This window comes from Diceros bicornis, chromosome 5, assembly GCF_020826845.1.
Source record: "Diceros bicornis minor isolate mBicDic1 chromosome 5, mDicBic1.mat.cur, whole genome shotgun sequence".
Classification (NCBI taxonomy): Eukaryota; Metazoa; Chordata; class Mammalia; order Perissodactyla; family Rhinocerotidae; genus Diceros; species Diceros bicornis.
In genome coordinates this window covers 87,392,947-87,537,125 of record NC_080744.1, presented here as the reverse complement: position 1 = coordinate 87,537,125, position 144,179 = coordinate 87,392,947, and the positions used below count along the sequence as shown (strand labels likewise).

The 144,179-nt window shown below is 43.7% G+C and overlaps 1 long non-coding RNA gene across 2 annotated transcripts; it reads left to right on the top strand.

The window, feature by feature from the left end:
- Positions 1–54,237: 54,237 nt before the first annotated feature.
- Positions 54,238–134,886, top strand: LOC131406412 (uncharacterized). 2 transcript variants are annotated; one of them, XR_009220135.1, is made up of 7 exons: positions 54,238–55,281; positions 56,212–56,409; positions 65,124–65,247; positions 68,209–68,359; positions 114,733–114,846; positions 124,597–124,672; positions 132,778–134,886. It is a non-coding gene; the product is annotated as an uncharacterized LOC131406412 (long non-coding RNA). The 2 variants fall into 2 exon arrangements; XR_009220136.1 differs by lacking the exons at positions 124,597–124,672; positions 132,778–134,886 and adding an exon at positions 115,276–116,076.
- Positions 134,887–144,179: the final 9,293 nt, after the last annotated feature.

Here is a 144,179-nt window from a genome sequence, read left to right as displayed (position 1 = left end):
CCCAAGAGGAGGCCAGGGGCCAAGTTCCCCAGGCCCTTTGGTCACCGTCCTGAACTGCAGAAGGATTTTGGATGAGTGATGTGATCAGATGTGCTGCCCAGAAAGTTCACTCTGGACAGAGTAGGGAGGGGGGCCGTGCGGGGCAGGAGATACAAGGGGACCTGCTTGGAGGCAACTGGAATAGTCCAGGCAGGAGAGGATGGTGCTTAGATCAGGGCGGAGAAGGCACTGGAAAGCTCTGTAGGGGTCAGATGGACTCAAGTTTGGAATTGGACCAGCGAGTGGAAGTGGTGTCAGTAATGACTCCCTGGTGCCGAATCCTGGACTGGGTGGGTGCTGGTGCCACTCGCAGAGACAGGGAACCCTGGGGGCGGGCAGCAGGGTTGAGGTGGCAAAGTGGATGTGTGTGTATGCTCCATTATGAGCCCAGTTTGTGGTCACTTTAATAGAATAAAGTGAGAAAAATAGACTTTTTCCTTGATAAGCCATAAAATATTAATAACTGAGCATGTTAGGGAGAAATGCGGAACAGACAGTTTTCTAATCTTTTATATTTTGCTTTTGTGTAGTGTTTAGAGTTGACTGAGTGGTTTCCACGCCTTATCCCATTCTCTCTCTTATATCTCCTGGAGGTGAGTACTATTATTATCACAGTTTTCAGAGGGAAACTGAGACTCAGAGAGGTGACCATTCAGAGACCAGAGTGTGTGTTAGTGTCAGTGCCCGCCTCCTCCAGTGTCTGCTGAGTGCTGAGTGTGTGCTGGGCACATTTCCAGGTGCCAGAGGGCGCTGAGCTGACTCTGGTGCATGGGTAGGATGGGTGCCAGGCCCTCCCCCTCCGCACACCTGTAGGTTCTCTTCTCTCTCTGGGTGGGACAGAGCAGACCCAGCTGAGCTGCAACACTTGAAGCAAACCTAATACTGCCACCAGGTGTTTGTGTGGGTGTTCTGGGGGCTGCCGACTTTGCAGGTCTTGAGGGCTCATGTCCCCGGTGGCTGCAGCACTGGTCCGTGGGGGCTCAGAGCTGCCCATGCCCGTTCTAAGGAGACTTGCCTCCTCTCCTCTCTTGAGGGCACTGCCTGGAGGCATTTGCCTTACTCTCTCTGCTGTGTGTGAACAGAAAGTCAGGGTATAGATGCATCTGGAACCTGTGCAGCCCTTGGACATGCGCCCTTGAGCTCAAGGTCCCCTCACCTTCCTCAGCTGACCTGGGCAGCCGGCTCCCTGGGTTAATGGCCTTGGCCTTGGTCCTGTCCTTCTCTAGTCTAATTCATTCCTCTTTGCTGTTAGACCACAACCCTCAGCCAAGAAAGGCTGGGCAGAGGCCAAAAGTGAGTAGATTTCATCAATGCTTAGATTGATTGTCTAAACTGTTTGTCATGACGGGCTGGAAGACAACGTCACTGAGGCTTCCAGTGCTGAGGCCAAATAAGTCAGAAACTTGCTCCCTGGGGGCACCTCGGCCAGTCTATCTCTAGGGGACCAAAAGTCTTGGGATTATGGGGTTGCCTGCGGGCTATGGCAATGATGGCGTCAGGTCCCTGAGGTACCTCTGAACACCCCTTCCGTTCTTAACTTATGAAATGCTTCCTGGCAAGTGCTTTTCTCTGTCTTTTGTCAGAAGGTGTGAGGAATGCACTTCCTTCCTCTCCCTGCTCAACCCCAATCTCGGCAATACTCTAGGAGGTCTGCAGAGGGGTCTCAGTATCTCTTTCTAGGTTTCACATTTTAGTCTTTATTCCAGGCAATTTCTGTCCAATGTAGATATAAATACCACAAATTGGGATGATTATAAAATCTGACTTTGCAAGAAGGTCTCAGCCAGGCCCACGCAGAGGTGAGAAGTCTTAGAATGGAGGTGTGAGAGTTAGGAAATGACATATTCAACCTGCGACATTTTTCAGATGGGGAATGGAGGCACAGAAAGGGGAGGTGTGTGACCCCAGACCCCGCAGCCAGGATATGTTAGAGCCCATTCCAGACCCTGCAGCCCGTTCTCTCCCCGCACACCAGGGGCCTGCTATTTGTCATTACAGCTCCCCTCTTCGTGGGACCCATACACTCTAACCACTATTGTTATTTGTAATAACGACGAGACGTTGGTCACGGCCCAGCTCAGGAAGGCTAGTGGCCTGATCCTGGGTGGAATGGAAAGAGCTGATGCTGTTGAGCATGGACTGGGGCCAGGCTCTCTTCCGCGTGTGGTGAGGAAGGCATCTCTCATCCCCATTACCCAGATGAGGAGGTTCATGCACAGAGAACCAGGATTCGGACCCACACAGACTGGCTCTGATAAGCTGTTCTTCTTAACTTCTATGCGATGCTGCCTCTGAGTCAGGACAGCTGGTGTTCCAGAACCTGGTCTGTTGTGGAGGAGAATTTGGGGTCCCAGGACAGTGCAAGGGGCCTGGCTCATTGGAAAGGCTGACAGACGGACAGGAAAAACCACGAGACACGAGCTCGCTTTTTCGATGACGTTATACCATATGTAGGTGCGTTGTGCTCTGTACAAAGTAATTGTTTCTGTCAGACAGGGCCTCGTTAGCTGATAGAGGAAACCCCCGACCCTCCTCAATTTTCCCTGTAGTGGGCTTGGCCTTGTAATCCTGCCCTGCCCGGTAATTTAGAAGAACAGCAGTAACGATGACAACCAAAGCCAGTTAGATCCGCAGGGAGAGTCCTAGGAGGGAAACTATAACTATTTAAATGAGACTCTGAGGGGGACTTGAATTTTACAACGAGATGTTCTCTGCCCTGAGAAAGTAGCATTGCTAATGTCTCTTTTTGCTAAGGGTGTGGCCTGCAGCGAAGTGCCTCATGGCTGATTTCCAGGTGATTCCTAAAACTGCACTCTGCCAAAACTTACTCAGGGAGTTCATTGTGTGTCAGAATGGTGACGTTTGAGAGGGCTTCTTCTAGAAACTTCTGAGAGTTCCCGTGTTTGTGAAGGAAATGTTTAGGCTTCCTCCGAAATTAAAATTATATTCCCATTAAGAAGCAAATAGTTCTTGCATAGTCTTCCTCCTTAAATTAATCACTGCTTCAACTTTCCTATGATGTTTTTTTCTTTGTTTTTTAATTACTTGGAGGTAAATTTCTACAAAGTGATTTTTTTTCATGGTTTTTATGCCCCTTCACAAGAGTTCCTGCTACCTCAGGGCCAGAGGAGACCACGACACCGAGGGCAGCTGGGCGGCCTCACCAGCTGAGTGCCTCCCTTCTGCTCAGGAGCCTCCCACAGGGCTCAGTCCAAATGGCATTTCAGTGAAACTACAAATACCAGCCAAAAACAGAGGTTGAATTTGGGCTTTGTGGTCAGACAGGCTTGTCTTTACATCTAGGCTTTGCCTTGTTGCCTGTATAGCCATGTGTGAGTTACCTAACCACTGGAACGGTGAACTCCCACGAGGCACAAGGGACTTGTCTGAACACCGTGCTCAGAGTCTTCAGTCTGGCTTCCACCTGCACTAGGCCGTGTCCCTAAAGGAGACCTCAGCCCCTGTGCTGAGTTTTTGTTCAAGAGAAAGCAATGCTGTCCAATTGCAAAATGTGCATTGTCCCAACCCACTTTGCCAAACCATTTCCAGTAATCCTGCACTCATCTCCCTTCTATAATTTCCCATTTCCCTGTAGCCCCTCCCCCACACCATCTCCTTTTTTCTTACCCTCTTTTCACTTCCCCATAGCCCTTTTTTGTTCCTCTCTGTTCTCCCTTTAAAAACCTCAGGTACATTTGTCTTAGCTGGAGTTGAGCTCAGTTTACGCTGGAGTCTCTCTCCTCTGCAACAATAGTCTGAATAAAACCCGTCTTGCTGCCTTGAATGTGTATCCCGAGCTGTTTGTCTTTGACAAAGGCCCAGCTTCCCGACCTGTAAAATGGAGATACGACTGTTCCTTCTTCTGCTACGTACTACTCTATGATTATGGCTATACTGACAGTAACATGTCATGGGCTGTTAGGATTGTCTCTCAAAGTGGGAACCACATTTGTTAAATGTGCTACTATCAATGGTGTACTGAGTAGGAAAATAACCCCAATTACTCAAAAGCAAAAGCGACAGTTGAAAGAGTCTTCACATTTGTCTGCTAAGAAGAGGGATGAGGGTATCTGAAAAGCCTGAATAGTATATGCAAGGCAGACTTGTGGAAGGACAGAGGGGGCTGGGAGGGAAGTGGGGCTCACGTAGCGGAAAAGAGGCAGGAGAGGCTGGGATTAGGTCATAAAGGGGCTTGTGTACCAGAGTAAGGGGCTTTGATTTCAGCCTTGAGCCAGCGGGAGACTTGAAGCCCCAAGGTGAGTTTTGCTTGCTAGGAGGGGACACTCACACATGGGGAGCTGGTAGGAGTCTCACAGAAAGTGCAGACCATAAGGCAGAAAGGAGGTGAATTTGATTACATCACAATGAAGGATCTTTGGTCCAGTCACCAGATGACAGAACGGGAGCTGTATCCAGGCTATGTGAGAAAACCCTCAAATCAACAGGAAAAAGCAACTCCTAACAAAACGGGAAAAGGATGTGAACAGGTAATTTTTAGAAGAAGAATCCCTCCCTCCACCTCAAGCAATACATACACAAAGAGGTGCTTAATATCATTAGTAATCAGGTAGATGAAAATGAAACAACAATGGGATGTCCTGTGTGTCTATTGGACTATATCTTTATACGTATTAGAAAGCTGGATGATGCCAAGTGTGAGAGGTACGGGCGCCTGCGTGCACTGCTGTGAGGAGGCCAGACTGGCGAGCAAGCAAATTGAGTATGTGCATACCTCGGGAGCCACCTACCCCTGCACCTGGAGGTCTGAACGAAGATGTTCATTGCAGTGTAATTTGTACTGGTGGGGAGTCGTCCATCAAGCTGGAAGACCAGGCTGGCAAAGCAAGGTGGATGCCACAATGCCACAGTTAGAGGAAACAGATCAGATATACAACAGCAACATAGCTGGACCTTAAGTACATAGTGAGAATTCTAGGAAGCAAAACGAAACATTAAACATAATGTCATCAAGCATAATGTTATTTACGTAAATTAAAAATATGCATGCAAATATATACAGCTTTTAAGGAAAATGTACAAAAGGCTATATTATATTAAACAGAATAAAATGGTTGCCAGTAGGCAGGGAGGAGGCGAATGGGAGTGGGGAACGGAGCTAAGAGGGAATAAATAAATAATAAGAGTGGACGCTTACATGGCTGTGGGGATCACATTCCACGGGCTGAGGAGTGTGATGATTTCAGCACATCTGAGGCTAAAATAAACAAGCAAAAAAGAACATACACTGTTGGTATATGTGCTTTATTGGAACCTAGCAGGATGCCAACATATGTTTAAATAATTAACACTTTTATTAATAATGTCCTATAATGATTATTGTGTTTTCAAAGCTCTTGCCCATAGATCGACCCATTTGAGTGTTAGGACAACTATATAAATTAGTTGGAGAGTACAGATATTTTTAGAAAATGAGGATACTTAGGCTGATAGGGGTAAAGTGATTGGCCTGGAGTCACACAGCTGGGAAGTGGCTACACTGTGAATCAGACCTGGGACTCGACCCGTGTGCAGGGTCTCAGGTCCCCAGGGAGTATCGCTGCACCGAATGGGAAATCTTTGCTTCTTGGAGGAAATAAGAATGCAAAATGTCACTTGGCTGGGAGTTTTTTTCATGTGCACTTTTGTGTTTCAACAGATTTCATTTACATTTTGTTGTTTCTTATTCACTGGACATCCTAAGTCAGTGGCTGTTCGCTCACTAACGTGGTGTCGTGAGCTTAACAGAACCACCACGAGATGTTTGGATTTGGAAGTATCTTTCTTATTTTTTTTCTTATTTCAAAAATAATTTATGCTCCAGTAAAACCGTCCTGTATCCTACCATCCGGAGATCACCACTGATAAGAGTTTGACATAAATTCTCTAAGGTCTTTTTTTCCCCAAAGTTGAATTTCCTTCCACAGGGAGGAGAAGGAGTAAAATCGGTAACTGTGTTAGAGTCTTGGTGGTGGTAATTCTGAGAGGATGGGTCCGGTTTAGCCAAGTGGGGGGTATGCCTCCTGAGGCTGGAGGTTCAGAAATTGTTGACTTTGCCCTCACAAAGCAACTTGACATTTTTAGACGCAGCTGGGCTCTCTGGACCGGAATTTGAATTCCCTCGGGCGTAGGGCTCTCAATATCTCAGACGTATGTGAAGTCAGAACAGTTGGGGAGGTTGTGAGTTTGCCTGAAAAGAATTCCGGTCTTCAGACTTGTTACAAATTTAGCTCAGCTTCTAAGAAGCATTCCCATCAAAGAGAGATTCCTGGTTGCTGTAGAATTGGGTTCCTTGTGGGATTTTTCATGTGTAGTTAACTAGGCACAGTTGTTTCTAGGTAGTGGGACCACAGATTTGCTTAAGATCGCCTCTATTTTGACAATTTGATGATTGGTGGCTTATGTGGTATTACGGACATCTGTTGGTTTGGGATTTTGACTGCCAAGCACCCACACCCTATTTCTTCTGGTATCCATACCCTATTTTTCTTCTGCTTTACCACCTGTACTGGATTAAATAGTGTCCGCTTCAAAATCATGTCCACTTGGAAACTCAGAATGTGATTTTATTTGGAAATAAGGTCTTTGTGGACATAATCAGCTAAGATGAAGTCACACTGGATTAAGGTGGGCCCTAAATCCAATGACTGGTATTGTTATAAGAAGGCCATGTGAAGACACAGAGAAACAAATAGAAGAAAACAGAGGCAGGGTTCGGAGTGGTACAGTTACAAGCGAAAGAATGCCAAGGATTGCAGGTTACCAGCAGGAGCGAGGTGACAGGCATGGAGCAGATGCTCCCTCACCGCCTCCAGAAGGAACCAACCCTGCTGACACCTTGATTTTGGACTTCTGGCATCCAGGACTGCGAAAGAATAAATTTCTGTTGTCTAAGCCACCCAGTTTGTGGTACTTTGTGATGACAGCCTGAAGAAACTAGTACACCACTTTTTCATTCTGTCAAAGTGATTGGGTGGCTGGGCTCCATCCCTGCCTCCAGGACGGCATGTCACACAGGACTGAGCAGGTCATAGCAATTTACTCAGGGACAAGCAAGATGTAATCTTGGGCAGTCTGGGCCAGTAAGAACTTGCCCTGGGATTTTTTTCTAGATTGTTCAAGGAAAGAGGATCTCTTTTTCTGCCAGACCTGTCAACCTGGAGCTGCTGGAGGTCATTTTTATCACCACAAGCAGAGACAGAGAGAGATAATTTCCTGACAATATCACTTGAGTACCTAGATCCAGCTATGCCTGAACCCCACTGGATCTTTCAGTTAAGGGAGCCATAAAAGGGAAACCTTGAAAGGGAAACCTTTCAAGCCAGTTTGAGTTGGAGTTCTTGTCTCTTGTAACCAAAGGATCCTGACTAATAAGTGTGATATAGAGACAAGCATTCATGCTCGTGGTGATTGAATGATTTTCCCCAGAAGGCCCTAGTTGACCTTGTTGGTTTGTAGTTGCATTTTCTCCGGGAAGACAGGAAAAAAAGAAACTAACATAGGAAAAAGGAAACATTTATTGAGTGCATCCTACATGCTAAGCCCTGTGCTAAGCACTTTAAAGACTCCCCCACCCCCCCACCAAAAAACCCTCCCAAACCCTTTGTAGGGCTTGTTGTCCCTAAGTTACAAGGGCATTCCTGAGACTCAGAGAGCCATTCAGGTGTGTTTGATTCTAAAACCCATGCTGTCACATGGCCTCTTGGAAGTAATCATGTTGCTGGGTCCCAAACCCTCCTGGAACATCCTCACAGGGTCTTCCTCTTGTGTTCCAGAAGGCACAGTGTGGGTTCGGGCTCCAGCCCCTCCCTCTGTCACTCAGGAGTTCGGTGTCCACCCCACTACGGAGGAGGTGCTGATTATTACCCCATCTTGCAGATGAAGAAACAGGCTCAGAATTCAATACCTTTCTCAGTGTCACGTGACCAGGAAAGGTCAGGGGAAGTATTCAAACCCAAACGCGCTGAGTCCTCACTATTCAGTGCACTCTGTGGAGCAGCAGCCTATGCGATGACCTGCGAGCTTGTTATGCAGATTCTTGGCACCCCCCACCCCTACTCAGAAATACCGAACCCGACTCTGCATTAGAATGAGGACCACCCTCCACCGTGTGTAGCCATTATAATTCAGAGCACCAACTCTCTCCAGGGCAGCTGTACAGGTGGGGACACTCACATGCCATGTGCCCAGCTGGGCCAGGCTTTCCCCATACCAGCTGGACTGCATTACGAAAAAGAAAAATTCTCATCCTAGGGCCTGAGGTTAGGTGACTGCAGGGCCAGCACAGCCTGGGCAGAGGAGCGAGGAGCCCTTGGCCCTTCCCTGTGGGGCTGGGAGAGTGGAGGCTTCTCTCTGAGCTGGCCTCACTGAAGGCTTGCAGAGCACCCCTTTATCTGCCGCCACGGGGTTCAGCCCAGCCCACCTCGGGCCTGTGTCCTCGCCACCTGGGCCCAGCTGGAGGGCCAGCTGCTTTCCCCACCAGGGATTATGCCCAGAGAGCTTCCCACAGCAGCTCCGCGGATTCCTGGCTAAGCTGCCCTGGGAACAAAGGGCTTGCAGAAGGTCCACAGTACTTTTTGGAGGGAGGGATAAAAGTGAGAGCCACATCTGTCACAAGAAACGTGGGAACAGCTCTTTGCCAGGAGAGAGGGGGGAAATACTCCATCACTGACTGGCTTTGATACTCCACCGCTGCAGTGCTTGTCATGACCGTTGGGTCAGTAGCTACTGATGTTTACAGAAGTCCGCTGTGCTCGGGCTCTGTCCTTCCTATTGTCACAGGCAGCATGGCCACCTAAAGAGGCGTAGGTGCTGTGAATGTCCACCCTGCAACAGACAGGGAACCCAGCTTGAAACACTGAAGTGACTCGGGCAGCCTGGGGTTCACAGCCAGGCATCCGGTCCCAGACTCCCGCTTCTCTCAGAGATGTTTTCTGATGTCACAGAACAGTTGGGCAGCTAAGCGAAAGGAGGTAGTTCTCTGGATATTGACATTTTGTGGTTGATGGGGTGCGCCCAATAATTTTATTAAAGAAATCTGGGATTCATTTCTAACAAGCTTTCAGGGGAAGCTGCTGTTGGTCTGGGGACTACACTTTGAGAAGTGGGGGGCCAGGGCAGAGCACACATTTAACTGTGTGGCCCTGGAAAAGTCGCTTACCTCTCTGGGCCTTTGTTTCTTTGCTTGTCAAGTGGGGTTATAACAGTGTCCCCGGGAGGGGTCATGGCACGGCCATCCTACATCACCAGTGGTCTCTCTGGCCCTAAAGCTTTGGTTCTCACCCCGGGCTGCACACTGGGGTCGCCTGGGGGACTTTAGAACTCCTAAGGCCCAGGTTCCTCCTTCCGCAGACACGCTGATGTAACCGTTCAAGGTGGCCTGGGCATCGGGATGGCCGAGGCTCCACAGGGATTTCTATGTGCCATTGAGAACCACTGTCTGGAAGGCAGTGCTGGTGGAAGAAATGGCAAAATCCCCATCGTTTTTGAGTGTCAATACTCCTCTAAGCATAGTCATGGACCCACGCTGCCTGAGAACTATTTGTAATTGGTCGGCAAGAGAAGTACAGGCATTGTGAGGGTCCATGAACTTCTCCAGGACCTCCACACCGCCACAGTGCAAATTCTGAGGACTTAGCCCAAACTTTTGCAACCAGAATCATTTTAACCAGATTTCCAGTGACTTATATGCACATCAGTGTTCGAAAAGTGCTATTCTAAGTAATCTTCCTGAGGGATTTTAGTTCAAATATTGGGTCCATCATACACATATTTAAAGACTTCTGGAGACAAAAGAATTTACAGGCATCCTACCTTCGTTTAAGGTTGGCAGACTTCTATTTATCCTTCAAAACCTTGCTCAATCTCTCCCTCTTGGTCACACCTCATGATCCTCCCAGGTAATCACTCTTTTCTCCTCGCTAGTGCATCACATGCCAACCTCTAATATTGCATTTATCACGTTGCCTTCAAACTTCTGCTCACAGCTAGTTCCATTTTTTTTTTTTTTTTTTTTTTTGTGAGGAGATCAGCCCTGAGCTAACATCCGCCAATCCTCCTCTTTTTTTGCTGAGGAAGACGGCCCTGGGCTAACATCGGTGGCCATCTTCCTCCACTTTATATGGGACGCCGCCACAGCATGGCTTACCAAGCAGTACTTCGGTGCGCGCCCGGGATCCGAACCAGGGAACCCCGGGCCGCCGCAGCGGAGCGCGCGCACTTAACCGCCTGCGCCACCGGGCCGGCCCCGCTAGTTCCATTTTTTAGGCTGTGAATTTTCTAGGACTCACAGCCCTGGCCGGGAGGAGGGTGGTGACGGCAGTAGCAAAGGTGACAATGGTGACGTCAGCTCCCACTCACCGGGTCTGATAACAGGGCGTGAGAGCAGAGCTGTGCTGTGGCGGTCCCGGACCTCCAGCACCCAGTTCTCTGCCTGGCACAATTAGGTCCTCAGAAAATTTGCTGAGCTGAATTGATAGGTAGAAAAAACAAGTTTCCTCTAATTTGCTTCTATCATGGAGAAGCATAGGGAACATGTCGGCATGCTTTATTGCTTCTCAGAAGCTTGTGATCTTGGTCCCAGCTTAGCTGAATATTTGTTCATTTGCTGAGAGGGACATTCCTTTTCTGCCAGTGCTTGGCTTCAAAGTATTCCGAGGGGCAGCAGCCAGTTCTCCCCACCTGCTTCCGCAATCTGGGGGCTCCTCATCTCCCGGTTCTCATGTGGGATGCACGCCTGCTCTCCTCCCCAATTTGAGTTGCAGAGAACCAGTTGGTACTCTGCACTGCTTACCCAGCATGGAGGACATTTTGGGGTGAAACTCATTCTAATGCAGGTAAAAAACAGCTTCAAATTTTCATGGAAATTTTGAGGCAAGTATGAAAAATGTTAGGTGTTTGCTTCAAATACGTTTTTGTTTTGTTTTGTTTTTTTCTTTTTTCTCTCTTGCTTTTTTTGGTCCTCTGTGGGAGTCGTGCCATATAGCATGTCCAGCGTTGACTAGAATTCCTGCCACATCTGTGGGTTAGAGGCCACCTCTGCCCCTGAGGCTTTTGCTAAGAGTTGAGGTTGAGGAAGAGACTTCACTCTGGAATAGAAAATATTGTCATTTTAATGTCAAGTAATTCATTTTTCATTCATTCTCAGAAGTTTTCATTTATCAATTATTATGTAATTCTTTGACTATTTATTAAACAACTATTATGTACCTGCCTGAGGAGTCAATTAGAAGGGGCTCCACACAGGGAGGGATGATTCAGTGAAGGTTTTAAACATGACTACAGATTCACCGGGTGGAGGACTGGGACGAAAGGGTTCCTGGCAGAGAGAAGAGCTATGCAAAGGCTCAGAGGCATGAAACCATATGGCTACTGTATCAGATTTAGGTTTAGTTGCCCAAAAGAGAAAACCAAATAAGTGGCTTAAATCAAATGAAGGCTTAGTTCTCTGTCATAAAGAAGTCCAGAAGCATGCAATTCAGGGCTGGTATGGAGGCGACTTCTTGCTCTCTGCTTTGGCCATCCTTGAGAGTGACTTCTATCCTCAAAGTCACAAGATGGCAGCTGGAGCTCCAGCCAGGACGTTTGTGTCCCAAGGAGAGAGAAGGAAGAGGGAAAAGGGGCAAAAACTTTTTCCTTCCATCTGAATCAGCTCCCTAGAGAGAGACTTCTCAGTCTCTGCTTAGATTCAAGGGAGGCAATAAAATGTAGTCTTTTAGCTGAGCACATTGCAGCCCTGAATAAATCCCAATGTCTGTTATTAAGGAAGAAGGGGAGAAGGGATACTGGGTAGGCTGCCATGGTATGCTTGGAGGAACATCAAGTTCTTGGTTCTTGGTGTTGCCAGAGCCTAAGGTGCCAGAGGGCATGTGGTGGGAGGAACATGGTGCTGACTTGCCAGGCAGCAGCAGTCCAGGGCAAGGGAAGGCACTGGGAAATCCTCGTGCCTGAAGTGAAAGTTCAGGAAAGTGGCAGTACTTGGGCTAAGCCCTAAATGTGAAACTGGCTGGCAGAGTCCATGGCCCTAGCGTGTCCTGGTGTCCCCCCTCCGTCCATTCTCTTCTCTCGCTGCCTCCTTTCCTCCTTCCTTCCCTCTCTTCTCTCCCCCGTCTCCACTTGACTCTCCCTTCTTCTTTCTCATTCTGCCTCTCTCCTTGCAGGTGGGAAGAAGGAGAGGTGAACACCTTCTAGTGAGAGATAGGGAGGAGCCTGAGGGCATACCAGGGCGTGAGTGCTGGGGAGGGAGTTTCCATGGATAGAGAAAGCCTGGAGCTGGACTAGAGACACTCACGTAGATGTGGAAGGGAAGAGAGAGACATCATTGGTCTGGGCAGTGGAGTCACACGAGAATGCAGATTTAAGAAAAGTGAATCTGTTGAGAACGATGGCTTCTCTAAATTGCATTTTAATTTTATACTCTTGGCTCAGAGGGAAGAAACCGCCATATAAAATCTGCTGTTGCATCTTTAGTGGGTGATACTGCTGAGGACTTTGTCCTTAGTGTCTCTCATTGTCCCTACATGAAATCCCAGAGGAGTCCTTTCTTAATGTAGAAGCAGGAAAAAACGGCTTCCCTTGAGGAGTTGTAGTTCTCTTCTTCTTCATTAATGGAATGTATACAGCACATCTGACTTCCTTGATATCATGGAAACATTGGGGCAAATGGCTGGATTGCTTGTGTTTCTCTTCTCTTCGGTTCTCATTTTCTGTTTCTACTAGTATTTTAATTGTTTCATTGGATGCGTTTCTATACGTGAAACACGGCGGGAAACACAGTTATGTTAATAGGCAAGAAGAGATGCACATGTGGGTTAGCCGAGCTGATGGGTGCCGAGGAGTCTTGGCAGGGTGGGGACCCAGGTGGGCGGTGGTGTGATCGCGGTGAGAGGGAACTTTGGGTGAATCCAGGAGAAGTGGCAGAAAAGCCCACAGCATGACACCTGACTGTGTCAGTATCACTAGGGTGATGGCGGCAGGTGGCTGGGCCTGTCCAGATGTGTGTGTGTTAATTGGGCAGGAAATCTGCTAGATGGGTTTCATTCTGGGTTTTATTCCAGTCCTTGGTGGTGAACATCTAGGGCTTCCCTGAAGACACACTTTTGCAACATTTCCTGGCCCAGCTGTTAACTCAGGACCAGTTCAGAGACTTTAGGCAACCAAGCCAGGCTGTCTGAAGTGTTTTGAATCCCACAACTAGTCCTTTCTGCCTATAGTTATTCTCTTTTAAAGAGAAATCTCCTTTTATTAACTCAAAACTAATTTAAAAAACCTGTTTTAATGGGCAGTTATTGGTCACCGTGTCACCTTTCAGGGGACATATCAACCCGTAAGAGAGTTTGGTGGAGCCGATGCTTTGGCCTAAAGAGTGACATAAATAGTGGGGATTTTGATGTCATTTAAGTGTCTCTATCGTGGTAATGAACACAGGTAATAACAGCGTTTTGGTTGAGAGTCAGTTGCATGAGCCCAGGACTGAACGGCCTCGTGCCCGCTCACCGTGTGTCTGGCTGACTCCATGTGGCCAACCCAGCCCACCTCTCCTGCCTGACTCTGTCCCCTGCTGACCCACTCATTGACCAACTGACCAATCAGTTAAGCAGTTGCTTCAATGCACCTTTATTCAGTTTCGTTTACAGTTCAGGCCCAGTGTTCAGTGCTAAGAAATACAGAGAAAAATATAGTTTTATGTCCTCTAGGGCTCAGATATTTAGCTCCTTCTAGTTCTGGGCCATGCTTCCATTCTTGTTTTGGCCATTCATTCATTCTTTCACTCCTCCCTACAACCATTCATTTCTTATAAATTTATTCATTTATTCTTATATATTCATGTCTTATACACAACAATACATGATTGAGCATCTCCTATGTGCCAGACTCTAGCTGATGTTGGAGAGAAGAAAAAAGACATAATTTGCCTTCATGAAGCTCATATTCTAGTCTAGTGTTTCTCAATGGGCAGAGCTATCAGCATTTGCTTCTTTTTTTTGTGAGGAAGATCAGCCCTGAGCTAACATCTGATGCCAATCCTCCTCTTTTTTTTTCAGAGGAAGACTAGCCCTGAGCTAACATCCATGCCCATCTTCCTCTACTTTATATGGGATGTTGCCACAGCATGGCTCGACAAGCAGTGTGTCGGTGCGCACCCGGGATCTGAACCGGCGAACCCCGGGCCACTGCAGTGGAGCACATGCACTTAACTGCTTGCGCCACCGGGCTGGCCCCAACTATCAGCATTTTTGAGTAAAAATTATTTGTGACTCGGGATGGTCCATGCATTACAGGATATTTAGCGTCACTGGTCCCACCCACGAATGCCAGTAGCATCCCCTCTTCCCATGTGACAGCAAAAAATGCCTCCATACATTTCTGATCTCGGTCGAGAGCCTGTTGTTTCAGTAGTGTGGTGGATTCTGTGATTGGCTCTTCTAATTTTCCTCCCTGTATTATTGAGGCTGGAAACTACAAACTAAACACAAAAACTTTGTTTCCCAGTCTCCCTTGCATGCAGGTATATTAGTCTGGTAGGGCTGCTATAACAAAATACCACAGACTGGGTGGCTTAAACAACAGAAATTTATTCTCTCGCAGTTCTGGAGGCTAGAAATCCAAGATCAAGGTGTCAGCAGGATTGGTTTCTCCTGAGACCTCTCTCTGCTTGGCTTGCAAATGGCTACCTTCTCACCACATCCTCTGGCCTTTTCTCTGTGTGCACATATTTCTGGTGTCTCTTCTTATAAGGTCACCAATCATATTGGATTAGGGTCCTACCCTTATGATCTCATTTAACCTTCATTACCATTTTAAAGCCGGTATCTTCAAATGCAGTCACAGTGGGGATTAAGGCTTCCACGTATGAATTTTGGGGGAAGAGGATTTAGTGTCTAACACAGAGTGAAGCATGAGACCTGGCTTGGTCTAGCTGACGCATCTCTTGAGATCCGGATGCTGAGGTGAGCACGGCGAGGTGGTGAGCTTATGCAGCTATTCTGACAAGCACGGTGGTGGAGGTATCTGTTGTTCTTGGGCCACTGTGAGCTTTTAGCATTCAGCCTATTGCAGGTGTCCAGTGGTGGGTGGCAGCGGCACCGGAGTTTCCCTAGAAGAGCTCCATGGTGTGGTTGGGTGTTTCTCCTGGCTCTGTTACCCCTGCGTGTGTCACATCCAATCATTCTCTGTTCCTTCTGAAGATTCCATGCACTATCCAGCATCCTTTTATGAATCATCTTTGCTTAAACTAGCTGGAGTAGATTCTGTTGTCTGCAACTAAGAACTCTAACTGATACAGGGAGAAGATCCGTCAATAGATCAAACGGTAATGTGGTAAGTTCTAGGTAGAGTTGTGCCCAGGATTTTATGGAAACTCAGAAAAGAATAACCTGTCATCATTGGCATCCATCTCTTAACTCTTGGCACTGCCCCCACCACTTGAGGGTGGCTTCCTTTTCTGTTAAGATGTTTCTTTACTAGACATACCTAGTAATCCATTTATCTAAGAATGACTCTCCAATTTAATAACCTAGTGACTAGTAACTTTAGTAACTCATTAGCTAATCAACTAGTAACTCCATTTATTTGTACTTGAAAAGCTGTTCCCGTTACTGTGGACTGACCCTTGGGACATGGATGTGCAGTCTCGGCTCTGCCTCTCTGGCTGTCTCAGCTCCAGCTGGTCACTTCTGCTCTACAGGCCACACTTTCCTCAGTGGTAACATGAGTCACACAATCCCAGGGGCCCCTCTCAGCATTGCCATGCTATGTGACTTCGCAATTCTCCAGCGGAGGCCGAAGCACGTTCATCTGCCGGTAGGAATGAGGGGAAAATGCTGCAGGAAGCACCTGGAGGCTGCTCTGTCTTTGTGGCAAGGGAGAACAGTGCAAAGAGAAGCCAAAACCGCAAAGGCTTTGCCAAAGTGTGTTCTTTAGTGCACTTACCCCGTGGATTCTCTTTCAAAAAGGGTTCCACAGTGAGCCAGCTTTGGGAAAAGCTGAATATGTTATTGCCTACGTGGGCATTTAGAGTGAACACCAGCAGGTTGAGGGCCCCAAGGAGGCTTGCAGTGAGGAAACCCATTTATCAATCCTTTTCCCAAATACATGTGACCACTGGACCCCTTGTTTTCCACATAGCACCTACTAGCATCACAAGCAACACCACTTTCGGGTCAACACTGAACTAAGGTAGTCCCGGAGTCTTCCAGAATAAGCATAGACCTTGAGAGGCCCCATTTGGGATGGTGAGTCCTGTCTGTGGCTTCCCTTGCTTCTGACTAAACCAGGAGCGTCTCAGTGTTCTCAGCAGCAGGGGGCAAGGTTAGAGATCCCCGCATGTGAGGCCACAGGGAAGTGGTGCTGATATCAGTGTGAGTCATGAGGGCCCACATTTGGAACAGGGCTATTAGACATGAGTCATGGCCATATGGAAACCTTATTCACATCTACCTTCCTTTGGTCCCTAATCCTTTGTAATGCCCTGGTTTCATGATGTAACTTCAGGGGAATTAAGCTTGGACAGCAAAATGATGTAATTAATTTAACTCAGCTTCAATTAAAGTCTTCTGCTAGCATGACATCTGACCATGTCAGTTTCACAAGGGTGATGGTGGCAGGTGGCTGGGCCTGTCCAGATGTGTATATGCCAATTGGGGAGGAAATCTGCTGGATGGGTTTCATTCCAATCCTTGGTGGTGAACATCTAGGGCTTCCCTGAAGACACACTTTTCCAACATTTTCTGGTCCAGCTGTTAACTCAGGACCAGTTCAGAGACTTTAGGCAACCAGGCCAGGCTGTTTTCTGAAGACTTTTGAATCCCACAACTGGTGCTTTCTGCCTATAGTTACTCTCTTTAAAAAGAAGTCTCCTGGGGCCTGCCTGGTGGCACTGCTTATCAAGCCATGCTGTGGCAGGCGTCCCACATATAAAGTAGAGGAAGATGGGCACGGATGTTAGCCCAGGGCCAAGCTTCCTCAGCAAAAAAAAAAAAAAAAAAAGAATTCTCCTTTTATTAACTCTAAACTAATTTAAAAAACCTGTTTTAATGGGCAGTCATTGGTCACTGTGTTACCTTTCAGGGGACATATTGACCTATTAAGAGGGTTTGGTGGGGGCAGTGCTTTGACCTAAAAAGTTAGATAAATAGTGGGGATTTTGCCTCTGTCATTAGGAGATGACAACAGAGTAGCCTCAAATTTTTTTGTGAAAATAAACTATTTCTATGACTTCTGGGGCTGCCAGGTCCAGACATTTTCTTGTCTCTTTTCTTCTCATATCTACAATTAAAGCAGCTTCTGGAATAGGTGAGTGTCTCTTAAGCCTGGGACATACCTGAGTGAGCCATTGCTGCTCTGTCTGCCCAGCTGCTTCCCCTTTCTCACCCTCTTGCCACCGCCTTCTGGGTCTCCAGCCATCCTACCTCCTGTGGCTCTGACCCTGTCTCCAGTCAGAGAGCTTGACAGCTCCAGCATGGGCAGCGCAGGGCTGGAGCCACCAACATTGCTGAGGCTTGAGCTGAGAGGAGTATGCTGCAGGCTTTGCTTGGCCCTGCCGCCTTGGGGAGTAGGAAGGACTAAAGCAGCATCAACTCTTTTATTTTTTTGGTGAGGAAGATTGGCCCTGAGCTAACATCCGTGTCCATCCTCCTCTATTTTGTATGTGGGACACCGCCACAGTGTGGCTCGATGAGCAGTGCGTAGGTCCGTGCCCAGGATTTGAACCTGCGAACCCCAGGCCACTGAAGCAGAGCCTGCAAACTTAACCACTACTCCACTAGGCCGGCCCCTAAAGCAGTATCAAATTTTAACAGTGAGTTAAAGTAAAGGCAAGGAACAGCCTTGCCTTCTCTCTGGGCTGACTGAGAATGCTTTCTGGGTTGTGCTGGGATGCTCAGCTGGGCGTTCTGACTGATTCTTTCCTGAACATTGCTGCTTCACATCCCCACCCTCCAACGTTAGTCACTGGAACCTCGTTATTTGTTCTTTCATAACTCACAGGATCATTTCCGGGCTCCCCAGCGAGATATGGGAATAGCTAATGAGAATCATGAACCCATGTTGGGCCGGGCTGGGCCGAGCCTGGAAGCATCTGACACACATTGCCTCATTTTCTCCTCCCTTTCAACAATCTGAGGAGGAGCCCTTATCACCTCCATCCGCCTTAAACATGAGACAGTTGAGACTTCAAGGGGATAAACATCTTGTTCAAGGTCTCCCGGTTAATAAACAGTGGAACGGGGACTCATTCGCTCAGTGAGCCATGTATGGAACATCTGCTCCAGCCCAGGCACAGAACGAGCTTCAGGGACAGAGACCTAAATATGACCAGACATGGGGCTTCAGTGGGAGAACAAGACAAGTGAATTGAGGGTGACATAAAGCAAGATGAGCACTGTGGAGAGGAGCCCATGGGCGGGGCTCAGGGCCACAGCGCTGGGCATGGTGGGGTGGGTTGTCTTAGTCAAACTCTGGTTTAAGGAAAGCTTAGAGGAGTGACACCTGGCATACGTCTGGAGGATAAGCAGGAGCTAGGAAGACAAAGGAGAGGAGAGGGAACCACATGTGCAAAGAAAGAGAAAAGGCAGAAAGCGGGAGAGCACGTTCAGGAAAGCACAATGCCTGATGCAGAATAAACGCTGAGTAATCTTTGCGCACTGAATGAAGGGACGCCCAGCCAGGCCTCTGAGCCGTCTCCAGCTCCTTGAGGGCAGGATCCGTGAAGGGCATACGCTAAGGAAAGGCACGTGCAGATTTGGGGTTTGGGAAGGTCACTCTGGCAGGACAAGGAGGATGGGTGGGAATGACAGAAGGCAAACAACCCAGCTGAGTTCTGACTCCCCTTACTGGACAAAAAGACCGTGCTTTTCAAGAGTCCTCCTCATTAGAGTTTTAAAGTTGGAATTCAGGGACCTGCTATGAAAAAGCTAGAGAGAAAACTCTAGGACACCAAGAGTGGTTTTTCAATTTTGGAATAAAAATGTCAATAGACCAAAAAAAAAAAAAAGAAAAAAGAGGAAGAAGAAATAGAAATGCCATCAATATCTCACCCTTCAGTAAAGAGGGGCAATTAGTTTTGGGGTGTCCATTGGGCTGATAAAAAACCCTGAGACAATCTCTGTGTATTTGGAATTTCCCAAACAGCTAGAAGATTTCTGATATCTCATCACGTCATATGGGTTTGGATTCAGGAGATAATCAAATTGGAGGAGTTTGCAGACGATCTTGGAGAAAGTGGCAGGGATATAAAGAGCATAAGGGCCATTGAGAGTCCCCAGGTGACAGGCAGTGACCCTTGCACTGCCATGTTTCATTGAGTCCCTGCTCTGGCTATGGGAACCTGGGTTGGAATTAAGCACGGGCTTTGGAGTCAGACCAATCTGAGTCCCTGCACTCTAGCTTGCGGATCCTGAGGCATTGACAAGGCCCTCAACTTCTCTGAGGTTGTTTCTTGTTTATAAAATGAGGTAAAATTAGTGCCTGCCTCATAGATGGTGGTATGAGAAAGAAATTAAATAATGTGCGTAAAGCTTCTGGGCCGTTGTATTAGTCAGAATTCTCCAGAGAAACAGAACCAATCAGATATATAGATATATAGATATAGATCTAAGAGGAGATTTATTATAGAGATTGGCTCTCTCACTTACAGAGGCTAAGACCCACGATCTGCTGTCTGCAATCTGCAGAATCAAGAAAGCCAGTGGTATAATTCAGTTCCAGTCTGAAGGCCTGAGAACCCGAGCCCTCTGGTTTAAGTCCTGGAGTCTGAAGGTCTGAGAACCAGGAGCTCTCATATCACAGGACAGGAGAAGATAGACACCTCAGCTCAACAAGAGGGAGAAAGAGAGAGAATTCCCTCTTCCTCCACCTTTTTGCTCTACTTGGGCCCTCAAAGGATTGGATGGCTCTGCCCACATTGGTGAGGGTGGGTCTTCTTTACTCAGTCTACTAATTCAAACGCTAATCTTTTCCCCAAACACTTTCATACACACACCCAGAAATAATGTATTTATTAATAATGCCCAGCTATCTGGGCATCCCTTAGCCCAGTCAAGTTGACACATAAAATTAACCATCACAAGTCCATCCCTTGTAAACTTGACAGCTATGTGCATCTCCTTAAACCATACTTAATCTTCAACTACAGACAATAACAAGGTCATACTTCTACCCAACATGGTACAACTATCCTGTGTACAACTGAAAACGCACTAATCCCTTCCCCAGAAGAGGAGGGAAAGTCTTTGAGTGATGTTTACTCTTCTCCTGATATCCCAAAACTTGAAAACTATGATGTAAAATTAACAATACTTAAATTCTGATATGAAGTCAGCACATCTTTTTTTTTTTTTTATAATTTTATTTATTTATTTTTTCCCCCCAAAGCCCCAGTAGATAGTTGTATGTCATAGCTGCACATCCTTCTAGTTGCTATATGTGGGACATGGCCTCAGCATGGCCGGAGAAGCGGTGCGTCGGTGTGCGCCCGGGATCCGAACCCCGGCCGCCAGCAGCGGAGCGCGTGCACTTAACCGCTAAGCCACAGGGCCGGCCCAAAGTCAACACATCTTATGTTACATGATAAGGGAATAAAAGAGGAAAGAAAACAAAGATATTTGCTTAATATACATGCATATACACACAAATATATGTATGACGAAATAAGGAGGAAATAATCATGACAATTACAGTCCTACTTGCCATAACTGGTCACATGATTGTGGCTGGTATTTATAACTATCTTCTTCTACTATTCATTCTGTGTTCCTTTGCCCTAGGCAAACACCTCAACTGGTCGTGGTTCTTTACCTGGTAGGGTGACCCAAACCTTCATTCCTGAAGGGTCTGGGCCTGGATTGGGTTGTAATTTTCCATTGACCTTAATCACAGGGCACGGTAGTTCTAAGAAACGTCCTAAGGGATCACCTCTATTCCATGCTCTTCCTTACCTCCATTTTGGAGTAGTAGTCTATTTCCCCTTGGTAGTCAGGATCAACCAAGCCATGCAGCACCATAACTCCCCACTGTGCCTGTTGATTCAGAGGCATGAGGAGCCCAAAGTGGCCGGGTGGCAATCTTAACTTCCAGTTCAGTGGAATCACTGTTGTGTCTCTGGGTGGAAGCATTCCTCCCTCTGGAACCAAGACCCCTAGGTCTTGGCTGTGGGAGCATAAAGTTGTGGGAACAGGAAGTAAAAATTTTGCTAGTGGGTCACTAGGGGTAATTGTGAGTGTTGCCACTCCCATTTCTACCTCAGCTTCTCTGACATTGTTTCTCATCTATAAAATGGAGATAAAATTAGTACCCAGCTCATTGGTAGTGGTATGAGAAAGAAATTAAATAATGCTCATAAAGCCTCTGGCCCATAGTAAGTGCTTAATGCATGTAGGCGGAAAGTGGGGTTCAGAGAGCTTGAGGACTAGGCTCCAGTTTTGGGCTAAGTGATGGAGGAGACTGGAGGAGTCAAGAACAAGAGGAGGGAGCTTAGGACCTTGTGTTTGGCATCATTGTTTGATGGCAGTCATGGGCAGCCAGGCTTGGTGACCTAGCTTCCTCCCACCATCCTTGTATATCTCTTATTAATTTGATCATTCATTTATTATCAATAACTGACCTATTTATAAAAAAAAGTAAAGAATAGGAGGTGGCTAACAATTACAGGTAGAAAGATAATGAAATGATAAGGAAACAAAGCTATGAGGACAAGAACCAAATGGTAGTAAGGATAACTATCAAAATTCTTAACTAAGCAATTAGCAAAAACATTAAACTCTGAACTCTCAGGAGCCAGGAGAAAAAGGGTACACAACAGATTATCTCTGATTGGGAGTATTTGTGACATTTTTGGCCACCCCACATCTGAAGCCTTTTCCCAGTTTGAGGAATTCTCCACCCCATGGGACCTGGAGGGAGGCAGACTCTGCCTCCCACCATAGGAGCCAAAATGGCTCATACTCCTTTCTCGGCTTCCCTTGTATTTGGGGAGCACAAAACTATCAGACACACCTGCTCCAGAGGCTGACCTGGGATTGGAGATGGTCCATGAGAAACCTTCTCTGGGACGTGGCTGTGATAAAATCAGGATCTTGGCCCTGTAGTTATGGTGTGCTAGTGGCAGTGAAGGGTGACCAATGCTGGTGGGTTTGGTGGCAGAAGCCAGGCTGTACTGGCTGTGACTGTGTCCTTCCCCCACTCTTCTGCATCAGGACTGGGGATGTTGATCCATTCACTCAATAGAGTTTTTCCCCCAACTTTCAATTTTGAAAAATTTCAAATCTACAATGAAATTGAAAGAAGAGAATGAACATCCATATGTCTTTATTCAGATTCAACAATGTTTTAACATTTTTCACATTTGTGAATGCATACTCTGTCTACACACACACAAACACATCTGTTGAATCATTTCAAACCAAGTTACCCACATCATGACACTTATGTCTAAATACTTCAGCATGCATCTCCTAAGAAGGACATTCTCTATGTCCATAATTCCATTGTCACTCTTAAGAAAATTAACAATTCTATAATGTCATCTAATATTCAGTCCTTATTCAAATTTCCACAATTCCCAAAAATGTCTCATGTCTTTTCACTTCTTTAATATTAGAACAGCCACTTCCCTTTCCAGCCATTTTCTGTATTTGATGCATTTTTCAAATACTTTTAATTTCAGATACTTTAAGTTTCTTTTCTGCTCAAACCAACCCAAATCTCTTCCTGTTACTTGCAAATCTTGCCTGGTCCACACGGCTCTCCTCTCTGAAGGAGCACTTCCACGTGCACAGGAAGATGACTTTCCTGCACGTTCTGAAAAGAGCAGTGGTTCGGAGAATGGGCTCTGCAGTCAGATGGCCTGGGATGGAATTGAGACCCACCGCTAACTAGCTGGTTTAGGGCAAGTTACTTAACCACTACGAAGATCAGCTTCTCGACCTGTGAAAACTCATAATAATAATAGTATCTACTGAGTAGAGTTGTTGGGAAGATTAAGCAAGTTCATGCGTGTAAAGAGCTTAGAACTGTCACCCGGATACACTGTAAGTGCTATGTAAGAGCCCTCTTGAATGATACGACCTCTTCTTGGTAAGTTCTCCCAAGTCCTCCCTCCCTAGATCACTAGTTTCCTTGGAAAGTAGCCCCTAATGGCAGATATTACTCTATGACCTTTTTTCCACTGTAGGGTGATAGTACCCGCTGTCTTCTTCGTGAGTGGTGCTTCAGAATCTTTTTTAAGAAGGAGAAGCAGGCTCTGTAGAATGATACTCTTAGAAAGAACTTCCCCAACCTTTATCAGTAGCTATCGTGTACCCATGTCAGGCCAGACTCGGTGTGCATGTCATGTCATTACTCCTCACAGGCGCTATGGGAGGTGGGCATTATCATCACCATTCTACATATACAGAATCTGAGGCTCACGAGAAAAGTCAGTGGCTTAAGTTCACGCCGTTAGTAAGTAACAGTGTTGGCGTTAACACTTCAGTCTGGCTGCCAGACAAAGCTCTTTCCAGTAAACCGTGTTGAGTCTCCTCCAAGGGTGGGTGGTTCTAGTATATTTGGCTAATCGCTCCCCAGATCATCTATTAAAAAGCATGAATGTGGAAGAGTCTTTTCTCTGTAGACAGGAAAACTGGGCCCCAATCAGCCTTAATTGGGGTGACATCGGGTCTTCTTCTAGAAAGAGATGGGAGAGGTAATTCTCAGGAAAACACTTAGCTGGCTTCTTGGGCTGCATCATCTTAAATCCGGCACTTTGGAAAATCATGCTGACCAGTAATTGGGAGGAATTACTGTTGCCTGGTGACCCGGGGCATCTCAAACATACTCTTGGGTTTGCATGGAGACTTGTGAGGGAGGGGGAGAGGTGGAGTTTTACCTTTTGTGCATGCAGAAGTGTCTGCCATTCATGTCATCTGATTCAACAGGAAATGGGACGACACGAACTGAGGACTATTTAGAGAGCTGGCTCTTCATGTTCGCATTAGGTTCAGTGGCTCTTCCAGACTTGCAGGAGGTTTCATACCTGAAGATGATCTTCTCTTTGACTCTAAATTTTCTTCAGGGAAAGGGGAGAAACAAAAATGTTTTCCTACAGAATATTTTTTTTTCCCTCTTTTAAAATGGGATCTAATTGAGTAAGTGGTAACCTTGTAATAAGATTGTTAGAAGTTAGGAAATTGGAAGTGATAGAGGCATTCACAGTTAAACAAGGCGAGATGCCTTCTCTTTCAAAGTGTTCCAAGTTTCTTTTTTATAAGTAAAATTATTTTCCTCCAATCTATTTTATATGGATACTCAAAATAAAAACCAATGACAGTGGGGCTGCCCTGAGTGATATGAGATCAGAGGCTGGAGCCCTGCTCACTGCCTCTCTTCTCCCGAAGCCCTTACAATTACTCCCTGGAACCCTACAGCTTTGTGGAACACAATTTGAGAACCCCTGATATACTCCATCAGCTAGTTCCTAAAAATGCAGATGATAAACTCATAATTTCAATCTACATTTAAAAAATGATCTATTCCAAATATTCCATGCAGAAGAATTCCAAATAATGTATGTAGTCATTCTGCTCCTAATGAGGTGAACCATAACATCCCACTCCTTAAGTGTAGGCTGTGCATAGTGATTTCTTTCCAAAGAAAACAGAAAGAGAGGAAAAAAGAGTAACTTCACAGTAGAAAAAGCTGACAATATCCCCTCAGCCAGGCAATCAAGGTCAACAGTGATAAGTCATGTTGGTGGTTTTCCTCTCGAAAACACATAACCCTAGTCAAATCACGGGAAACACACAAGACTAATCCCAATTGAGGGACATTCCACAAAATACCTGATTGGTACCTCTCAAATCTGTGAAGGTCATCAAAAACAGGAAAATCTGAGAAACTGTCAGAGCCAAGAGGAGCCTGAGGAGACATGACATCTAACTGTAGTATGGTATCCCAGATGGGATCCTGGAACAGAAAAATGACATTAGGTAAAAACTAAGGAAATCTGAATAAAGTTATGGACTTTAGTTAAAAATAATGCCTTGATATTGGTTCATTAAATTGTAACAAATGTACCACACTAATGTAAGATGTTAATAATAGGCGAAGCTGGGTGCAAGGTACATGGGAACTCTCTGTACTATTGTTGGCAATTTAAAAAAAATCCAAAACCATTCTAAAATTAAGTTTATTAAAAAAAGGTCTATTCCATTACATAATATTTTTTACTGAAGGAAAAAGGTATTTTTATTTCAGTCTAGTCCTTTCTGGTCATACAGGGAGGCTAAGGGATTTAAATGCTGTGACAAGGGTCTAGACATTAGCTTATATAATCTGTATGTCTCACTTCACCAGCTTGGGGGCCAGAATACGGTCACATCTTTTTTAATAGCCATGTTAATGGGCTCCTACTCCCCTTTGGCTACCTGGAGAGTTGCTCTCCCATGACCTTGGCCAGGGCAGCCGGGTGCTGTCCTCACCAGGGAGGTACCCTGTGGCCTCCCTAGGCACTGCCCCTGAGGGTCTGGGAGAGCTGGGAAGAGGCCACCTCCCCACAGCACCTGTGCAGCTCTGCTTCAGGCCTGGGTCCCTGGTGGCCCGGGTGGCCTTCAGTTACCCAACTCTCCAGGCCATGAAAACACAGCCATTTCCCCCCAGGTGTCCTCGGGGGTCCTGGTGGCTAGGTCAGGAAACCACTCCAGCTTCAGCCACCTGAAGTCCGCGAAGACCACAGAATGAAAACCTTGCCCTTTCCTCTCAATTTCAAGCCTGCCCATTTCCTGCCCCAGCATAAGTGATATTCCTGCCCCTCTTTCCCCCAGGGGAATGCTTCTTTTGATTTCCATGCTATTTTTGTTCCGTTGTGGGTGGAGAAGTCACTGCTGCTGAGTGACTGTGTGACTTAGATGGAGAGCTGGGGCTCAGTCTCTTTTAACAGACCCGGGAGGCGACAGCGAGATGGGGGCGCTCCTTGCACTGGAGAAAAAGGACTTGTGTCCTGGGCCTGGTTCACCCAGGTCTGTGAGTTTAAGTATCATATTGCATCTTCCTGGACCTCAGTTTTCTCATCTGGGGGAAGGGAGAATCGGGTGAGACAAGCCTGATTGTTAAATATATTCTTTGTTCCACCCAATGGCGTTCCCAGACGCCAGAGCCGCAGCCCAGGCTCCCGGGCAGTATTCCTCCGCCTGATGGGGTGCTGCCGACTCAGCCTCGGCGATAGACGGGGAGAGGAAAGCCTGGCTCTGACCCCAGCTTAACCCCAACACCCGTTCCGAGGTACCGTTCCTATTGTGTTCTGAGGACAGCTTCAGGACAATACTGTTCCTTAAAGCTCCAAGACCCTTTCCAAGGCATGAGCGATTCCCTCCCCCACCAGAGAGCACATTCGCTAGGTAGGGTTTGAATTTACTTTTTTTGTTTCCAAAATCCAAGTCCTTTCACTTTTCCCCTCCAAAGCGATGAAAAGGAATCCGGCTGCCGGGGACAAATCACAAGGAAGATGAAAGCAGCTTTCCTGAGGCTCAATTCTTCCAGAAACAATCTTCCTCTTTCCTCCTCCCCTAACCCCTCCCCAACTTTCAGTGCACCCAAGTGTATATTGTTTTTAAATGTCAAAGAAAAAAGGAAAAAGAAAGAGCGAGAGTGAGAAAACCCTTTTGCTCCTGAATGTCACATTCTGGTGAGGGAGAAAAGGGAGAATGAACAAGTGGCAGAATTAAAGAGATGCAGATTTTTTTGTCTCCTTGTCCCTGTGCGGGTCTCCCGGGCTGGCCCTTTGCTCTGTCCGCTCCCTCCCACATGCCTCCCCCGGGTCGCATTGAAATGTCAAATGCAGCAGTTTGCAGCTGAAAGGGGGGTCCCCGGTGGGAACAGACTGCCCTTCTAACCTGCAGGTCCAAGCTGTTCCCTTCTCGTCCTTGTATCTGCTTGTCTCTTTCTTCCTCCCGGCTTTCACCAGCAGATGTTGTTGGGGATGGAGGAGCCGCGGGGGGAGTGAAATGCTTTCCACCTGGGCGTGTGAAGGAGGCACACTACGACACCCCTGGCCCTTTCTTTCCCTTCGAGTTCCTCTGACCTCCGGTTGGCACATTGTTCCCTCCGGCCTTTTCATTTTCTGCCCGGGAAGAGAAAGGCCGGGAGAAGCTCTCCGTGTGCCCAGGGCGCCTGGCTCTGTTTTTTCTTTCCTCCACCCCAAGGCTTCTGTCCAAGCATGTCGGAGGTCAAGACAAAGCAGAACTGTGATGGGCTTTATTGAACGTGTGTGAACTAAGGTTGAAACATTTTACAATACCCCGAGTTGGTGAGGGTGTGGGAAATGGGTGTTTTCCTGTATTGCTGGGGGAGGGCGAATCAGTGGAGCTTTTCCAGAGGGCTTTTTGGCAATGTGGCTCAACAACCTTAGCGAGAGAGCAGATTCTCCATTCAGCAGTTCCACTTTTAGGGATTTTTCCCAAGAAAATAATTAGGCAAGTGAGCAAAGAGTTATGTGCAAAGATGTTTGCTCCAGGAATGTTTATAATACAGCATGATTGGAAACATCTTAGTGTTTTCTCTTGGCAGAGGATTAAAAAAAAAGTTGGCACACCGTCTAGTGGAATAGTATAGAGTCATTAAAAATGATCATGTAGATTTATATTTGCTGTAAGATATTTGCAGATTTCTATTATATGAATAGTTCTGTCCCATTTTTTTACATTAACTGGTATATGTGAGTAGAAAAAAGTCTGGAAGGATGGGCACCCAGGTGTTTATGTCTGGGTGGTAGAATTATGGATGATATTTGTCATCTGTATAATTTCTAGTGGTTTCTGATTTTTTGACATTCACAAGTATTCCTATGATAATGAGAAAAAAAAATCAACAGTTATTTAAAAAAAAAAAAAGTGTAGATTAACTTTTGCCCCTCAGGTACTATAATCGTATTTTTTCTTTATGTTGTAGAAATAAAAATTTCCTGGTAATTAAAATGTTCACATTATAACAAATGCAGAAATTCATTATTTTTGGCATATCAGAGGTGAAGCATCTAATAACTAATAGGTTGCAAAACACACAGTGAAGTTTTATCACTTTTCCTCTAGTCACATACTGTTTAAACTTGATAGCTCTTTTAGTAAAGAATGATTGTCGCCTCTCCTGTGCTCCAAGCTGGATGACTCCCACTCCAACTTTTCCAGCTTGTAGTCAGCCCTTCTGCTGATTTGCTTTGCGCAACCACCTTCAAACCTCACATCAGGATACATTAATGAACCTACTTAAAAGGAGACTGTCCTGGACAACCAACACAGGCCACATGGACGTTGCTATAAAACATACCCATCTTGAATACTGAGAGATTCCTGTCAGCATCCTGGCTTCCCCTCCTCAACATCACTTCCCAAATACACTAAAGTTATTATTTGAATTTTATGTGATTGTACCCTTAGAGTCAAAACTAGGTCCTTTTCCTTGTATGTCCTATGGTAAGTAAGGTCTTGGTTTTGGATATACTATATCATGAAAGTCAGTGTCCTCACTCTTCTTTTCCAAATATGAACTGGTATTCCTAGGAAACATGCTGCAGGATTGACCTACATTTCCAATTTGTGCTCAAGTGGGAGTGGCTGGGGGAAATAAAGGGAAGAGACTCAGTATTTACGGTTCAGATATTGGCCACCATATTGGAAAGTTGGAGATATGGCTTGAATGAGTGGGGTTGACTCTTGGAGCTCATGTTCCTGCCAACCCTGTCAAAAAAAAAACAGAGCTAGACAGTAAAAACAGATTCTATTCAGAAACTATTGCAATAGGGGAAAAGAGACTTCAGTATAAAACTGGGCTCACTTCCGAATACAACATAGACAAGTGGGAATTTTATAGTCAATGAGCAGGGTGGGGGTCAGTGGATGGAAAATCACTAAGAGGAAACATCAGGGAATCAGGGTTAAGGGGGATCCTTGCTAAACTGACCTAACAGGATTCTTGCTGAAGGCAGGCCAGGGTGATCAGATATCACCTGGGGAATAGTGGGGAATACGGAATTTGATCAGATATCTAGAGTGATCAGATATCAAGAGTGGGGGATTCTGGCTAAACTGATTTAACAGGATTCTTGCTAAAACTGAGCAATGCCAAGGCAGACACAAAGTCCGAAATTCAAGGTCTAGTTGGGAAGCAGATTCAGAGGAGCCAGACTAGAGTTTGATCAAAGAGAGACTCTCTGTCATCCTTTCCCGTCTTGCAGTATAAAAACTGACCTCTCACATATGGTAATGGGGGAGAAGAAGAAAGTAGGGAAAAGGCAGCCTTTATTTGTGCTTATTTTTCAGCTGGGTGGATGTATCTGTGGGTTGTGATGCAGTTCAGATGGCTTCAGCTCTGTTGGCATGCAGCTCTGCCCAGGTGCTGGCCATTGCTTGCACAGAACAGTGTGTGTACATGTGGATATCTCTTGTCCATCTTCTGCTTGCTGGGGAGATGTTCCCCGAGGGCACAGGATGGCAAGTTTAACCAAGGAAACCCTCTTAATCTCTTGGAAGGATGCCTGTGGCTGTGACCCACTCAGCGTCAAACAGCCGCAGGAGTGTGTCCCTGGTACCAGCCTCGATGTCTGTCTGGTAATGCAGATATAGTTCAGCGTGGGAAGGACAGAGCTGGAGGGAAAGAGCGGGTGGCTGCTGCTTCCCTGGCCAAGGGCAGCTTTGGGGAATCAAAAGACAGCTGGGTAGGAAACAGTAAGGCGCTTCCATGGGCGCTTTCATTGGTTAACACAGGCCATGCTAAGCAACAACTAGAAGGAGCCTTGGGCATCTGGGTCTGGCCAGAGAACAATTCTTTGTTTTTCACCATGAATAAGGGATCTTTCTCCAGGACTGAGATGCATTCTCGAAATTTGCCTTTAGTTAGGGCTTTCAGTTGTCTTTTCTGATTCTCTATGGTTTTTAGGTCTTTACAATACCACATATTGAGGAAAAGAATGGGATTTTAAAAGCCTAGCTCTAGTGATTACAAAATATAGTCTTAGATCCTCGAACTTTGCTGGTCTTAAATATTTTTTGTTTTTAAAATGGGGACTGTAGTACTTTCCCCAGGAGGTCATGGGCTCCAATGGCTGGTTGTAGATGATGTGGTTCTGGGCTACCTTGCTAGCCCATGTCATTTTTCCCAACATTTCAAGACACATCGATGTCCTTGCTCTTCCCTACATCAGCAGGCTCGCTCACACCTTTTCGCCTTTCCACCTGCCCGCTGCTCTGCCTGAAATATCACTCTCCCATTTGTTTACCTCTCAAACTCAGTTCATCCTTCTAGAGTCATCACAGAGTGTAGTCTCCTCGGTGATAGCGTTTCTGCCTCTATTCACCCTGCTGGAGCTCATCATACTCTGTGTTTTGGAAAGCTTTCTTGAAAATTGTCCCTCTCCCCTCCAGACTCTGAGCTTCTTGAGGATGTGGGCTATTGGCTGCTGAATGAATGAACAGAGTGTTTAAGTGCTGTAGGAATGGTAGCTGCTGTTCTATTTTCCTGCTTTTCTCTAAGTAGTCCCCATTCTAAAGAGTCCTTAATCCCAGGTAATTAAAATGACTCGATCACATTCTTATAAAATAATTCTATCAGGAGTAGGTGCTCTGATTCCCTGTCTCCTAGTTCTCAGGAAGCCCGTAGATCAGTGCTCTTTAAAGTTGCTCAGGTGTGGAACATTTGGAAGTTTCCGTACTCTTTGGGGGACACTGAAATATTAATACAATTGTCTTCATCATATGAACTAGACATAACTTATTAATGGAAGTATAATGAATGTAAGCAATATAAGATTGCATCCAAGGACATGTATATGTGTCCATAAAAAACCATACAAACAAAAAATCCTCCCTAAATCCGGGCCCTCAAACTAATCATAATTGTATCCCTCCAAATTTTTGTTATTATTCGTTTACTGATTATTTATTTATTTGACCTGTGAGTGCCTACTAGTACAGAAGCAATCGTAGGTGATCAATACTTAAGAAAACAGTTGTTGGAGAACAACTTAAAATTGAGAACATTCTATCCATTAATCATTACTCAATTTTGACAGCTTCATAGTCTTGCTTAGTAATGTTAATTGAACACTTATGATGTGCCAGACACAGTGCTAAGATTTTGCATGGATTATCCCATTTATCCTCACTCCCACCCTATGAAGGGGACATTTTTATTATTTTCATCATACTGATGAAGACATGGAGGCTTAGTGTTAATGGATAAGTGTTTTCAAAAAGTAAAATCATGACTTTCATACAAATATAAAATGAACATGTGTCAAAGATTTCATTTAATTCATTAATTAATGGGAGAACGAGTAAGATGTGACAACCAGTTCCAAGGGGAATCCGAAGACCAGAGCATGCACACTGGCATCAGGATGCTGAAACAAATGGGAACTCTTTGCTATCCACAGGGGAATAATCAACTGCCTTTCCACAGGATGTATGTGCATTTCTACGGACAGCAAGAACTTGTCTTACTTTAAGTTTTCTACAACATACAAAATTGGAAAATGGCCTTAAGTCAATGCAAGGTGGAGGTAATCCAGAGGATATGCTAGCCAGACACTCAGTTGCCTTTTTTGCCCACTTCTAAGTCTTTCCCAGTTTTTCATGGGGTTAGAAAAGGTAAAGGATCAGCTTAAGGTCACATAGTCAGGATGCAAATCCTGGCAGTCCAGCGCCAGTGTCCCTAACAACCGCTCTGTTGCTAGAAAAGTTTAAGAACTACCAACCGACAGAGAGATCGGCCCCTTTCTGGAGTTGCTATTCTGCTATTGTTTGATTTCTCTAGGGACATATTTTTTGTCCATGTAAAAACACTGCACAGCATATGTTTAAGTTTTAGGAAATGAAAGGAACTCATGTTTATTGAGTTCTTAATAAATGCCTGCTATTGTGTCAAATGCTTGAAGCCTGAGATCTCATTTTATCTTGACAACCACTTAAGGGCAATAATAGTAATCTCCATTGTACAAATGAGCGCTTAGGTTTAGATAGATGCTCCAAGTTGCAAGGCTAGTGTAGTGGAGCTGTGATTCAAACCCCTGTCCCTCCTCTGCAAGGCCTGTGCTCTTCCCACTGATGAGACTGTCACTATTCTAACAGAAAGACTTTGCACTGTTCCCACCTTTTGGAGGCTGTACCATTTGCTGTGGGGGTGCTGAGTTGTACTGAGGACTGAGGATGGTTTCAAAGAAGACAGCATTGAAAGGAAACAATTTTCTTTTTTTGCCCTCTGTGCTCAGTGGACCCAAATTTGTCTGCATGTGGCAGCTCTGAAGTGACACATGTCCTGGGCCCAGTCCTTGGCTCATGCCAATCCTCAGATATTGAGTAGAACCTTGATTTTGGAATGGCAGTGTGCTTTTTCATCTGTGCACTGGCTGGTTTACCAGGACAGAGTAGTTCTCTCAAGTTAAGAATATTCTTAAAATATCGCAGGCTGCTGAATTTACTGCACCTCATCAGCTGTAGGCTTTCCCCCCAAAGAAATCAGGCAGTGTTTTGGGCACTCGCTGTGTCATGGTGACACCCCAGGCTGACATTTATGAACCTGCACATGGAGGCTTCCTTCAGGTTCTCTAAGCATGCCCCCTGGACTACTTTCATTGGAATGGCTTGGTTGCTTGAATAAAATGCAATTTTGTCAACAGCACTCAAGACTTAATGAATCAGAAACTCAAGGGGGTTAGGGCTGAAAATGTATATTTTCAAGATCTATCCTAGGGGATTTTGGCGACCCCACAAGTATAAAATGCTTGGGCTCTGGATTCAAACACGCCTGAGTGTGCATACTGGCCACACTGGTGATGTTGGGCAAGTTAATTCAGCTCTTCAAGAGCTGCTTTCTTCGTTTGAAAAATGGGGATAATTATAGTTGTGAGGATTGAATGAGATAATCCATGGGAAGCATTTGGCACGAGGCCTGGCACCAGCTATGTTCCCAGTAAGTGTCAGCTATTAATGTATTTCATTGATTCTAAGATGCTCTTGTTTTTTTTGCATAGTAACATCTCTGAAATCAGTCGCTTCTTAAAATTGATGGCATGTCATTTTTAATGGTGGCATTTTTTCCTCCTTAGTGGTGTCTAAGAAAATGGTGCATCTTAGACTTGGTGAAATACAGTGTATGTAAGGGTTCCTGGGGTGCAGTGTTGTGGATCATAAGACCTGGAGGAGCTGTGGAATTTTGGGAATCTCAGGTCTGTTTAAGCTGTGTCCATCTTCCCAGTGGCCCCTGCGTACACAGGAGTAAGTCAAATGAAAGCTGAATAAACAAGGTGGATGGGTTCGCCCCTCTCTGGAAGGGTCTCCCTTTTTTGGGCCCTGCTCATGTTTCCTGTTGGGAGGTTTCAAGCCAGGGCAGCTTGAACTGGGTGGGGCAGGTGGGGTGCAGGCATTGCTTACCTCATTCTTTTCCTCGTCTCCATACTTGCCTTGTTGGATTTCTCGGGTCAATGTCGCTTCAACAGCTTTCATTTGCCTTTTCTTTTGGGTCCTTTTTTTTTGAGGAAGCCCTGAGCTAACATCTATTGCCAATCCTCCTCCTTTTTTTCCCTTTTTCTCCCCAAAGCCCCAGTAGATAGTTGTATGTCATAGTTGCACATCCTTCTAGTTGCTGTATGTGGGACGCGGCCTCAACATGGCTGGAGAAGCGGTGCCTCCCTGTGCACCGGGACCCAACCCGGGCCGCCAGTAGTGGAGCACATGCACTTAACCGTTAAGCCACGGGGCCAGGCCCTTTTGGGTCTCTTTTTCAGGGAAGGATTTTGAGCCTGAACCCAGGGTGCAGAAGGAATCAACAATATCCCTAATACTCCTTGACCCAAGATAGCAAATCAGGAAGAAATCTGCCCCCCTCCTCCCTAGATCCCCACCTTGCTCACTGCTCTTGTCTTCTCAGCTGTGTGATCAAAATGGGATTTGGCAGCAAGATAGGGGCAGGGGAAGGTTTGCTTCACGTTGTTGTTTTCAAGGTGATCCTATATGAAGGAATCGGCTTAATGAGTGGTTTGCTTCCTTTGAAAAAGCACCATCTGGGTTTAGATTTCGTATTTACTATTTTAAACCCTTTCAATTAGACCCCTGGGGTTTCCCAGGCCTGCCTGAGGGAGTCTCTCTCCAAGCTTCCCTTCCTTTCTTTCCCAAACCCTGGGACAAATGTTTGTTTTTCTCACATATTCATCATGGCCCACGGCCTTCAGAGAGCACTGAGGCGCTCCGGCAGTGACATGGGAACCTGGTGTCTGCCTGGGGAGCGTTTCGCTGAGAACAGCGCTTGGCAGCCTTACTTCCTGCCCCACGCAGGCATTCACCATGGAAAGATGGGGGGCGGGGGGCGGAGTCTTGGCACATTTGCGGAGCCCACTGGAAGCCCTCAATTTTGAGAGGGAAGGGGACTTTCTCATGGGTTTCCCGCTCCAAGAGTATCAATCAGCCTCAGAGAAACAGTAGTGAGGCAAGAAGTGGTTTCCTAGCAGAAATAGTTATTACAAAGGCCACCAGCTCGCTTTGTATCTTTTGTTTCTGGTGGCGCCTCGGTCAGAATTTTGAGGCTGCCCAAGCGCAGCCTTTTCTTGCCTAGGTCTGCTGATCCTGGAAGTGGGAGGGAGAGAGGAAGGAAAAAGGTGCCCAGAGAAGCAGAGAAAGCCACCAGGCTCTGAAGTCTTTGCTGTGGTCCCTCTCCCTCTTTCTGTTGCATGATGGATGGCTTTCTGCAAATCTCTGAGCTTCCGGTGCTTGACATGTCAACAGGGAATGAATAGACCAATCTCACGGGGTTGGGAAATTTAAGTGGGGTGTCGCAATCTGCTGGGCACTCGGCTGGTGCTCCTTAAATATTAACTCCCTGCCTGCACATCCCCCTTCCCTCTTTCCTTGAAGGGTAAAATCCATATCTAAGTCATTTAAATATAACTTTTGAAATGGTAGCTGGAGCTGGGGAATGAGGGAAGAAAGCTAGGAGAAAGAAAGTAATTCCATCCTCCTCCATTTACCTCCCCCTCAAAACTGGTTTACACTTTGCATAGGTTATTGGGCAGAAGATGCACAGCTGTGACTGGTTACTGCATTTCCTTGCCTGAAGCCAGCCTCTCATGGAACCGCCCTGCTGGTCTGTTGTTTTGCTCGGCTGAGCTGTGGGTGTGGGGTTAAAGGACCCTTGCCAAAGTGAAGAGTTTTATCTGGCTGCCTGACAGCTGTGAGAAATCCTGATTGACAGGAGGGCAGATTCTAAGCAGGGAGCTGGGAGGACAGCACCATGTGAAAGAGCCCTAAAGCTGGAGACAGGTCCCCACGTGTCAGTTTTGAGAGGCCCTGTTGGTTTCAGACAGATTTCACTCCAGTATTGGAAAGAAGTGCTTCTTTAATATGGGATCGAAAAATATCTAAGGCTGTAGTGAAGGGCAGTTGCTCCAGGGCAGAGAATGGTCTGTATAAAAATGACGACCCAGTGGCCAGGTGGAATCACATGGCCTTTATGCTAACAAGAGTAATTGAATTTATAGCAATAGCTGTGCACTGTGAATGGCTCTTGGAAGCCAGAAGCTTCTGGGGAAGAGATATAAAGGGTTTCTAATGTGCAAATGAAGCTGGGTATGAAACCCCCAGTTATGATAAAAGAATCACATGAATCTCATTCATCACTTTATATTTTTTTTAAATTTTATTTATTTTTTTCCTCCAAAGCCCCAGTAGACAGTTGGATGTCATAGCTGCACATCCTTCTAGTTGCTGTATGTGGGACGCGGCCTCAGCATGGCTGGAGAAGCGGTGCGCGTTGGCGCGCGCCGGGGATCCGAACCCGGGCCGCCAGCAGCGGAGCGCGCACACTTAACCGCTAAGCCACGGGGCCGGCCGACTCATCACTTTATTAACAGGTGGGTTCCTAGACTGATTTTGAGATTTTATCAATGTGCAAATTAATTAAGCTGTTAAAAGGTGATGCAGAAGCGGGCAAGGGCGTCTTTGGCCTCCTTTGACAAGGAGCACGCTGCTCTGTGTCTAATTGTCAGAATAATTATTTTCTCCTCTGCAAATTAGTGGCAGCAAATTCAGTGCAGTGCATTGGTGTGCTTTTAATTATCCTTAGGATCTGAGGATGGGGGCTATGTGGGATATGTTTTTATGAGATATCTAGGTTTGCATATATGTAAAAATACCTATTAATCCTTCCCAGCTGGCTTCATTTATTTTAAGCAAATCATGGTGGCCGGATATAGGTTTGGGGTTTGGGGGCTTCAGTGAGGGATATTTACCTTCGTGCTACGTGGATTTTGTCTTTATTTTTCCGAGAGATATGAAAAAAATCCAGCCTTTCTTAAACTGCACTTGCTGCCTGCAAACCAGGTTTTTGTGGGCCTTGTTGAAATGATTGGCATTAGCAAGACATTTCAAGATATAGGCTAAGGGCCAAAATAGAGCAAAAGAAGAAAATTAATCTACTCTGTGAAAATGAAAACCATTTGGGCTAAATATGAAAGTGGTGTGTTATAGCGAAAACAATACAGGTAGCAAAATCAGAATGTCCTTAATTTATTCAGTGCTTCATTCGATCATTTGGTAAATTGTCGGTGGCACCTAACATGCCAAACTATGAGCTAGGTACTGGGGACATAGAGTAAACTGTTGTCGCAGAAAGAGCTAGATAAGTACAATTGTATGAATGGCTGGGAAGCTAATGTGTAGAGTGCAATGAAAGGAGGTCTAATATAGACCAGTGGAGGTGGTCAGAAAAGGGGTCTCTTGATGAGTAGGAATTAACTAGAGAAAGTGTGTGTGTGTGTGTGTGCATGATGGTGGTGCTGTTCTTGATGGAGTGGAAATAGTGTGCTGAGATCCTGAGGTCGAAAGGTGATTATTGTATATATTAGTTTGTTAAGGCTGCCGTAACCAAGTACCACACACTGGGTGGCTTAAACAACAAATATTTATTGTCCCAGAGTTCTGGAGGCTAAATGTCTGAGATCAAGATGTTGGCAGAGTGGGTGTCTTCTCAGGCCTCTCTTCTTGGCTGGCTGATGCCCACTTTCTTCATATGGTCTTTCCTCTGTGCATGTCTATGTCCAAATTTCCTCTCATAAGAACACCAGTTATATTGGATTAGGGCCTCATGACCTCATTTTAAGTTAATGACCTTGTAAAAGACCTTGTCTCCAAATATAGTTACATTCTGAGATATTTGGGGTTAGGACTACAGCATATGAATTCTGGGGAGGACAAAATTCAACTCATTACACTCTATGAGCAAATTGAATACAAATTTCCAAGATTCAAAATTGTTTGCTAATAACAAAAATAATTAGTGAGAGAGGTTATAGAGTTTAAAGAAATTTAATCCTACCCACTACTAATTATTATGAGTGGGTTGCAAACCCCAACTATACTAGAGAAACACTGGAGAGAGAAAGAGCCTCACGTAGTCCTCATCTTACTCAGCGAAATGCAAAGTTTGATAATTAGATTAACAAAGTGAAAATCCTCTTTATAAAACTTAAAGAAATAGAGACGGTTGTTGCACAACAAAGCAAATGCACTAAATGCCACTGAATTGTTCACTTTAAAATGGTTAAATTAAACCATTGTTAATTAACCATACCATATGTTGTATGAATGTCACCTCAATAAAAAAAACCAAAAATCAAAAAACCCACAAGTTAAAAGTAGCCGCTGATAGAATTTTTTAAATGATGAATATAAAATTCACCACTCTAGAGTAGATTAAAAAACAACAGACAGGTGAAAAGACGTTCATCATCACTAAATATTAGGGAAATGCAAATCAAAACTACAATGAGATATCACCTTACACTGGTCAGAATGGCTATAATTACCAAGACAAAAACCAACAAATGTTGGAGAGGATGTGGAGAAAAGGGGACCCTCATGCACTGCTGGTGGGAATGCAAACTGGTGCAGCCACTATGGAAAACAGTATGGAGATTTCTTAAAAAAGTAAAAATGGAAATACCATAAGATCCAGCTATCCCACTACTGGGTCTTTATCCAAAGAACTTGAAATCAATGATCCAAAGAGATTTATGCACCCCTATGTTCATTGCAGCGTTATTCACAATAGCCAAGATGTGGAAGCAACCCAAGTGCCCTTCTACGGATGAATGGATAAAGAAGATGTAGTATATATATATACAATGGGCTACTACTCAGCCATAAAAAAAGAATCATCCCATTTGCAACAACATGGGTGGACCTTGAGGGTATGATGTTAAGCAAAATAAGCCAGACAGAGAAAGAGGAATACTGCATCATTTTACTCATATGTGGAAGATAACAAATACATGGATAAAGAGAAGAGATTAGCAGTTACCAGAGGGGAAGGGGGTTGGGGGTTGGGTGAAAGGGATAAAGGGGCACATATATATGGTGACAGATAAAAATTAGACTATTGGTGGTGGGCACAATGCAGTCTATAAAGAAACTGATAAATAATGATGTACACCTAAAATTACACAATGTTATAAACCATTATGTCCTCAATAAAATTACTGGGAAAAAAAATAAAAAAAACAAAAACAAAAACAAAATATAGTCTATAAAAGCAAACACGAGGAAATAGATATAGCACGAAAATCTTACAGCCAAAATGCACAAAATGATATAATAGGCATGAGACAACTATCAGCCAAGATAATATAAATGATTTAAGCTCCTTTACAAAGGCTTTTAAATTGTATTTAAAACCTTTGAGTTATATTCTGTTAACAAGGAACACACCTAAAATTAAACGTGGTGAGATTGCAAATAAAATAACAAAGGTTGGATAGGCAATGCAGATTCAAAGAAAGCAGGGTTGGCCATGTTACTTTCAAAAAAGTGATCTGTAAGGCAAAAAGCATTAAATGGAAAACAAGGTGTTGTTTTATATTGATAAGTTGTATATTCTATCATATATGTACTTTTTGAGTCTGTATAATATCCCGGTTATGATGCTAGGCACTTTTCATTTCTGGAAAGTGCTTTGAGGTACGTGCTGTTATTATCATCTCCATTTTGGAGGAAGGATAACTGAGGATTAGAGAATCTCACAACTGATCAGGGACAGACTAAGAACTGAACCCAGAGCCTGAGGCTTCACCACCAACCCCCTTCATGCACTCAATAGCCGAACAAAACACGTGTCAGTCAAACGTTGTTTAAAATACAAGGAGAAAACAGTCAAGTCGTGTAATGTTTTTTAACAATCTTTATCAACCTTTTTCAGAAGTGATTAAAAAACATATTGCCACAAAGAAAATATCAAAAGATTCCAAATTTATTGTTGAAACTGTACAAGCCATATTCTCTCACTTCAATGCTATAAAAATTGAAACTAAAAATAAAAATTAAACAAAAATATCTATCCAATGACTTAAGAAATAAAACAGTAAAATCCCCAAATCTTTCTAACACTCAAACCTATTTCTTTCTTTCTTTCTTTTTTTTGAGGAAGATTGGCCCTGAGCTGACATCTGTTGCCAATCTTCCTCTTTTTCTTTTTTCTCCCCAAAGCCCCAGTACATAGTTGTATATCCTAGTTGTAGGTCCTTCTATTTCTTCTTTTATGTGGGGCACTGCCTCAGCATGGCTTGATGAGTGGTGAGTAGGTCTGCACCTGGGATCCAAACCCACGAACCCTGGGCCGCTGAAGTGGAACACGCGAACTTAACCACTGTGCCACTGGGCCGGCCCCTCAAAGCCATTTTCTTAATAATCTATTTAGAAAATAATAAAAAGAGAATACTCATATTAAAAACATGAAATGTAGCTAAAATTGTACTTAGAGGCCAAGTGATAACAACAAATGATTTCATTTTTTTTTTTTTTGAGGAAGATTGGCCCTAAGCTAACATCTGTTGCCAATCTTCCTCCTTTTTTCCTTTTTTCTCCCCAAAGCCCCAGTAGATAGTTGTATGTCATAGTTGTACATCCTTCTAGTTGCTCTATGTTGGACACCACCTCAGCATGGCTTGATGAGCAGTGTGCAGGTCTGCACCCAGCATCCGAACTGGCAAACCCTGGGCCACCAATGTGGAGTGTGCAAACTTAACTACTATACCACCAGGGACGGCCCCAGTGATTTCACATTTTTTAAAGAAAAAATAAAATAAATAGATGACATAGTCATCTCAAGAAGACAGGTAAAAGAACAAGAAGAGTGCAAGTCAAACAGTGGGAAAGAAATTATAATTGAATCAGAAATTCTGATTTAGAAAGGAGAGAACCCCTCTTGTGTAGTTGACTAATAAATCTAAAAGCTACTTTTCTCATTGAATTTCTGGAAAACTTAAGAAAAAAGAGAAAATAGAAATTTAGAAAAATAAGCAGGAGGGCGGAGTCAAGATGGCGGCGTAAGCAGACTCGGAACTCACCTCCTCCCGTGGACACAGCCAATTTACAACTACTCGTGGAAAAATTACCCCTGAGACAGAACTGAAAACTGGATGAGAGGAACTCCTGCAACAACGGACAATCCTAACTGGGGTAGAAGAGGCAGAGACTCCCTTCTGGAGAGGAAAAACGCCGCCTTCACAAGCCGCCAGCTTCACGGCTGCCGGGAGCAGCTCACAGGTCCGCAGCCTCCCTGGAGGCGCGGGGCCCTGAGCCGGGGAGCGCCCCCGCTGGGGGCATTTTGTGGACCCAGCACAATCGACACCAGCGGCATAATATCTGACTGTGCCTGCTACTAAAACGCTGGGGAGCACCCCCAGAAAACCCGGTTCACAAAGAAACTAAAACTGGCTCTTAAAGGGCCCGCACGCAAACTCACCCGTTTCAGGAAGCATCCTAAAATCACCAGAAAGAAAGGTGCACAGTGCTTTGGTGAAAAGAGACTCACCTAATAGGCCCTGAGTGCATCTCGGTGAGGGGTGAGACCTCTCCAGGGACTGGGACATTGGCGGCGGCCATTGTTGTGGCCTGGTGTGGGCGTGCTGACACAGACGCCATTGGAGTTCTCCCTGAGGCCTGCTAGCCCAGGGTCTGCTCCACCCGCTAGAGCACCGATTTAATCCAGCTCAGCCAGGGCAGGCAGCCCACCCTAGAGACTGGCCCCACCCAACAACAAGCCCTCAGGCAACTTGTGGGCCTGCATAGATTGGTGACTGGATTCTCTGCAGCCTGGCAACTGAGCCGACTTGAGCGGCGCAGGGTGTGCACAAGGAGCGGGTGGAGAGTGTGGGGCCGTGGCAGAGTGTGTGGGGCTCCTGCCGTGGAGAGACTGGGTCCGCTTGGGGAGGTCGGGGCGCTCACACGGGGCAGGACTGTGTTGACTGTGTGTATGGACCTGTGGGCGGCAGGGCTTCTCAGCCGCAGAAGACTTGTGCTTCTCAAAGACCCACATAGGAGGTTTGCTCCACCTTCCAAAACCTGAAACAATTGGGTGCTCCTGTGCCTGAGGCCAGCCCCACCCAGCTGCAATCCTCAGAGAGCTGACAAGAGACCTAATAGGCTAGAGGCTTACAGCAATTGTAAGGCCCTGAGCCTAACAACCTGCCACGGTGGGGGCCTACTCACTTAAAAGAAATACTGCAACACAAATGTGGTATTAGAACTTGCAGCCAACTGTGCTAGGGCTCCCCACACCTGATAAAGAGACTGAAGGGCCCACAACAACTACAAGCAGCTGAGCATTACAACAGCTGGCCAGGAGCATAACTCAGCCTCCCTGGGCGCCTACAGGGAAAGCAAACAGGCCACAGCAGAAGGATACACGTAGCCCACATAGGGGTCACCCCTGGAACATTGAGAACTGAGGGAAGCACACTGGAAGCCTCCTAAGCCATCACTTACATAAGGTCACCTATCCAAGAGCAGGAGACATAGCTGACCTACCTAATACGTAGACACAAGCACAGGGAAAGAGGCAAAATGAAGAGGCAAAAGAATACATTCCAAATAAGGGAACAGGACAAAACCCCAGAAAAGGAACTAAGTGAAACAGAAATGAGCAACCTACCCGACAGAGAGTTCGAACTAAGAATGTTAAGGATGCTCACTGATCTGGGGAGAAGAATAGATGAACTCAGTGAGAATGTCAACAAAGAAATGGAAGATATAAAAAAGAACCAATCAGAAATGAAGAATACAATACTGGAAATGAAAAATTCATTAGAGGGACTCAAAAGCAGAGTAGAGGATACAGAAGAACGGATCTGTGAGCTGGGCGAAAGACTAGAAGAAATTACCCGAGGTGAACAGGTAAAAGAGAAAAGAATTAAAAAGACTGAGGACAGTCTAAGGGACCTCTGGGACAACATCAAACGCACTAACATCCGTGTTATAGGTGTCCTGGAAGGAGAAGAGCGAGATAAGGGGTCAGAGAATCTATTTCAAGAAATAATAGATGAAAACTTCCCTAACCTAAGGAAGGAAACAGACATCCAGGTACAGGAAGCACAGAGAACCCCAAACAAGATAAACCCAAAGAGGCCCACACCAAGACACATCATAATCAAAATGTCCAGAATTAAAGACAAAGAGAGAATCCTAAAAGCCGCAAGAGAATGTCAAGTTACGTACAAAGGAAACCCCATAAGGCTATCAGCTGACTTCTCAGCAGAAACCTTACAGGCTAGAAGAGAATGGCATGATATATTTAAAGTGCTAAAAGGAAAAAACTTACAGCCAAGAATACTCTACCCAGCAAGGTTATCATTCAAAATGGAAGGAGAGATCAAAATTTTCCCAGACAAGCAAAAATTAAAGGAGTTTGTCACCAAGAAACCAGTGCTACAAGAAATGTTAAAGGGACTGATTTAAGGGGAAAAGAAAAGACCACAAATAGGAAAAATTATCTATTTCCATGATTAGAACGTAATGGATACAAATGCACAACAAAGAGGTTAGATATGATATCAAAAACATGAGGGAGGAGGGGAGTTAAAGAGTACAGCTTTCAGACAGAGGTCAAACTAAAGTGACCATCAATTCTGTATAGAAGAAGAAAGGAACAGAGAAGGACTACTAAAACACTGAGAAAAAAAAAAAGTTAAAAAATGGCAGTAAGTACATACTTATCAATAGCTACTTTAAACGTCAATGGACTAAATGCTCCAATTAAAAGGCATAGGGTGGCTGACAGGATAAAAAAACAAGACCCATATATATGCTGCATACAAGAGACACACTTCAGACCTAAAGACACTCACAAACTGAAAGTGAAGGGATGGAAAAAGATACTCCACGCAAATGGCAATGAAAAGAAAGCTGGGGTAGCAGTACTCATATCAGACAAAATAGACTTTAAAACAAAAACTGTAAAAAGAGACAAAGAAGGGCATTACATAATGATCAAGGGAACAATCCAACAAGAGGATATAACACTTGTAAATATCTACGCACCCAATGTAGGTGCACCTAAATATATAAAGCAATTATTAACAGACATAAAAACAGAAATAGACAGTAACACAATAATAGTAGGGGACTTTAACACTCCACTTACACCAACGGATAGATCATCCAAACAGAAGATCAATAAGGAAACATTGGCCTTAAACGACACACTACAACAGATGGACATAGTAGATATATACAGAGCATTCCATCCAAAAACCGAAAAATACACGTTCTTTTCAAAGGCACATGGAACATTCTCCAGGATTGATCACATATTAGGCCACAAAACAAGTCTCCATAAATTTAAGAAGATTGAAATAATACCAAGCATCTTTTCAGACCACAACGGTATGAAACTAGAAATCAACTATAGGAAGAAAATCAGAAAAGCCACAAATACATGGAGATTAAACAAAATGCTACTGAACAACGACTGGGTTAACGAAGAAATCAAAGAAGAAATCAAAAAATACCTGGAGACAAATGAAAATGAAAATACGACATGCCAGAATTTATGGGATACAGCAAAAGCGGTTCTAAGAGGGAAGTTTATAGTGATACAGGCCTATCTCAACAAACAAGAAAAATCTCAAATAAACGATCTAACAATGCACCTGAAGGAACTGGAAAAACAAGAACAAACAAAGCCCAAAATCAGTAGAAGAAGGGAAATAATAAAAATCAGAGCAGAAATAAATGAAATAGAGACCAAAAAAACAATAGAAAAAATTAATAAAACCAAGAGCTGGTTCTTTGAAAAGATCAACAAAATTGACAAACCTTTAGCTAGACTCACCAAGAAAAAAAGAGAGAAGGCACAAATAAGTAAAATCAGAAATGAAAGAGGAGAGGTTACAACAGACACCTCAGAAATACAAAAGATTATAAGAGAATACTATGAAAAGCTATATGCCAACCAATTTGACAATCTGGAAGAAATGGATAAATTCTTAGAATCATACAACCTTCCAAAACTGGATCAAGAAGAAGTAGAGAATTTGAATAGGTCAATCACCAGTAAGGAGATCGAAACAGTAATCACAAACCTCCCCAAAAATAAAAGTCCAGGACCAGACGGCTTCCCTGGTGAATTCTACCAAACATTCAAAGAAGACTTAATACCTATCCTTCTCAAACTCTTCCAAAAAATCGAGGAGGGGGGGAAGCTCCCTAACTCATTCTACGAAGCTGACATTACCCTGATACCAAAACCAGACAAGGACAACACACAAAAAAAAGAAAATTACAGGCCAATATCACTGATGAACATCGATGCAAAAATCCTCAAGAAAATACTAGCAAATCGCATACAACAATACGTTAAAAAGATTATACACCATGATCAAGTGGGATTTATTCCAGGGATGCAGGGATGGTTTAACATTCGCAAATCAATCAACGTAATACACCACATTAATAAAATGAAGAATAAAAATCACATGATCATCTCAATAGATGCAGAGAAAGCATTTGACAAGATACAGCATCCATTTATGATAAAAACTCTAAATAAAATGGGTATAGAAGGAAAGTACCTCAACATAATAAAGACCATATATGAGAAACCCTCAGCTAATATCATCCTCAATGGTGAAAAACTGAAAGCCATCCCTCTAAGAACAGGAACCAGACAAGGATGCCCACTGTCACCACTCCTATTTAACATAGTACTGGAAGTCCTAGCCAGAGCAATCAGGCAAGAGAAAGAAATAAAAGGGAGCCAAATTGGAAAGGAAGAAGTGAAACTGTCACTATTTGCAGATGACATGATTTTATATATAGAAAACCCTAAAGAATCCACCAGAAAACGTTTAGAAGTAATAAACGAATATGGTAAAGTTGCAGGATACAAAATCAACATACAAAAATCAGTTGCATTTCTGTACACTAACAACGAAGTAGCAGAAAGAGAAATTAAGAATACCATCCCATTTACAATTGCAACAAAAAGAATAAAATACCTAGGAATAAACAACCAAAGAGGTGAAAGATCTGTACACCGAAAACTATAAAACATTTCTGAAAGAAATTGAAGAAGACACAAAGAAATGGAAAGATATTCCGTGCTCTTGGATTGGAAGAATTAACATAGTTAAGATGTCCATACTTCCTAAAGCCATCTATAGATTCAATGCAATCTCTCTCAAAGTTCCAACAACATTTTTCACAGAAATAGAACAAAGAATCCTAAAATTTATATGGAACAACAAAAGACCCCGAATAGCTAAAGGAATCCTGAGAAAAAAGAACAAAGCTGGAGGTATCACACTCCCTGATTTCAAAATATACTACAAAGCTGTAGTAACCAAAACAGCATGGTACTGGCACAAAAACAGACACACAGATCAATGGAATAGAATCGAAAGCCCAGAAATAAACCCACACATCTATGGACAGCTAATCTTTGACAAAGGAGCCAAGAACATACAATGGGGAAAAGAAAGTCTCTTCAACAAATGGTGTTGGGAAAACTGGATAGCCATATGCAAAAAAATGAAAGTAGACCCTTACCTTACACCATACACAAAAATTAACTCCAAATGGATTAAAGACTTGAATGTAAGACCTGAAACTGTGAAACTTCTAGAAGAAAACATAGGCAGTACGCTCTTCGACATCAGTCTTAGCAACATCTTCTCAAACACCACGTCTGACCGGGCAAGAGAAACAATAGAAAAAATAAACAAATGGGACTACATCAAACTAAAAGGCTTCTGCACAGCAAAGGAAACCATCAACAAAACGAAAAGACAACCTAACAATTGGGAGAAGATATTTGCAAACCATACTTCTGATAAGGGCTTAATCTCCAAAATATATAAAGAACTCATGCATCTCAACAACAAAAAAAACTACCAACCCAATTAAAAAATGGGCAAAAGACCTGAACAGACATTTCTCCAAAGAAGATATACAGATGGCCAACAGACACATGAAAAGATGTTCAAAATCATTAACTATCAGGGAAATGCAAATCAAAACTACAATGAGATATCACCTGACGCCCGTCAGAATGGCTATAATTAACAAGACAGGAAACAACATGTGTTGGAGAGGATGTGGAGAGAAGGGAACTCTCATACACTGCTGGTGGGAGTGCAAACTGGTGCAGCCACTATGGAAAACAGTATGGAGATTCCTCAAAAAATCAAGGATAGAACTACCATATGATCCAGCTATGCCACTGCTGGGTATTTATCCAAAGAACTTGAAAACACCAATTTGTAAAGGTACATGCACCCATGTGTTCATTGCAGCGTTATTCACAATAGCCAAGACTTGGAAGCAACCTAAGTGCCCATCAAGGGACGAATGGATAAAGAAGCTGTGGTATATATACACAATGGAATACTACTCAGCCATAAGAAACGATGAAATCCAGCCATTTGTGACATCATGGATGGACATTGAGGGTATAATGCTAAGTGAAATAAGTCAGAGGGAGAAGGTCAAATACCGTATGATTTCCTTCATTAAGTAGTAGATAATAACAACAGTAAACAAACACATAGACACAGAGATTGGATTGGTGGTTACCAGAGGGGAAGGGGGGAGGGAGGAGGGTGAAAGGGATAATTTGGCACATGTGTGTGGTGATGGGTTGTAATTAGTATTTTGGTGGTGAACATGATGTAATCTATGCAGAAATAGAAGTACAATGATGTACACCTGAAATTTTTACAATGTTATAAACCAATGTTACTGCAATAAACAAAAAATTAAAAAAAAAAAATAAGCAGCTATGATCATAGATTTGGAGTAGATTTTAAAATTATAAGACACTAATAGTATGGAAAAAATGGAAAATTACAATGAAATAGATGTTTTGCTGGGAAAATTACAAAGTTTATTTAAGAATAAAAACCTCGAACAAATCAATGTACATGGAAGAAATGTAAAAATATTGAAGAATTTATTCTAAAATTTATCTTAGGGCCAGACAAATTTCTAAGTTATTTTAAACTTTTAAGGAAGAGCTCATTTTTATGCTGAAAAAAAATCATGGAAAAAATCTCCAATTTTATAAAGCTGGCTTAATCCTGACCTTAAAATTTCTTATTGATAGCACAAAAAGGAAAATTATAAATGCATATGCTATATGATATGGATGCACAATTTGAAATCACGAAGGTTAATTTCAAAACTGGGATTTATGTAAAGAATTCAACAGCAGTTTTGTGTGAGGAAATTTTTCTGATTGGTCATGGCATGAGAGCCCAAAACAATAATATCAACTGATGCTAAAATATAATTGATAAAACTCAACACACACACTTATGATTTTGAGAGACTATTCCCATAAAATATAACTTATATTCTATTTATATAAATAAAATACACTAAAGTTAATAGCTTTGCCATATATAAACAGCAAAAGGATAGCTGGAAGATAAAATGGGGAAAAAGATTATGGTAAACTAGCAACAAAAATCACGTCATGCCTTGGAGTAATGCTACCAAGAAATGTGTGGAAACTTTGTGATGAAAATCCCCAAATTTTATTAAGAGATATTAAAGAAGATTCAAATGATGGGGAGATACATCATTCTATGTGACTTAATGATGTAAAGATGTTAATTCGTCCCAAGTTAAACATACAGGCTTCGTAAATCTCAGTCAAAATTTCCAACATAATTTTTGGGGAGGAATTTGACAAAAGAAGTCTAAAGTACGTAGGCTGTGGGGGAGACAGAAATAAAAGAATGATGACCAGATATATAAAATATATAAAGCTACAGTAATCAAACCAGTAGACCTGTTAGTGACAGACTGAGTGGTTAGTCCTTAAACTCGAGTCTAACTAAGAGCTTAGTGTATAAACAAGGGCACATCATACAATGGAGAATGGATGGAATCTTTCATCAAATGGTATTGGTTCTTTGGGGGAAAATCAAGTCAGAGCCACTCCTTGCTTCAAACACATTAAAATAAATTCCAGACGGTGTCAAGATTTAAATGCAAAAATATTCTTCTGCGCTAGTAATCAAACAATGCAAATTAAAATAAAATGTCACTTTCTTTTTTCAGTGATGTTGGCAAGGATTAAAAAAAACAATAAAACACTTGATTTTTGAGAGAGTGTGGTGAATAAGGCCCTTCACAGACTTCTGGTCTGAATTTAAAAGAATTCAGCTCTTCTGTATAGTAATATTTATTAATGACCTCTAAAAAGTTCAAACTCTTTGCCCTAGAGATTCCATGTCTTGGCATCTATCCCAGAGAAAGATGAGATAGAGAGGGGCAGAGAGAGATGGAGACAAAGACTTACCTACAAGTGTTCTTATTTCAGTCATTTTATAATAAGGTAGGTCCCATAATTGGGAATTTGTTAAATATCATATAGTCCATATGATAAAATATTATACATTGAATAAATAAAAATTTTGAAAACTATTTAATGACATAGTAAGATACTTATGATACAATGTTAAACAAAAAGGATAATACAAACTCTATGTCCTTATATATGTGTATATATGTATATATATTTATAAAACAGACTCAATTTTATTAAAATATATAAAAGTATAAAAAATTGCAAATAAATACAGGAAAATGTTAGCAGTGCCCATTTTTTTGTGTGAGATTATAGAGATTCTTATGGTGTTTTTATTTTTCTTTATTTTTCAAATTTTCTAAACTGAAAATGCAGTAGTTTTGTGAATAGAAAAAGAATTACTAAAAAAAACCATAAAAAAACCCCATCAAATGAAAAAATTAAAAAAAGTTAAAGGTGAAAAAATGAAGTGAAAAAAAAAGTGAAAGAAGGAGAAATAAATGTTTAACTCCTCAGGCATGTGGAAAAACTTTGAAGGCATGAAAGAAGTAGAAAATCATAAATAAAATTGTTCAAGATGTAATGTTCATAAATTAAAAGCTAATTGTCTAAAAATCAAAGCCAAATTAAAAAGCTATCACCAAGCTGAAAAAAATACTTGCAATAAAATCGACCAGACCACAATAAATAAAAAAAAACCCAACTCACCTTTAAATATCAAAATGGTCAAATTATATTAACGGATAGTTTAGTAGTAGAAAAATATCAAAATGCTTAATAAACATGAGAAAAAATGTTCCCAGAAATCAGATAAATACATATTAAAACTACCTGGAGATAATATATCTTCAAAAAATATTTACAGACGTAACAAATGTTTACAACATAATATTAAATGAAAACAAAAAGGTGAACACACTGTGTGCTCAATTTTATGAAATTTTGTGAAATGCAAAAATAAATGAATTGCAAAATGGATGGAAGGAAATACACCAGATATGCTAATGATGGTTATTTGTAGGTAGGTAGATTGGAGGTTATTTTGAATTGCTTCTTCAGTAGTGTTCTGTGGACTTTGTACATAGTAAATGTTACTTGACTGAAGCAATTATGAACCAAGAATTTGAGTCTATACAAATGCATCCAGTGTCACTGCCTTTCATAGGAAGGACACCTCCTGAGTTATGGACAGGCCTTCCTAAGAGCAGATAGTCAGTGTCCTGATAGAAATCTGCTCCAACAGGGAACAAGGAAGGGTCACCCAGTGTTTACCACTGGTCTAAAGTTTTGGGCTTTCTAATGGGGCTTTCTGGAGCCCTAGCTGTTCAGTGGGGTTTACCTGGGAGAGCCAGGATGCAGAGGGAGTGATCCCCCTCCCCCGCCCCTCCCTCCTGCTGCTTCTCACTTCCTTATCTTACCCCTGCTCCCATGTCCCAACATCACCATCACCAGGCTTCAACTGCTTCATCTTTATAAGATAAATATCTTTTAAAATCTTTTTTTAGAAATTGGGTTCCTGAGCTTTTAAAGATAGGATCTGGAGCTACAACCCCCACTGGGTTTCTCCTTGGCAAAAATCCCAAATATCCCCAATATGTGGATGTCCACTCTGTTTGGCCACTTCTTCTGAAAATGGACTTACCTCTCCCCACTCCATTATTCTACAGCTCTATTGGTGGAAAGTTCTTTCTCACATGAGCTGACAACTCCCTACTATCTCTACACATCAGTCCTGGCCTATGGAAACCCACAGAACAAACCTAATCCCTTTCCTTTTTCATATTATGAACTTTATATTATAGAAAATGCAGATAAACAAAAGGAAGAAAATAAAAACCCCTTGTAATTCAGCCATATAAATATAACTCGTGTTAACATCTCTGGGTGTGCACTCTGTAATGCTATACTCTGTGCAGTTCCACACACACTTTTCAAAAAACGAAATAAAGTAATACTGAGCATATTTCTTTTTAAACTTTATTTCACTTGACAATATACAGACATCTCCCACTAAACTTCAGTTCTCTCTCGGTGAAAATTTGAAGTTCTACGTAAAAATGCTAATCAGGAATATCTCTCTCATTATTTTAAGTGGGAAATGTTGTAATGGGTTACAGATCGACTCCAAACTTCCAACTTACGTCATAGTGCTGCTGTGAAGATTGATACTAACTGTAAAGTTCTAAGCTCCGAGAATGGTACTGGAGAAAACTCAGGACATGTTGGCTAGTATGGTTTCTCCTTGTTGTTTAGACTTCTAACAGAGAATAAGGCAAAATGCTTGCGCTAACCATCTGTGGAGGGAGTCATCGCTTCCTGGACACTGAGTTAATTCGCTCTGTCACTCAGGGTCTGCCTATGCGGGAGGCCTTAGATGGTCCCTTCTCTGTTGACATGTCTTCCATGGCCTCAGCCCTGGACCCTGGGCTGCCTCTCAGACATCCATAAGTAAAAGTTTCCTCTCATCCTGCACAGATGGTTCGGAGCAAAGGTTTACAACTCCAGGGCCCAGGGCAGGTAAGTCTAGTAGAAATTGTAATGAATATTTACCCAGTGTCTTAGTATTAATCTCTGTTACTGCTACCTACTGAATAAGGAGTGCTGCTGATAAGGGATGAGTTAGAGGAGGTGAACACTGCTGCTTGGCTATTTCTGCAGTCTTGTGGGTTTAGAAAGTCTACTTGTAAAGCCCTGCTGTGACATTTAGTCACAAAGGCAAGAAGAGCAGGAGCCAGGCCTGGTTGGCTGGCAGGTAAGCCAGGTTCCCAGGGGTTTTTATAACACGGGCTGGTAAACAATGCTGGCAGGCACCTGGGCCTCCTGGTGAAACACGCTTATTGTGTGAGCCCGTGTGGGTGGTGGTGTGCTGTGAGAAGCAGCAGCTGCGGTGTGCATGCACCGTATGATTTCCTTGCCAGGTGTGAGTCATCGCCTGAAACCATGTGAAGCTGCTCAGGGGTACAAAAGGCACAGACTGTGGCACATGCCCATCTAAGTCATTGCCACCAACTGAGATCCCACGGATGTAAAGAAGGGAATCTGTGGGAGGACACAGCTGGTACCCCACCAGGAGGTCACTTGTGGGTTTAAGCATCAGAAGACGTGTCACTCTCCTAGGAACACATGGGGTCAATGCTTTGGGTGGAATCTAACTTGATTTTTAAGATGAAGATTGCAAGCTCAAGCTGAGACTTCAAAGCAAAGAATCATCTTTGTAGCTCTGGTTGGCCCCCCACATTCTATGTGTTGTGTCTACCTTGCTTCAGAGGCTTGGCATAAAGAGAGATGACTCCTCATCTGATGGCTGGATAAGGCCCTATGCTGCCGTCAAGTGAGTCGCTTGGTCTCTGGACAGCCCTGCTCTCAGTGTCCCAGCCGAATTTGCAGAGAGGCCTTGCTTGGCAGTGATTTCTAACATCTCAGGGCCTATCAGAACAATACTGAAGTTGAAGGCCACTGAGGGCTTGCTAGGTGCCAGTGATCATTTACATGACTTACAGATGGTTTGGTGGAGACACAATTCAGTGTCAGACTGCCTGGGTTCAAATCCTGGCTCTACCATTTACCATTGGGTGATGGTGGGCATGTCATGCCTCTATTTCCTTTTCTGTGCAGTGTGTGTGTGTGTGTATCAGGAGTAACTAACTCATAGAGTTGTCATGAGGTTTAACTGAGATAAACATGGAGAATGCTTAGAATAGTGACCACAGCGCCATAAACACTAAATGTTCTAGTACCTGATTCTTTTTTTTTGAGAGGAAGATCAGCCCTGAGCTAACAGCCATGCTAATCCTCCTCTTTTTGCTGAGGAAGACCGGCTCTGAGCTAACATCTATTGCCAATCCTTTTCCTTTTTCTCCCCAAAGCCCCAGTAGATAGTTGTATGTCATATTTGCACATCCTTCTAGTTGCTGTATGTGGGACGCGGCCTCAGCATGGCCAGAGAAGCGGTGTGTCAGTGCGCGCCCGGGATCTGAACCCAGGCCACCAGTAGTGGAGCGCGTGCACTTAACCGCTAAGCCACGGTTCGGCCCGCTAGTACCTCATTCTGGCAACAATAGGAGGGAGCGCTGGTGCTCTGACTCTCAGGTGGTGGGTGAAGCTGAGATGGGGGGTGCTTATCCTCTGATGTAAAGTCAGGTGTCTTCCAAGGGCCTGAATCAAAATTTAAATCTGGGCAGTCTGACGCTGCGCGAACTTTAAGCCCCAATGCTCTCTAGCTTAACAGAATTGAACTGATTTAAATTTTGTCACTCTTTCCATTATGATTGATGTTAAAACTCAGTGTTTCTTATTACAGTTTAAGACCTTTGCTGCTGATTTCGCCCTTTATGGATTTAAAAAAAGAAGTCTGTTTAGGATGGCTATTTTTCCATTTTGTATTTTATTCTCTTGGAGAGTTTCATAAAGTTTGACCTCAACATTTCCTATCTCTAGTACAGAGGATTTTAATTCTCTGCCTCCAGTCTTGGAAATGGTCACCTTTCTCCACTCATGGCTACCTCGCCTGCCTCCCCATTGTTCATCACTTTCAGGGGAGAAATATCTACCAGTAGCAAATCTACTTGCTTAGTACCTAGGGTACCCATTCCCATGAAAATGCAACAGGGAGGGATTCCCCTGGCAAGGCAGAATGGATTTGGCTTGCTGCCTGATTTTCGTCTGGTTCAATCTCATTTCCTCAGGCTTGGGGAAGGGGGCTAGTCCTTGTTTATTTTATCGTGGTTTTGGTTTTCCATCCAGGGTTTCCCCCTCCAGTCGCAAGGCTCTTGGTTGTGTTTCCATGCACCTGAGCTCTCTGTGTGAGACCCCAACTCATTACACTGCTGCGCTGATGGTGAGCACCTCGGTAGGCACCTCACGATGTGGCCACAAGGCCTCGGCCGTGCAAGCTTTCTCAGCTCCAGCAGCACGCTGCTCAGCGCCTTATATTCAGTGGGAGTAGGTTAGGATCTCCAGGGGTTGCTCCCAAGTTACTCCAGCTGGGAAAACAAAAAGATGGCTATTTTTCCATCTTGCAAATGTCCCCAGTTGAAACTTATTTATAGAGTCTTCCTTCTGCAGCTGGAAAATTGCTGTTTGTTTTTGGCTACATTCACCGAGATGATAGCTGCCCCAGAATTAATTAAATCTGCCAGTTCCTCATAGGCCAGTCTGGTCAGCAATCAGTGAGGAGAGGCCCTTGAGAAGTCCAAGGCAATGATGGGTGAGCAAGTAGGTGGAAAAGAGCAAAGAGTGCTGGCCTCAAAGTCCGGGACCTGGGTTCTAGGTCTGTGCCAGTCAACCTGTGAGACGTGTGTTCTTGGTCAGGTCCCCTCACTGTTTTGGGACTTGGCTGAACATGATCTCTAGAGAGGTCCTTTACAGCTGAAAAAGCCATGATTCTAGGATTTGGGAAGAGCCATACTTTCTAGTTTTTTCTGGAAGCATGGGCAATGGCTTTTTAGCCAGAACTGGGTTATAATCCAGCTTAGTCCCTCTCTCATTTTTCAGTTCTAGGCTCTTGGTCCTTCATCTTTCATGTGGGGATAATAATGATGCTTATTTTGCAGAACTGTTGGAGGATCAGTGGTAATGTACAAAGAGAATCTTGCACAGCTTCAGCACATGGCAGGCACCTAGTGCACCAAGGTCTCCTGCTCCAGCATGGTGTCCATCCCGCAACTCATTTGTACCCACAAATGCCCAGCAGCACGGAGGAAGAGGGGCCACTGGTAATAGAGACAAAGGCAACTTTAGAAAGAAAAAGAAAAGATTGTTCTCAGCGCCCTCCCATGGGGCTCCTTAATCAGAGTTGGCCACTTTCTCCCACGTGTGCTGTTGTTGGGTAATTAGTGCCCCAAGCAGAGCCAAGTTCAGGGCACAGTGAGTGCCTTTGTTTTAGTCTTGTAAATTTCAACATAGGTTGGAAGGAACAAAACCCCAATTCATTTGAGAGATGCTCCAAATCTGATTCTATGCACTGAGCCAAGGGAGAGACACTGCCTGACAGTCCCAGGAGTGGATGATGAACTGGGCAGCTCAGGCAGTTGAATGACCTTGAGGATGCTAAGAGATATGGAAGGGTAAACTTTTGACTATGATTGGCAGAAGCTAGCCAGTGTCAGTGCCCTGGTGATGTGGTCTGTCCAGGGAAATGCCCTAGAAAGCCTATTCTAGAGTAGACCCAACGGCAGTGCTTTTTTTTGTTCCCTTCCACTCTTCTTAGCCTGATATCTTCCAATTTGAATGCTTTGAGAGCCACTGAATTAAATTTTGCAAACACTGCAGGTCTATTTCTGATGTCAATCATGGGAGTTGTAGAGCCGAGACTTGATGGATGTGCAGGAATTTGCAAGGTGAAGGAGTTGGGCAGCAAAAGAGAGTTCTAGTAAAGAGAGCAGCATATGAGAAATTCAGAAGTTTGAGACATATCAGGTGGCACATATGAGGCACATATGGGGATAAGGTGGCATATATGAAGATGGCATTCTCCATCCCCATGGATGGAGTGATCCAGTCTGACTGGATCACAGATTGCAAGAGGAGAGAAGAGGAGAGGAGAAATCGCCCTCAGTTGATGTTGTTGGCTGGTTTTCAAGTTGGGAGCTTCTGCTGAAGATGAAGCTGAACCACTGGGGTCCACAGATTCCTGGGGTGCCTGACAAGCTGGTGAGTAGGTCCATTAGAAGTTTATTTGCAAGAGAGTTAAGGGGCCTCCTAGGAGAGAACTTACCATAAAGGAAGAGGGAGTTAGAAATGACAAATTGATTAGAGAAAAAAACTTGGTTATTGAATTCAGGAAGAGGTGATTCTGAGCACAGTGGAGAATTTGTCATTCAGATTATCTCCTGGGCTAGACCTGCAAGGAATGCTATCTGTGTTCTATGAACATGTAATACCTGGATTGGGCCAGGGGCAGAGGGATGCGACAAATAAAATATGAAACTTCTCTCTCTTAACAAATCCTAATGGCACACTGGGGGCCAAGCAGCACTGCTTTGCTGTCTTCCAGGAGGGCAGAGAACATTCTTCCCGTGTTGCAACTGGCCACTGAACATGGGCTCTGGAGGGAGGTGGACATGACTAGTAGGCACAGAACTGGTGGCAGTGGCTGGCAGACCCCTGGAACCCAGCAGGAGAAAGTTGCAGATGCCTCTGGTAACTCACTGGACTTGTGTATAAGCTTATGTGAGTTGCTTTCTGGAGATTCTCAGAATTATTTGGGGACAGATTTTTGGAGAAGTGATTCTGTATTTGCACATGGGGAAAAAAGACAGCAAAAGACAGATTACACTTGATTTAGATGATTATACTTTTCTGTAGTTCAGTAGTAGACATTGTTGACTGTTTCCTTAGCATCCATTTCCCACTTCCTCGCTTCTAACAAAATCCTAATTTTGTTGGGGTATCCTCTCTTCCTCCATGCATGGAAGCTAATCCCATTCATAGGGATTAAGGGTGGGTTTGGTTGGTTTAAGAGGTATTCCATTCCTCTACCCAGTGACTGGCTAGGATTGGCCATATAACCCAATTTGGTTTAATAATATGTAGAGAGAGGCTAGCTCTGGGCGTTTGAAAAATTTATCTGCATTCTTCCAGGACAATGTCTAGAAGCAACCCACTCTCTTTTTTCTCTGGAAATGGTCGTGCATCAATGGAGGAGGGCCAGACTGGCTGCAATTTTCTTGCTATCCAGCTAGGATGAAAGGAGGACAGGCCAGAGAATGACTGAGAAATCTATGCAGAGCCTCTGAATTAAGCCAACTCCAAAAACTGCCGTTCCTTTGGGACTTCCAGGTACATGAGTCAATAAATTTCTTTCTTGTTTGTGATAGTTTGACTTGAGTTTTCTGTTACGTGAATCTGAAAATGTTTCCTGATAACCGTGGGTTGGCATATGTCTTTAAGTTTCCAGAAGGAGAGGTATCCTGGGCCAGATGGACAGTTTCTTCTAGTCAAAGATATTTACATTGTAACTGAGAAGATAACTCCCTAATTGCTTTTGTGTGGAAGGCATTGCTTCTCCCATCAGAGCTTGGCATGGATAGGTCCAATGCTTGGGATAATAAGCTGTCTCTGGCCATATCCAGGCCTTCCATTGAGAGATGGCGTCTATGTTCCCTCTCTTTGAATCTGGGTTGACTTTGACGACTTGGTTTTAACCAACGGAATGCAGCAGAAGTGATGCTGTATGGCTTCTAAGGTTAGGTCAGAAAAGGCTATGCAGCTTCCACCTGCTTCTTGGCATGCTTGCTCTGGGGGAAGCAGCCAACATGTAAGAAGTGCAGTTAGCTGAGGTTGCCATGCTGGAGAAGCCGTGTATAGGTGCTTTGTTTGACAGCCCCAGCTGAGCTCCCAGGGGATAGCCTACATCAGTTGCTAATGATGGGAATGAGCCATCTTACCTGTCCAGCCCAGCGAAGCTGGACTGAAGTCAGATGACTGCAGCCCCAACACACATCTGGCTACAATAGCATAGGAGACACCAAATGAGAACTGCCTGGCTGAGTTTTTCCTGAATTCCACAAAATTGTGAACAAAATAAAATGGTTGCTTTAAGCCACTAAATTTTGGGTTAATTTGTTATAGCGAAAGTAACCATAACACCAAGTTCTTCATTGTTTGCTTTTGATTTGTACTATTAGCTTCACAATAATTATGTGGAAAGGATTTCTTCTTTTCTCTTTCTCAGAGGTAGAAATATAGAGCATTAGTCTCAGAATTCCATCTTATTCCAGGGTCTTTTGGTTACAAGTCATAGTAAAACATGCAAACTAGCTTAACTCAGAAAGGGGAATGTATTGGAATGACACAGAGTCTCAAGGGTCCCAAGGGCAGGTAGCCAGTCTGTCTCTCACATCCTTGTGTAGTCTTCCATGTTGTACCAGGGTTGGTCTGTGTGACCAATGGAATATGGCAGAATTGATGGCGTGTCGTTCCAAGATTAGGTTATAAAACATTGTAGCTTTTGTTTCAGGCTCTCTCTTTTTCTCTTGGATCACTCACTCTGAGAGAAGCCATGTCATCAGCAGCCCTCTAGAGAGGCCTGTGTGAGGAACTGAGGCCTCCGCCAATAGTCACATGAGTGTGCTGTCTTGGAAGCAAATCCTCCAGCCCCAGTCAAGCTTTCAGCTGACTGCAGCCTAGGCCAACCTTTTGACTGTAACCTCATGAGAGACCCTAAGAAAGAGAAATTTGTTACTTTTACCGCCTTGTCCTAGGTGGTGTTCCCCAACACAATCCTGTCACTGCTTCCCCCCATACACACTTCAGATGGAGAATTTCATTGTGGGCAAGTCTGTGTTCACAATCCACATGAGCAATATATATTGTTATACGTATTGTATTTTGTCTGTGTTTTTTTAGGGGGGAAGCCATGGGAAGGAAAGTATTTATTAGTTCTTTTTATGTGTCAAGCAGTATGATAGATACTTTATATACTTTAATAGAAAAAGCAAGTCAACCCCAAAACTACTGATGGTGCTTCTGTCTTCTAAGGGGGAGGTGGTGACAGAATTCATATCAGTGGGACACTGAATATACATTTAGAGATTGCTGGGGCAAGGAGATAGTATGTCTAAGCTCTGACAGTTGTTCTGGACTTCTAAGGGTGAGATATAGAGTGAGGGGCCTTTTGTTTAGCAAAAACGTGGAGTCTATGATCATGGAAATATAGGCGTCAAGGTGGTAAACTAGATTGTCCTGTATAATATGGAAGTGAAAAGGAAGGGGGGAGTTGAGTGAGATCAAAGTTTGAGAAGAGCTGGAATTTGGAGCCAAAGTGACCAAGAGAATGAAAGGCTCTGGGAATGTTGAAGAGGATATGGGGTTGAACTTGGACCAATGTTATTTAAATCTCAGAGGGCAGGGTGACTTCAGTTGACATCCAGTCGGGTTTCAATTATACTGTTTCAAATAAACATGATCTCCATTTTACAGATGAGGGAACCAAAGCATAGAGATGCTCATAAACTAGCCCAGGTTGCACAGCCCCTAAGAGGTGGCCTTGGGTTGGGTTCTCCAATTTTAATGTCAGCAAAGCAGAGGACCTTGTAGATCTACAAATCCACAGTGTCAAAGAGTTCCTCTCATACCACGGGTCGACAAACTTTCTGTGAAGGTCCAGACAGTAAATGTTTTAGGTTTTGCAGACCATATCATGTCTGTTGCACTTACTCAGCTCTGCGGCTGTATCATGAAAGCAGCCTTAGACAATACAGAAATGCGCACTGTGGATGTGTTCTAGGCAAACTTCATTTGTGGACACCCAAATTTGAATTTTATATAATTTTCATGTGTTATGAAATATTATTTAAAAAAAATATTTTTCCACTCTTAAAAAGTGTAAAAACCATTCTTAGCTTGTGAGCCATACAAAACCAGGCAGCGTGTTGGATTTGGCCCTCAGACTGAAGTGTGCGGACTCCTACCCTACCTCGTTCAGTTATTTATCAGATGTTTGTAAGTGAACAAACAGGTCAACGAGGACGCTTTACAGAGGACAGAGCAGTGATGAGTACTGACAAGATCAAGAGGGGTAATCATGGTCTTCTTTCCCTAGGAGATGTTTGCTGAAATTTACACAAGGCTCTTCCGAGACAGAGGAGTGGGTTGTAGTCCCCGCTCCTTTTACCCTATAGACCTAAATGAAGCAATGAAGCATCCGTTTCCTTGGACAAATCACACCCCCTCTCTGCCTCACTTGCCTTGTGTGTGTGTATATGTGTATGTATGCATATGTATACGTATGTGTATGTATGTGTATTTGTGTGTGTGTGTTTAATGAGAAGGTCTGACTAGTTATCTTCAAGGTCGCTTCTGGCTCTGAAACTCTTGGATTTCAAAAACTTGTCAGATTTTTGGGGCAAGGTTTTCCTTGCCAACCGTCTTTCCCTTCGCCCTCTTCTCTTCACTCTAGTCCTGTGAACATCCTTGCCCCTCTGACCCTGCTTCCTCTCTGATCCTCTATTTCAAGGCTGGTGAGATTATTGTACCCAAAAGCATCCTAGGAAAAAACAGTTGGAATATCCAGGATAATAAAACAAGCCGGCGAGAGGTGAAGGAGTGTGTCATTGCTATTCTTTGTGTGGACTTGTAAAGCCGCATGTTTTAACCATCTCAGGATGGCAGGGATTTTTCTGTTTGTTTGAGAGGCCGATGTAATACCCTCATGTTTTCCTTTTTTAGGAAAAAATAAGAGGAATTCATTTTCATTGGGATTAAGGAAATCTTTCTTCTTTTATGTTAGCAACACGTGGTCTTAGCAGATCTCTGATCTCGTGCTGAATAAAAAATATAGCATTACAATGGAGCACGGAGGCTGGGGGCTTGAACTCAATTTGGATTACTGTGCACAGCAGCGGGCGGGTATTCTGTGACTAATGGGAGGGTCTTTGGAGCTGGTGCTGAGGGATAGTTCCTGGGGACCAAGCCCCACACGCACTGCCTATTGTTCCACCCTAATCTGAGGCTAGTCACCGGGAGGCTGAGCCCACAATCAGATGCTTGGAGCTGTGGGCTTGCATCAACCTGACAGCCAGGTGGATGTGAGGCACTGCTGTGCAGAAGCAGGCCTGGTGCTGAGCCGGGAAACTTAAGAAAGCTGAGATGTTGGTTAAAGCACTGAACCTATCCAAGCCTCAGTTTCTCTACCGATAACTTGGGTCAGTTTTTTCTATCCCAAGGCCTCACCAGCCTAGAGGTACAGAAGGGATCACGGTGACTGCCATGGTAAATACTGTTGGATCGAAGGAGAAGTGTGGCTGGGGTCTGTGTTTTCCACTGAGACTCTGAGGGTCGGGGGTGTGAACAAGTAGAGAGAAAGAAAAGCGAGGCCCTGGTGGGGGATACAGTAACCATCATCTCTCTGAGAGCCAGTATTTCTCAGATACTAGCAACTCTCTGTGTCAGAATTATTTGGGGTAATAGTTTATTTGGGGTGCTAGTTTAAAAATATCCCCGTGACAGATAATAAGGCATCAAATAGATTTAACAATTCCTACCTTGTAGAGACATTGTGAAGATCAAAGGGCAGTGGGTCTGGTACTGTGAAGATGGTGATAGTGATGCTAGGTCTTTTCTTAGGGTCCTCTTACGGGGGTTCTATCCTCTTCATTTCCAGTTCCACTTTATTTCTTCAGAGCTGAAAGAAATCTTAGCATATTGCTTTGCTCACCTGCTCTGAGACCTTGATTACTCCCAACAGAACATCCAACTCCCATGACCGGCAACCAGGAGCCTCCTGACTTTGGCCCAAACTGTTCTCCCAGCTCTATTTCTTATTTCTCTGCCATATAATCACCCTATTGGGTGAAAGTAATTCTGACTGCTGCCCTCATAATAATACCTAATATTTTCTTTTTCCCTTCTCTGTGTCTCTGTTCCCTCATCTATGTATCATAGTTATAATGATGTTTAAATGGGAATCCATGGAAAGTGCTCAGGGCAGTGTCTGGCTCATGGTAAATGCTCCATATGTGTTTAAAGGAATTCTCAATATCTCTGCAACTTTTTTTTAAAGGAAGATATATCCCTGATTTTTGCCTTTATTTATCAATAGATATAAGTATATTTTCTCTAAATGGATGCGGGTCTATTTCATTCTGAAATCCTGGGGAAATAATTTGACAATTCAGTTCATTTCATTAATATTTATTTTGTGTTTTCTTCAATGCTCAGTGCACCGTGTGAAAGGCTGAAAGTTAAATATGAACGCTCAAGTGGTCTCCAGGATGAGAAAATGGCTTCTGTTCACCCTTCGAGACTGAACAAAAGTTTTACTTCTTCCCCAATAGCTCCATCTCCAACTGTCCTTCGTGCTTGTACAGCTCATAGTTAGAATGACCCAGTTGAGAATGGAAGGGTTGCCTACCTGTTTCTCCTTCCCAGCTACACTTCCAGCTCCCTGAAGGTCAAATATCTTCTGTATCCTGAACAGTCCTGGCATTCACCTTTTGCTTTCTCCAGGATGGCCCTTATACTCGATGGCAAGTATCTAGCAGCCTCCATTCAGCGCAGAGTGAGGCATACAGGTGAAATTCTTGCTAAGTTTATGGATGAACTTTCCATTACTGTGGAATTAATTCTTTGGACTCAAGGGTCTGGATAAGTTTCTGATGTTGTCATCTGAGATCTAGTAGTGGATTCAATGGATGCTTCCAGGTATACCCTCCTGTTCTTTTAAGAGAAATTAATCCTGTGTGTCATGCACACAAATAGAAGAATTTTAAGTTAAGTGTTTTGCTTATATGATTACTGTAAATCAGGCTCTAGATACCCGTGTTTATAATTTTAATTTTTATTTCTTGTAGAAATATTGGAACAATGTTAAAATGGAAATTAAGGTCAAAAACATCCAATCCCACTACTTTAAACAAATCTACAGCTTTCAATTTTCTGTGATTCATTCTAGTTCCTTTTAATATGCATATATATGATTTTTGCATAGTTAAAACTGTAATAGGGCTAAGAATAGTAATTCTAATAACAGGTAAAGCCATTATTTATGAGTACTTAATATTTGCCTGGCAAAAGTGGTTCACATGTATTTTTGAATCCTTACACCCATTCTATGAGATGGGTATATTATTATTCCCATTTTAAAGATGAGGAATCTAAGTATTAAGGGAGGTTGACTCACTCCAAGTCACACACTGACTGAGTGGTGGAGCCATATTTGACCCCTTCTTCTTTACTGTGTTAAACAGGGTGGGCCGGGCTGGGAAGCAGCATTGACATGATTGATGGCTCAAACCTGATACAGACAAGTTGTGCGGGACCCTCTACTCTAGCCCCAGCAGCTCCTGGACCCAGTTCCCAGCTGCTGAGGGTGAGGAGTGGAGCCTACTGTCCCCACGCTTGCAGGACAGGCAGAGGAAAAGCCTGACCGTCCTTGGAGGTCAGATCACCACCTGGAAGGGTTTATGGCATTTGTTCCAAACGTTTGTGAGATACTGGTGTCGATTTGACCTACCCATCTCTGCCAAAGAGCAGGAGAGCTCCAGCCCATAGGACACCCGTAATGAGCACAGTGCCATGAGCCCGTCCTTGCCCTGGTCCAAACACAAACAGTCCTTGTGCTGTGTACTGGGCTTCAGGCCGCATTGCCAAGTGTTGGGAAAGAAGGCACGTGAAGGCCGAGCGAGGGTCTCAGGGATGCCCTGAGTTTCAACAGCAGAGCAGCCTGGCAGACAAGAGCCGATGCCAGTGGCTTTGCCTTGTGGCCCTTCGTGACTTCAGTGTTTGGCACATATTAGACCCTCAATAAATGTGGTCAACGGATGGACAGATGGACAGATGGAGTTGCTTATACCGTGCAGCTGTACTCCCTCTTGCTTGATAAAGACTAAAATAACACATTGTGGCATCTTTCATTTTAGGTCAAAAATGGAAAGCTGAGTGTGTGAGAGCATGTGGGTGTATGAGAGCATGTGATTGTGTGAGAGTGTATAAGTACATATGTGAGAGAATGTGTGTGAGAGTGAATGCATATATGTGTGAAGGTGTGGTTGTGTGTGTGATAGTGCGCGTGTGTGTGTGTATTTGAGTGTGTGTGTGAGTATATGAGTGTGAGTGTGTGAGAGTGTGAATGTCGGTGAGTGTGAGGGTGTGTGTGAGAGCATAAAAGTATTTGAGTGCTTGAGAAGTGTATAAGTGTGTAAGTGTGAATGTATAAGTATGTGTGATTGTGTGAGTGTGACAGAGTGTGAATGTCTGATTGTGAGTGTGTGAAAGTGTGTGAGAGTGTGTGTAGACGAGGATGGAGTGGGTGAGGAGGAGGTGGGCAAGGGCACTAGCACGTTTGCAGTACCTGCGATATGCCCCAGGATGGCATACATTCTCTCACTTAATACCCTCAGCAATGCTTCGGGGTAGATATTATAACCTGTATTTTACCACATGTGGAAATAAGATTTAGAGAGATTAAGTACCGTGCCCAAGGTCATTCTGGTGCGTGGCCGAGCTGCGCCTTGACCTGCGGTCACTAAAGTTGGTGACCTTCTCACCATACCCTGCTGAACAGCTCAGCAGGACGTTGCCAGGCCTGACGTTGTTTTAGGGTAAAGGCTGGCAGACGACGTCCGAGGAGGGGGCTGAGCTGTGTTCCTCCTGCAAAGTCCTGGAGGAGGAAGCAGGGGAAGGAAGGGAATAGGGGTTACAGGGTGTTGGGGGCACAAAGCTGAAACCTTAGGCCACTGGCGTGTGTGGGCTCTCCTGGGAGAGTCAGAAGGTTGGGAGGAAGTGTTCCAGGGGAGAGAGAGCCTTCCTGCAGGGTAGGTGGGAAGAGTTCGGTGGATGGAAATTTCCATTAATGTCTAGGCCTTCCTGCCTGGCTTTAAATGGGAAAGGACTTTAGAGCTGCTGGCCAGAAAGTCACCTTTCCCGAAAGCATCCTGTGGTTACCCCCGTTCCCTAGCCTCCTTACAGCAAGACTCAGAATGGAAGGTCCCCAAACTGGAGCAAGGACACAGGCCAAGTGAGGGAAAAAAAGCACTGTTTGTAAAGAAAACCCTTCACCCCTTTACTTCTAAAATCCCAGTATCCATGACAACTAGGCTGAGTGAGGAAAATGGCTGTCCCCTCCCCTCTTCATTGTTTAACTCGCAGTTGCTGCAGCAACTGAGCATACTGGGCCCAGCCAGATTCTCCGGGTGCTTTCTTCTCTCTCAGTCCCCTTTATTGCGGGCCCTCCTCAGTGCCAACATTGCTTTGTCTGTCCCTGGAGAAGTCTGTGAGAACCAGGATGGGCAAAGTGTTAGGCCTTGGTGCTGTTGAAAATCCTTTGAGATGGAAGAAGTCGCTGGAACAAAGGGGCAGGAGAACAAAAAGCCCTGAACTGCTTTGCCCCTGCCTCTGAGGGCCTTTATCATCTTAAACCTTGGGATTTGAGAGTGTCTGACTTTGCTTTTCCCAGGGATAGCTTGGCAGGGATACAGAGAGAGTGGGTCTAGGAAACTGGTTGGACAGCAATCTCAGCAGAGAACTTCTCAGGGAGACAAAGCCTCCTTAACTTAGGTGGTGGTCTTTCTCGTTTTTCCTTCTTTCTCCCTTTTTATCCCTTTTTTCTTTCTCCTTCCTCCTTTCCTCCCTTCCTCCCCCTTCCTCCCTTTCTCCCTTCCTTCCTCCCTTCTTTCCTCTCTTCCTTCCTTCATTCCGTCCCCTCTCCCTCCCTCCCTCTCTTCCTTCTCTCTTTCTCTTTATCTCTCTCTCTCTCTCCCTCCTTCCTTCCCTCTCTCTCCTTCATATGCTTCTGGTTAACATCTTTCCACTTGAAGAAATTCTAAACAATTCGGTAGAGCTTCAAGTTCTTTGCGCAATCAGTTCCTCTCAATAATTTTTCCTAAGGAAATAATCAGATATTTGCACAAAGAATCCTCTGCAGTTCTTCGCAGAGTTGCTAAGTTTGTGAGAAAATGGAAAAAGTCTAAATGGCCAGACTTAAGATTGGTCAAATGCATTATGGCTTATTTACACTTTAACAAACTGATCGTTTTTCCTTCTTCTCTCTACAGTTGTGTATTGGCCCTGTGCTGACTGCTGGAGATCAATGGTGAGCAAAACAGACATGATCCCTGTCGTAATGAAGCTTAAAGATATAGTCAGATAAGGCTGAAATAAATACACATCACAGTCATGGTAAGTGGCATGATGGAAAATGATGGGATATGAGGAGAGGGTATATCAGTGGCACTTAACCTCATCCAGGGATGGGGGAAGGTTTCTCTAAAAACCAATGATCTTTGAACTGTGATCTGAAGGATGAGCCAGAGAAACACGGGGAATGAATGGAGTGAGGAAAATGTAGGCAGGCAGAGGCCTGGTTGTAGGAAGAGCATGGCTTGTCCAGGAAAACAATAGAGGCAGGGGGCAGTTAGAGTACAGAATGAGGGCTGTGGAGGGCTGAGGAGGACAGCAGGGCCAAGGCCTGAGGCCTGCTGGGTTATGTCTAGAGTCTGGTCTCTAGTCCAAGAGCAACAGGTAGGTTCAATGTGGCCAGGAGTGGGGGGCAAAGGGGATTGAGGGTTGTGTGACAAAGTCAGATTTGCAAAATGATCTCTGTGGCTGTAGCATGGAGAAAAGTTTGCAGTGGGCAGAGTGGGCGTGGAGAGAGCAGCTAGGACACCATTGCAATAGTTCAGGAGAGATAAGGGGCATTTGATCCCAGTGGTGGAGGTAAAGACTACAAGAAGTAGGTGAATTGGAGAGATATTTAGGAGGTAAAACTGGTGGGACATGGTGATGGATTGGATATTGTCAGGGTAGGGGACAGTATAAGAGGGACTGAAGGGTCACAGACATTTTCTAGGGCTGCTGTAACAAAATACCACAAACTGGATGGCTTAAAACCACAGAAATTTATTGTCTTACAAATCTGGAGGCTAAAAGTCCAAAATCAAAGTGTTGGCAGAGTTGGTTCCTTCTGAGAGTTCTGAGGAGAACCTGTTCCATGCCTCTCTCCTAGCTTCTGGTGATTTGCTGGCAATCTTTGACATTCCTTGGCTTGTAGAATCATCACCCTGACCCCTGCCTTCATGTTCACGTGGACTTCTCCCTGTGTGTGTCTCTCTGTGTCCAAATTTCCCCTTTTTATAATGGTATCAGTCATGTTGGATTAAGAGCCCACCTATTATGACCTATTCCAGTATGACCTCATCTTAACTAACTACATCTGCCATGACCTGTTTCTATATAAGGTCACATTCTGAGACATTGGGAGTTAGGACTTCAATATATCTTTTTGGAGTGGGAGACACAATTCAACCCCTAATAGACTACTTTCAGGCTTCTGACTATACTACTGGATGGATGGTGGTGCCATTCTCTGGGTGTGGAAATGCTGGATGAAAACCACATTTCAGGGAGAAGATGTTGAGTTCAGTCTTAGATCTGTTGAGTTCCTTTAATTTATTCATTTATCCTCAAATGTTCACTGAGTGACCCTATGTGGTAGACATTGAACTAAACGCTGGGGGTATAAACATGCACAAATCAGATGTGACTCCTGCCCTTGAGGAACTCAGAATCTAGTGAGGATGGACTTCAAATGCACAAACAAGCATAAAGTATAGGTGTAACATGTGCTATGAGTGAGAGCCAACAATAGTGGGATTTGACCTAGTAAAAGAGGTCAAGAAAGGTTTCCTTGAAGAAGAGGTGCTTAAAAAGAGGTAGCTAGAAAAAAGGAGAAAAAGAACATTATAGGCAGGGAGAACAGTGTATGCAAAGGTCCGGTGTTGAGCCAGAGCAGAAAGAGAATGAGGAATGGAAAGATGGCTAGGATGGGTGGCTGGGAGGCAGAGAGCTTGAAGCAGTGCAGGGTGAGATGAGCCTGGAGAGGTGAGCACCAGCCAGGCTTTGCAGAGTCATGGAAGCCAGTTTGAAAAACTTTATGCTAAGAGCCATGGGAAGCCTCTGAAGGGTTTTGAGCCAGGGAGTGGCATGAGTTAACATACGAAAAGCATCTCTCAGCCTCTCAGTAGTTTGGAGAATGGCTAGGAGGAGGGCATAGTGGATGAGGGTAGACCAGTCAGGAGGCCATTTAAGAGTCCAGGTGAGAGACGGGGAGGTGGTGGGTGATGGAGATGGACCTAAGTAGACAAATTTAAGAGATAGCTGTAAAATAAATTTGGATGGACCAATTGGATATTGAGTGAGGGAGAGGGAGGCATGAGGATGACTGGGTTTCTTGCGTCTACAACTGCATGGCAGAGAACACTGAAGGAGCATCAGGCTTGGCGAGAAGTCCTGGGTTTGTTTTGGAAATGTGGGCTTCAAGGTGCATTTGAACCATTCATAAGAAGATGCTGGAAGGCTGCTGGATCTTCTCACCTGGAGCTTAGGGGGGACCTTGGCCAGATGTGGGGAGGTGGGGCCTAAAGTAGGTTCAAGAAGGTGCAGTCGAACCAACAAAGAATTGCCTTCTCTGTCATAGCAAAGGGAAACGAGAGTGTTTGAACCGTTGAGAGGTTTGCAGGTTTAGCAAGGGGAAAATGAAGGAGTTACTGCTTTCTGCTGGTTTCTATTTTTTTCTGAGAAGGAAGATATGAGGCTGTTTGTTTCAAGTGAGATGGGAGGAAGGCAGGTGGGGATTGGCAGAGGTTTGAAAATGATGTAGGAGAATAGCAAAATCGGAAAACATTTGCAGTATGTCAAGTGAAAACTAGACACTTACAAAGTAGAATGTATGTATGACTTCAATTCTGGACAGAAAAAATAAAATGGTAACACACACACATGTATGTCTATATACACACACCTCCTGATTAGTTGGATGATAAGCAAGTTAAAATTCTTTACTTTGTACTTTTCTGTATTTTCTAGATTTATTAAAATAAACATATATTGCTTCTGCAATCAGAAAAATAGCTATTTTTGAAAAGATTATATAACCTTTTGCTTTCATTCATTTTCTTAAGAGGAGACTTGTATGTTATTAACTTGAAAAATTATTGTTAAACTTTCTTCCAGCTTAAAACGAGAAAACAATAAAGTATTTGTTGACAAGAAATGTCCTTAGCGTAAGGCAGAATAGTAGAAGCCGTGTTAATTTTGAGGTGACATCCTCATTACCTGAAGTTGCCCCCTCTCTGTCTATAGGTCCGTGACTATGAAATCTTGGCTTCCGGTGCAGATCTGGTCAGTGGCAGAGAAGGCAGAGCAGCCCGAGGGCAGCAGTCCTGTGCCTGCTCAGAGAGCTACGTTCCAAGTACATCAGTGGCCTCTTTGATAACTCTGAAGATTCTGATTAGTAAGATAATTCTTTCAAAATTGTACAGGCTTGAACATATTACATTATTTTATTATTTTCAATAATAGTAAGTTATTAAATGTTGTAAATACATGCTTTTAGTTTTGATACCTTTATGTCCTTCAAATGAGTAAATTCACAGTGGAGAAGAAAATCCTTTGCTGCAGCTGTATGAGGGTAATGTTAGCCGTAGTACAAAGGGCCCCTCAGATTTGAGTGGCTCAACACTTAAAGCAACACAGACAAGTCTAGTAACGTGCCCAAGGTCACCCAGCTAGGAAATTCAGGGGCCAGCATTTCCAAGCCAGGCAGTTTGACTCCAGAACATCTGTTCTTCATCTCTCTCCTACGGTATCATCCAACATGCTAAGTCACCTCCAAAACATGATTTCTTCCCCCTCTTGCTCATACCTAGGAGGGTAATCTGAATAGTGTATTCTTGCTGCAGTGTGCACCTAATTGGGGATGTGGAGGTGGTGGATACATCAGATGTCGGACATCAGATAACATGTTGTAGGAGATATCTATAAAATTATTCTTTTCCTAAGCAATATCCATGAAATCACAGGTTAGCGAGGACATGCAGAGCTAATATGCGTTACAATAAGTACATAACTGCCATAAAAATGTTTCCATTCAGCCTGAAAGGGACCTCTAACTCCGCCCTCCTAGGGCTGCCCCAGCCAGGGGCAAGCGGCAAGAAGCGAAGATGGCGCGGGAAATCCTGACAAGAGAGGCGCTACCCTTTAAAGCAAAATGCTTGTTCTGTCAGTACCGGCCCTGAGAGGCAAGTGTCCCCACTGAGGTGAAGCTTAGGACCTGACTTCATCCTTCCATTTGGCAACATAAAGGGCTACAGATACCCAGCCTAACTCTGGCGGAGCCTCTGGTGGCAGACAGACCTGGTCTGGTGCTTGCTTTGTCGCTTTGTAGCCATACGCCCTAGGCTACAAATTTCTGTAACCCCAATTTCCTCAGATGTCAAATGGGGCTAAAAACCACATATGCACGTGGTTCTGTTTCCAGAACTCCTGCCTTCAGAGCTAATATTTATTTGAAAGTAGTGAAGAGTGAGAATAAGTCAAATCATTCCACTGGCCTGCGGTTTTTATTCAACATGCTATTACCAAGTTAAAACAGTGCTTATGCTGGAAGGTCCCCTGATGTTGGAAAGCTTACCAATTGACCGTGCTGGCACTTGAGAGTGTTCCATTTATATGACCCTTAGCCAACTGCAAAGTTCTTTTCCTTAAATGATCTCATAAGCCCTAACAAGTTTGTCGTAGAAAGAATTTTTCTGTTACTTATAAGTCTTCTGCCAGCCACAAAATAACCAATGTCTTCCCACCCCCAGTGGCGTCTACTACACACAAACTCATACCCGAGGTCCCATAACACCAATGTCCGCCAGGCCCATCCTTCCTCCTTCTCCTGTTTCTCCAGCTGAGCTGCCTCAGGAGGCAGTGGAAGTGTTGAGAAGGGGAAGGAGGCCACTTTCAGGGAAGTGCTAGAAAATTCAAGGGTCGGGCAGGAGAATGGACTAGTGTCTCTGAAGCTCAAATTGCAGACCGAGGAGACAAATGTTTGCTGTCTGTCATCCCAGTGAGACTGATGTCATCTGATCCAACCCCCCTCATCTCACCCAGGGGTTAACATCTTCAGCAAATAGTGGAAAGTTCCTTTCTTACAGAATCACGTGGGCTGAGAAACCCTGTGACAATAAGGAGGTGCTAAGCTACTCTAATTTTTTCCTGCACATAATAGATGGAGAAAATACAATTACTTGCCGACATTAATTTTGTATCTCACAGAACTAGAGCATTTGTAATTAAAAACACTTTAAATGGATCCACTAAATTATGAAAACTTATGGCCAGTATAGAAGTATTGTGATCATTGGTAACTAGAACTATGTAATAAGGAGTAGGTCTCCTTTGGGAGAGGTGTGGGACTGAAAAAAATCTTATTTTATATGTGGCAGAATTCCCTTAGATTGTATGGCTAAGGAAACCGAGCAGAGAGAATACAAAACTGGAGGAATTGAGGTTCCCTGAGTCATAATACAGATGGAGCTTGCTGAGGGCTCCCTGTCTGCCAGCGCTGGCCTAAGCCCTTTATGTGGGTCTTGCTCACTTATCCCCAGGACAGCTTTATAAGGAAGGTGCTGTCGCCCATTTTACAGATGAGGAAACTGAGCCACATGGAGCCAAGATTGAAACCAGGCAGCCTGGCTCCGGCCACTAAAACACTGTACTCTTTGCCCTTCGATACCTGGAAGCTGGAAGGCAGGCAGGGAACAGAGGAGAAAGGTTGAGTCTGCATCATTATGTAAAACTCCCTCGAGTGAAATGGCCACAGGGCGCTGAGTGGCCCTGAGAAGAGAGGCACCCAAGCTGCTCGGCTGTGGACTGTGTTGCCTAGTACCTGCACACAGCAGATTCTCATTAATGTTGAACTGAAATCAAGCATAATTACATGAACTGTTAGCCCTGTCTCCCCAATTCACCAAAATTTTTCTTAATTCTTTGATTTTCCTCAACTGGGTAAACCACAGAAAATGTGTTTTTCTTAAAAAAAAGCTTATCGAGATGGTGGAAAACTACAACTAGACGTGTGAGAAGCAGTCTTGCTGGTGTTTAACTGAAAATCCTGAGATGCTTGCTCAGAGGCTAGATCTGGGCACCAGTGCTTGTCTTTAGAGCTCATTGAAGCGGCACCCTCCCCCGTCATTGCTCCTCCAATCCCGACCCCCTCTTGCTGTCCCCTGGTGAAGCATGAATATTTTCACAGTGAAGTGTGGGTCTAACTGTGACACTCTCCCTGCCCACAAAACACACAGGATTCCAGTGAGCAAACAGCCCGCCCAATGTCTCCCCAACCTCGGCCACAGGTATGCCGGCAGGAACTGCCGGGCTGGACTCGGGGGCATTCAGGATGGAGGCTGCTGCTAGCGAGGTTCAACTCCTCTATTCTCTCACTGTCAGCCCTCTCCACACTCCCCGCCGTGGTCCAGGTGCAGTCTGGGCGGCCAGACCTTGGGATGAGCCATCTCTCCCTTTGCTTTTTGCCGTGAGCTGAGATCCTGCTTACCTTCACCTTCCTGATCCCTTCCGTGGGCGCTTAGCCTGTGTGTGAAGGGACTATGACCAGCTCTGTCTTCCTGGGCCTCAAGGAAAGAGGTGGGCTCACAGCCTTCCCAACAGCGAGCCACCACTTCTTACTCCTGCACTGTAACTGCTGCCTGAGGTGTCATCCTGTTGTCGTTGCTATCAGAAATGCCTTCTTCAAAAAGCTGGCTTGTTTGAGAGTTAGGCTTAGATTCTGAGCCCAGCAGGCAGACCGTACACAGATGTGTTGGAGCTGGGCCTGGACGCCCAGGGGCCCTGAGTGGTCACAGTTCCACCAGGTCTCACACCTGCACGCTGATAGCCGGGCAGTCAGCAGGGTTGGCCAACAGGAGGTGGACAACTTTTCCACGTTGGCTGATGATCCCAGAGTCTAGCGTCTGCACACTCCTGCCCTAGCTTAACCCTTGTCAGTGGCTCCCCACAGCCTGTAGGACCAAGGTCATGCTCCCACCTCGGCATCTGAGCCCCTCTGTGCCCTGGCCCTGCTGAGCCCTCTTCTTTGGGACTCGCTTCTCTCCCTCTTGCATCCCTCGTTCCAGCTGTACTGAGTAGTGTGCTGTTCCTTGACAGTGATATAGGTGGCCCCTGGGTTCCACAAATGGGCTTCCCCTGCTTGGACGCTCTTCCTTGGTGTGTCTTCTGGTTCACACACCCTCACCATTGGCGCTGGGCTCTGCTCTTCCTCCATCTGAGAATCCATCTCTGACCTTGCAGGCTAGATCTGCCTACTTTACTTCTGGCTGTCCTGGGACTCACAGAGAATGGGAAGCTGTAGAAACTAGCATTAAGACATCAGACAGACGGGGGTTCACATCCCAGCTCTCTCATCACGAATCATGTCATCTTGAGCAAGATATTAACTTCTCCGGGCCTCAGTTTCACCATGTGTAAAATGAGGATATTAACAGAACTGGCCTTAGAGGATTGTTTTGAGGAGTAGATAGCTGATAAAGTGCTGTAGTGGGTTGAATTGTGATCCTCTGAAGATATGTCTACCTGGAACCTCAGAATGTGACCGTATTTAGAATAAGGGTCTTTGCAGATGTAATTAAGGATCTCAAGATGAGATTTAGGTTGGGCCTTAAATCCAATGGTCGTTTCCTTATAAGAGAAAGGCAGAGGGAGACATGAGGCACAGAGGGGAGGCCATTTGGGTTGGAGGCGGAGATTGGAGTGATGCAGCCACAAGTCAAGGAATGCCTGGAGCCACCAGAAAATGGAAGAGGCAAGAGGAAGGATCCTTCATAGAGACTTTGGAGGGAGCATGGCCCTGCTGACACCTGGATTTTGGACTTGAGGCCTCTGGAACTGTGAGAGAATGAATTTCTGTTGTGTTAAGCCACTAAGTTTGTGGTAGTTTGTCACAGCAGCCCCGGGAAACTGATATGTGTTTAGCGGGGTATGCAGCACATTGTGGGTACTCCATCAGCATGCCCTGCTATTACTGCGGTTGTGATGGCAACATGTTAAACTTGTCTCCTTATTCGTGCATCTGTCAGCCACCTTTTCTCTCTCACAATGTTGTGAATTTCTCAAAAACATGATATGTTTCTTAACTTGTATTCTTGGTGCTTACCACAATGTCTGGCACACAGTAGATGCTCAAGAAATGTTTACTAAATGAATGAGTGATTTAGAACAAGGACATGCTGGCGTGATACTGTCACCTGATGGGGGCCATGCTTTGATCATTCCAGGATTGCACATCCTAAGATTTCCCTACTTGGCCACTGCCCCTTCGATGATTTGAATGTTCTAGCTCAGTAATGGTGAAGACTGTGGTGCCTAGCGGCAGTGTAGTAACCAGCAGAAGTGGTGGGGTACCCACGGGTCTCTCAATGATGGGTGCCCAGGGGACACAGCAACAGTGCTAGGGTCATCCGTCACTGCCCAGTGGACAGGGCACTGCCCAGTGGAGAGGGGCTGGGACAACAGAAGAGGTGCCAAATGGTAGCTGACCAGACTGGTCAGTGTACAGGCTTGACAGGGGAGCATCCAGGAACAGGAGTCAGCGAGTGCCTTGCCCAGACCACATGGACCTTTCACGACTTGATGCTGCTGCAGTACAGCACAGGGTCAGCAGGCTCTGGAGACCCACAGCCCAGCCTGGCACACTCCTGTCTGTTTTCTCAAGCCTGTAAAGATGGTGATAAAACCACCAATTCTGAGAATAGGAATTTGAGGTTTAGTGATGTTGAGTGATCTGACAAACGTTACTCAGGAAGTGTCAGAATTTGAATCCAGTTCTTGATCATAATATCTGGGTTCAGCAGGGGTCAGGGATAAAGGAGAGGGAAGGGGAGGGAAGGGAGGAACTGTGTGCGTGTGTGAGGGAAGAATCTGGGTTTGAGCTTTCTCCTGCATGAAGCGAGATATAAGACACGTCTTTGGATCTACTTGAAAATGTATCTTGCTTTGTAAAAACTTGACTTACTTAAAAAGACCCCCAAAGCTCGCACTGGGAGGGACTAGTCTCCCAGCTGGTGACGTGTGAGTCTTCTGTCATACTCTGAGGCAGCTAGAGTCAGTGTTTCTGTGGCTGGAACTCTTGCTCATTGCCTCTGCTTCTACGGAGCCCACATCTCGGATAATGTAAGCCTAGATGAGAGGAGGCAGCTAGAGGGACTCAATAATTAGCAGGAGTCTCTCCATGAAGGTTTGGAAAACTGACCATGTGGCTGCAAGACCAGCAACATTAGCACGTGGAGCCTCCCTTAGACAGGTAAGGTCTCAGGCCCCACCCTAGACCTATTGATTAGGAATCTGCGTATTAACAAGATCTCCAGGTGATTCCTATGCCCATTCAATTTTGAGACATATTCATACAGGGTAGCGGTTCTTGACCTTGCCTGCACATTACTATCACTTGGGGGGCATTAAAAAAATTTTTAATCCCTGGCTGCACCCGGACCAATTAAATCAAATCTCCAGGGGCTGGCATCCAGACATTGGCGTTTATTAAAACTCTTCAGGTGATTTCAATGTGCAGCGAATTGCTGCTTTAAGACAGAGGTTCTTAAAACTGGCTGCACATTAGACCCACCTGGAGATCTTGTGCAACTTCCTAAAACCGAGCCACCCCCAGACCAATTAAAGCACAGGGTCTGCGGGCTCTTGGACGCAGGCCTCTAAGTTTGTGAAGCCTCCCAGGTGACTGCAGAGTGCAGCCAGGATTGAGAACCAGGCTTTCTGGAAGCCTGGTTTTGGAAGCCCCTCATAAGATGTCCCCTCCCCCACGGATGGATCAGGTGCCATGCTCAGACTTCTCATGATGCTCTGTGCATGCCTGCACCGTCTCTATCTAACGATCTATTATGTGTCTGTCTTCACCCACACCATTAGGCTGGGAGCTCCTAGAGAGTAAAAACTGCTTTATTTTACTTTGTATTCCTTGTGCTTCTCACAATGCCTGGCATGTAAAATGTACTTGAGAGGTTATTATTATTGTTTTTATTATTATTCTAATCGTTAGAGTCTGTGGTCAGAGCTGTGGTAAGGATAGCTCACCCTGGTGCAGTGGATGTTCGAGGAGGAGAAAGTTCAGAGGCAGGAGGGCAGCTAGGAGGCTGTTGCTCTGGTCCAGGTGAGAGGTGACTAACGACTGAATGAGGGTGGTGGCAAATGAGGAAGGGGCCCATTGGACAGAGCATCATGAGCTAGAATCAGTAGGTGTATTATTTGCTGGGCTACTGTGACTAAACAACAGAAACTTATTGTCTCGCAGTTCTGGAGGCTAAAAGTCCGAGATCAAGGTGTCCGCAGGGTTAGTTCCTTCTGAAGGCTATAAGGAAGAATTTGTTCCATGCCTTTCTCCCAGCTTCTGGTGGTTTACTGGCAATCTTTGGTGTTCCTTGGCTTGTAGCACATCACTCAATGGGTCTCTGTCTTCATTTTCATGTGGTATTCTCCCCGTATGTGTTCCTGTGTCCAAATTTCCCCTTTTTATAAAGACACTAGTCATATTGGATTGGGGGCTCTCCCGCTCCAGTAGGACCTCATCTTAGCTAATTACATCTGTAACAACCCTATTTTCAAATAAGATCACATTGTGAGATACTTGAGATTAGGACTTCAATATATGAATTTGTTGGGGGAGGGGCACAATTCAACCCCTAACAATAGGTATAAAAATTCTTCTGTGAACTGTGCCATGTGCAAAGACTTGAACTTCAGGAATTTTTGTTTCTTTTAGAGATAAACCAAATTTTTGCTGTGAAATCAACACGCTAGTTTCTGAGCTTTGGGCAAAAGCATAACTTACGCAAAGCAACTCGGGGGATGTTGACAAAACTGGAAAAACAGATGTCTCTAGCCTACTGGAGATCAATATGAGCCGAGAGGAAGCTTGAGAAATTCAGGTGAACAATCCATAAATAATTGGTCTTGGTTCTTTCACTCGCTATTTTCACTGCCTTAATTCACTGCTGATGCTTTTGGCAGACTTCATGCCCTGAGATTTCACAAGTGGACACGCACAAGATGACTGAGAAGCATAGAGATGATTTAAACTAAACCGTATACATGCTCGTGCCACATTGTACAGGACTTAGTCCCTCGCTCCCTTCCTTCCTCTACTTCCTTCCTCTTCTTTCTTTCTAGGCTCAGTTGTTAGTGCATGCCATTGCTTGTTAATTGTTCTTTCATGATTTTGTTTGTAGCAATTAAATGTAGTGGAGGTTTGGTAATTGGCTGCTGTAATTAGAAACACCTTCAGATTAGAAGAGTGTTTCTCTTTTCTCACTCTAGGAGCTGTTGCCTGCATTCCCTTAAAACTCCCGCACTTGGCTGGGTGGGGGCTGGAGGGGGTTCTCTGGCTGCACACAATTCGTGGTAGAGGAGGCCATCTGCTAACAATGGCACCTTGCATTCCTGCTTCAGAGTTCTTTCTCGCAGCTGCAAGCAGAACTGAAAAGCGTGGAGGGCTGCCCTTGCTGTTAATATCTCCCAGATCTCCTGCAGGCCCCTTGGTGCACATTTCCACGCTGGAATCTGGACAGTGTTATCCCAGACAATTCAATCCCTGCCAGAAAGGTATTGTCTCCCCAAAGGTCGTCTGTCTGCTTTTTTTCCTTTTTTGGGCCAAAGGGACTTTCAGGAAAAATATAGTTTATGTTCCAAATGGGAACACCTGTATCTCTTGTCAAAACAAAAGTTAAAAAAAAAAAACCCAAAGCCCAAAACCTGAATTGTCCTCTCTAAGATTTTCCATCTGCCCCCCACCCCCCTAAAAAGAAAATCCTTACAGACTTGAAATAAAAGCCAAGAGAGGATCTCCAACTGGAAATAGTTGCTGCCTGATCTTATCCACTGGATCAGCATGGAGGAAAAGGGAAGCTGTGTTTGCAATCCATTGTTCCCAGAAGTTGAGCTTCTGGGAAGAAATGAGAGTCTCAAGTTGTGATTTGCTATTCTGCTTTTTCAGTCTTGACTCCTCCTTTTTCTCCTTCATCTTTAATTGGAGGGCTTGAGATTTTGGACCAACTAGGGGGCCTGCCTTCAAGGGACCAAGAGGAGTTGGAGACGTTCTTGCTGGGTTGGATCTGTAACTAGGAGCTAGACTTCGACACCCTTGAAAACAGTAGAGTTATTTCCAGTGCCTGCTCACCCCAGGCCTTGTGGCCAGTCCAGTGAGGACTCAGAAGTCCACATTCCTGTGTGGAGGTCTTTAAGTCTCCCCAGAAGTACTCTGAACACCCGAAACAGGACAATGTCTAACCCTGTCCCACACCACCCCCAACCCCATATCTAAGGAGGGAACAGTCTTGGAAGTGGTTCAGCTAAGGTATGACATTTATTCAGAATCTTTTTCTTTTTAATTAAAAAAAAATCTTGTGAGTTTGGTATTCTACTCCATAAGATATCTATTTTGGTTTTAGGGGTAAAAATGACCTTTTTTCCACCAGATTTTTGATTAAAGTTGATGTTCCCATGCAGATGGTGCATGTCTCCTAAGACCTGGAAATAGGTGGGAGGGTAGAGCTGACAATGAGTAGCTGAAGGAATAGAACAAAAGAGTTTGAATTACCGTCAGATTTGAGCTGCCTCTTGGAAGGGGCTCAAGAACCCTCTGGCAGCCCTTGGGGTGACAGCTGCCTCCGATGCTCCTGTCCTAATGTCCAGTCTCCAGAGGAGAGTTTTTGGTGAGGCTCCTGCCCTGTCCCCACCCCTGGGTGCTGCAGACCCTCCTTCCTCACACATAGGACATGGTTCTGTGACCACTTGGCTTCACAGTGGGGACTCAGCCTACCTCACTGTGGGTTTGCTTTGTCCTTCTTCCTTCACTCTTGGAACCCTGGAACAGAGTTCTTGAAACTGAAGAACCCTCCAGGTCATATCACTGAACGTCTAAGGCCAGATGCAGCATGCTCCTGATGTTCGCTTGTGAAGGAGACCTAGGTGTCTGGTGATGATGTAAGTCCTCCAGGGGCAAACGGAGGACCATCATGGACTTGGGAAGAGGAAGTTGCCCATGTGTGCACTCCCTAAATCTCTTACAATCCAGAGAGCTGGAATGAAAATACAATCAGTAATGTGATGAGTAGGAGAGGGGCTCATCATGGACCTGGTTGAGTTACTGGGGTCACCATGAAACCAGAGGGAGAAAGGCGCCTTGCAGGAAATCTTGACCAAGCAGCTCAATGCAATCCCTTTTTTCCACAATTCAAACCTTCCTCATAGGAAGATGCTCCAGGTTTGCACAAGCTGCTTTCCAGACTCAGCTCCTTCCTCTCGCTTCCTCTATAATTCCTGCGTCTTCATGTGGACATATTTCTCTTGCTGACTGAGTTATGTTCTTTAAATTTTTCTCCCTTAGCCCACTTCATTTCTACCCAAAATATGACACACGAGATATTTCCAAATGTACATGTCTACCTCCAGTGCCTTTTAGAAGATCTCCTCTCACATTATATTTCACCTAAAATTTCCTGCTCATTTAAGTATAATGCAATTTCTCCCTTAATCAGTCCTGCTCACTGACTGGAGTAGTGCAGAACTCGGGGAAAAGTGCTGAAATACCAGGAGCATGTGTTTTGTCATTGCGCAGACCTGATTTCAGATCTGAGCTCTGCCACCACAGAGCTGTGGGACCAAAGCTCTCTGAGCCTCGGGTGCCACATCAGAAAATGGAGGATGACAGTCCTCCCTCACTGCAGGGTTGAAAGGATCAGGTGATGACGAATGCTGTATCTAGCATGATATCTGTTGTGTACCAAATCCTAAGCAATTTGAGTTCCTTCATTTTCTTTGAAGGAACAAGCTTGCTAAATACATAACACCCCCCAAATCCTGTTTAGGTTTGGGATAGAAACACACTGAAATCAATAGTGTAGGGACTTGGCACATTTTACATAAGGGTAAAATCCCAACTCATTGATTTATTTGCTAAAAACTCAGGTGAGATCATTGTTGTTGGGCCCGAGTCTTTATAAAATAAATGAAGGGGGGCCGGCTCCGTGGCGTAGCGGTTAAGTGGGCGCGCTCTGCCGCTGGCGGCCCAGGTTCGGATCCTGGGCACGCACTGATACGCTGCTTGTCAGGCCATGCTGTGGCAGCATCCCGCACAGATGTTAGCCCAGGGCCAGTCTTCCTCAGCAAAAAGAGGAGGATTGGCATGGATGTTAGCTCAGGGCTGATCTTCCTCACAAAAAAATAAATAAAATAAATAAATAAATAAATAAATAAATAAATAAATAAATAAATAAAGGACTTTATATTGAGTATTGAAGAAAACATGTAAACTACATTTTAAAGCAAAAGACCAGCCTTGAATTAAATATCAAGATTTGGTATATAACATTTGCATTGTTCCACTCAGGGGTCTGGTAGACCTTCATCTCACTTTAGTCAAGATTTTCATAGGTCTATAATATTCCTTCTCTCATCCAGTCTTGATTCTCTATCAAAGGTCTTAGTAATAATATACCTAAGTTAGAAAATTGTTGTGAAGATTAAATGCAGTAACGGCAAACACTTAGTGGCATGTAGAAGTCATCAGCAAGTGTAGCTCTAATTATTTCTGCGCCTTGTTAAAGAAGGTGAAGAAAGCAGAGGTGGAGTATATTAACTGTATCGTAGATTCTGATTTACCTTGATTTCCTTAGATGAGCAGTCCTCAACCGGGGATGAATTTTCCCCCCAAGGGATATTTGGCAATGTCTGGAGAATTTTATTGTCACGGCCTGGGGTGGAGGGGGTATGAGAGATGGGTGTGTATGTGTGTGCGCGCGCGCGCACTTCTGGCATCTAGTGTGTAGAGGCCAGGGATGCTGTTAAACCTTCTTCAATGCACAGGGCAGCCCTCACAACAGAGAATTCTCTGGTCCAAATGTCAATAGTGCTGAGTTGGAGAAACCTGTCGTAGATGGATCCTGATTCTGTTAGGCTCTGTGTATGAGGGGAAGATTTTGCTTTCTTCAGCAAATTAGACCAGTGATTATAAGTCTTAGGTTTTGCAAGTGTATCTACCCATGATCTCTCTCAAATATACAGAGCTTCATAAAAACTTCTTTGATCTCAGCATATTTTATTACAGTGTGACACAGTAAGCATGTTTTTATGCTTTAATAAAAAAACTTGTTGCTGAAAAGTTTAACATGTTTGCTGTGAACCTAAAACTGCTCTAAAAATAGTCTATTTAAGAACAAAAATCTAATGTGAATATAAAAGTGATCAGTGGAGACGTGATTTGTCTCTGACTCTTTTAAGTGAAAAGTTATGGTCAAATGAGTTCCAGGAATAAAACTTATTTCAATAAGATTATTCAAATTTCTCATATCTTTTTAAATCATTGGATTAAACAAACAAAAAAAATATCTCATTTTGATTTAATCAGGTATGGGAATAAAACCCACAGCTGTCATACTGTTCAGGGGATTGCAAATCTTTAATATCTAGCACAAATTAAGATTCTGTGTCTTAATCCTTTTGCTACATTTCCTCATGGTTCTGCACTTATTACTTTGCTGATCACTTAACCATGTTGGACCTTAGTTTACTCATCAGAAAAATTAGGGGCCAGACAAACAACCTCCCTGGTTCCTCATGACACTGAGATTCTACACTCTTGTGAAGAATTGTTAAGTGTGTATGTTTAGCTGGGTTGGGTCACTATGTAGGGTCTTGTTGAGACATGAACATGCTGGGTACCTGTGACCCCTAGGAGTTAGATCTCTGGAATTTGGAGGGACCCCAAAGCTGTCAAGTTCCCCTTTTGCTCTTCCCAAATATCTACCAAGTCCCCATGGATCTGTCTTCCCAAGCACTTTCTCTTTTCCTTTGTTCTCCTGGTGTCTGGGTTGTGAATGATTGGGTGACCTGGAACCCAGGTCCCTGCTTCCTGAGACTCTGCACAGGCAGGCTGTGGGGGAGCCCAGGTCCCATCTTCACCCAATGGATCCTCATCCTGGGAGCTGGGGTAGGTTTGGAGGCTTTGGCTGTCAGCAGAGATGAATTCTGCCCTAGACTCCTAGCTGAGCTTGGTTCTTCTGTGAAGAGAGAGGTGGAGGGGGAGATCCTCAACTGCATCAAACATCAGCTCTGGGAGAATTAGGAGAAGAGGGCAATGGTAGATTGTTACAATGATTCCCCTGTGAACCACACCTCTCGATATCCACGCCCTGTGTGGTTACCTCCCACATTGTTCTGGGATAGGCCAAATGACTTGCCTTGGTCAACTGGACATTAGTAGACATGATACAAGCAGAAATTTGATAAACTTTTGTATTTGGGACTTGTTCTCTGAGACCATGCAAAGAGAGAAACCCAGGAAACAGATCATGTCAACAGTCAGGCATGTGAGTCCAGTCATACTAGACCATTCTGCCCCAGCTGAGCTACCAGATGACTGTAGACATGAATGACCCCAGGAAAGATCACAAAAGAACAGCCCTGCTGAGCCCAGCCCAGATTGCCAACCCACAAAATTAGGAGCAATAATAAATGTTTTGGGTGGTTTGTTACAAAGAAATTGATAACTGATATTAGAGCTGATTGCTATTCAGCCATTTGCTTATGACATTTGGGGACTTGGAAAATCAGCTCAGGCCACTGCTACCCTCTCCCCTTCATTTGCTATGATTTACATGCTCCTCTTCTGTGCTCGCACAATGCTCTGTGCCCATTGCTAGTTATACTGCTTTTGTTTTCCTTGTCCATTTCTCTCTTTGGCCTGAGCACCTCAAGGGCAAGGACTGTCTCCTTTTCAGCTTAGTATTTCCAAGGCCCAGAACAGAACTTTGCAAAAAGTAGGTGCTTAATGGACAAATGGAGAAAGAGGTCATAAAGCACATCTGTTCACATTATAGAAAACTTGTAGTGGCAGACATAGCCTTGACCCTTGAAGTCTTCCCAATGTACCAACTTGCTATGCCACAGATGGCCCACCAAGTCAAGCTGTGGATGTTTTGGAGTTAGTTATGGCACTCAGTCGGGACTCTTTTAACTCTGATCCTCACCCAACTTCCATTCTGCCTTGGTTTCTGCCAGCTCTTGCCTTTGAGTTCTTTGAACTTTCAGCCTGAGTTTGGTGTTCCTGGCTCAGCTCATGGCCCTCACTAATGACCTGCCATCTGGCTCCTGCTCACATGAGACTTCCTGCAGCAGGACGCTGGCTCCATCCTCTGCCCATTATACCATCCCATTCTCGCTCTCTGTCTGTCCCCTGGCCTCTGTGATTTGGTGAGGAATTGTTTAGGGGCAAAGTCCACTGGTGGCCACGTTAAGTGGTTTAACCATGGGAAGAGTAGTGATGCCAAGACAAGGGTCAAGGTGAAGGCTACTGCGTGCTCTGGACTCAGTTCTGTTTTATTTTTCTTTATTATTTTCCTTCTCTATCATGACAAAAAAACTTAATCTTGTTAAATTGCTTTATTTGAATGGGAGCCTGAAATAATATCGATGTGGAAGCAGATCCCAAGGAAAGGTTAAAACTAATAAGTGGCCATAGAATTGTTCTAGCTTTTAGGTTGGAACTCCCCACTTTGGTATTTGTCTCTAAAGGAGGCAATGGTTTTGCATCCAACCAGGCTGAGAATGTCCAGGAGCTGATGGAATCCCTTTGGAACTTCAAGGGATGGGAATCTGGCCCCATTTATACTAACATCATCTATTATCATTTCTTTAGATTTTAAGTTTATAAAAATCTCATGAATTACTGATCTCCCTGGACCCATTACAAATATTCATGTACAATTCTGCATAAGAAGATGGTAATTTACACACACACACACACACACACACAAAGACATACATAAAAAATAATGTCAACAAAGTAAACCAAGCCAAACAAATGTGTTTTATTTCAGACCTTGAAGTTCTTTCAATTTGAGGTTTGTAGAATTAAAAGGAAGACAGGATGTTTAAAATGTGTGTTTTCAAAGAGGAGTCTTCTCTTTTAAACCACCAACCGATTCTAATTTAGGCCTGTTTGAATCTTAATTGTTCCATGGATCTTTAAAGAGACTGGATTTATTATTATTTATTTGAACCAGGGTTTAAAAGGGCTTTGCTGATTAAAATAACAATTTCCTCACATAAACTGGAACATTTACTAGCAACAGACAGCATTTATTGGCATTACTACATGCTAGACACTGGCTAAACACTTCAAATGCATGGTTTCATTTAATATTCCCAATAACTTGAATGGGTAGATATTAGTATCTTCTGTTTAGAGATAAGGGGTCTGCCTGAGAGGTTAAGCAACTTACCTAAAGTCACTTAGAAAGTAGTAGCAGAGCTGGCGTTTATAACCACCTTGTGGGAACTCAAAGTCCATTCTTTTAACTCCTATCACCTCCCCAAATTACAGTTAACAATCTTTGGAAAATGTATCCTGTTGCAAGGGATAAATATGCAGTTTAAGCAATAGGTACCAGGCTTTTAGAATAACTGTAAGTTTTAGACCTGTTCTTCTCTGTCCCTGTGTGAGGCCCATGAAATAATGCTGTTATGGCATCTGTGGCCGAGAAAGCCAACCATCCACCCCAGATTCCTGGGCTCTTCAACAGTACAGGGTGCTTCCTGGGAAGTGGCTACCTGGGCAGAGATGTTACTTCGTTTTGCCTATGAGTGGAAATGATGGTGGTGGTACCTGGGCTGAAGTGGTTGAGCAGTGTGTGTGTCTTCCACCTACCTGCAGGAAGGTGACCCCAGGGCAAGCTTGGAAAGGCCACGTAGGAGCTGGCTGAGCCTCCTCTGCCTACGTCCCTGAGCAGACCTCCCTCCTCCACCTCAACCAGGAGCAAATGCCTTGAAGCGTTAAGTGAGGACTATCTTTTTATCATAAAGCCATTACAATTTGGGGTTTTCTTTGTTACAGCAGTCAACATTACTCTAACAAAAATATCTTTCTTTGAGGTTCTTTTAGGAGGCAAGGGGTACAATGCTAACTGAAGTGAACTTGATAGAACAGCTGGCGAGAGGGGTGGTGTGCCTCTCCACTTCCCCAAAGGGAATTTTCCAGTTAGCTAGTTAGTAAGAGCTATGTGGGTGGCCAGACTTATTTTGAATATGAGCCTGGGGTGAAAGGAGATGGAGAAGGGGGCAGTTGGCATTGAGGTGAGGCCTGAGTGGGAGGGAGTTAGGTCTAGATTCTTCTCTTTTCTCTGTGGCCCATTCAGCACATTTTCAATTATGTGAGACTCTACGGAGATGGGGGAAGATATCTTCAGATAAAGGGAAAAGTGAACAAAAAGTGGATTTCTCTAAAATGAGGGAGCAGAGCTTCACTGAATGACTTTTTGAAGGGTTTTACCTGATGTCTGATCACTCTGACCAGATAAGTGGCATTTGCTTTTCTGTTTTCAAAATTTTGGGTCTTGTTCTGTGAAGAAAAAGATGAGAAGCCCATGTTCTTTTCCCTCTCTGTAACATCGACCTCATGTCACTTCCCTCATTTGTAAGGATGGGCTTTTCTGGGCACTAAGGTGATTGAATATTGATTTGGTTAAAAATGGAGAACGTCTGTCTCTGCTTAGACACTGCAGTTCATCCCTGCTCCGGTTCTCCACATACCTCTATTACATTTTCTGAAAATGAATTGAATTAAAAATGCCATGCATGGTTTATTGAATTTCATCTAAAGAATAAGTAATAACAAGATAAAGTGTTTGGTTGTATAACCAAGCAAACAGATATTTGGATGTTCAGTTTGGGGAGAAATAAAACTAATTATTTAAACATCACTTATATGAGGACGCTCTGTTTTGCCAATGCAGTGGTGGGAAAGAACACACCTTCATTCGTTAATGGAAAATACTGAGGATTACTTAGAGCAGTCTGTTGAAGTAAATGCATGAGATCTACATGTTTCTTGTGGGTAGCCATTACTGCCTGTAACAATTAAGTTCCAATACCAGGTCTATTTCAGGGAATAATGGATACATTACATAATCGAAGTCTATTTTCTATTACATAGTTAATCTGTTAACGAAAATATTACTTTCTCCGTTGATTACAAACATAAATCTCTGAAATTTTGACTCATCTGGGGGAGAGAAAGTTTTTCTTTGATCTTAAGAGAGAGCAAGAGGAAGTCAGTCTTTCTCTTCCTAGACAAGAACAAGGAAGATGGCTATAGGCAGCTGTCTTTTCACCATGGGGAACCGGCCTTAAAAGGAAGCCAGTAGTGTTAACAGCAGAGAGGTGAATCCTCTGCAGTGGGGTGTCTCAACTTTGGCACTGACTGTTGACATTTTAGGCTAGATAATTTTTTTGTTGTGCAGTCTGTCCTGTGCATTGCAGGATGTTCGGTAGCATCTCTGGCCTCTATCCACTAGATGCCAGTAGCATCCCCAACCCTAGCCCCAATCATGACATTCAAAAATGTCTTCAGGGGCCGGCCCAGTGGTGTAGTGGTTGAGTTCGCGTGCTCTGCTTTAGTGGCCCAGGGCTCATGGGTTCAGATCCCGGGTGCAGACCTACACACTGCTCATGAGGCCATGCTGTGGCAGGCATCCCACAAAGAAAGTAGAGGAAGATGGGCATGGATGTTAGCCCAGGGCCAGCCTTCCTCATCACAAGGAGGAGGATTGGTAGCAGATGTTAGCTGAAGACCAGTCTTCCTCACAAAAAAGAAAAAAAATGTCTCCAGACATTGCCAAGTATCTCCTGGATGGATGGGCAAAATTGCTCTAAAGCAGGGTTGTCCAGTAGAAATATAATGTGAATCACTGATGTAATTTTAAATTTTCTTGGAGTCACATGAAAAAAAATAAAAAGAAATCGGTAAAATTAATTTAAATATGTTTTATTTAATCTAATTTATCCAAAATATAATTTCAATATATAATAATAAAGTTATTAATGACATTTTATATATATTTTATATATTTTTTAATGTCTCTGAAATCCAGTGAGTATTATACACTTAAAACATATTTCAATTCTCACCAGCCACATTTTAAGTGCTCAATAGCCACATGTAGACAGCACAGTTCTAAAGCAACCAACACAAGAACTTGCTCTACCTTTGGACTTCCAGTTAATTAAGTCATTAAATGCTCTTTTTTTAAAAAGGTCTATTTGAGTGAGATTGTCTATTCCTTCTGGCTGAAAATATCCTAATCCAAGCCCATATGGCTCTTCCTGATAATTAAAACGTTAAAAAACTTAAGACACCTTTGCTAGTATTTCTTCCTTGTTACGTGGGCCCTGACCATTACTGGGGTTTAGGCTTGTGTGCTGTTAAGGAGTTGCTTCTGCTAAGGAAGCAGAGGCATCTGCTGCGTGCCCAGCACTTGAAGACTCGTGACGTCCATGAGCCATACTTACTTCTCTTTGCATTTTCTTGCGTCCTTTGGTCACGGACTTTATTGTCTGACTGCTGAGTCCTGGCGTGCCCCTTCTCCAGATGCAGTAGTTCCTTGCTTGTGAGCCCCTGCCGTGGGCTCAGCTCAGTGTATTTCTGGGTGATAGGAATAGTGGAGACAAATGACAGATGGGAATTCTCAAGTTTGAATGGGCAGAATCAAGCCACCTTTATTGACTACAGCTGGGAATTACAGTAAAACCAAAGAAGGGAATTCTTGCAGAGTTGTCAAAACCAGAAACCAATAGAAACTTCACAAGGAAGTTGTTTCAGGAGTTTTTTTTTTTTTTTGGATGCAGCAGGCTGGCATAATTGAAAACATTTTTGTCTTGAAAACCAGGGTTTTATTCTGAGAACAAGAAATGTTAGAAAAGTCACATAGTCTAGCCCCCCTGCGCATTTTACAGATGAGAAAACTAAAGTCTAGAGAGATTAGATAGCTTGCCCAAGTCTGTGCAGTGTTAGTAACAGATTCAGGACCATAACTTGTTCTCCTGGCTCGCCAAGTGTTTCCATCTCAAACTGCTGCCTCCTGCATTTACTGAGAGTTTATTTAAATAAATTCCATGCTTCCACCTCAGCAGGTGGTTTTTTTAAATTAAACTTTTTCTTTTGAAATAATTTTAGACATATATAGAAGTTTACAAGAAGAGTACAGTTTCCATGTCCTTCACCCTGCTTCCTGTTGATAACATCTAATGTAAGGATAGCATAATTATTGAAACCAGGAAATTGACGTGGTATAACCCTACTAACTACAGATCTTATTCAGATTTCACTAGTTCTTACATGCACTTCTCTTTTTAATTTAGTGTATGTTCTATGAAATTTTACTGCATTTGTATAACCATCACCACAATCAGGATAGAGAACTGTTTGATCAACCCCCAAAAAACTCCTTTGACATCTTTATAGTCAGAGCTTCCCCTTAATTTAACTCCTAACACTAATCTGTTCTTCATCACTATCATTTCATCCTTTTGAGAGTGTTATGTAAAAGGAAGGATACAGCAGGCAACCTTGTGAGGCTGGCTTCTTTCACTCAGCACAAGGCCCGGGAGAGTCATCTGAGCTGTTGCATGTATCCATAATCCACGCCCTTGTATTGCTGAGTAGGATTCCATGGTGAGCATGCACCAGACTTGGTTTAACCAATCACGCATAGAAAGGCGTTTGGCTTCTTTTCAGTTTTTGGCACTCTAAAAACAAGGTGCTACAGACATTCCAAGTTCACTTTTAATCATTTTGCAGTGCTATAGGCTGAGTTTTAAAAATTGTTTTCCTGCCATAACTCTAATAGTTAGTGACAGTCTTTATCTGGATGGCAGGGACAGAAAAAGAAAAAAACACAGGCTGTAAACTTTTGATTCCCCAATTCAGGACAGGTTACTGAAGTTTGATTGACTGCATGGGTCAGGCATCTCACCAGTGAAGAAATTTACAGAGGGCCCCTGGACCAGCAGTGCCAGCATCACCTGGGAACTCATTAGAAATGTAAAATTTCAGGTGCCTCCTCAAACCTACTGAATCAGAAACTCTTGGGGTTGGCCTGCAATCTGTGCTTTAACTTTCTGAGGATAGTTGGTTAAGGTAATAGCTGAGAAATTTCATATTTTCACCATACGGGAGGCCAGTATGCACAGCCTGATTCCAGGGAATTCCCTCTAGGTTGGGTGGGCAGTGGTCTGAATCCCTCCCCCCATTTTTTTCTGCAGAGAGTACCTGGTGGATCCAAATATTCTGGTATACTTTGGAACAACCTGTAATTTAAATGTTTCCTTTTCCCCATTTAGACAATGTGGGAAGATTAACGTAACTTCAGAGGCACAATGGCGATATGTCCATCAAAGGAAGAAGCTCACAGAGAGGCCCATTTAGATCAGTGGATATTTCTCATTTGAACAGATATGCGCCTAAAACAAAAAAGGCTCTTACATAGATGGGTTTTGGAGCATTAGACGTACCAGGTTTAGGAGATTTGACAGAATAAGAACCACACTGGCCTTGGGCACAATTGAGAAGCAGGAAAAGCTGCCTTTGTTGGCTCGTTTCTGCTTCTTTGGTTCTCTCCCTCCCCTGACCCCTGGTAGGATTCCTGTGAGCTTTCTGCTCCCCACTCCTGCCTTGCCTCACCTCTCCCAGAGCTTCATCAAAACTTGCTCTTTTCTGTGCAAGTCGTTTGGGCTCTTTACTCTGCCAGGTGACACTGGATTAATTAGACAAGTGAATCCCTCAATTTTCTTATAAATTTGACAGGTTATTCTGAAGACGTGCTGTCACTCTGTTACATCATCCCTACTTTTCTTTAGGAATGAAGACATTACAGCATGACAGTAAATGGCAGATGTTTCGGGCATGCTGCAGGAGGCAGATGGATGATATTTGTCCCATAGGAGGTATTTAAAATAGCTCCAAATTATCGAGGGTGCCAATTGGTCAGGTTTCTCCTGTAAGTAGTTCTTTGGATGTCTAGGATTTGAGAGTGTGCGTGTGTGTGTGTGTGGAATGAGGTGGTCCTGAATGGAGGGGAGGCATCTAGATGCTTCATGCACAATGTAAGGAGACTGTTCATCTTCCAGTGCAATGTTTGGAGGGAGTTGTCTGTTTCAAGTTAAAGGATAAAGGCTCAGGTCAAGTTAATCCCAATCATTTCATTTCATTTTTTCCCCAGCCATTCTGTTTGAGTTTAATCATCATTCCTTTTGAATTTATTCTGCTCTTTGAAAAGAAAATGCTCACAACTTGGCAGCACTCATAACTCTTTAGTCCTACTCGGGAAGGTTTTCCTCCAGGCCACATGCAGGGGCTGAGGGTGAGGAAAAGGTAAGGACCAGTGCCAACTTGGGCCAGAAGCTGAGGGTCAATCATCCTGCCTTTATCCTGACTCCTGAACAAACTTTTTAGAAAAAGCCTTTGTGTGTTTGTGTGAGTCCCGGCTCTGCCTTTGCCTCTTTCCCCAGAGCAGAGAGAACAGAGGGCAGCAAATGATGGAGCTGCTTCATAGGTCAGATTCTAATTTCCTTCTGTGAAGGCTGCCCTGAAATTCAAAGAAGCGTTATTATTTCATCCAATTTAAAACTTGGCCTGGTGTTGAATGGGGAAGCACCTAATTTCACCTTTGGAGGCAAATGGGAAGCTTTTTGTGCTGAAAGAAAGAAGAAGAGAAAAGAGGATTCTGGAGGATAATTGAATGGAAATCCCTTTAAGGTGCCAGAAAACTGCTTCCATCCAGAAGGGATGAAACGAGGTCAAAATATATTTGTTAAAAGTGTGGGGCATGAAAGCCTTAATTATTTCTTTGGAAAGTCGTGTCTTTTAAAGACAAACAAAAGCTTCAAGCAGGTAGAAGCTGGGAGAAATTGCCCATGGCTTTAGAAAAGGTGGAACCCAAAGGAAACCAATTACTGGTGAACAATAGTATATTAACAGCGATTATTCTTCCAGATTGGGGGCCCGTGCATTGTGTTTGGGATGAGATCTAGTAAAAGATGGCCTGGTGGTCCGCCTGGGAGTGGGAAGGAGAGGGGACAGGGTCAGCCTGACTGTGCAGGCTGGGAGGGGGCTGGGCTTGCTGACTAAGGAGAAGAAATAGTCCTTACTTCTCATAGTTTAAGGAAAACATTATTTCTCTTGGAGCAGAATGGTGAGCTGTTGCAGTGAATGCTCTCTGGATTTAGACGGATGCGTATTCCAATCTCCAATCCTTCAGTTACTAGCCTTGTGACCTTAGGCTGGTAACTTATCCTCATCTGCCTCATTTGTAAAGTGGGGATAATATTGCCTACAGATGGAGAAAATGAAATTAGGTAATGCTGGGTCCAGTACATAATAGATGCCCCGGAGGTGTCAGTCTACGGATGGCTTGTCTCTCCTCTGCTTGCTTTAACTTCTGGGCAGGCTCCCCACAGCGCTGTAGGCTCTTGCTCTTGAACTTGGAGTGAGTCACTGGTGAAGTGTGCCCCACGCACTTACCCTGCACTCCCCTTGATGGTCTGCTGGTGAGTGCCAGGGGGCAGTCATCCCCTTTCCATCTCTCCCTCCAGACCCTTGGCAACCTGTGCTCTGGCTTCTCTGTGGGAGTTTCCTGACTAGCGAAGGATCCAGAGTCACCCCCAAGATTAGCAGAGGCCTGGAAGGAGTTTGCATTCCTGCCGCCTCCATATTCACTGAGTTGCAGGACGGTATTTTTCTCCAGGGAAGGAGGTGTGCTGGCTAAGACTATCCATACATTGCCTTTGGCTTGTTTCATGTCATGCAGAGCTTTCCTGTGAATGTTGGAGTATTTCGGTTTGTATATTTACTCCATTCAGCAGTTCAGCCAGGAACTCTTCCTGGTTTCTCATCCATCACTTTTCATGGCAGGAACTAACAGTCCAACAGGAACCTCCCTGTGCCTCCCTCTCTTACCGATTGACATGACGTTCTCAGATCTGGGGCCCAGACAGTGTGTTGGGGTTCCCGGTTAACTCAGCTGTGGATTAACAGGGGGTGGCCGGATGGTGGGGATGGGTAGAGTGGGGTTGAGGAGCCCCTTCTTGAGGAGCCGGGAGACCTCTTTGAAAAGATTAGTAAGTCTTGTTAAAAACAGGCACACGTGGGGCCCGGCCAGGTGGCGCAAGCAGTTAGGTGCGCGCTCCGCTGCGGTGGCCCGGGGTTCACCGGTTCGCATCCTGGGCGCGCACCGACGCACTGCTTGGCAAGTCATGCTGTGGCGGCGTCCCATATAAAGTGGAGGAAGATGGGCACGGATGTTAGCCCAGGGCCAGTCTTCCTCAGCAAAAAAAGAGGAGGATTGACAGATGTTAGCACAGGGCTGATTTCCTCACAAAAACAATAACAACAAAAAAAACAGGCACACATGGGGCTGTCAAATTAGTGGATGGAAAGATTTCCCGAGGGTTTCAAAGAGTGGATGACCAGTACAGCTTTTTAGGAGACTTAGTTCAGAGACAAGAGCCTCTCTCGGGTTTGCTTGTTAAGGAAGAGCTTCTACAGCACATGCAGGCTGGCAGGCATTGGTCGTCCTTGTCTCCCCTTAGAAAGTCAAACAGAGTCTGTCTTCTGACAAGAATTGGCAAGAAGTAGCAACTATGTCCTGCTTTCCTAATTGATCCAGTAAGGGAGGATATCTGGGTGATTTGATTTTTTAGCTCATTTGGGGAGGCTACACATTCACATTATCAGAGATATAAACATGAAACTTGTCCTGGTGGAACCCTGGATTTCATCGTAATTAGGTGTTGGACGTCTTGACAGAGGGAATGAAGGATATTAGAGTAGCAGGAACAGCTTGATCTTCCAATTATGTCCCTCCTTTTGGGGTCCAGGGGGTATATATCTTCAATTCCTTGCCTTATCCTTTCTTTCTAAATTAGTAGAACTCACTTCCTGAGGCAAATGTGAGCACTGTGTAGGAAAAACAGAATTTCCTAATAACCAGAGCTATCTCAAAATAATGAGCTTCCTGCTCTTGGAAGAATTCAAGTTGAAGGGCACATATTAGTGAGAGCAGAGCTGGAATTTCTGTGTTCTCAGGAGGCTGGAGAGACCCAGGTAGGGGTTCCCAAATCCAGTTACTCATCCAATCACCTTGGGAGCTTGTTGGTGATCTCCTTCTCCTAGACCCCAAGACCCACACAGAATCAACATCTCTGAAGGAGGGGCCTGAAAATCTGTATTATTATAAACCTCCCCAGGTGTATCTCCCAAGAAGTGTTGTGCTCAATTCCCTCTTACTCTTAAGATCCTAATGATACCAAATTTTGAATGAGAGCACTCTCTGGTAGAGTTCTTCATGGATGCCCTCCGAGTTTAGAACTGCTGTCACTTACCTCTGGGACGTCCCTTGAGTGGGCAAGGTCCTTCACCTTGCTCACTGTCCTCTCTCCTTTTCATTGCTTCCTCTTCCCTTCTCTGAAACTTCTCCCACTTTCATCGTCTCTCCTCTTTTTGTCTCTCTTTCCAGAGTCCGTTTGGCTGTCCATCTTCCTGACTACCTGCCCACCACATTAGAACTATCAAACACTCCTGACCCCCTCCACATCTGTAGGTCAGAACCCTCCAGTGCATAACTTCCATGCAGCTCTCACAAGTCCGACCTCTATAAAGACAGCTGGCCAGGCCCTTGGATGAATACAGAAATGAGCACAATGGGAATGGCCTCTGAGGTGGGCTGGCATACATCTGAGTTGTCCTACAAAGCCAGGCAGAAAAGGGTTGCTTTCTTATTTTCAGAGTTTATCTTGAACCTTAGTTCACATGTGCGTTAGTATAAAACACTTTATAATCAGAAAGTCCCTGTGTGTTACTTTCTTTGAGAACTTTAAATACAGGATGGTTTGGCCACACATTTCAGTAATAAAATGACGGCTCCACAGAGGCTGACACAGATAAATTTAAGTGTGGGCCTGGTGCAGGAAATCAAGATACTTTGCTTTGTCATGAGAAACAAATATAATAATGTTATTTCCATTAACTAATTGATTACTTGCTTAACTCATTTTTTTCATCAAACACTTCTTGAGTGCCTACCTTATGCTAAGTACTGTGCTAAGAACTAGGGGGAGAGAGATTAATAAACTTGGTTCCTGCCCTTAAAGATGCAAGCCTACTAAAGAGAAAGAGAGATGAACAGACAATTCTAAGACATAGAAGATGTAAAAATTACATCACTGGTTTCAACAAGGAGAGACTCTAACCAGCATTGGATGTGGGGGTGGTAAGGACAATCTTCTATCTGTAAATCCATTCTCAGACTTGATAGTACGTGGCATCATATGACGCTCTTGCCTAAAAGAACCACACAGGACATAGTGAGGTCCTTACCCTAAACAAACAACAACAACAACTTAGCAATTTTATTAATACCTTGCCTCCAAAATGATATAGTTTTCTAAAACAACATTCAGTGTGGCTGCATGGTGTTGTGAAAGGAACAGAGAATTTGGAGGTAGATCTATTTCCCTCCTGTGCCAACTGGGGAGCCTCAGAAAATTCACTTTACTTCTCTATCTTCCATTTCCTTATCTGAGAAACAAGGAGGATGATTCCTCAGGGTTGCTGTGAGGACTAAGTGAGGTAAAGGAAGGGAAATTGCCTGGCGTATTGGTACATAGGAGACACTCAAGAAATGCTAGTTATATTAAAGGAAGGAGTAAAAACTAGATATCACCCCTCAAAGTACTCGACGGCATAAAGAGAACCAGCTTTGTCAACAATTGAAACATGAAATAAATTGGCACAGGCTGTAAATAATTCAACAAGTAGACTAAATTTAAATTTTGCCTTCCTGAGGAAAAGTGATCAATGAAACAAATAGTTTTGGTGAATTCTGGAGCAACAGTATCAATGCAGAGTCCCAGAGGCCTCTGGAGTGGAGGAATCACGGAGGGCAGCCATGACAATGGCACCATCACTCTTCTTACTGTCTCGTACAAGGTACTTGTTACTAGGAAGTATTTGTACCAATAAGATCTAGTAAACTCAGACTGTTATTGGTTACAATCAGCAGAATGGTCTGCAAGAAAAGCCTATTTTTCTATCAATTTAGTCTATCAATTTACAATAAGATTTTGAAAGCCTTTAAGTAGAGGCTTCTGAGAGATTCAGCCATTGTTGGGACCCTGCTAAAAATGGACCAGGCTGGTAAAAGATATGGCTATAAAATGTTGTTGCCATTTTTGTGGCTCTTTAAACTTGAAGTTGATCTGGGTTTTGGTTGTTTGTCCAGAATGACAATGAGTTTATGCTCGCTATTGTATGGTGTCTTAATCAGCTCTGGCTGCTATAACAAAATACTATAGACTAGGTGATTTAAATAGCAGACATTCATTTTCTTACAGTCCTGGAGGCTGGAAGTCTGAGATCAGAGTACCAGCATGGTCAGGTTCTAGGTGAGGGCTCTCTTCTTTGCTCGCAGATGGCTTTCTTCTTGCTGTGTCCTCACATGGTGGAGAGAGAGCGTGTTCTGGCCTTTTCCTCTTCTTATGAAGGCACTAATCCCATCCTGAGGGCCCCACTTTTATAGCCTCATCTAACTCTAATTACCTCCCAAAGGCCCCACCTCCTAATTCAATGTCATTAGGAATTAGGGCTTATTTTGGGGGGATACAAACTCTCAGCCCATACCATGGTTTCTACATGGTTCTCCTAGTGGCACTCTCTGGGATGTGGGACATAGGTGAGCAATCCCCTGGTTACCAAACTGAGCTCTAAAGTGGAATGGTAAACTCACCAGTTGTCTGCCATGGACCCAGGAGTGAGGGAGCAGAAGAGGGGGAGGAGAGAGAAGGGCAGAAATTGTCCGTCATCATAGAGTAATGGGGAGATAGGCATGAAGCCATTGGAATCACCTAGCTGGCCCGCATGAGGGACCTAACTTCTGAATTTACTCTTCTTCGTGCCATCTTTAACAATGGGCTTTCAAGGGTCAGTGCATTTTAGGGTGGAAGGGCAGAGATATTTATACAAATGATGTGAAACTGGCTAGGGATTGCCCTGGGGGTATTGAATACATACAGGGCTGTGTCACAGAAATAGCCCTTGCCTCCAAGAATTGAGGTCTGGGTTCTATGTCAGCTCTGACAACTTGTTGCCAACATGTTCTCATTCATGTAAATGGGACAAAAAAGGTGGGCTCCATTCCTAGAGTTACATAAAGAAAGAGGAGTCACACAGTGCAGTGACTCCCAAAAGATTGTCAGCACAAACATTTCTCCAGTGTGTGATATTTTCTCTAGTTTGTGACAAAATGAGCAGAATAGGTGGTTGGCCTGTTACCCAATGAAGTAAACTAACCCTAACCTCTCCCTACACTTCCATTTCTGATGACACACTTCCTCTGATGCATTTTTTCCTCACAAAATTCATATTTCCTGCATACACCAAGAATCAAATCGCCCAGGCCTGCCAAAACCCTTGCCGTGCCCCCTCACCCTTGCTTCCCTTATACCTTAGATTGTAGGAAGGAAGGGAACACACACACACACACACACACACACACACACACACACACACACTCCTTTCTTGGGAAGGGCAGTATCTTAGTTTACTTTTTTGGTCATCACGTATCCTTCCTCAAATGAAATGGGGATGATAGTAGATGGCAGTGTCTAAGCACACTTGAGGGTCCTCCTGGAGAATTTTTAATGAGGTACTAAGGAACATCCCAGAAAATAGCTCTTTCTAAGGGTTCAAGGGAACAGAGAAATGGGCTTGGCATCGTTACCAAGCTTCAGGCATTGGAAGAAAGCCAATACATTGTACATGGTCCAATGACTCTCATTTGGATTTGTCTATGGTCCGGCACTCCCAAGGACCCATGCCTGGGTCTTCTGGAGACAGAGGGCTGTGAGTAGAGACTGAAATAGCTGTTTTCACTAAAGAACTCAGTAATCTTTGGAGCACAGCTGTATTGCTTTGGTATGCCTCCAGCAGCATTTGCACAAAAAGAGGAAGGGATATTTTCTTTTAACTTGCTGACCATGTGAAGGGGTCCAGTAGAGATAGTTCTACCCAATGGGAGTGAAGGCAATGGCTATCAGTCTTAGTGGTCCCCAGTAGGGATGGTGTCCAAGGTGATGGTGCAGGAAGCAATAATACTGGGAAGGAGTGGCTCATCTGTGGTCAATGGGCACAAGGCAAGATACACTGATACAGGGCACAGCCTGGCAGGCAGTGGTAGCCTCACCCTTGGATATTCCTGAAGAGGTGAGAGCATGGTCAATCATGTGCTTTTTTTTTGTGGGAGCTCATGTGATTCACTTCTTGGGTCTCCCTAAAATAGTTGGAAGGGGCTGAGGGCCTTGGCCCATCAGATGTGAGTAGGAAATAGTAGCTGAATATGGCCTATTGTTATTGACAAGGATATATTTTATATGCAGGGCTCCATGTGATCTCTGGGAAGAGATAGGTACAAAAGAATTGCTTGCCATGATCATTACTAATCTGGGGTGTTTGGAGGAGACATGATTTCAGGAGATTTTGGAAGATGGTAAAGTTATGTGGGTTATCAGAAGAAATGCATTTCCAGACTCCAAGCACTGTTCTAGAGAGTGCTACCTTTTCAGCCACACCTCTGCAGTCTTAAGCTATATGCTGCTCCAGACCGTTTATTTCTCTGTGTTGTTCATTTTGGAGCCCATTAGAGATGATTGATCTAACAGGAGGAAATCCTCAGTGGCCATCCTTGGCCTATGGCAATTTGGGTCGAGAGGCAACAATGGTCACTCTTCCATGCCCCAGTGCTTGGGACAGTGAATCATGAAGATGTCCATACTGCATCATTTCCTGGGAAGCCAGGGAGGAGTTTCAGGCTGATAGCAGCTGTTGTCTGTCACTTTAGGGTCAGGATTTTTATAGTGGCCTTGACCAAGACAGCTCCCAAGGAATTTTTCTTTTGGAATGAGCTTGAATTCAGAGATTCCTGGTTATTTCTCTATTGAGGACCATTTCATTCAAGATTCTTTGCCTATTAGTCTTGTATTTAAAAAGAATTTTTTTCCACTGAACATGCTATTTGGGTAAGTCGTCATTATTTTCCTCACTTTTTATTTTAATAAGAGATACATTTGTCCTCTCCAGGGCTCTGATCTGTATTAGCTTGCCAGTTATCCCAGATTTTGTCAATACCGTGTTGACCCAAAGCAGAGAAATATGACAGTTTAGCCAGCCTGTGTAGTCCTCCTAGGGACCAAGGCATGGATTCTATCAGCATTTTTGAAATGCTGAATGTAGTTGTGGACATTTGTCTTCTCTTTCTCCGAGGTGCTCTGAGGCCTTGAAACTTCAGGCTGGGCACAGTCCTTTATTTTTTTGAAGTTGTTCTGCCATGTGTGGTCTGGGAGGGAAAAGGCAAAGAGTTAACAGGTATCTGTGTGCCCCTTCTGGGGCCTGCCATGATGGGATGTGTTCCTCACATACATGTGTCATCACCACAATATTGAGAGGGATGAGGGACTTGTTTGCTTGTCCTGGCCTTGGACCCATTTATTGTGTGTGAGGGTACAGTGGTTGCTCCTCATGTATGGACACTGGTGACCCTGTCCTTTCTCTTCCAGGGACATTCCCAACCAGGTGAGGGGTGAGGCAGATGCAGGAAAGAGAGAAGCAAAGGAGCAGGGCGGGAGAGGTGGTAAGATGGCATGTGAGAGGTGAAGCCACAGGGGTTGCCAGGGAGGAAGGGGAGAGACTATCATGCTGACATTGTTTTCCAGTCATTGCAGTTACCAAGAAAGAAGCCAGAACTGGGGTGACAGCAGACTTTTGAGTGACTGAGAGTCAGAAATGCGTGTAATAAGTGAAGAAAAGCAGTGTGAGTCTATGAGAGAGAGAGAGAAAGGAGAGAGAGAGAGAGAATATGTGGGTGGGGAGATGGTGGAGCTACTGAAGTGTCCATCTTCCCTCGTGTTAGACCAAAGTGCTTTTACCTTTTCTTTGCTTTTCTCTTCTACCTTCAGGAAAGAAAAAAAAAAAAAAAAAATATATATATATATAATGAAATATATATAAAATATATAAAAATATATTTAAAAATCACATAATTACAGAACAAAAAACCATGGTTTATGTCTCATAATTTACACAGATGATTTATCGCAGTTTTGACCATTTTATTACATGTCCAGCAGTTGTGAAATTCTTACTTTTTCCCTCAATGGGAAGTTGGAGGATAGGAGCCCTTGCCCTCCACACTCTCCTCCATGCTGTGCTCACAGTCCCTGGCAGAGAGGAACAGGATGGCTTGTCAGGGATACGCAGCTCCGCTTCCTAGTTTATGGGTTGTTCAACCAATGACTCTCCTATGGTAGATGCATCCTTCCCTGTTTCCCCTGGTGATCTGTTCTCTCTCAGAGCAAGGGCTGCTGTTGCTGACTGCATCTAGGGCGGGGAATGCTTTGTTGGTAAATAAGGAGGAGAGAGTGCAGAATGGAGCAAGGAGCCCTCCAGTGCTTCCCTCTGGGCGCTAGAGAGCTCTGAGGTCTGAAGAGGAGGGTAGAGGCCCATGTGTTGTACCATAAAATTCTAGGAACGCTCCATCTGCACTGCAGGCCTGAGAAACCCAGCGTGACAATGTATATAAAATCCCTGGCTTATGCTTCTTAATACCAGTCTATAAAAGTAACAGTCCAACTGGATGAGATCATGGGGAGATTGTGCGGGGCCATATGCCACGGCCAAGCTGGTGCTGACTGACATTTGGAGGCTTAGGTTCTGGGACTTATTGCTTTGGGAGGGAGAAGAAATCAGAAGGTGGGAGTGGGGCTGGGGAAGTAGGAGAAGGAGAATGAGGAAGAGGATGAATGAGCCTATCTTAGCAGAAGAGAAGCCCAGCAATTAAAGCATAATGGGAAAGAGGGGATAATATTACCAATTATTGGGGATCTGCCATGTGTCAGATAACGTTTATGTTTTGTCTCATTTAACCTTCTGTACAATGTGAGTTGGATAGTGTTAAGTCCCATTTTCCAATGGAGAAAACCATGTCTCAGATATAGTGAATATCTGAGACTTGACTGAAGGCTGTAAGGGATGGAGACAATATTCAGCCCCAAGACTTGATGACCCCAGAGCCATGATCATTGTCATTTTGCTGCAGGATTCTCACATTAGGAGGATGTAAGTTTCATTGTGAGTGAAAACCTCCAATTGGAGTTTAGAAGGCTATTGGAAACTGGTTTAGCTGACTTCCTTCTATTTTCTCAGGAGCCTGCGGCTAAAGCTCTCTTTTGTCCTCTCCAGGCTTGGGTGACATGAAATGGGCCACATGGACAAACCTGGTTGCTGTTGGGTCAGGTTGTTGGGGCTGAGTGACCAGTGACTGAGAGCAGCCGTCAGCCTCTTAGAAAATACCTCAGCCTCCCCAGCGGGTAGTTCAGACAGACGCAGCTCTGAGAGACAGACGGGTGCAGATAACTCCCCAGGTTCCTCATGGGAAGGAGAACCACCTAGCATTGTTGTAGGGTGACCCCTTCCCCTGAACAAAATCCAAAGTAATTTTAAAACTTGGTTCAGTTGTATCTCTATATTATATTCCAATAAAAATATAGCAGCTACTGAACATCTTGTATGTCTCAGATGCTTTACATGCATGATGCATTTTAATTTTCACAACAGCTCTATCAAGAGGTGGAATTGGGTCCATTTTATGGAAGGAAAAACAGAGGCTCAGAAAGAATAAGTAAGCTGCACAAAGCAATAGTATGATTCAGTTATTGATTTGACATTGGGACTCCATCTGTCTGATTGCAGAACATTTTTCCCACTAGTGTCTGTCTCATCTCAGGAGGGACCAGGTAGGATCCTGTCTTCTTAAGCACACTGGGCGTGTTTTGGTTAAAACAAGTTCCAAGATCATATTTGTCACTAACTTAGTAAATTCTGCTGAGAATTTATTAAAAAGCCCTATAATAGCTGTTGAACGGCACGCCTACCTAAATTGGAAACAAAGCTCTTTTTCTCTCTTCATCCACAGTGGCTCACATTTTTTTTTAAAAAATTACATGTTTTATAGAATCTTTATTGAGGTATAATTCACACACCATACAATTCTCCCATTAAAAGTGTACAATTCAATGGTTTTCAGTATCTTCGCAGATGTGTGCTGTCACCTCTGTGAACACACTAAACCACTTCCACAATTTATGAACATTTTCATTTTCCCAACAAAATTACGTTTAATCAGATAAAGGAAGTTAACATTAAACAAAATCAAGAAGAAGAGGATCTCTCATGATTCTACTGCCTCAATTGAACCTTTTTCATTATTGCCACACTTTCCAGTCCCTATACACTAAATGTATGGAAGAACCTGGTTACAATTGTCTCGTGCATATTGTTTTATGTCTGCTTGTTTTAAGGTGACATTGCTCATGTTGTTACTTTGCATTTTTAATGGCCTATGATATTCTCTCATGTTGGTGTGCAATAATTTACTAAGTCACCCCCTTTTGCTAAACCATTAGGCTTTTTTTTCTATCATAAATAATGTTGCAGTGAACAGCCTTGCACATAAAGCTGATTTTCCCTGTTGAATATATTTCTTGGGGTTGCATTCCCAAGAGTGGGATTACCAGGTCAAAGAGCATGAACATTTTATGTTCTCTTCTCCCTTCTCCTATGTTTATTCCCAAAGAGGTAACACTATTTTGCAAAATAAAAGTATGGTGAATATATATCTATATATATAACATTCTACATAAAAAGTCATTTAATGTTACCAACGTTTTGGGTTCATTATGTAAATCAGAGGGAGACAAAATCTGAGGTCAAACATTATCCATTTCTTGAGAGCCAAGAAAGGCTGTCCTTTATGTGTCCCACCTGGTGACTTAACTTTACCATTTCCCTTAGAAAATTATTCCCATGGAAAATGATTCTTTCAACCTCCCGACCTTTTATTGGTTGCTGTCAGCCTGGGGCAACACTTTGTTTCCAGCTGTTCTTAAAAGCCGCTTCTTTAGCATTTAACCCTTTGAAGACTCACAGAATGAATGGGGTGGGGGATGGGAAGGGGGTTTGGGAGGAGGGAGAGGGGAAGGGAAAGCACGCACCTTTGTACCACCATGTCTTCAGGCCAGAGTCAGCCAAACTTGAAACGTACAGTGGTGGTTGGAAAAACCAGAATATCCCCAGCTTGTTCTGTTGTAAACAGCAACAAACTGGGAAGCTCTGCTGCTGGGTGATCTTTAATGTCCACACAAGAGGAGCCATTAGTAGTGAGAGCAATGCTGAGTTACAGAGAGAGACTTTTTAGGGCTCAGGTATATTCACCCCTGATGCCTCATCTCCCCAGAAACATGTTTTAAGTTTCAGGATTTGTGGCATGCTTAGATGTCACCTAAGACCATCCAGAATCCCTACTGGATTCATGAAATTCTATATCAGTTAAGACGCTTTTTGCTATAAGCTACAGAAAATCCAAATCAAACTAGCTTAAAAGATAGTGGGGATTTTCATGTAATTGGAAAGTCCAGAGATAGGGTTGATGCCCAGCAAAGCTTGATCCACAAGCTTAGTGTGACACCAAGGACCTTCTCTCCCCGCTACTTTCCACGGCATTAGCTACATCTTAAGGCTGGCTCCTTGCACGGTCTCAAGATGGTGGCCAGGAGCAGATAGAGGGGGAAATGTGTGCTTTCTGTCTAATGTCCATGAGAAGAGAGGGATTCTTTCTTTCTTTTATTCATAGAATCTATATCCTAGACTTCACTGTGACTGGACAAACTTAGGTCACATGCCCATTTATGAACTAAGTATTGTGTTGGGGGTGAGGTTACACTGATCAGTAAATTAGGGTTTAGACCAACCAGGGCCTGCTCACAGACCTGGGGCTGAGATCAATCCCACCCACACTGAGGGCCTTTGGGGAAGGGGTGCTGGGGAGACAGTTAACAGCACTTCCTATAATTCCTTGTGTCAACAACCCAGATAAAGGGACATCCCACCTTTGCTTGAACTGCTTAAGTGGCAAACTTACTTGATAAATCATTCTCTTCTCCTAGAATATGTGCATGTTTAGAGCAGGTGCCCTTGATTCCTAGAAGACAAAAAGTAAGTAAAAGATAAATAAGGAAAAATGGGTTCTACAGATGAAAATTTTTATAATGAGACAGAATTGATTGATCAGCAAATGGGGCTGGGGGAAAAAGAAGAAGCAGACCAAGGTTTGGTCCAGGAGAGGGGTGAGCTGGCAGCGAGGGGCTGGCGGAGCTGGAGGGAGCAGGCAAAGTGGAGATGGGAGGGGATGAGTCTCCGGTCAATGAAGAGACAATGACCGGAGAACTATACATATATATATGAGGCTATGCTTGGAAATTTTCCTGAAACCCCCATGTATCTCTACTCATGGATCCTAGACTAGGACAAAAGGAAGGATATTTGTTGAAGAGATTTGTTAATGAGACATTCGGCTGAATTTCAGAGATGGGAGTCTATGACTAGATTTAGATTTAATTACTTATGAAAAGGAAGTTTCTATCTGAAACTGTGGGGCTGTGCCTGGATCCCTCTTGAAAAGCACCAACTTTCCCCAAAGATGGCAGTTACATGGCAGGCAGACAGCCTAGGGCAGAGACAGGTTAGGAATGGGTATGAGTTTCCTAGGCCTGCCATAACAAATTGCCACACACTGGGTGGCTTAAAACAAAAAAATTTATCCTTACCCAGTTCTGTAGACTAGAAATCCAAAATCAAGGTGTTGGCAGGGCCATGCTCCCTCAGAAGGGTCTAGGGAATTCTTATTTGCCTCTTCTGACTTCCGGCGGTGGCCAGCAATCCTTGGTGTTCCTTGGCTTGCAACAGCATAACTCCAATCTCTGCCTCTATCTTCACACGGCCATCATCTCTGTGTGTGTGTGTGTGTGTGTGTTCACACTGTCTTCCCTCTGTGCGGCTCTCTGTCCAGATTTCCCTCCTCTTATAAGGACACCAGTCATTGGATTAGGGTCCACCCTAAATCCAGTATGACCTCATCTTAACTTGGTGACATCTACAAAGACCCTATTTCTAAATAAAGTCACATTTTGAAGTTCCAGGTGGACATAAATTTGGGGAGACACTATTCAACTCAGTACAGAATGTAAGCAAGACTTCTGCGTTAGGGCAGAGTGAGCTGAAGCAAGCAACAAAGTTGTGCATTTGTAATTTCCCTGCCATTATATAGTTATTCCCAGATTTTCTCATACAGTAGGCAAGGAGTTTACTAAATGGCTGGTGGAGATTGAAAGTTTCATGGCTAGTGGGAAGGGGACACTGGGAACCATCTCAAATTGTGTATGAAACTTTGAGGATGTGCATATGTATTGTTCTGTTAAGGAACCAATGACTGCTATGGGTCCTCTTAAGTAAGTCTGTGACATGTTCCGTCCCCTCCCCAAATAAAGAACAATGGCCTTAGTGGTATGTTGAGCATTCCTAGGATGACAGGAATCTGACAAAATGCAGCAGCATTGCCCAAGTGGACACAGCTGGAGAGTCCCATCTGTTCAGGATGGCAGCCTGGGCAGGACATGAGGGCAGGCTCTGGTCCCAGCTCTGCTGTCACCAGCTTGTGTGATGTTAGACAAACCACTCATGGCTGCAGCTTCCACATCGGAAAGAGTGGTTTGGATTAGATGATCTCAAAGGTCTCTCCCAGCCCTGACAATGTTAGGATTCTCATTTTTTATATTGCATTAATTTTGTGAATGTTAGTGATACTTGCGCAGGTGGCCAGTGGGCTCACTTGAGCATCGATGCGTTTGGCGTGCACATTTGCAGTGTAGGGATTGTGAAGATTCAATGGGATAATACATGTAAGGGGCCAGGCCCGTGGCGGTAGTGAGTAAGCACTAGTTCATCTTAAGATTGGAGTACTTGGTCTATGCTCTGATAAACACATTAATATTTACTTTCCATGTGCTTCAATTTTCTTAAGTGACCATTTAAATTGAAAATACAAAACTGAAGTATCATTGCTAGTGAGGGAATTATTGGGATGATGAATGACTGAAGGGTTTTCAGTGACTTGTGACAACAGAAAGTCTGGTCTTCAGTGTGACTCCTTCTGTGTGTTTTTGGCTGGTTTAGGTAGCCCTCCCTGCCCTCCCCAAAGCTACTCTGAGGGACTTGGAGGAGCATGATGTAGGACCAGATGATTTGGGGTTAAAGAGGTCACACAAAGAGCTGTCCTGCAAATAGGGCCTGATTCAGGGTCTGCCCCAAGAACACTCATCACTCCCTTTCCTTGATTTCTAGATGTCTTTTCTTCTATTTTACCACCCACTTGGGCACATCCCATGTGCTACGTGAGGTGCATTTATCACAACAGCTATTGAATTAGTCTCACTGGACAAAAAGCCCCTCTGAAGTTGGGCCTAAGCAGAAGATCTTAGGTATGGCCTCCCCAACACAGGCAAAGGGGGACCTGAAAGGCAGCCTCTGAGGGGAGGTCAGATGGGGAGCCCAGTAGATGGTCGGGGAGAAGCAGGCTGAAGGGGAGGGCATAGTGGCAGTGGCCAGAGTGGAGGCCACGGCATGAACTCTGGAGAACCAGCAGTGAGCGGACTTGAGGCAGATTCTAGAACAATTCCCTAAGCTACAGAGCCATTATGTGGGGTGTCTGCGGCCCGGAGATCGGGCCTTTCTGGACAGGAGCCACCCTTGTGCTGCTGTGGAAGCCTTTGATTATGCCCAAAGGAACAGGAAGCCTTGGAGGCCTGTAGTCAGATCGGCTTCTCTGCTGATGACTCTCTGGCCAGTGGGCTGCATGATGGGGGAAGCACTTCCTTTTTCTAGGCCCAAGTTTCTTAATTTGGTTGGGGGCCCCATTTCCTGGGTGAGAGAGTTGGGGGTTGATCTCTGAGTTCTGCTCTCATGTCCTACAAGCTGTAAACTTCTCCAAAAGAGTTAATTGTTAACTCAAGTGTAAACTGTTGATGGCATTAGGTGTGACCTCCTCCTGGGTTATTTGCATTTTATAATGCACTCCTAGGAGACCAAAATTCCTTGAAGACACTCAAATGGAGCCTTAATGGTGACATAAAGGGTGTGTGTACGTGAAAGAGAGAGAGACAGAGAAAGAGGGTTTTGTTTAAAAATCCTCAAATCTTAAATCTGCTATATTGAAGGATGAGGATTTTGTGAATCCTCTGTGATACTCAGACCCTAAGGGTGCTCATGGTGGGATGCTCAGGAACTCTTAAATATTCTATTTAGCTATAAGAATTCTGTGTGAGCTAACTGAAATGTCAGGTATCACGTCAGTGTGACTGTCATTTGATGATGATTGGGATTCTGGGGGTGGGAAATCATCAGATAGATGGAGGCCAGTAGATTAGGTGATGCCCCAAGTCTCTTCAGTAATAAGAGGTCACACCTGGGAGCCAGGTTTGCATTTGTTCTCTCATTTCCCACCTTTATTCTCACCACAGGGCCCCACGTGAGTTCGCCACCAGAACAGAATCTTTTCCAGGCCGAGACTTGTCTTGCTGCTTCACTCCTGGCAGCCAGAGCCTGGAAGATAACAGGTGCACAATCAAGTGTGGTTGAAGCTTGCTGTTATTCTGTTTCTCAGATGAGACAACTGAGGCTCAGAGAAGTTCACCCAGCTGGTGCGTGGTCGGTGCAGGCAGCTCCTGGGTGTGTGGGGCTGAAAGTCCAGCATCTCGTCTCTGGCTTCCCAGGCGGGTGGTCACAGGATGGGCTGAGTTTGCCCTCTGCTGCTGAGTGAGGGGTCTGAAACAGGGCTTCACTCCCATTCCGGCTCTGACAGCTGCAGCCTGGCTCTCTCGGCCGCTGGACTTAGTAGATTTTCAGGATCGAGTCTGTGAGACTAAAAGCTAACCACCTACCTCCCATCCCAGCACCTCCCTCCTTGCTTTCTCAGCAATGGAGACAGTGAGCTTGTCACTTCAAAGAAAAGGACTGACAGTGTGTGTTGGCAATGGTAACATTCAAGCTTTCAGGCAAAAATTAGAATTTTGGAAAACTTATATCCACTATTGTGAGCTTGAAAGCTTCCCAATACTTAAAGACTTTTCTGAGGAGATTGGTAGTGATATTAACAAATGTGACTGTTTTGATACTGTATAATGAAATATGTCCACATTTGGAAGATTGGTAGAACTCTGTGAATATTTCCTAAATGACTAATAAATGATGCCGCAAAATCATGCATGGGTAAAGATCAATTGCAAGTGCAAGATAGACCAGTGGATTTTTACGGAATAGTGTACAAAAAGCTCACTGATATAATTTTGGATTCCACATTGCAAATAACCTATAAGAAACTACCACTTATTGAGTTTTAGTGTATTATCAAAGAAGAATATCTAAAATTATCTGCAGACTATTAAAATCTTCCTTCCTTTCCCAACTACATATCTTGATATACTTCAACCAAAATAGTACATTACAGCAGATAGAAGGCAGAAGCTAACGTGAGTATCCAACTGTCTTTTATTAGATCAGATATTAAGAAAATTTAGAAAAATAAATTATTTCTTCCCTCATTAAATTACTTGTTTTGGAAAATATAGTTATTGCTCATAAAAATGTTATTTATCTTTACATAAATACCTTTTCCAGCCACTTGTGGAAGTAAAGCTTTCTCCCAATGCTGAGCCACCAGGCAGGGAGTATCAGCCACAGCCTCTCACCCTTAGGCTTCCCCAGGTGGGAGCAGATCCCAATCCCTGTTACCCCCCAAATTCTCTGTGTTAACACTTTTGAAGTGCTTCCATTCAGCTTGAGGTGAAGGGACAGACCCCACAGACCCCTCTCCTGTGGAGGAGGGTGGGAACCTTTACAGTCTTGCTCACCTCCTCCAAAGAAATCCTCTCTCTCTCTCTCTCTCTCTCTCTCTCTCTCTCTCTCTCGCTGCTCTTTAAAAGGTGGAAGGGGGTGACCAGCCCATCCCAGCAGAAGTCTCTTTGTGCCCTTGCATGCGTAGCCTACCATGTGACCTTATAACAGGGGCACATGGCACCTACTGATGTTCTCAATCTTTGGGATCTCTGCCAAAACTGAAAAGCTGAGACAAAGAGACGCGTTGCGTTGAATATCCTGTTACAGTGATGCTAAAATAGTTTGGGTTGTGACAAACGGAACCAGATCAACTTCTGCTGACTCTGCTCATCTCTTTTCCTCTGTGTGTGTGTTGGCTCAGTCAGAACAGTGATTACTTATCAGCTGAGGTGACTAAATGTACTGAAGCATAGAATTATGGGTGTGCGCTGGGCTCCCTCTACGCAGGAGGGTGCTTTGTGGTGACATCAAGAGAGGAGTAGAAGGCACAGAAGCCCAGGCTTGGGATTCGACAGACAAGGATTTGAATTTTGGCTCTAAGTAGCCTAGCTGTAAAACCTGTGTTACTTAACTTCTCTGAGCCTCAGTTTCCCTATTTGTAAAATAAGATAGATGATGCCTCCATGCAGGGTTGTGTGTAACACCTGTGAAGTCCATAGCAGAGGGCTGAGATTTTTGCTCAATGCATCATCTTCCCTTCCCTTTTCTAAGCCTTGAATAGAGCAAAAGGGTGTGTGTACACATGTGCTTATGTCTGTGAGTCTGTGTGACTGTGTTTCTCTTCTATACCTTGTATGCTGCATATGAGTAGTATTAGATAGTCATCATAATAACAGAAGGGATATTGTTATCAGTTATAAGCGAATTGTTCTCATCATGACCACACCTGCCCACGCTCACATTCTGTGATATGGAATCCTTGACACCTCCACCTTCCCCTTTCCCATTTGTTGGCAGCAGTTTCTCTTGGCAACAGTCTAGAATCTGGGTCTCAGATGGTTGAAGTGATTGATTCCGCTTTCTGCACTGAGAGCAAGAGAAGTAGGTGGAGGGAGGGAGGGGAGAGCAATGGGAAGAAGTTATTGAAACATACACCCCCAGGGAATCATACTGCTTTCTCCTAACCCTGGGGTGTTCCCTTTCCTGAGCAGGAGGCATCTGGGATTGTTTGGACAGGCTTTTTTTTTTGTTGTTTTTTACGGCTATTTCATAGCTCTCCTTTGGTGGGTGTGATGTCATAATATCTTGGGGTATTTGAGCCTTAAATAGCACCTTCCCGATCATGCTTGTTCTACCCCCTTCCCAGAATCAGACATTTCTCTTGATGCAGTGGCCTCCATTTGGACCTAGGCTGGTGTCTCTGGATCCAGAGTTCTTATCTAGCTGCATGAGGGCCTGAAGCAACAATGGTGGTGAAACATCAAGGGACAACTGGGGTGATACCCACGTGTGAGAGACATAGTTTCCATGTGAAGGGCTGACATGTAGAAGGGGGGTCAGGCTCCCCAGGAGATACACTGAGATCCTTCATCCAACAAACTAACTCTACAGAGGAGGGAACCACAGGAAGATGGTCTAAGGAAGGGATTTGTAATGATCAGAGCTCCCTAAAGATGAAAGGACTGCCACCAATAGGTAAAAAGTTCCTTATTATTGGATATGAACAAAAAAGAGTACAGGGACAACTTGGCAGAGCTATGGTAGGAGGGTCCCAATCATCAGACGAGATGCTGGACCAGGTAGTTTCATGTTTCCCATCAACTCTGGGAGGCAGTGGCTCTAGGGCTCTCTCCCCATTCTGGACTGCCCATCCCTCTCTTCAGGCTTTGTGGGATGGTTTTGGCCGGATCCTATTTAAGGAACTACGATACACTTGGAGGAGACTGAGCATGACAGTCTGTGTTGGGGTGTGATGCTCTGAAGGTTGGAGCAAAATATTTGCTTGGCAGAGCTGGAGTTAGTGTCATCTAAGAGCTAAGCTCAAGTTATGGGAGCAAGAGAGGCCCTTCGTAGGAAAAGGGGACAAAAGGTCAGAAGCTATAAAGGAAGGACGAAGAAGAAAATGAGGTATCAGTTGGGTAAAAATGAAGGGTTTGGGCAAGTGGAGGGAGAGAGAAAGGAAGGCAGACAACACCTCTGAGCAGCAACAGGGGCATTAACAGGCTTGGGGGCAACCCTTAGCTGTGTGTCTAGGGCTGTGGTCACCGTACAGCAGGATTGCGCTTAGAAGTTGGAGTGGCCTGACCTAACCGATCAGGAGTGCAGGGCCAGGTTGGATGGTTTTGTGTCCTGCCCAGGGGAGTTACTGAAGAGCAATCAAGAGGATTTCTGGATACCTTAGAGGTGAACTCGCAAAGACAACACAAGGTCCAGGTAGTTTAGTTAGAACAGAGGAAGGCTGCTGGCTGGACCCATTTCCCAACAGGTTGTCAATAAGAGCAGACCTTATGGGGAGCGTACTCACCTCGCCAGGCTCTGTGCTGAGCAGCTCCTGAACATTAACTCATTAATGGCCACAACATTGTGAGACGGCAACTGTTTTTTGTTTTAATTTTACAGTTGATGAAACTGAGATGCAGGGAGGATGAAAATGATGGTCAGAGTCATTCAGCCACTAAGTGGCCGAGTTGGGAGTCCAGCCCAGGCCAGCCTGACCCTGAGGCTAGTGCCTCCATCACTCTTTGGACCTGGGGTCCTCAGGCCACAGGGTGTTCACGCTGGAAAAGACACTTGAGAGTCTCTCTCGTCAACCTGTTCTTTTTACGAAAGAGAACACGATGGCCAGCAGAGAGAAATACATGGCTTTTCTCACAGTCTTACATTTGAACAAGTGTCAGAGCTGGAATTTGAAAGCCCAGAATCCTGACCCAGGTCCACTGCTGTCTCTCTCTTGTTTGGTTGCTGAGGAGGCTGGTTTCTTGCCCTGGTTCCATCCTTGACAGCTGAGTGAACCTCAGGGTCTCCATTTCCCAGGGTGTAAACTGGACTCCTCCAGCTTGGCGTACTCCTGGGCTCAGGTGGTATTATTATCAGGATTGATTACATGGCTGGGGAGAGCACCAAGCTTTTTCTTAGGGTAAAAGGCATTAAAAGACGCTATTAATGTTATTATTATTTTTTAAACTACCCTGATCTATTTGTAACCAGGGCCTCTTAGAACGATATTAAAAAAAAAAAAGAGTAGAGAAATGATCCAAAATTTAAACTGCTATTCTTCTTGTCATTTCCTGGTCAGCATAAGGAATATTGAGTTTTCTATCTAAGTGCTCATATAAGATACAAAACACCTGGGTAACAGGAGCAATTTGCTACTTAAATTGGAAACTTGCAGATCAATGATCAGGAACTAGAGCACGCACTTTTTCCTAAGCCGAAAAATTTTTCTTCGGAATGACATTTGGCTGCTTAACACATGTCGTCTTCAAACCAGGAGTGAGCTCCTGCACGGTGGCTCCATATCTTGGTGAAAAAGGAAAAAAGTCTCATCTGAAAGCTGGAAATCTAAGATATGTGAGCCTACATTTTCAAGACTGAAACAATCTTAGGAATTTAAGGAGTTTGAGAAAGCGAAATTTAACTCCAATTCAGTCTTTTATTGAATCATGCACAAGAAAAATCCCAGGTTCTTCTGGGTGACACTTGACTGCAATCTCAGCATGTCTAGAGCCTGGGGAAGTGCCTCTGATGGCCGCAGGCAGTGAGGCTGGCCCCTTGGGGGCGGTCCCCAGGCCCCCCGTGCTGGCTGCTCTTCCTTGCTTCTTTGGGGGATATTTCATAATACAAGAGCAGAAAAGGAGCTTAGTGCTTCCTTGGCATGGTGATTCTCAATCCTAGCTGCACAGTGAAATTTCCTGGGATTTTTCAAAAAACCATGGATGCATGGGCCCTACCTCTAGAGATTCTATCTGATTCAATTGAAATAGGTTGGAGCTCAGCATGTGTAGTATTTAAAAGTCCCCCAGGTGATTCTAATGAGCAGCCATGGTTAGAACCCTGGCTAGAAGAGTAACGTGGAGATTAAACGAGATAAGAAAAAGCACACCCAGAACACGACCTGGAACCTAGGTGCTCAAACATGGAGGCTTCCCTCCCCTAGCCTCCTCTGGTGTTCCCTATCTCTCCCCCACCCCCATATGTTCAACCTCCTCCATCCCATCATTCCCATTCCATGCCCACGCAGGGTTCCTGATGAACTAATATAAGCAAAAACCTTTGCAAATGCTAAGCGCCTGTTCTCGTGTGCATGTGGAGGGTGGGTTCCTGGGGTCTTCCGAGGCAGGTGGTTGGGAGGGAAGCGTGGAGTCTATGATTTCTGGCAGGGTGTAGGGAGCTTGTCCTTTGCCCAAGAGGGTATCTTCTTAGAGAATTCACTGTCACTGTAACTTGGGTGTCCCGTCTGCAAGTGCGGACTGTCCTAGGATAGTCCTAACGGTGGCCTCAGTAGGCGGAGAGTTGCATGCTTCTGTGGCCTGGGGATTCACACTTGGGAGTGAAGAAGGGAGGGCAGTTCTAGGCCTCAGCATAGCATTTGGCCTGTTGTCCGAATGCCCTGCAGGGAGTGGTGGGCAGCCTCAAGAATCCTGTTGGGTGGAGGCCAGGCAGCAGAGGCTAGGAGTCAGCTGCATCAACCCCGCCCCACCCCCTGCTTCCTTGCTACCCTTCTCTTTCTACCCTGAGGCCCTTGGCCTTGCAGCCATTGCATGTTTGGGCACACGGGGTGAGAAGGCCCTCCCTGGTTTTCCAGCGGGTGTCTTGGGCTCCTTCCTCTCTGAGAGGGCTACAAGAGAAGCCCACCTGAGCCAGAGTTTGAGATGGTCTTGTTTTATCACAGCTGACCTTAGGATGCAGAGGTGTACCAAGCAAAGGCTGCCTCTTCTCGGATTATTTAAAATGCTGCGGCAAATTGAACGTGGGTTATTTTCAAGGTTGTAATGAGGCATCCGTGTCTCAGGTGGGTAGCTGCAGGGGCCCTGAGGGAGCTTAACCAGCTCCTCAAACAGCTGAAGAACTGTCCTAAGCAGCCTGCTGACCTTGGCCCAGCCCTTGAATGCCTTTCTCTTCAGGTACTAGGTGAGGGCCCCTTCTTGGAATTGCTAATTTCTCTCCTTTGTTGTAACTCTCATGTTAAACATATTTATTTGGTAATTTGCTTGCTTTTGTAGTTAAGAATTGGCTTTAGCTCTGCCCTTTATTTTCCTTTGAAACTGTGGAGGATTTGAGAACCAAGTAACCTTGGAAGACTATTTGAAACGAGCTTAACTTTTTATTTAAGATGAGCTTTAGTTGACCATAGAAATGAACAGTTCCTACCAAAGACGGATATTGGAAAGACATACATCAATGATTTTATTTCCTTATTGCTGTTTGTGTTGGAATTAAACTCTTCCAGATGAAAACTCTGGGTGTAGGAGAAAAATTATGAGGCACTTCTGAGATTAACACCCCCAATATGGTCCATCTAGACATAGCACGAGCTTTTCATCAATACTCTGCCAATACAAGTCTGCTGCCCTCCGGGGTGAAATTGCCTAGGCTGGGAGAGTAATTTGATCTTGGAATGACTTTAATCAATGTGCTTGTGTTAAGCAAATATTTCCAATTTTTCAGCAGGTTTGTTTGCTGTGTAAATTTCTTTTCTCTGCCAATATGCTGAGCTGGCACCATTAATTTCCACAGGTGGGACAGGGCTGTTGGCCTCCCTGGTTACTTCTCAGTGTGTTGGGAGCTGGAAGGATAGAATTTCATGAGCCATTCCAGCCAGCTGCTGAGCACCTGGGGCAACGTTTGCAAGGACTCAGGGTGACCACCCTCTAAGACCAAATGCCCCCCACGTTGCCGAGGAACGTTCAGTTGTTTGAGGTTGACTTTGGATGCATTTTTAATCATAGTGGTTGGCACAGGCAGGAAGGCTGAGCCAGGAGTGAAATATCTGAGAGCCACAGATGTTCCAGCTTGGGGGCACTTTCTGGAATGACCTCTCCCGGAGACTCTGCCCATGATGGAGGAGATTATCCACAGTCTAATGATTGTTTCTCAATCAGGAGCTTAGGGAGCCAAATATTAAGATTCTGTGGCCTGTGTTTCAATTTATAGAAAATAAAAATTGCGAGAGCTGAAGCATCATTTTAGAGCATCTTCAACCTCTTGCCTTTCAGCCCTCAGTGAGCAGAGAAAAATTCCTTTTGAATGTGTTCCTAAATTTATGTTGTAAGGAGACAAAAAGCAAAGTTGAAGTTCCGTAGAAGGAACAGGACACAGAAATGCTTGTGCCCACGCATCCCTATCCTGTCCCCAGATAGCACACCTACACAGAGTTGCTTGGTCCCACTGGGCTCGGGTCAGCTCTGTCTTCTCCTCTTAATTCTCCTGGTGGACAGGGAAGTGGCCCCCTTTCTTCAGTCTGCAGTGTTGTCCCCTCCAGCACTTCTTCAAATTTTGCCCATCGTCAAGGCTTGGCCCAAATGCTGGACTTAGTAAGCCTAAGGCTCTCGTTTTTGTGCTTCTCTTATGGCACTTGGCATTGGCTGCTTTGTCCCATTGCTTTTGCCAGCTGTTTTGAAGACATGGACTCTCTTTGAGTTGAGTCCCAAGCCCGTAGCTCAGTGTCATGCACGTGGAGGCAAAGCCCTCCCCCCAGGCTCTGAGTGGCCATCTCTAGCCTGTGCTTGCCTCCAGCAGGTTGGTCCAGCAGCTAGTCTGTGCACTTCTGTTGGTCAACACCCATGGCAAGTGATGCACCTCTTACAGGTTGGTGGCTCATTGGGCATCATCACTACGGAAGCCAGGTTTCTAGTCAACTTTTATAGGAAATACTGCAGAATGAAGAGCATAATAGCTATAATATATCTTGGTCTTTTGATGAAGACAGTGGCCTGAGGTGAGAATTTTTCACTTATGACGATGATAGCAACCTGTTTTGAGTGCGTCCTCTGTATCAAGTATAGTGGTCAGTGATTTCAAGAATGTTCTCTCACTTAATTTTCTCGACAAACCTGTGAGGTATGTGGTAAGAGGCACACTTCAGTGATGAGCAATCAGGTTATAGAGGTGAAATTAATTTCCAAAGCTAGACTCAGAACTGGTGAAATCAGGGCTGCCTGACTGGGTCCAGTTCTGGGTTCCAGTTCTAAAACTTGTCTAGAATTTGGGTTCCAAGTGATGTGGAAGTTTGAGATAAAGATCAAAGTTCCATTGATGATCTATTGATTTTCATGATGTGTGTGATTTGGGTTAGAGTTTTGTGCACAGATTGGAGCTCATTCCAGCCTGGTTTCCTGGTCACCTCTTTGACACTGGCCTACAAAGAATTAAACCTTCCACAACTAGTTGAGTCCAGTTGTGCCCCAGACTATCATTCTGTTGGACCTACTAATAAATATTGAAAGTTTGGTTTTTATGTTGGGCAAGGAGAACAAAATTTTCTATTTTTTCTAAGCTTATGTTTTTCCTATTAAAAGTTCTTTGATGATTTTGCTACTGTAGATAAATGAGTCGTTTCCCATCTGATGGTCACAATGGTAGACTAGAATGTTTTGTCCCCTAAATCCAGAAAAAACTTATGTGATTTCCAAACTGCCAAAGCAAGTGCTTATGCTTGGGTCTGTGAATAATTGGTTGGTACAAATTGATGGATAAATGTTCCTGACACATAAACAATGCCAGCTATATGGTAAAGCACACAATAGCAGCTTCAGGGGGTTTGCATATCGATGGGACTAGTTGACTGAAATGAAGCCAAGAAACATGAAACAACCAACACATGTACCCACACTGGCAGACACTGCAGTCAATACTTAGTACTTACTAGTACAGGTTTCTCCTGCTCTCTGAAAGTTCGCTTTATGCCACTTCACTTTTACGAAAGACCTATATTAGTAATACCAGTTTTTGCTAACTATAAGAAATCTGAAGAGGATTTTTGCTTTTACGAAAAAAGGTGCAAAGCCAAAATAATGTTTAGCGTTTGTTTTGCAACGAGCTGTTATAGATGCTAAGCAGTCAAGCATACTGTCGTATTTCAAGACTTCCACATCAGCTACATCAGCCACAGCAGACGAACCTTGAGCTTCGACATTGAGACAGGCAGACATACATGTAGATATTAGTGATCTGCCCGCTCTGATGACCCTCTTCCTCTCTCTCCTCCATGCCAGTCTCCTGTACCCACCATCACCCTAACCTCCAACGACTCAGCCTATGCCCAACGCACCATCATCACCACCACCACCTCTCAGCCTTCCGGTGTGTTCGTTGTCATCCCGATTCTGGTAAGTGAAACAACAATGTACCTACGTGATATCTACTTTATATAGGTTGTGTATTATATCATTCCTACTTTCACTATATGTTAGTGATATTTTATGTTTTTGTTTTATTTGGGATGATTTGGTGGGTTATTTTTTGGGTCTGGGAATGCTCAAAAATTTTTCCCATATAAATTAATGGTAATTGCTTTTTTTCTTTATGCCATTTTGGTTTACAAAAGGTTTCATAGGAACACCCTGCTTTCAGATATTGGGGAAACCTATAGTAATAAAGAGATCTTGATTAGCACAGTAGGACACCTTATCAGAAAGTGCACAGCTCTTGAATCCCTCCCACACTTCCAAGGTTATATGCGATAAGCAGGACTTTTGGGTAAGAGAGCAATCTGAGAACACATGTATAATTTCTCCCCTCCCTGATTTCCACTGGAGAATACAATAGAAGCTGCCTCAGTGCTGTAGTGTGGCATACACATTCTGGAAACTTTGAGGAATTTCTGCTGGATTGCTATTCCTGGACCGAGGAGTCATCTGTGATTCCCTTTGCTTAAAGAAACAGCTTGCTCGGGAGGGGAGAGGGAGGTGAGAGATCTCAACGAAACTCTATTAGTACAAGCCTGAGACCCCATATCTGCAATTCCAAAACGTGAGTGAATTTGAAAAAATGTAGTTATTTTCAAAATTGGTACCAAAATGGATTTGGCCACAAAATCTAATCTAACTTGAACTGTGATGGATAATAGTCATGATATTGTGAACATGGGAAAAAATTCCCATAGATGAAATGGTGAAAGTGATGGGTTAATTGTTGCCTTGGACAACATACACTTATCTGTGAGTGAGAGATAATGGCTGTTTACTCAATTAGAGACTGTATAGACAGAAACTCATGCTCAATGAGAGCAAGGGCACAGGAAGAAGTTTGAAAAGTCATCTTTCATGGTGCCGGTTCTTCACCTGAGCATTTGCTCCCAACTCATCGTTGATGTCCAACTCCAACCCGGTCATGACAAGAACCCCCAGATGACGTTCACGCTTCTCACGTGCAGAGCTAGAGGTGTTTAGCCTAGTTTGAGTCAGTGTGGGTTTGAAGTTCTGCTGAGTTATTCCGTAGGAAAAGTACTCAAGGGTGTATACTTCTCCCCAAACTCATGGCAATGTGTACCTTATATACAGCTTTTTACTTGTTAATAATACCTCAATAAAGTCTTTAAAAAAAGTACTAGAGTATTTATGGTCTATATCATATTATTTCTCCAACCAGTCTATAATAATACACATTAACTATGAAAAAACTCTGTTTATTTTGTGCTTTATCCAGCTTACTGGGACGCAGTTCACATGATTTGCTGCAAAACGTGTATTTAATTTCAAGATGCTGCCTGGAACGTGCCTGGGGTGTTTCATGATACATATGTGGTGGGCATGGTCAGTGCTCTGCTCAGAACCATGGGATCTGTTTTTACAATTTCGTTTTTGTATGCTTTCATTCCCCGGGGCCAGCACCTGAGGCCTTTTCTTGGAGGACTGCCCTCAGGCTCCTGGAGTCCACTTTGTGCCTGCATAGTTGGAAGTGCTGAAAGTACCTGAGAGTTTATGCCTTATATTCCCTCTCCCTCACCCTTAACCAGTGACTGACGGGATGCTCCAGCTTCCTCATCTCAGGTGGTACATTTTGGAGGTGTACCTTGCCCTCCACCGTTGCCCTGCAAGATACTCTCCTGTTATGACAACCTTTCTCCTCCTGCCTCTACCTTTCTAAATTCTGGATTCTGAAACACAGCTGGCCCCAAGGGAGGCAGAAAAGTGATTGAAGAACTGTGTCCCCTTCCTTGGAGGGGCTAGGGCTAGCAGACAGTGTAGGCCACAGAGCCGTTGAAGGATTCATCTCGATCTCACCCTTACCTCCTGGAAGTTTCCCAGGCTCTATAGGCCACATGGCCTGGGAGCCACAGGAGTATGTGTTTCCTGTCAGTACTGGGTGTGGATAGCCATGTAGTGAATGGCTGACAACTATTGAGGACAACTTTTCCAGACAATGAGTGGGTGCTCTGGCCTGAGTGATTCCTGGTTGCTGCCCAAAATACAGACAAGATTTTCTGGAGCACATTGATGAACCTCCTTGCTCTAACAGCTCTTGGCTCTGGAGCCCTGCTGCCGTCCCTTCGCTGGCTTTCAAAAGATCAAAGTAACACCCTACTTGATTAGAAATATCCCCTCTTCTCTTAATCTGGGCCAGAATGATATGACTAGAGACCTTTTTGCTCTTTGACAGAACTCATCTCAAGTGCCAATGCTGGATAAGCAAAGACTTTCCCCTATGAAGATGAGAAAAAGGAGGAAAACATTACTGAACATATAAATTAAATTGCGTTGCAAAGAAGATGGTTATACTAGGAATTACAATGAATGAATACCTATACTATTGTTATAAAAAGATGCAGAAAAGAACTTTGGGAAACATAGGCTTGGTATGCAGCAAGGTTAAAGATACAATTACTTCTATGGTAATTGGTTATGAAGAAGGAACAGATGAGATCAAGAAATGCTTCAAGGAGATGAAAACCTGGACTGTTGAATTAAGAATGGCAGAGAGGCAATAAACAGCAGATTGGAGACTCTAAAAATTGAATCAGTAAAAATATTGGCCTGAGAAACTCTCCCAGGAGTCAATCTAAAATAATGAAAGAATGAATGAGTCATAGAGTACTTACCTAGAAGATGCAATGTACATAAAATAAAAATTCCAGAGACAGAAAACAACAGAGTAAAAACAATAATCAAATAAATAGAAGACAACTTGCTTGAGTTGAAAAACCACATTTGAGTCTTTCCTGTATGTACTAGATGAAATTAATAATAATCATCTAGACCCATACTGGTAATATTTGGAATATAAAGAATAAAAAATACTTAGAATCAAAAGAACAGGTCAAATACAAATAAACCAAATCCATCATTTTCTGAATCAACAGCATTGAAAGACAACTGAATAGAGTCAGCAGAGTTTTGAGGGCAAAGATTGGGACTTAAGGTGACAGAGTCCTTCCTATGTGCAGGGTCACATTATGACTTTCATGGGCCCTAGGCACTTTTGCCTTTGTGGGTCCCTTCCTCCACAAAAAGATATTAAAATTGTATTTGTAAAAACTAATAGAATCCAGGCTGGATCATATTAATTTTTTCTCCCAATTTTTAAAGAAAATGTTTTCATGAGTCCCTAAAAATATCTTGGGTCCTTGGCACTGTGCCTACCAAGCATAACAGGGAAGTTGGCCTTGCCTGCAACAGAAAGTCTCACTCTGGCCTTGAGGACCCAGAAATTCTAAAGATTATCTGTAAACTCTTCCTGAAAAACTGGAATGCTTTCTAGCTGACCTAGACATATAATCATATCAAGAATGAAGGAATTGTGGTTTCATAGAATTGGCAGTGAACAATAATGCTTATAAGACACATAAATAAGTCCAAACAATTATTATATGATTATAAAACAGCCCCAAAACCGCAAATTGTTCCTTAAAGAATTGGTAATGTTAAATATATAAAATAATATGCATATATAATCCTAGATTATTAAAACCAAACCTGGAAAATTATGAAAGCAAGCAAGAAAAAAGAAAAGGCAGGCTAACTGTCATTGCTCCCAAGGTAGGACTTATAGATGGATGCCACTTAATTTTTGACATTGACAATTAGAGAAGAGGGAGTTCAAATATATATATATATATATATTTAAATTATTTTATTGAGATCACATTTGTTTATAACTTTGTATAAATTTCAGGTGTACATCATTATATTTCAGCTTCTGGAATAGCCAAAGCATTCTGAGAAAAAAGAACAAAGCCAGAGGTATCACATTCCCTGAATTCAAAATATACTACAAAGCTATAGTAATCAAAACAACATGGTACTGGCAGAAAAACAGACACACAGATCAATGAAACAGAATTGAGAGCCCAGAAATAAACTCATACATCTATAGACAGCTAATCTTTGACAAAGGAGCCAAGAACATACAGTGGAGAAAGGAAAATCTTTTCAATAAATGGTGTTGGGAAAACTGGATAGCCACATGCAAAAGAATGAAAGTGGACCATTATTTTACACCATACACAATAGTTCCCTCAAAATGAATTCAAGATTTGCATGTAAGACCTGAAACTATAAAACTTCCAGAAGAAAACATATGCAGTGTGCTCTTTGTATCTTTTTGAATATCATGTCTCCTCAGGCAAAAGAAACAAAAGAAAACATAAACAAATGGGACTATGTCAGACTAGAAAGCTTCTTTATGGCAAAGGAAACCATCAACAAAATGAAAAGACAACCCATCAACTGGGAGAAAATATTTGCAAATCTCATATCTCATGAGGAGTTAATTTCCAAAATATATAAAGAACTCATACAACTCAACAATACGAAAAGGACAACCCAATCAAAAAATGGGCAGAGGATGTGAACAGACATTTTTCCAAAGAAGATATACAATTTTTCTAAATTAAATCACTTGTAGAACAGAAACAGATAGAAGTTTTAAATCAGTGGATAGAAGAAAACATACCATTTAGCATAGGAAAAAAATGGAAAAGCAAAGAAGGATGAGGAAACGAAAAGCATGAGGCAAAATGACAGAAGTGCAGTCATATTTTATGATAATAAATTAGGCAGAAAACAAAATCCAATGAAGCTACATGCTACTTTAGAAACACACCTAAAAATTACATAGTAAAGTTAAAATTGAAACAAATGACAAAAATAGATGTGAAAAATAGAAAGGGAAAAAAAGAATAGATGGCATTTTTAATTTTAGACAAAATAGAATTTTTGACAAAAAATATTAAATGGAACAAAGAACTAAAGAGTACAAGCCATGATAAACATTTAGAAATCATTTACTTTGGTATGATGAATAACAATATAAAAATATAATAACTTAAAGATATAAGGAAAAGGCAAAAATTTAGTAGCAATAAGAGAACTAAATGCATCATTCATCTCTAATAAAAATTATATATAAAATATTTTAATAAATGAGTTAAGATTGATTTAATAGATATAAATTAAATTTTATGTCCTACAGGATACAAACATATTTTTGCAAACTACCATCAAAATTTTAAGAAAAATTGGCATTATTCCAGGCAATAAATGAAACTTCAGTATGTTAAAAATGGACTTTTCAGTGATTCCACTGAAAAAATTAGAAACTAAAAAAGTTTTAAAGGTGACATCCCTGAGAATGGTCCAGTAGGGAGCTCTAAGGATCGCTCCTTCCACTGAAGATGGAATAAGCTGCCAAAAATGGTCAGAATCAGCTTTTTCAGAACTCTGGAATCTAATAAAAACCTTACAACAATCAGGGGAGTGCTTAATGAAGAAAGAAGCTGCTAAATTTTGGTGAGAGTGTTATGGTGTTTTTACTTACCCACCTACAATCCCCCATTCCCCAGCTCAGCAGCTGCCATGGAGGCTACACCAGCATACATATCTGGTGTGGCTTGCTGGTGCCAGAGGGGACAATATGGGCTTTGTTCTTAAAGGATTGTGACTGTGTTTTGACCTGTCTGGTGGCACCTCAGGGATCAGCCCAGGGTCTTGCATTTGTTTCACCCTCTTGGAACTCTCTCAGAACTGGAGTGGCCTCCTGGATGGTGGTTGTCAAAAGCTTTTAATGGCATATACTACCTGAAGCCACCTTGGGCTAGGGACAACAGATGGTCAAGCAGCAGACAGACTGAAAAGCTGAGGAAGGAAGAAACTGAAGAAGGACATGCATGGGTGGATAAGTGCTTTGGAAAGTTCCTGGGTATACTGGGGGAACCAGAAGGCGCTGTGCATGCCCAGGGCTAGATGTGTGCTCAGAAAAGACATGAGGAGACCCCTAAGCTTGCATGTCTGGCTTATCTTTAGTCTCTATGTAGCAGGAAGTGAAGGCTAAGGCAGAATTGTAAGCAGTTTGGCTAAGCATTGAAGGAGTACAACAACTCTGAAGCAATCTGCTGGGAGATGGCTGGGAAAAGGCTGCGAGAATATTTATTTTTTTCTTTTTGGCTTCAGGTGTTTAAGAAAATCTCTGTCAAATCATTAGCTGACCGCTAAGTTAATGGAACAGAAACTTCAGTGACAACACCCACCAAAAATACAGTTTTTACAAAAATAGTTTTAAAAAAATCACTAAACAAACAACTACAGATATTATAAGCAATGACAATAAACCTTGGGGAGTGGACAGAATCTAATTTCCAGAATTACCACATTCTAATATACAAAATGTTCAGTTTCAACAAAAAATGATGAGGCATGCAAAGAAACAAGAAAGTATAGCCCATTCACAGGAAAAAATAATTAACAGACACGGTCCCTAAGGAAGCCCAGACATGGGACTTACTGGACAAAGATTTGAAACTTAACTTGACTGTCTTAAGTATGCTCAAAGAGTTAATGGAAACCAGGAGAATGATGTCTCTCCAAACAGAGAGTATCAATCAATAAATAGAATTATAAAAAAGAACTAAGTAGAAATTTGGCAGTTTTAAAGTACAATAACTGAAATGAAAATTCACCAGAAGCTTTCAACAACAGATTTGAGGAGGTGGGAGAAAGAATCGGCAAACTTGAAGATAAGTCAATTAAAATTATCAAGTCTGAGGAGCAAAATGAAAAAAGAATAAAGAAAAACGAACAGAGACTAAGAGATCTGTGGGACACCATCAGACATAATGACGTATGTACTATGGGAATCCCAGAGGAAGAGGAGACAGAAGCAGAAATGATGAAGAAATAATGGCAGAAACTTCTCAAATTTGATGAAAGATATGAATCTATGCATTCAAGAAGCTTAATGAACTTCAAGCAGGGTAAAGTCAGAGATCCATGGACACACCATGTATAAAATTGTAATTTGTGACAATAACAACATAATGGGGGGGAGACACAGAACTGTAGAGGAGCAGAGTTTTTCTATGTTATTGAAACTAAGTTAGTATCAATTCAAACCAGATTGTTATAAATTTAGGATGTTAATTGTAATCCCTATGATAACCAATAAGAAAATAACTAAAAAATGTACAGAAAAATAATGAATCAAAATCAATTAAAGTGAAAGAAGACAGTAATGAAGGAATTGAGGGACAAAAAAATATGACATATAGAAAACAAATAGTAAAGTGGCAAAAGTAAATCTTTCCTTATCAGCAATTATGTTAAATGTAAACGGATTAAACTGTCCAATTAAAATGCAGAAAGTGGAAGAATGGATTTAAGGGTGTTTACACGAGATTCACCTTAGATCCAAAGACATAAATAGGTTAAAAGTGAAAGGATGAAAGATATTCCATGCAAATGTAACCAAAAGAGAGCTGGGATGTTTATACGAATATCAGACAAAATAGACTTTAAGTAAAAAACTGTTACAGCAGACAAAGAAGGACATTATATATTGATTAAAAGGTCAATATATCAAGAAGATATGACAATTATAAACACATATACACCCCAAAACAGAGCCCTACAACATATGACAAAAATGGACAGAATTGATGAGACAAATAGTTCTACAATAATAGTTGCATATTTAAATACCTTATTTTAAATAATGGACAGGACATGTAGACAGAAGATTAATAAGGAAATAGAAGAATTGAACAACACTGTAGACCAACTGGACCTAACAGACATACAAAACACTCCACTCAACAACACCAGAATATATACTCTTTTCAAGTGCACGTGGAATATTCTCCAGGATAGACCATATGTTAGGCCACAAAACAAGACTCAATAAATTTCAAAAAATTTGAAATCATGCAAAGTATCTTCTCCAACCAGAATGGAATGAAACTTAGAAATCATTAACAGAAGAAAACTGGAAAATTAGAAAATTTGTGGAAATTAAACAACACACTCGTAAACAACCAATGGGTCAAAGAAGAAATTACAAATGTAATTAGAAAATACGTTGAGATGAGCAATGAAAACACAACATAAGAAATTTTAAATTAAAAAAAATCTCCCCTAAGACTCCAATATGTAGCCAGGACTGAAAACTATTGAACTAGAAAATCAACTGGCAAGTCTCAGGAGTAGGAGAGACAGCACAAATATACCAAAGTAGGAATAAGAAAGGAAATGCGGGTCAGATAGAAAAGAGGCTTTAAAATGATGATAAAAATCATCTATAATTATGATAATATTTTTGAAATCTTAATAAAATGTATGATTTTGAGAGAAATATACATATGACCCAAATGATCTCAAGAAATTCAATAAATACAAAATCTAAGGCAAAAAATTAAAAATTTTCAAGGTATTTAAATCTCCAAAACTAGATAGATTTATGAATTAATTCTCACAAGTTTCAAAAAACACATCATTCTTCTGTTAACTATTCTTGGCTTTAAAAAATCAGACAAAATAGGGGAAAAATAACACGAGAAAAATATTGCTTATAAACAAAGATTCAAAATCTTAAACAAAATACCAACATTTCAATATTTTGAAATGACTGAAGATGACTTTTACTCAGAAATGCATAATGATTTAATGTTCATATCAACAGGGCACACAATAACAAAAAAGTAATCATCTCCATAGATGCCAAAAATTATTTGATAAAATTAAGCATCCATATCTCAGAAATTTTAGAAAATTGGGAATGGATTCTTACATGATAGTTTTCCCATGAACTATCCTACATCCAAACTTAAGAGTTAAGCATTAGTGACATTCTCATTAAATTCAGTAGCATAAGAAAGTATTTTAGAAATAATGAATATGAAGCAGTCACCTCAGACTCCTTTTACTTTACCAGGAGAATGGAGGGGGATAGAGGGGAAGAAAAACAATAGTAACCCAAAAGAATTCCAACACAGGAGGAATGGAACTTGACTCCCTCTTTACTACTCTCACTAATGCTAGAGCCCCTGGTACTACAGCCTAACTGTATGTCCTTGAATTTCCCATTTGTACTTGACTTCAGACCTGTCCAAACATTTGAAGTGCCTAGGACATGAGTATAAAAGAAGGCCCACATATTATTTGACAAAATGTAAGGTATAAACCAAACTAACAAATTATTTATTAATTCTCTGTCCTACTTTAACATATATCTTCATGATGACCTGGAAGTCTGGGATCAAATTGAGAGTTCTCAGACTCTCTGTATTTGCATGTCAGAACATGGTGGCACAGGGAGAGATGACCACTGGTCTGACTGCCCCTTTTCTTCTCACCCCAATCTTCATCCTACGCTGTAAGGAGCCTGCATGCCCATGTGTAGATGACCCAGCTGATAAACTCAAGCTTTACCCATACCTTCCTCTCTTGACCTGTGGACACCCCTTTGGCCTAGGCGTGCTCACATTGGTGGTACGGTCTATTCTTAGGACAACAGAACTGGTAAAGATGTTCACATTGGCCATGGAAGTGGGCTTGGGGACACTTCATCCAGAGTGTGGTCTGGAAGTGGAATAGGGGCTCAGTCTTCAGGCTGCATATTGCCTTTCCCATAGACTCCTTGCTGTGTGCTTTCTCCATCCATGCCTTTCCACAGGATTATGGATTTGTATTTTGATCCTCCATTATGACTTGAGCAAGTCCTCTAGACTAAGATTCAGCTTATTTGTGGAAGATTAGTATCTGCCTTACCTTTCAGAGTTGCTGTGATGATCAATAGACTCGTTATATATGGCAACACTTGTTAAATGCTCCAGCTCTGTACAGTCTGATGGGATTGTTATCCTTTATTAGCACTTCCCTGGCTATTGCATCAAGGAATAGTCTGTCATAGGATTTGCTCATGTCCCGACGTTCTCTCCAGGAAAAGGTAAGACACTTTTCCTAGCCTTCTATGCTCCTCTATAGCTCTATTTCTGAAATATTTTTAAAAATCTACTAAAAACTGTACTTTTCAGTATCTTCCAAGCTGTTTGGGGGAATGAGTTCCATACATTGGTTATTCATTCATTGTAAGGTTTTTTTTTTTCCCCCTAGATAGCAGCTCTAGTTTTTTTTTTTTTATTGATGTTTTAATAGTTTTTAACATTGTGAAATTTCGGGTTGTACATTTTTGTTTGTCCATCACCATATATATGTCTCCCTTCACCCCTTGTGCCCACCCCTCACCCCCACCCCCATAGCCCCTGGTAACTACAATACAGTTTTCTCTGTCCATGTGTTGGTTTATATTCCACATATAAGTGAGATCATACAGTGTTTGTCTTTCTCCTTCTGGCTTACTTCACTTAACATAATACCCTCCAGGCCCATCCATGTTGTTGCAAATGGGACGATTTTGTCTTTTTTATGGCTGAGTAGTATTCCATTGTATATATATACCACATCATCTTGATCCAGTCGTCAGTCGAGGGCCACTTAGGTTGCTTCCACTTCTTGGCTATAGTGAATAAGGCTGCAATGAACATAGGGGTGCATAAGCCTCTTTGGATTGTTGATTTCAGGTTCGTGGGATAGATTCCCAGTAGTGGGATGGCTGGATCATAGGGCATCTCTATTTTTAATTCTTTGAGGAATCTCCATACTGTTTTCCATAGAGGCTGCACCAGTCTGCCTTCCCACCAGCTGTGTATGAGGGTTCCTGTTTCTCCACATCCTCTCCAACATTTGTTGTTTTTTGTCTTGGTGATTATAGCCATTCTAACGGGTGTGAGGTGATATCTTAGTGTTGTTTTGATTTGCATTTCCCTGATGATTAGTGATGTTGAGCATCTTTTCATGTACCTGTTGGCCATCTGTATATCTTCTTTGGAGAAGTGTCTGTTTATTTCCTCTGCCCATTTTTTGATTGGGTTGTTTGTTTTTTTGTTGTTCAGTTGTGTGAGTTCTTTATATATTATGGAGATCAACCCCTTGTCAGATATACGTTTTGCAAATATTCTCTCCCAGCTGGTGGGTTGTCTGTTCATCTTGATTCTGGTTTCGTTTGTCTTGTAGAAGCTCTTTAATCTGATAAAGTCCCACTTGTTTATTTTTTCTTTAGTTTCCCTAGTCTGGGTAGGCATGTCACCCGAAAAGATTCCTTTATGACCAATGTCAAATAGTGTGTTGCCTATATTTTCTTCTATGAGTTTTATAGTTTCAGGTCTCACCTTCAGGTCTTTGATCCATTTTGAGTTAATTTTTGTAAATGGCGATAGCAGATGGTCCACTTTCATTCTTTTGCATGTGGCTGTCCAGTTTTCCCAACACCATTTATTGAAGAGACTTTCCTTTCTCTATTGTATGTTCTTAGCTCCTTTGTCGAAAATTAGCTGTCCGTATATGTGTGGTTTTATTTCTGGGCTTTCAATTCTGTTCCATTGATCTGTGTGTCTGTTTTTGTACCAGTACCATGCTGTTTTGATTATTATTGCTTTGTAGTATGTTTTGAAGTGAGGGATTGTGATGCCTCCTGCTTTGTTCTTTTTTCTTAGGATTGCTTTAGCTATTCGGGGTCTTTTGTTGCCCCATATAAATTTTAGTATTCTTTTTTCCATTTCTGTGAAGAATGTCATTGGGATTCTGATTGGGATTGCATTGAATTTGTAGATTGCTTTAGGTAATATAGACATTTTAACTATGTTTATTCTTCCAATCCACATGCATGGGATATCTTTCCATTTCTTTATGTCATCATCGATTTCTTTCAGTAACGTCTTGTAGTTCTCATTGTATAGGTCATTCACCTCCTTGGTAAGATTTATTCCTAGGTATTTTATTCTTTTTGATGCAATTGTAAATTATATTATCTTTTTGAGCTCTCTTTCTGTTGGTTCATTATTAGCATACAGAAATGCAACTGATTTTTTAGATTGATTTTGTACCCTGCAACTTTGCTGTAGTTGTTGATTATTTCTAATAGTTTTCCAACAGCTTCTTTAGGGTTTTCTATATATAAAATCATGTCGTCTGCAAATAGTGAGAGTTTCACTTCTTCATTACCTATTTGAATTCCTTTTATTCCTTTTTCTTGCCTAATTGCTCTGGCCAAAACCTCCAGTACTATGTTGAACAGGAGTGGTGAGAGTGGGCCGTCCTGCCTCGTTCCTGTTCTCAGAGGAATGGCTTTCAGTCTTTCCCCATTGAGTATGACGTTGGCTGTGGGTTTGTCATAAATAGCCTTTATTATGTTGAGGTACTTTCCTTCTATTCCCATTTTGTTGCGAGTTTTTATCATAAAAGGATGTTGTATCTTGTCAAATGACTTCTCTGCGTCTATTGAGATGACCATGTGGTTTTTATTCTTTGTTTTGTTGATGTGATGTATCACGTTGATTGATTTGTGGATGTTGAACCATCCCTGTGTCCCTGGTATAAATCCCACTTGATCATGGTGTATGATCTTTTTAATGTATTGCTGTATTTGGTTTGCCAAAATTTTGTTGAGTCATTGTAAGGTTTTTTATCACCAGGTTGATGGAGTCTTCCTGGCTAAGATCTCTTCTTAACTCCAGAGAGAACTGTGGTTAACTCAGGATTCTGTAGCATCATCCAAAAGGACTAGTGGAAAATAAATGAACTCACACTCTAGATGAATTATATACATTTACTAATGGTTAACTGAAGCAAAATACATAAAATATAGGTACAGGTACAGCATGGGTGTAGTAAAACTGACAATTCTTCCTCAGGATGTTAATAATGAAACCAGATATGCCCAAGGGAACATCTGTTTCCTAGTCTGGTTCCTTTCTTTTCTTCATTTTGTTCAGTGCCTTTTTAAATTGAGATATAATTACAAATAGGAAAATACACAGTTTGATGGATTTTGTCAAAGGTGTTTGACACCCATGTAACCAATCAAGATATAGAACATGTCCATCACCCTAAACCAGGATTTTTCAACCTCTGCACTATTGACATGTGGGGCTGGATCATTCTTTGTCGTGCGGAGCTGTTCTGTGCATTGTAGGATAGTTAACAGCATCCATGGACTAGATTCCAGAAGCATGACAATCAAAATGTCTCTTGATGTTGCTAAATGTTCTCTGAGGGACAAAAACACCCCCCAGTTAGAACCTTTGAACCTTCCATTCATGAACTATTAAATGCCGTAGAATGTTCCTTTCTAGCCCTTTCCAATCAACCCCCCTCCCTCCCAGAGATAACTGCTTTCTGATCTCTTTCTGGATAGATTAGTTTTGCCTGTCCTTGAACTTTACATAAATGAAAGCACACAGTATGTACTCTTCTGTGTCTGGCATCTTTTGCTCAACATATCTGTGAGATTCATCTTTGTCATTGTGCCTATCAATTCCATCGTATCAATATACCACAAGTTGTTATCCATTCTCCTGTTGATGGACATTTGGGTTGTTTCCACTGTTTGGCTATTATGAACAAAGCAGCAGTGAACATTTTTGTACAAGTCTTTGTGTAAACATATGTTTTCATTTCTTTTGGGTAACTCATATGGTAGGTGAATGTTTAGCTGTATAGGCAACTGCCAAACTGTTTTCCAAAATGGCCATATCATTTTACACTCCCACCAGCAGTGCACTGAAGAGTTGAAGCTACTCCACATGCTCCCCAACACTTGATGTCATCTATCTTTTTAAAGTTAGCCATTCTAGTGCGTGTGTAAGTGTCCTCATTGTGGTTCTAATTTGCATTTCCCTAATGACTAATGATATTGAGTGTCTTTTAATGTGTTTATTTCAAATACATGCATCTGACAAAAGATTTGCCTATAGAATATATAAAGAACTCTTAGAAATCAATAATTAAAAGACAATCTAATGAAAATTGGCAAAAGACTTGAACAGACACAAGATATCATATCTTTGTTTTTGTATCTTTTTGTGATTCACACTTGTCACTTCTGCAGTGGACATTGCTCTTTGTTTAACAACAGTGCTTAAAATGTCCCAAGTATGTTTCTAAGCACTTGACAATGTTAACTCACTTATTCCTCAATATTAACCTATTTAATTCTCAAAGCAACCTTACAAGGTATTATTATCCCCATTTTACAGAGAAGGAAACAGCCATGGTGAGGCTAGGTTACTTGCTAAAAATCACAGCCAGTCAATGGAGAATCTAGATTCTAGCCCAGGCAGCCTGTCTCCAAGCTCTTAACCACTCTGTGTGCTTCTCTTTACAAGGTGAATGCTGCAAGGGATCTCATCTTTCTGCTGAAATTTTTCAAAACGAATTTTCAAAATTTTATAAGCATGGGGGCATTGGGGTTCAGATACCCAGAACACAGGATCTATTTTCATAGCTATTTCTATTGCTGATTGCTGTTTTGTACATTTTCATCCTGGTGGTACCTTGGGAGTTGGGACTTTGATGACCCCAGTGAGTGGGAAGGTGCTTTTCAAGTCCCTTCTAACTGTGGTGCTTCTTGTGGTGCTGAAAAAGTCTTTATAGTCATCTTGCAGGAAAAAAAGAAAAAGAAAACAAAAGAGGAGACCCTCTGGTCTGAGAGCTGCCTGGAAAAGACTTGTCCACTCAAACTCAAAACCTTTCCTCCATAGCATTTCCAATATCCCTATAAATCCCCTCCCCCCCCACCTCCTATTGTGTCAGCAGGAGTGGTTGAGGTTAAAAGCTACCTTTGTGCCACAAAACACTGGCTTACTCAGTCTTTCTGCCTTCTGTTCCATAGTCTTTGCATGGGTGATATAAGCACCATTTTATTTGAAACTACTGACACTTTCCTAATATTAACAGAAAAAGATTTTATGAATAAGACTCTTACCAATATTCTTACTCGTTTGAATTTCCCTCATTTTAATACAGCAATATTTAAATTTGCACTCAGGAAAGATTATGTATATATTTATTTTTATATATATATAAATAAACATATATGTTTGCATATAATGTTTGTAGTATTCATACAAGTGCAGGGAACTTTATTCATGCAATTTATTCAACAAATATTTATTGAGTATTTGCTAGGGTGCCAGGCATTGTGGGAAGAAACAAATGGATTATAATTTAGTTCTTGCCATCAAGATGGTGGAAACGTGGTCAGGTATGTTAAATGTCAATTACGATTGAGTTTCAAAAGTTCTTTACTGGTGGGGGAAGTAGCAGGGAGAGCTTCACAGTGGGCGTGGTGGGAGTAGCCCTTCATGGCATAGATCTCCAGCTGGATTACTCTGTGCCAACAGGGGAACTAGATTTCGAGGCACTAGTTGGATTTAGAATAATGACAAATGGGCAGGCGTGAGGCAGCAATACAAGGACTCAGAAGAGCACAGTTAAAGGTCTGGAGTGAGTTGTTCAGTTTGTTTTCATACAGGTTGAGAGCTAGTGAGATACAAGACTGGAGCCGACAGCATGGAGGGCCCTGAGTGCCATTGGACAAATGATTGTTCCATGATAGACACTCATAGACCATTCCTACTGTCTCTAGACAGTAGAAGATGAGGAGTAGAAATAGGTCTTGCATATCCTCCAGGATCACCTTTTTTCGAGGCCTCATGTGAATATTACAAAATCTTGAAAATTCAAAGGTAATTAAAATGGCATTTACAACACTTAAGATGGAGATCCTCTCCAAATAGGCGTATTCTCTAGTTATAAAGAAAAAATGGAGAAGTTCCTCAGGCTGCCTCTTCTGACGCAGACTCTTTTTTGACTTTTGGCTTATTTTTTGACTTTTCTTTGAATATTTTGGAGAAAGTGATGGCATCTGAGATTTTTCAAAAACAAATACTGCCACGCAAGTGGAATGGTCCAGAAGTTGGGTTTTGTCTTCAGGACAGCTTCCAAAAGTGCCTGTAGTTCCCAAAAGCCTATCTTAAAGGACAAGTTGATTTGGCATAAGATGTTGAAATTTAGTAAAAGGAAATGTACCTTGGAGTAACTGGTGACTCACAAATATGAACAACTGAAATAATTTCTTCTCCATCCTGAAGGGTGAGATTGTGCCATGCCAAATCGCCTGGGTGTTAGCTTCATACATGATATCATTTTTAGCTCACAGAACATTGCAGTCTAAAGGGACAGTGTGAGAATTCCCTCAAGTATCATGATACAAGAATGGCTGTGGGTGCAAAACTGTACTCTCCAACCTCCACTCTAAAGCTCGGTGGAGAAGTTGGTACCCTTTAAGATGAGGCTCTTCATTAAGTAGTCTGGGCTACTTTTTCCAAGGCCCATTAGAGTGAAAACACAATCTGGAAGGTGGTGCTTTGTCTCTACCCAAACAGAGGGTTCATTGTATAAAATGCCCTCTTCTCCTCATTCATTGATAAGGCAGCCCACACATTTCATTGACTCACAGCAGAAGCTCTCGCCACTGTGGTGGGCTCAGTGGGCTCCAAAACACATATGGTGTGACCTCTTAACATGGAGATCACATTTTGGAGTTGTAGGAGAGACATTCATCCATATCCACATATAAGATTTACCAAAGTGGTAGGAACTAGATGCTATGAGAGCAGAGGGCCTGAGATGATGGAAGTTGGCCAAGGGAGCTGGGAAATGCTTCCATGTTGAAATTTTGACACTTGGGCTTGGATTTAGAGGAAGACTTGGTTTTTGCTAGATGAAGAAGGAGCATTCCAGGTAGATGGCACACCCAGCCTGTGAGAGGATGCAAAGGTGTTCTGAGTTTGGGGGACATGAGTCAGGAGGCAGGGAGAACTGAAAGATGAAGTTGGTAAGGTTGCCTGGGGCCATATTGTCAGAGGTCTTGTCCTCTATGAAAAACGATTTAGACTCGATCTTGCACCTCTTGGGGAGACACTGAATATGCTATGCAGGGAAGTACGATGAGATCAGTGTTTTGGATAGACACTGGCAGCAGCGAGGAGGGGGCTCAGACTCATGATAGGGGCTGGGAATGAGAAATTACTCTGGGAAGATATTTAGGTGGTGATTAAATGTTAGTCAGTGTTGTATAGTGTGAAGACCGTTGGCTCTCACCCCTGACTTCTTGGGTGTGAATCCTGGCTCTGCCACTGACTATCTGCATATTCTTGTGCAAGTTATCTAGCCTCTATGTGCCTTGATTTCATTATTTACAAAATGGGGGAAATAGCAGTAACTAGAGCATCATGTCTCAAACTGAAATATGCTTGTTAAAATGCAGATGCGTGTTTAGTTGGCCTATGGTGGAGCTTGCGATTGTGCATCTCTAATGATGCAGCCTCTGGGTGATGGTGATGCTGCTGATTCACAGACCACACTTTGAGTAGCAAGGTTTTTAATAGTTGTTTTGTAGATTATGTGAATAAATACATTAAGAAACACCAAGAGCAGCACCTGGCATGGTAAGAAGTAGCCATTATTATGATTCACAAGGAAGACTAAAAATATGTCTCAATTATTGCTTTAAAAGTGCTTTATCCACCAGAAAGTTCTCTAAAGACAATTAGTACATAGGCTCCCTTTCTGGCCAGCTACCTGTAGCTGTCAGTGTGGCTCCGTTTTGTAGAGGGAATCAAGCCACTCACAACGATGGGTGATACAATTCAGCCACAGGGAAAGTAGCTCCACAGTTAACAAAAGTATCAGTCCAGCTCTTCCAGGTCCTACAAGAAGTGAGGAGACAGGACCTACCCTTTTCTCTCTGAGTAGGACATGGGATTTTCACAGGCAAAGAATTCCAGAGAGAGATGGGTCGATGCTTGAGGATCCTTCAAATTCCTGGGTTTGGGTTCAACAGATTGAGGACCTTGAGCAGCTTCTACCCTTTTGCTTTGCAAGAATTTTAGCTGCAACTTCCACTGCGGTTGGGATGGGCTACCTGCTAGCTTTCTCTTAGAGTAGGGAGGACCATGGGTGAAAAAGCATGTGCTTGAATTTTGCAGAGAAATTAGAAAAATGGGCATATGAGACTAGATCACAAAGAACAAAACAGTCGAATAAATGTCATAAGTACTTAAATTTTATTCTCAAAAGTGAGGTTCTGGCCAGCAAAAAGAAAAAAAAAAAGGCTCTAATGTAATCCTTCTCCCTCCTTCCCACGCCAAGTCATCGCCATCCCCAAACTCATCAGCTGTTCCCTCGCCGTGAAGAATAAGCTCCCCGTGGAGAGCGAAGAGCACTTCTGGAGTGGATGCTAAACAAAGGAACATCTCAAGCATTATGTTAAAAGGTATTATACATTAGAAGGAGAGAAGTTTTATTTTAAGCAGAAATTCTACAATGTGTAGGCACTTGATTCTTTATGAAAAGCCAGAGCAGCTGAAAAGGAAAAAATCCCACTAAGAAAAACTCTGATTGGCTCTAGAGATTCATGCCACAGATCATTTCTCTATGGTATTTGTGATACGTATAAGAAAAAGGGAAATAGGAATTGCCCAAGCTTGAAGCTTTGGCTTGTTTTATGATTCCTGATTGGAAAACTGTGGTTGCTTAGCTGTATTACTCGGACCAAGTACCCAAGCCTTAGTGTGAACACTTGCATAACGTGTGAGATTAAATGAAAGACTCCCTGTGAATGTTCCTAATGCACCTGGTGCATTCTAGGCACTCCAAAAATGTTTGTTGAATGAATGAATGAATAGATGGATGAATAGATGATTCATGTTGTTTAGGTAAAACCCTGTTTATGTTTTAAGGCTAATTTTAATTTCCACTTTCTCCAAGAAGCCCTTTCCATTTTCCCTGCCACCCTTGCTAGATTTGGTGTGAAGCCCATTGCCACATTGCATCTGTAGTGATGAGGGTGACTCTTCATTCAGTGTGTATGCCAGCCACCGTGCCATGTGCTCTTAGTATATTCCAGTCCTCACAAAAAGACATGAAAAATTCTTCCTGTTTTATAGGCAAAGAAACAGGCCCAGGGAGTTTATGTTTCTTACTCAAGGCTAGCAATTGGTAGGTCCAGTGTCCCCAAGTTCAGCTCTAGATGATTCCCAAAAATCAAGGTAACCTTGGAGCTTTTGCGTGGCCTTATAGGGACTGCATGCACACTAGACTGCAAACTCCTGGAGGTCAGGTACTGTGCAGCCATCTGCATGTCCTTGGGTGCTCCTTACCCAGTCCTCTGAGCAGACCCAATAGAGAGGAAGCAGGGCCCTTGGGACATGGGAGGTTATCTTTTGGTCTGTATATGTAGTTTAAGCTTGTGATTTGGGGAAGGCAACTTTCCCATTTTAGTCTCAAGTAGAACCCACACTTCCTGTGCTCCATGCAACAGACATAAAGCCCAGGGGGGCGTTTGGGTTCCAACTTGTCCTATTGAGGAGATTTTCCATGCTGGAATTTCTCACTTTTGCCATCCTCCCATAGGATAAATAGCATACTTGAAGGAGAGGGGGCTGGCCAATGAGGCGTTCAAAGGAATCTTGGAAATCCTTGACCCCTTGTCTCCTGGTTAAAACTTGATTAGAATGTGGAAAATCTTACTTTCACTCTGAAAAAGAAAAATAACAGAGGGCGTGCTAAGGCTCATGAACTTTGTTTTTTTTGTTTGTTTGTTTACAAGAAATCTTTGCTGCATCCATTTTCCTCATTGTATTGTTATCATTCCTCAATGCATTTCCTCACTCCAGTTCGTAAGGAGAACTTGACCACTAGTACTGCTTCCTTAATTGCTTCTGTTCTGCCTTTGCCCACTACGTCTCTCTCAAAACTACTCTGTTAAAGACCCTGACTCAATTTCCAACCTGTTCTTTCTTGAAACTCCGTCCTCTCTTTTCTTCGGTGATACTTCTGGTTCTCCCTCTGCTTCTCTGCTCTTCTAAGCCAAGCTGCTTGTCCTCTAAGAGATGGACTTCTCCAGAATCACTGCCTCAGTGCCCTGGCCACCCTTCTCTCCTAGGCTCATCTCATACATGCCCATGGTGCTTAGCTCTATTACATTGGTTCCCCCAAACGTATTCCCACCTGCTTGCTTGAGTTCTAGGCCTGTATCTCCAGGCTCTTTCACCTAGCTGGACCCTTTCAGTTGACACATGAAACTCAGTGCCCCAATTAACTCATAGTCTTCACTCATCAGATCTTCTTGTTTGTCTGTGTCCTTTAGTTCTGTGAGTGGAACAACTCTACTATTTCCGAAAGCTGATTACCGAGTTAGACCATGACTCAAATAGTTATCTATAGGTCAGCTGTCTGAAAATGTGCATCCTTGCTGGAGGGAGTCCCTGCCTTCAAGGAGCTCACAGTCTAGCGAAGGCAGCAGACGTGCCAGCCCATGTAGCCAGAACACCAGGCCCTGCATCGTGGACTAGAGCATGGCCGGGAAAGGGGAGGCAAGGAGGGCAAAGATTCGCTCTGCCCAGGCAAGGCCTCTTCAAGGAGGGGGCATAGCAATTAGTTGAGTTGAAATTTGTGAACCCAGTTTTCAGCCTCGGCCTAGGCTATATGGAATTTAAAGTGTACCTTCCCACGCAGAGGTTTGCATGGTGGGTGAGGCCAGGGCACTGTGATTTGGCTCACCAAGAAAGTAATGAGTGGAGAGTGGAGAGAAAGAAACAGCCAGTTTCACTTCTGAATTTTCCCCCTCTGGATCTAGAGTACCATATCCTGCTTCAGGAGAATAGCTTTTTTTTTTTTCTTTTTTTGAACTATAGAGCCACTCTGAGCTCTGAGGGAGCTACTTGGGGTCAAATTCACCACTTCTGGCAACCTCATGACACCTTAGAAACAGATATTTATGTGGGCATACCTTTCTACACTTCTCAGTTTATTAAATCCAGAAGAAAATGAGTCTTGTTTTTCCTTTAAAAAAAAAATTCAGCTTCTTTTCCAAGAGAGGCCTCTAGAGAACTCGAAGACCATATCTCCCATTTCACAGACAAGGACACTGAGGCCCATTGATGTGGCGTCCCTTGACTTGGAGCAGGCAGATGACTGGTGACTGGGCAAAGCTGGGGCTCAGAAGGTGGCTCCCTCAATTCCCCATCCAAATTACTTTCTATGGCTGGGCCAGTGTCTAAGTGTACTAAGCATCTGCTCTGTGCCTGACCCTGTGCCACTGGCTATGGGTGGCATGGCTGACAGGATGGGGCCCTTCTGCCCAGTCCAGCTAGATGGGGAGCTGGGAGAGCACCTAAATAACTGAAACCTGAGGCAGAGTTTGGTAAGGTCTGAGAAAAAAATCAGTGCGGGTGATGTGTCCCGAGAGGAGGGAATCGCTTCTCCTCACGTAGGGGAAGCTTCTGGACTATTAATAGGCCCCATTTATTGAGCCCTTATCGCGAACGCAGTGTAGGCCAAGCAAGGGACATATATGATCCTCATACTACCCCTGTGAAATATGGACCACGTTTGCTTTACAGAAGAGGAAACTGAGGCACAGAGTGGAGCCATATAGTTAGTTAGTTGCAGAACTGAGGTTCAAATCTAAAACCCATCCCTGCCCCCGCAGACACTTTGCCCTCTCGGACAGAGGGAATGCTGGGAGGTCCTGGCCTCCTACACCTCCCGTCTTCATTCCCATTCCCTCTTTCTTGAGAAAGTTCTCATTCATCCTCTCAAGTCACCCCTTCCTTCCTGTCTTCACATGGTCTCTGCCCAGGTGGCTGGCCTCTCTGTTCCTCTTTCCCTTTGCTGCTTCTGCCTGCGGCAATCGGGGACCACCAAGACTTTCTCTGGGCCAAGTCTTTAAGGCTTTTTCTTGGCCCTCAGGCTCCTTGATTTGTTGATGGTAGTTCATCCTGTTGGCTCCTCCTTTTTCGAGACCCTGCCTGCGACTTCTGCCACGCTGCTCTGCTCGGTCCTTATGTGGGCAGGGCACTCAGGAATTTACATATACTTCTGCCTCCATCATGCCAATTGTGAACTCTTGTCTCCAAACTCTCTTCCTGGTTTCACCATTTGGACTTCATTCCTACCAGGTGATCCTGTTTTCTCCTGTCCCCAACAGATTGGGCTGGGGTGGACATTTGATCCCAAGGCGGTAAGGACTCTGTCAGGTGGCACAGATGCTCAGAGCCTCTCACTAGAGAATTCGATTTGAGAAATACAGAGAGCATGGTTAGACGTTGCTGTGTTCTGCAGTCTGCGAGAGTAGAGATTGCACCAGGACCTCCCCAAGGCCGCCAATGTGGAAATAAGCAGCCATGAATCAACACAGATCCTCCGCGCAGAAGGGAGCTGAAGTTGCAGGCAAAGGGGGCCTCAGCGAAGACCTGCAAGCCCAGAGTGAGAAAGATGGAGATGCTGAGACTGCTCTTCTAGTTTCTGTTCTCTGTTCTGTGATAGACTCCTTTCTGCATAAAAGGAAGCCCTCTTTTGTGAGCTGGCTTTCTGTTTTCTTTTTCTATCGCTGCACTAAACCCTTTCCAAGGCGCTGTGTTCCACCTGCACTATCATTTATCCCAGCACACTGAATCCTCTCTATGCACCCTGTGGGGGGCATTATCCATCCTCGATCTTAAGGCATTTGTAGGTCCTCAGCAGGGCCTTTTGACTGGTGACTGCTGGGTCCTCCCTGTGATAGAGCGTCTTTGCCTACTGAGACCCGGTTTCATCAGAGAAGCATCATCAGCTAATGGTTACCATTACATGTTGCCAGGAGAAGGCAATAGTGTCTCAGATGGGACTGTCTTCTTATTTCCCCTTCATTCTAGAAAGAGGAGGCACATGTGCAAGACTCCCATAGGTGGGGGCTGTCATGAGTTCTTCCTCTTGAATGACCAGAGAGATGCTTTTCCAAAGTTTGTGTTGCTGAGCAGGGGGAGGCCTGGCCAGACAGAGAGGGCAGTCAGAATAGGGCCTAGTTGCAGAGCCAGGAGGTTGGGCAAAGAGGACCCTGTGGGGGATGTTTTGCATCATTTGGAAATAAAGATGGGGAGAGAGATGGCTTCCAGAAGAAGGCGTCTTGCATTTTTCATAAGACCGACTCTTGAGACTCTGCCCTATGCTCGGGGGTCACACTAGAGGCCTCCCAGGCAGCAGCCTTGTTGTGACTGATGGCTACATGCAGGAGAGGAAGGGAGAAAGGCTCCTGGAACTCAGGCTCTGGGAGGGGCAGAGATGAGAGGCCAGGCTGGTACCAGAGGCAGTGGCATACTGGCCTCTGGTTGTCAGGAAATTGGACTAAGGAAGAGGGTAGAGGAAGGAAGACCCTGGAGAAGATTAACCGGGCAGCCAGGACAGTGAGTTGGGAAAAGGTTCTGAGTGGAAAATGTCCCAGAGAAGGATTGGAAACAAACATCTCTGTCCTAGTGAGGAGGGAAGAACCCTAAAGCTTGTTGGAGGCTCTCGTGGAGCAGATCAGAGGCAAACTCTGAGGCAGAAGTGGAAAGGTGGAGACTGGGAGGCAATAGAAGGTGTGCAGCATTGGCGTGGGGGCAGGCAGGTCTTTGAACTTCCTGGTTCTATCTTCAGGATTCTGAAATAAAGTCTAACACCTTCGTTGGATGGATGTGAATAGAAATAATAAAAAAACAGCAAAAACATTTATAACTCTTAAGGTCTGTGATCCCTGTCCTGATAGGCATCCTTGAACGTGGGGCAGAAGCCATCACTCATGTATCAGAATCATTTATGACTGGCGTCTTAAGATTTTAATCCAAAAGAAGCAAGTAAAGCCTTTGCCTTCTTAAGATGCCAACTTTTCCCTCATTTCGTATGAATTTACCTCTAAACCCTGTTTTCAGAGCTAGGGATAAATTCCTTATAATGTTCTGCATAAGCATTCTTGCCCCCATTCAACATGGTTCATGAGTAACAGTGCTTAGTGAGCTGGTTCCAATACAACCCGCACTGCTCAAGCTTTCTTTTGTTCTCATCCTTGGTGCAAAAAGACAACTGCTGCTTGTGCACTGTTTTGTTCTCTAGGAAAAGCAAAAGGTAATTGAGTCAAGCTATTCAATTATATTTCACTATTAAATCTAAGTTCTCTTTCTCTTTACTGAAAACATTCTAATCAGCCAAAATCTTAAGACTTGAGTATACACCTTTATGTAGTTCACAGCAAATGGCAAAGGGGTTTATGAAAGGAATGGTTTTTCCCAAAACCTCCCTTCAGGATCCCAGCTGTTCTCAGTCACCTGCTAATTTGGAGAGGGGGATGCTGCTCTCTGGCTTGGGTTGGCCGCTATGAGATGGATAGATTTTCCTTAAATCCTCCTGTTCCTGCCTCTTCACTATTAGACTGTGGACTCCTTGGGGGCAGGGACTCTGGTCCGATCCACTTCCCATCCCTGTGCCTGGCCCATGATGAGTATTCAATAAATGCATTTTTAAATATAGAGTTTTAAAGTGAAGAGCAGCATTTGGCCCTGACCGTGGGGCACGATGCTGATGTGCCTGCTGCTGTGGCGGGTCTGATAATCCCCATGTGGAGGGAGGGAGGCCAGGCTGAGTCCCCACAGGGAAGCATTCTCATAGTCTGGGTGTTGGGGTGAGGGGGAACCCAGAGATCATCAAGACCCCAAACTCTCTAATTCACATTAGAGGAAAAGGGACCCAGAGTTTCTGATTTTCATTTTTTTCCCTCAGCTACTCTGGCAAAAATAAAACTTCCAACACAGCTTGAAGTATTTTGCACCCTAAACCCTACATAATGTGCTAAGGAAGATCCAGGCTGCTGAGTTCCTTCTTTCTGAGACTCTTCTGTGTATACCTATGGTGTCGTCACCTTCCTTGTTCAGAGGTTAATGATGAGGCACAGGATCTTTGAGCATGTGTCATCAGGCCTTTAGAGGTCGAGCTGATTCCTTCCTTTGGCCTATCTGGATGTAAAAACAATCCTGAGAGACGTGTATGGCAGAGTGCTTGGGGGAAAGCAGCATGAGTTCTTTTCTAGAAAGGCCGCTGCAGGTGCCTGACTCGAGAAGACCCAGAATCCGAAAGCTGGACATGGAGCTGAGCGCTGAGTGTCTTCTCATTACTAGCAGCAGCTTCTGCTGCTTGTTTTGCAGGCTTTTTACCATTTGCTTGGAAGCGCTTCTGTAGAACCTTCCCTCCAAGTGGGCAGGAGGAAGGCTCTAGTTATTGAGTGTTTTATGACCAGATGCTGGAGGTGAGACTTCCAGCATTAGACCACGGAGGCCCAGGCTTGAAAGGAGAACCAACACTCATCATCAAAGTCAAGTTCATAGGAAAAGACACATAAGGCCCCACCTCCATGATATTTTGCTTTGGAAAGAGCAAGTCATGAACAGAGGTGTATGGTTGAGGTGTATCAGCCTGGGGGAGTTGGAACTCATCCAAAAGAGTACCTTCTTCCAGGTCTCTTCATTCTGCCTCTACCTCCCTCTCTCCTATTCCTACCCCACCTTTAATTGCCAAAAGCAACTCCATCAATAACCTGGGTCCCAGAGTGCCCTGGACCTGGAGGCTGTCCCAGAGTTGAGTGGCCAGAGAGCCAGGACCAGCAGGGAAGAGGGAGGGCTGCCTTCCTGGGGAAAGTGGAGGCCTGCAGTGCCCTCCGCCCTCCTGGAAGGAGCCCTAATGTTGGCATTAGGACAAATCATGCCACTGGATCAGCTCTGGGAGATGTGGCTGGGCCTTTGTTCACGGGCCTGAAATATCAAAGGACTGAACAGTTCCTCTTTATTCCCATCATCCTTAAGGCGAAAAGAGAACACTAATAGACCATGAGAAGAAAACACTGAAATAAGTAGAGGAGAGCTCGCTCTACCCCCTCCCTCTGCCAGAACATTTCTGGATGGCAGGTGAAAACGTGTGTATTCAATCTTACAGTTATGACTCTTTGTCCTCACACATGCGTACACACACACTCACTCCCATGTTAAAGGACTCATTCTTTTCAAAATGTAAAATGGCACTTAGTCCATAGTGCATGCTTGGAATACAAGCACTTGATTTGCTAAACTAAGCCCAATTAAGGTTTTTAACTACTGATGACAGATTTAAAATGTGACTACAACCCCCACCCTCACTCCTTAGTAATTCCAGAGTTTCTCTACTGGTGTGATGAGCAATTTGACTTCTCAGAGAGGCCCTTCTGTGAATTCTCACAGGTGGGCATGGTGCTTAGTCAATGTTTGTGATGATAGTGTGAGGGATTACAGAGATTCTTCTGGAGTGCCTGTGGGATTTATTTCAACTTGACATATAGAAAAATGTAACATTTAGAAATGTGATTATATGAGAGACTCCATCTGATTACTAAAATTCTCGTTGTGCCCTGGGTTGCAGACACATAAACAGGTTTTGAAAGAAGATCGAGAATAGAGGAATGTCAACAGCAAGGGCCCGCAGCCTTCTAGAAGGAACGTTGGTCCAGGGCTCTAGCCATGGCAGGAAATGTCCTGATGCCCTTGGGAACAGTCCCTGGCCCAACGCTGAGTATTTCCTAGGGCATTGTGGCCTGGGTGGGGTGTGGATGTATGCCAAGGAAAATAAGAGTATATGAGTGAGGAGCAGGATCAATATCATCCTTTTTAGTGCACCGCATCTCATGAAAGAAGAAAGCAGAGGAAAGGAGAGGGGAGGATAAGGAAGGGGAGAGATTTTTCCAAAGGAGTGAGGAACGGGACATGCAGCTGCATAGGAAGATTTCTGAGCAGTCCTTGGTTGGGGGAGGAGAGCTCAAAGGAGCAGTGAGCATGTGGGGAGAGAGAAAATCCCACCCTTTGCTGGATTCTCAGGCTCAGGGATGGTCTCTTTTATGGGAAGGGTTTTTTTAGGTAGAGAAAAGGGATTGAGATTTGAAAGATGAGGTCCTCTGCCCAGGAGGGGGAAAGTGGGCAAAGGCTGGTGCCCAGGCCTGCGAGGGCTGCAGCGCCAACCAGCTGTTGTCCCGGGGATGGGGATGGCACCTGCCCCCACCCCCAGGAGCGGGATCTGCCCTTCCCTTCTTCCACCTCACGCCCCCTTCTCCCTGCCCATTCCCTTCCCACCAGAGCTGCTGGGTGGCAGCCACCATTTACCCCACAATCTTGTAAATGATGAGAAGAGAGAAGAGGAGGGTGGGGAGGTTCAGGGAAGACAGCCATGGAGAGGGACGCAGGCCGAGCCCTGCCCCGCACCCAGCCTGGCCTCCGTGAGACTTTGCCGGGTGCAGAAACTCCCTACGCAGCAGAGCCGCCAGACTTCTTATGGGCTCCCCAGGGGAACATGGTGGGTGGAGAGGGGCCTCTTGGATCAGCTCAGATTCTATATTCCTTAAAAGAAGCCTGGGGGATATGCATCATTTCCTTCAATGTAACAGCTGAGTCCAGCTCATTTTGGAGTAACACAGGGTGGGGCCAATCCCAGTTTGGGAGGGAGTCAGGACAAAGGAACAGAGCATCTCTGTCTCCTTGTGGATCAATTAAGCTGTTTTAGGCTCTCAGTTTCTCTTGTTCCCACTTTCTAGGACTGAGAGCCTGTCATGAACCCTTGTGGAGGGCCTGGGTTGGGAGGGGCTATGCCCTGGTTGCTGTAGGGGACCTCCGAGTTGAGCTGTGAATGGACAAGTGGTAGGTGGAGTCCCTGTGTAAGCCGGAGGAAGTGAGCTGGGTGCTTGGAGGAAGAGGAGAGAGGTGCAACTGGTTGGATTTGGGGGTAGATGAAGTCAGGCTGTCAGAATCTCAGAGTGATGTGCATAACCTTGGGCTACATGGGGCAAGCTCTGGCAGGTGACAGGGTGAGAAGGATTTTTGGGAAGTCAGAGCCAACTGATCAGTAGGAGCAAGCAGGAGGACCCAGGAGTCGAGGGCTCTATCTAGCACTTGTGTTCTCATTCACAAGCTGGCATGTTTGCATTTCTCAGATTCTCTTTTCCAAACCATTGGTAGTCCCCTCCCTCCCTCTTTAACCCATTTAAATATGGCTTTAATGGTGGTTGTCAGGTTGCAGTCTGGAGTGGCCAGGGCATCTGTTCTCTGATGGATGTGACAACTTTGTCTACCAGATGAAATTCACCATGAATTTTTCAAGTTCTATAACCAAGTATGAGTATTAATTAGTATCACATATCCAAACAGCATTTGGATGAGTTCACATCACCACCGTTTACTTTGTTGTCTCTCCAATTGTTCCTGCTTCTTTTGTTTTTTGTTTTTGTGGTTTTGAGACTTACTTTGTTTTAAGAAAATCTCTTTTAGTTTGGAGATAAGTAAATTATCTAGTATTTAATATCTTTAATTGTAAACTTAGAGTGGAACTCAGTCAATATATTATCCAACCATTTCATAAGCATATAGAAATGCAATTTTATTTGTAAATTTATCTGATTTTACTTTTTTCTCAAGTATCAGTTCCAAGGATTGTTGGGCCTACTTTATTTAAAGAAAGCATGTTGTGAGATGAGCTAGAAGATAGTTTCTAGTCTCCATTCTTATCTTTTTCTTCCTTTGTGACTTGTGGCAAGCCATTGAATTGTTCCGAGCCTTTGTTCTCTATTTGGGAAGTGGGACAGTAATCCATCTCTTCTACCTCACTATATAGATTTGGTTTGGAGAATTATGCACACATATGCACACATACACAACCACGCTCTATTATGGTCCCTGTGTCTTTGGTGAAACCATGATTTAGCCTTTGGTAAGAGCCTATGCCTGAGATGCCTGGGAAAGAATGGGGATTCCTTAATACTGATGGGTTATGGCACATGACCCCCTTGGGGCTTGGTGTTGCCTATGAATATACATTCGCCCATCTTTTCCTGTGATGTGCATATCAGACTTTCTCTATTTGGCTCCTTCTGTGGTCTTGCTATTGACTGCCTGTGCTTTTGCCTTCAGCATCAAGACCAGAACAATTGAACATAAACTCCAAAAATAAATGACCTCCAAGAGCATGCGTGGTTTAGCCCATGCCTGCCTCTCCAGCCTTGTTTCTCCCAGGCCTCCCTGAGCTCCTGACCCCTGGCCCATTGTTGGCATCTTAAATATGCCACGTTTCTTCTCTGCATTCAGGCATTGCTCCTGCACTACGTTCTACCTAGAACACCATTGTCCTCACTCTCTTCCTACCTATTTCAACTAGGTAATTCTTACTCATCTTTCAGATTTCAGCTCCATGGTTCTTAGAGAAGCTTTACACCTAGATCAGGGCTTTAAGCTCTTATAGTGCCATGTACTGATCCTCTAAAACCTCTATCACAGGGAAGTTTTGTAGAGTTACTTGTAATCTTCATCAGGCAGGAGCTGTCCTTCTGTTCATTTTTGTATTCCTAATGTCCAGCACACAAGAGATGCTCAATAAGTATTTGTTGAATGAATCAATAAATGAATGGGTTTAGTATTTGAAACTTGTTGCTAGTTTGTGCTTATAGACAGACAGCATCTGGACTTGATGTTGTCCTGATTCCCAGTGAAAACCCTTTGCAAAGCACCAGCTCAGCTCTGGAGACAGAGGCAGCTGTGACTCCTGCCCACTGAGCAAAGAGCCTGTTAGCTCAGTGGCTGGGGAAGAGACTGGGCTTCTTTTCTCCAGGGCAGACCCCCAACAGAGCCACAGAGTGGTCAATTTGCCTTCTGGGTCACTGGCCCCTTTGGGTCCTCACCCCCTCGGGTGTCTTGGAC